We start from the raw sequence: 144179 nt of genomic DNA, 5'->3' as shown, positions 1-144179 counted from the left end.
AACACTGAAGGTGCTCTGCCTTCCCGACACTCCATTAGGAACATCCATGTGCAAGATTGGAAATACACCTCTACTATTTCCTTAATCCTTTTCCCAAGCTGCCCACGAGAAAGAGAAGGGACCTGTTACTACAGGGAGGGAAAAACTAAGAGGTGAAGGAGTGTGACTGTCCAATGGTCAATGGCTTAGGTACAACCCGAGGTCTTTATTGTTGTTGCTGCCAGATTCTCAGCTCCCCACCAAATACCAAAGGTCTGGACCTTTCTTTTTTAAGAAAAGCCACTGTTTCTTGGCTAGCTAAGGTTCACCCCAACCATGCTAGAATAAGATTTTGAAGGAAAGAAGGCAAGGGTATGGACAATCTTGAAAATGATCCAGGTTTCCTACACATAAGCCTACGAGGTACCCTGCCCTGGTCTTCAGAGTCTCCAATATTTCATTTACACAAGTAAATTCAATAATGCCAGGGTGCCAAGTCATCATTGTCACATAGGTAAGATGGTCCCTTGCACTTGACCTTGGTGTCAATGTGTGTTCCTACAAACATTTAATTTACCTATATAGTTGCAGCCTAAGAAACTAGCTCCACTTGCACAATCATGTCTATCTGGAGAGCCCATGGGGCTCAGCCTGGAGTGATGAAACAAGGAGCTGCCAACCCCTGTGAGGATCCCTGGGTGACCAGTGGCTTCCAGGCCACCTGCTGTCAGCCAGGGATATGTTGCCCACTCTGGGATAAGCCTGCCACACAAGAGATGCCAGCTGGCCTGGAGCACTGCAGCACAGGTAGTGCAGCACTGATTTAGGGGAGGGGGGTTGGCACCTTTCCCCCTGGTTCTGTGGGGCTTGGAAGCATCCTTAGGTGAAAAGATGAGCGTAAAGCCCTCCCATGCTCTGTTTATTGTCCAGTCTGTCCCCTTGGTCTCCTTCATCTGATACTTGATGTTGGTGGGAAACAGATTATGGGCATCCAGCAAGCCAGCAGTGATGTGAAAGGAAGGGAAGGAGCTGAAAATGAAGGAGGAGAAACAAAGAGGAATAAGGAATACTCACTTTTATCAAAGCTGAGCTTGGTTCTTCAGGAAGCCAGTGTCCCAAGCATAGCTCTAGCCTGAGGGAAGGAAGAAGAGATGCTCAGCCAGGGCCTGGCATGGGTTTCCAATCCTGATGGGATGAAGCTACCTGGTCACTCTGCTACCTTTTGCCCAAAATTTAAACCATTCATCTACCACAACTGCTTTCTCTGAACTACCAGCACAAGCCATATTTCTGCTTCTGGGATCATGGCTTTTCATGAAAAAGCCAGAGAAACTGCAAAACTTGGGATAGTGGCGGAATAAATAGCTAAGTTCAGGGACTGTGATACAAGGTGACCATAATTATGGTCATTATTAAGAGCTGGACTCCATGATCCATGTGGATCCCTTCTAACTCTGGGTATTCTATGGCTGTTCAATCATTAATTGAGTCTTTACATTCACAATCTGTCTTTTAAATACTGTATCCACAAGCCATCACTGTGCAGAGGAAAAAACTATGGAGAAGATTCTGAACTCGGTTCATTTGCAGTTTCCACATTGCTAAATCATCATGGTCCAAGACAACCATTAACTCTCCATATGCTTTTTGTTCTTATTAAAACTGTCAGCCCAGACTGAACCTGTACTGCAGGATGAGGCCCTGCAGAAAGAACAGAGGCATTCCAAGTGTAAAGTTCTTGTTAGCAAACCAGCGGCTGACCACTGGACCATCATTTTGTTTCATACAGGAGCCAGTCATATTGAATCATTTTCAGCTGCACTTTCCTTCTGGACACAGGACAAGGAGCCCAAAATGGCATATTTTGCCTTACTGACCTGGTGAGATCAGCGTGTGAACGACAGAAAAAGGCAGAACTCCCTGTATACTGCTGAAGTGACCCACACACAGTGCTGTGCTCCTGAAAAATTTCTTCAGTATCAGAAGTCCCATCTTATTTATTTTTTTCCTACTAAATTTTGGTAATCTCTTAAGAAAATGCACTCAGGTGCTAAAAAAGGCACCTGGGGTCTCCCTGCAGGCTGCAGAACACCCAAGACATTCACACAAGAATCACAGAATCCTTTAGGTTGGAAAAGATCCATGGGCATGGTGCTGGTCAATGAGGCAGAAGGTGTAGGATGGTCCCCCTCTTTTTTGAGGCAGCAGCTGGATATCTGGATGTCTCAAGTGGCACCATATGCTCAGATATAAGCATTGGAGGTTGTCTCAGGTGCCTGAACCTGGACATGAGTGTTTTGGTGTGTAAAAACAGACAAGTGGACAAGACAAAGTAAATATGTTCTCTGCATCAAATGTAAATGATAGAATCATAGAAAGGTTTGGGTTGGAAGGGACCTTAAAAGATCATCTAGTTCCAACCTCTCCAATATGAGCAGGGATGTCACATACTAGACCTGGTTGTTCAGGGCCCCATCCTGAACATGTGAATACTTCCAGGGATGGGGCATCTACAGCTTCTCTGGGCAACCTGCTCCAGTGCCTCAGCACCCTCACAGTAGAGAATTTGTTCCTAACATCTGACCTCAGTCTCTCCTTTTTTAGTTTAAATTTTCCCCCCCTCATCCTATCACTATCTGCATCTGTAAAAAGATTGCTTTGCCTCTCTTTAAATACTGCAAGACTGAAATGGGGTCTTCCTGAAGCCTTCTCTTCTCCAGGTTGAACAACCCCATCTGCCTGTCTTCATAGGAAAGGTGCTCCACCTTTGTGGTCATCCGTGTAGCCTCCTCTGGATAACAGGTCTGTTAGGGCAGAAATGAATGTTTCTAAATACAAATACTGATGTCAGTACAACTCACACCAGCTTGCAGTGTCTGCATAGAGCTGAGATAGGAAGTTATGAAGACACACCACTATAATGCATTAGGAAATCAAGGTCATTGCTAACAGGGCATTTGACATCCCACCAGTGATGTGTGTCAGGGACGCTGTCGATGCAGCTGTCACTGCCCAGAGGAATGGCTTTAACTTTAGTGAGAGCACTAAAATAAATGTACAGGGACTGCAAGATTTAGTACATTGCATTTATCTCCTTTAAATGCATCTACCAAGGAAAAGATGTGTGGGCAGAAAGCTTGTTCTGACTTACAGTAAAACTATACAAAAAGACCCTGAAGTGAGTGATTTCTCTTTGTATTAACTCGAGGGCTCCTTGAGACAGAGAAATGCAAAATAAGATGGAGCTTCACCTGATACACCCATGGTAAAACTATAACAACTGATGCTGCAACCCATACTCACAGAAAAAGGGATGTGCCTGCATAACATATTCCTATTTTCCATCTCCTTCTCTTGAATACAGGACACGCTTGTACTGGGTTGCTTTACATGTGTTTCACAGCTTCAGGAGAGAGAAACAAGAGTGAGTGCCTTCGAAACTGATAGTGTGTTCCACGTTTCATCCGTGCAACGGGAAACACCTTACACGGAGGCTCAATGCTATAAATCCCTTCTCCAGGAGATGGTGCTCCTGCCCTGGGAGAGATCCCTGCCCGCACGCTTCCAGATGATGCTCGGTTCCCCGCAGCCACCCGGCTCCTCTGCTGAGCTAGGACGAGATGCTTCTTATATTCTGAGGTGCTCAGCAGCTGAAGGAGAAAGAAACGCAGGGCATGAAATGTTTGCCAATAAAAGTTGGAAAAAAGAAAGCAGAAATTGTTAGGTTAAAATGCAGAACTGGGCAGGACACCAGAAAGTATCAGTGGTAAGTAGTTGATGAGCTGCTCAGTTTGTCCCGTGGTCTGTGCTGGTTTCTGTGGGGCATTTTGGTTGAGGGGAATCTCTCACCACTGCCTGGCCCAAACCACCCACATCTGTCATGGAAGGACATGCTGCCCTGGTAGGAAAGTAAGACGGAATCTTCGACAGGAGTCATCCAGACCATGCAAAATTGCAATCAAATGGGACTTGGGACCACATCCTTTTCCCCACCCAGGCACCCAACTTCCTTCATTCCTTCTTCTCCTCCTCACAACCCAGCACAGCAGCTGGCAGAGTAGCGAAGGGAGGAGGACTGGGCTGGAGTTGAGGATGGCAGGTTTGTTCTGGCCCTCTGCATGCCTCAGCTGACCCCCATGGCTTGTTGGTGTCCCCAGAGTAACTGTCCAGGAAACTAATCTTACGTTGTCAGCTGTACTTTGTATCTCCAAAAAGGACGGAAATCAGTTCTTGGGGAAAGGCCATTCTTTGCCAGGTCCCTGTCACTGTGGAGAACTACTGGGTTGACCTTAAGGGCTTCAGAGTTTAGCTCTATTTGTCTGGTCTATGGTGGAAAATAAAAATATGGGATTAGGGCATTGAAGTGAACGAGAGAGAAAAGAGTATCTGTCTGGCAAGGAATAAACAAAACCAAAGGATGAGAACATAACCTAAAGAGGAAAAAAACACCCCCACCTTCCTTCCATGTTGATAGTGTGAACACCTGCATCCAGAAAGTTATGAGTGAGACAGAACTGGAGTTACTGGTAAGACTTTGCATTGGGATAGAAAGCAAAGGACTTGGTAGAGAGAAATTCTGTCTCAAGTGGCAGAGAAGTGAGTTTGGCGCAAGTCATGAGCAGCACTGGCTGGGGAGAGGGCAGAAAAGGAATCTCCAAGGAATAGTTGGGAACTGGAAAGATTTGGAGGAGTTACTGTGAGCAGTGTTCCTTTTCTGGTGCTCCCTTGGGTATCTGCTGGCAAACACTCTCCCAAACAAGTCTGCCCTTCAGGTCCTGTTACTCCCAAATCTGAGGAGCCTTCACAAAGAGGCTGGGAACTGGAGTACAAGAAGCTGGGGAGAAACACAATAATGTGGAAAGCAGATGAGAGAAAAAAGGACTGAGTGGAAATCAAAGGATTAAATATGTGAAATAAAGAATCATGGAGCAGAGCTTGAGGAGAGCTGTAGGAGAGCACTTCCCCTGGTGACATCTCTCATGGACAGCCAGGGTTAGGGAGGAGACAGCTGAGCATTTTGTTCAACTCTGTAACAGCTGTCTCAGCTGGGCTCTGTCTTGATACTGTAGGAACTGCCTTCTGGAGGTAGAGCTCACCCTCCAGTAACTAGTAATGGGAGGACGGTGATTAGTGAGACTGAGAAAAAAGCCAGAATAAAGTATATCCCACCCCTTCCAACCAGATGCTAGCCTAGACTACCACCATAAAGACACTTGGATGAGTCATCACCATGATCCAGCATCTGCACTTGGTGCATTGACAAATTACGTGCTGACTCTGCACTTTTCAAAAAGCAAATGGCCTTTTTTTTTTTTTTTTTTGAGCACAACTGAGTGCTCAACTGTGTTTTGACTTGCTATTTTCAGGTGGCTTATGCCAGACCCTGTCAAACAGATGCTGAATAGGACAGTTTTCCCTGAGGGGATTGGAAAGCCTGTTTCAAGATGCTTTTATGTTTCCAGAAGGATTGAATTCTCAACAAAGCATTTCCATAAGTCTCCTGTCCCCTAGCTAGACCACAGTGTTCAAATAGAAAGTGATGTGAGAAAAGCACAGCTTTAGGCATCCAGGCTGTGATGACGTCAGGTCTCAGGGCCTGAAGCAAAGCAGTCCACAGGGTCCTTGAATCCATCTGATGTTCCATGCATGGAGTTTCTACCTTGATTTGTCTTATCTTCCCCTGGCTATCCCCATGCAGACAACCAGAAAGAATTCAACTTGGCTTCAGTTTAAGTAAGTTTTGGAAGGAGTTGCTGGAAGATTTGGAAAGAAAATGATGCTGTTGCTTGGTTACTTGCTGAGCTGGCCTTGCTGTCACTTGTAGCCATCTCACGAGAAGACATTTGTTAAGTGAAGCCCCAAGAGGCTTCTTGTGTGGTCACTACATGAAAACACACCCTCCAAATAGCCACTGGCATCAATGTTCTGATTGCTCTGAACTTGCTCAAGACTTGAAAAGTTGGGGGAGCCCCACTGCCTTAACTAACAGAAACATCCACAAAAATCTCCAGTTTCAATGTGTGGAGGGGTTTTGTCACTGCAGTTTATTTTTATTCTGTCAAAAAGGGCTGATGATGGGGAAGGTGAGGTGGAGGTGCAGAGCTGTGGGAATGTGGCTGTGACATGAGGTACATGGTTATTCCTCAAGGATTTCCCTTCTGCCTCAGTTTCCTCCTTTGAGAAGTGGCCTTCTGTGGCTGGTGGGTTCTGGTTAAATCAAATACCTCCTTTTTTTGATGTGCTGAAAAGCATCTGTAGAGTAGCCCCTCTGCTGGGCTGGGACCTTGCCTACAGTTGCACAAGAGGATGAAGCCATGGTAGGGGAGTTCACCCTGCCAAGGTCTCAACCCAATGCATGGAAAGGAATCATTCCTTCCTGATTCTGAAGAATCAGCATCCAAAAATATGTTCCCAGTAAGAAAAAAGGCTTAGTGAGTTCACTGTCCCCTTCTTTCCAAAAGCTTGACCAGAAGGGTCTATTGGTGAAGGGAGAGACAGACCATCGTGGGACATGGTGCAAGCTGTTATGGGAGTCAGGATCCATCCTGGGCATATAGCCATTGGCTTCATGTTGTTTGAGGCTTGTCCTTAAGGAAAATTAGAGACAAATGGGGCCCTTTATCTTCATCCTAGGTTCTGGCACACTTCTGATTTAATACTTGGTAAACAGGATGACAGGACAGCCTCAGAACTGTGTTTTTCAGCCCCTGATGGAGGTACCCAGAGAATTTTTAAGTGTAAGAGCAAAGAGAGATGTGGCAAGTGAGCAGGGCTGGAGCCAGGATCAGCACGTTGGTTGAGGGCCCCCATGGGCAGGAACACATTGCTGTACCCACAGCAGTGGGGAGTGCCCTTGGGAGGAACAAGTCTATTTTCTGGTGAAGCCAAACGGACATAAAATCTCCCTCAGTTATATGAGTGTTTTTTTCTGTATAAACTTGCTAATTGAGTTGTAAAATAAAATTGCAGCTCTTCCTCTCCAATTTTTGCTGCTGCAGCAGCGTGCTAATTTGGTTTTGGAGGAGGGCTGGTAGAAGGTGGCTCTTTGCCAGTGTGAAATTATGCGCAAAGAGTTTGCAGTGGGAGAGAAGGGAGCCCGTCCTCGGCACAGGGAAGGGCTCAGGGCAGGAGCTGCTGTGCCGCTCACAGGGCTGGGGTGGCTCGGGAAGGTCCTGCAGCTGGGCTGGGCTGGGCTGGGCTGATGGAAATTCAAGAAAGCCCAAAAGGGTTTAAATGAAGCTGCAATGGAGAACAGATGGGAAAATTAGCACTTGTGCACCTCAATAGACGCTGTGTAGTTGAGAGGATGAGCTGTGGGATTTCAGATCTACCCTCCAGCATGACCAGACAGGGTTTTCTTCTTGGGTCTGTGTATCCATGTGTGTGTGTGTGTGTGTGTGTGTGTGTGTGTGTGTGTATCTTCTGCTATGGGCATGTGTGCACCTTCTGGTGTGGGCATGTGTGCCTGGTGTGTGCAGACATGTGTCCATGTCACTTGGGGTTGTGTGGGTATGTGTGTGCCTGTGTTTGGGTTTCCATACAGATGATGAGGACAGGGATCTGGCTCTCATCTCCCAGTAGCACAAGGCTCTGTCATGGGGACAGCTGTGCACAGGATGTTGTGGTGCAAAGTGATGCAGGGGAACCCATTGCTCAGTTCTGCTGTCTTGCACCAGGCAGGCATTTGGCCTGGCTGCCCACACTGAGGGCTGAGAAGAAGATTGGTCTGTGGGAAAAAAAAACAACCTGGGGGAAAGGAAAAACAGAAGGCACAGCCTGGTTGTCTGTCGCATCAATGTAACTTTAATTTTTGAAAGACACAGAAAAATGCAGTGACAGTTCCAGTCCCAGGGAATGTGGTGAAGCCTGGGGTTCCACATGTGTGGCAGGTACATGCACCCCAAAATGCAGGAGGACATAAAGACTCGTGGGCCCAGGGCATGCCCCAAACTCACTGTTTTTATGTCTTTCACTGTTTCACACAGAGAACTGTGTGAAATTATTCCAGGCAGCAGGCTCCAGAAACCATTGCAAGAAGCCCAGAAGTTTATGGATGGACTTGTCTGCCCATTTTCTAGAATTCAACAATCTTTCCCATCCCATCATCCTTACATCTTTCTGCTGATCCTTTTTAATTCCTTCCCTGGGCAGCACAGGGCAGGCAACACTGCCACAAGCTTCAGTGGAAGCATCAGGAGCACACTTTGTGACCCTGGGGCTGCTGGTTGAGGTGGGATTGAGTGGGGCAGGACTGGACAGTGTTTGTCAGCCTTCCCTTCCTTGGAAAGAGCTGCCGTGAGTGCTCAGCCCTGCTGCCTCCTGCTCTGGTTCTGTAAGGACACCTGAGTGGAATCTCAGCACCCTGGCCAGGGGGGGAGTGAGGCCTCAGGCTGGTAGGTCTTTTCAGATGCTTTGTAAAAGTGACCTTTAGTGTCTGAACAGCATCAGGCTGGATCTAATAAGGGACTGACAAAAGAATAGCAGCTATTGAAGCCTTCCTCTGCAGGTCTTTCCTCTGCTGCCTGCCCCAGCTGGGTTAGGGCTCCTGGTGATCACTAACTGCTCAGTGGGTGGTGCCAGTGGCAGCATTCAAGGCCCTGTGGTCTGTGCAAGGTGTGCAAATGCCATGCAAGCCATGCAAACTCCATGTAAAGGCTGTGCAAGCCCCGTGCAAACTCTTTGTAAAGGCTGTGCAAGCCCTGTGCAAATGCTGTGCAAAGGATTTACAAACTGTGCAAGTGCTGTGCAAGGTATGTAAGTGGCTTTGGGCCTGGCCATCCAGCGCTGCATGGGACAGGGATTTCTCAGGATGGGGATCCCTTGGGATGGTGTCATGGGAGTTGCATCCCTACCTCCTCACAGTGTGTGTGTACATACCAAAAAATTGCCTCTGGTTGGCATTAGAAACCGCTTGTGATACTGTGACAAAGCACCTGTAAAATTACAACAGAAAGAAATCTGAGAGGCTGCAGTGACAAATGCTCGTGAGAAGCGATTGTTTGGGGGGGAAAGGGGAAAAAAAAAGTCATGTTTGTTTTGGCGAAACACCTACATTCTTTCAAATAAATCATCGCAGTGCTTGTTTTTGTATTTGTGGAGAAATCGCAACAGACATAACCAGGGACTTAAGAGACTTGAAATAACATCCTAGTAAATACCCCACTTTGTTATTTTAATCGAGACCCAAGGAAACATCTGAATTTTACCAAGGAAACCCTCCATGCGAGGGAAAACATCAGCATGCAGCCCGGCCGGGGCTTTGTTTTGCTCTTGGTGTCGGGCTCCCAAGGAGGAATTATCGGGGCCGGTGGAGGTGCGGAGCAACCCGGGACAGCGCGAAGCGGGGCGGAGGAGTCCGGCTCCCCGGGGCCGTCCCGCAGCGGGTCTGTCCGGCTCCCTCGCACCCCCCCGGCCCGGCCCCGCCGCCAGCATCACCTCCGCGGGCCAGTCTGGGGGTACGCAGTTCGCTCAATTGTGGGACGGAGATTCCTCCGTCCGAAATAGAGCCGGGGTTGCCCCGTGTCCAGTGTGGGACCGGGCCTCCCGCCCCAGTACGAAGTGGCAATGACCTTCTCCAATACGGAGTGAAGTTGCCCTCTCCAATTTGGTGGTGGTGGTGGTGGGGGGGGGTTCGCCGCTCCCACATATGACACCCGCGAACAGGAGTAGTGGTGATGCCTCCCACCCCCGCCACCCTGGACCGTGGCCGCCTTCCAAAGTTCGAGTCGGACACAATTCCTTAATTAGGTGGGGGTTGTCGCCGCGTCACGGGGCTGTAGAACACAGGTCTCTCCGCCAAATGAGAGGTGCAGGTGCCCCCATGGAAGGCGTAGGTGCCTCCCACCAGACGGGGCCGGAGCTTTGGGGGGGGGGGGGGGGGGGGTTGGGGGGGGAGGGCAGGTCTCACCTGCCTGGGGAGGTGGGGTGAGGATCCAGAAGGGGGGACCCGGGTGGGTCTCACCTGCAGGGAAGAGGCGGAGCGGGGACGGTGGTTCTTTCACCTACCGGGGAAAGGAGACCGTTGTCCGAGGGGACGGTCCAGGGTGGTCTCACCTGCAGGGCAGCGGCGGGGCGAGGTCCGGGGATGTCCGGGAGGTCCCACTTACCGGGGGAGGCGAGGCGAGGTCCATGGGTGTCTGGGGGATGTCCCACCTACCGGGAGAGGCGGGGAGGGGTGTCGGGGTGGGAGTCGCACCTGTCGGAGGAGGCGGCGCGGGGTCCGAGGATGCCCGGGGGGAGTCTCACCTGCCGGGGAGGCGGGCGGGGTCCGAAGATGCCCGGGGGGTGTCCCACCTGCCGGGGAGGCGGGGCGGGGTCCGAAGATGCCCGGGGGGTGTCCCACCTGCCGGGGAGGCGGGGCGGGGTCCGAAGATGCCCGGGGGATGTCCCACCTGCCGGGGAGGCGGGGCGCGGTCCCGGGGCGCGGGCGGCGCTCGGGCGGGGAGGGGCGAGCGGCCGGCAGGGGGCGCCTCGGCGGCGGCGGGGCGGCCGCGGAGCGGCGGTGGCGGCGGCGGCGGCGGCGGCGAAGACGATGTTCAAAAGCGGGCGGGGAGCGGCGGCGGCAGCAGCTCCGCGTCGAGCCCCGGGCCGCCGCCATGCGCCTCCGCGCCGCCGCCGCCGCCCTCTGCCTCTGCCTGCTGGGCGCCTGCCGACTCCGCCGCGGGCTGGAGGCCGCCACCGTGCGCGGCCCGTCGGCGGCCGCTCCCCAGCGACCCTCGGCAGCCGCGCCTTCCTCCGCCTCCTCCTCCTCTGCCGCCGCCGCCGCCTCCCCCTTCTCCTCCCCGCCGCGGAGGGCCGGGGCTCTCCGCAACGGCACGGTGGTGCCACACCACTACATGGTAGCCCTGTACCAGCGCCTGGCCGCCCGCCGCGGCCCCGGCCGCCGCGCCGACACCGTGACGGGCTTCGCGGAGCGGGCGCGCAGCGGTGAGTGCGGGGCGTGCGTCCCCCTGTCCCGGCGGAACAGGAGAGCGGGACCGGCCGCACAGCCGGGACCCTGCCGTCGAGAGGGAGGGATGTGGGTGCTTGGGCTTGGAAAGGGGCTTGAGGATGAGGATGGGGCTTGAGGATGGAGAGAGAGTTGTGCATGGCTGTGGGGATCGGGCTCCTGCTTGCGATGCTGCACATCACTTTCAGCGTGAGTTTGGGGACGTGGTGGCAACGCGGAGAGAGAGCTCATACGTTGGTCCAAACACGGGGCTGTGCCTGGGATGGGGTTATATGTTGATTGGGGAACGAAGTTTTGCCTTGGTTTGAGTAGGGGGATGGTTGCAGGGATGAGGGTAGCTCATGGGATGTAGCTTCACGGGATAGGGGCTGCGCATCCCCGTTGTTTAACGGTAATGGAGCCGTGCGCGAGGCTGAGCGTGGGACTGGGGACGGAACTGAGCTGGGAGTGGGGTTGTGCGTGAGCGTAGGGCTGGGGTGACGATGGTGACAGCAAAAGGTTTGGGTGTGGAGCTGGGGAAGGGGATTGGCAATGAAGATGAGCATGGGGCTGTACTTGAGCGTGGAGTCGGGGGTGGCGATGGGGTTGCACAGTGAAGGATGTCGCTCGGAGTCGGGGATGCGCTTGGGAACGCCATGCGAGGTGCAGCCAGCGGGTCCGGGCCGGGCGGGGGTGCGGACGGCTCTCGGAACCTCCTGCCACCTGATGCAGGGTCGGGGACTGCGGCGCACTTTTGGGGCAGTTTCTCCGCGCGGCATCCCCGGCACTGGGAACGCGAAGATCCGCCAGAACCTTTGCAGACCGAAAAACTCCGCAGGGTCCCGCGACGGGCCGGGCGGGGCTGGGGAGGGAGTGCAGCCGCGGTGCCCCGTGGGGTTGCTCCGGAGTGGCTCCCACCGACCTCTCCGGCTGAGCTTGTCATCGCGATCCCATTCTCCCTCTTCCCTCTCTTTTGCTGTCTTCTTACCCGCGGATCTAATGATGGTAATCAAATAAACACATAAACGCGCTTAACCATATATTTTTAACATATATATGTGTACACTGCGCCCTTCAGGCGAAGTTGATTCGGCTGGGGGAAAAAAAAATCCCGATCGAATAAAATGAAAAGACAGATTGAAAAGCAGCTCCAGCCTTCTCCCGTGCCTATCGCCGGCTGCTCCAGGGTGGAAGAGTGGCGGCTGATTGTGCGGAGCCCCCCAAGCCCCATCCACACACCTAGAAGGGGCCGTATCCTGTCGGCAGCGTTTGGGGGGAAGGGGTGATAGAAGCTCATGGGTCAAGGTCAGGGGAGGCGGGACGCGGGGAGGATGCTCCGGTGGGAGGGTGGGCAGTGTCCGGCTTGAGAGAGCCGGGGAAAAACTGCTCACAGGTCCTGGGAAGTTTCAGAGCAAAACGAAACCAGATGAACTCTTCAAAGGGATCTCCTTATCTGCTTTTATCTGCTCCTCATAGGAACTTCATATCTGCTTTTAAAATAATAATTATAATAATGATTATAATGAACAATAATAATAGCGATAATAATGATAATAGCTGCAGCAGCAAATGACAGGGAGAAGACTGTTTCCCCACCCCGGCGGGCGGTGCAGGCTGCACCCAGCGGCGCTGCCAGGGCGAGGCGGGGGATGCGGTGTCGGGGTGTCGGGCAGGGCTCTGCCGCCAGCGGGTCGGGGGCTCGTTTGCAGCATGCCTAGGTCAGGTTTCTCATTAACGAGGGAGAAAATAATAAACAACCCTCCCAGAACTCATTCATCTCTTCTCTCCAACTCCACTGCTTTTGGATCGTTGGGTTTTTTTAATTCGTATTAAGTATCTTTAATGAGTGCCAGAAACTGCACAAGTTTGTTTTTGGGCTTTGGATCCACCAAAAAAAGTGACAAACTGAAGCTGGGCTCACTTTCAGTCTCCAGGGGTGTCTCTATCAGACCCTATCTGGCTGTGAGGGGAAAATGGGATTTTTCACAGCATTTTACTTGGCATGGCTCTTGCTCTGTGTGCATGTGTGTGTGTGTGAGAGAGAGACACTTTAGGCAGAATAAATAGGTGACAAGCTGCTGATTGGGAATGGGACTGTGCCACACAGGATCAGATGGGGCTTCTGTGCCAAAAGAGAATAATGGTGCAACTGGGGTCCCTGGAACTACACGGGAGGAGTAAGAGAAAGACTCCTCAGGACATGGGGAGGAGTGCTGATGAGAAGCTACTTGATTCAATTCATGCCTCCCTCCCTCTGTACCTTCTCCTCCCCGTTTATTTTTGTGCCTCCAGCCAGAGTGACGCTCGTGCATGCAGGACACATGGTCTGTGTCCCACCAGGATGCTCAGTGAGCCTTGCTGTGCAGCGAGATTTCCCCCGTTAGCTCTGTGTCCCTTGCACCTCTGTAATAAGAGCTTGGCTTCAGCTTGTTGGGATTTAAATTTTTTTTTTCCAATTTTTTTTTCTTACGTTTTATCTCTTCCAGATGCCTCCCCATCAGCCTCCGAGCAGCGATACCTCTTTGACATCTCCAGCCTGCCTGAGGCGGAGGAGGTGACAGGCGCAGAGCTGCGGATCCTGCGCTCCCTCCCTGAAAACCGGAGCTTGGCCCTATCCCCCGAAGGCACTTTCCACCACCTCCTCCTTTCCACCTGCCCAAGCCGGGATGGCGAGGAGCCCCGGCTGCTGGACTCCAGAGCTGCAGATATTTTGGACACGGGCTCCTCCAGATGGGAGGTGTTTGATGTCTGGGAAGCCTTGCGAGATCAGAGGGAGGAATCTCTCTCGGGCAAGCTGCTGTGCTTCCTGCTGAGGATCATCTCGGGTCAGTCGGGGCAGCTCCTGCCCCCCCGGCAGCTGGGGTTCAGCAAGCCCCAACCCCAGCCCCACGAGCGAGCCCTGCTCGTGGCTTTCTCCCGCACCCAGAGAAAGGAGAACCTCTTCAAGGAGATCCGGGATAAGATCAAGGCCCTGGGCAGTCCCCCCTTCCTGGAGCCCCCCGATCCTGGCCAGGAGGTGTACCCCAAGCGGAGGAAGAGAAGGACCACCATTGCTGCCCGGTCTGGGGGCAGAGGGCATGGGAAGAAGGCGAAGACCCGCTGCAGTAGGAAGCCCCTGCATGTGAACTTCAAGGAGCTGGGCTGGGATGACTGGATAATCGCCCCCCTGGATTATGAGGCGTATCACTGTGAGGGGGTCTGTGATTTCCCCCTGCGCTCCCATCTGGAGCCCACCAACCATGCCATTATCCAGACTCTGATGAACTCCATGGACCCGGAGTCCACCCCTCCGAGCTGCTGTGTGCCCTCCAAGCTCAGCCCCATCAGCATCCTCTACATAGACTCTGGGAACAATGTGGTTTACAAACAGTACGAGGACATGGTAGTGGAGACATGTGGCTGCAGGTAGCAATTTCTGCAGCTCTCCTCTTCCTCGGCCCTCGCTGCCCTACCCAGCAGCCCCATCCCATTTTATATATATAAATATATATATATAAAAGATATATATACACATACACATTTTAGTGTGTGCCATTCCAAAAGCCAAGCTCAGAGCAGGTGTCCCCTGACTTCCCTGGGCCACCCTGGCCATGAGCCCAAGAGGGATCAGGGATGCCCCCACTGAGGCTTTGAGGCTGCTGCCATCTCTGTGCCTTGCCTGCTCCACCAGGGAAGAGGGGGGCACACAGCCTGGCAGAGCCCCCAGGGAATGCCTGTTCAGCCTCTGAGCTCTGCCTGATATGTTTGGTTTGCCCAAGTAGACACCTTCTTTCCCAAAGGTTTTGGAAAATGTCTGGCGAAAATTGTCTCAGTGGGAATGAAGACCTGGAGTTGGGAGGGAGTGGTGCCTGTGGCAGAAGGATTGGGTCACCATCACCCTCTGGCTGTGGCAGTGGGGAGGAGGTGAGGTGGAAACACTCATTTCTTTGAGTTAAAGGAGTTTTTCTGTCTGCCTTCAAATCACTGCCCCAGGTTTGCTGGTGGAAAAATAAGGGATACAGAGGGGAAGGCAGGGGACGGAGAGTGTGGGGAACCCCTGGCTATTGGGTGTTGAATAATTTGGTCCAGGTCTGTATGCAGTGGGGAGACATTTATAAGTCTGCTGGTAGACACAGGAAAGAAAGTCCCTGTAAGTGGAGGCTAAAGCAAGAGTCAGATCTAAAGTAGAACTTGAGCTGTCAAAGAAATGGGAATGGTCCTGGAGGTGTTAGTTGGGCATGTTCCGGCTCCATGTAGTCCTGAGTGCTGGCCCTGTTGTCAGTGTCCTGCAGGAGGTACTGGTTGGCGAGTTCCTTCCCTTTCCTCCACAAATCTCCATTTCCAAGGCATACTGGGAATCCAGCATCAGACCCACAAGTCACAGAGCCATCCTCAGCATGTCTGGAGAGAAACAAAGGTCCTGAGTTCCCCAGGGAAGAGCCATTTCAGTCGGGTTCTTCTTTTTCCAAATAATCTATTAAAAACACTAAGCTCCACCCTATGTTCATTTGGCATTGATTTCCCAGTGAGCTCAATCCCTCCCTGGAGCACTGGCCTCTCCCTGCTCCAGAAACCTGGATCCTCCAGGAATGGACCTTTTCCATGCTGAGGGCTGAATGTCACTCTTGGACACTGCTACATAAAATGGGGTGCTTTGACCTGTGTTGAAAGGGCTGCAGGATTTTAGTAACTCAGGAGCTGAGTATAAATTATGCCTTTAAATCAGAGAAACCTTGCGTTCATGCGGGGCTGTGTTTTGGATGTTGGGAAGCATTTCTGCTGCACCTCAGTGGCCTTTAGTACCAACCTTCAGCTTCATGGACGGGTTGGCATAGACCAGAGATGTATTTGCACAGATTTTGTGTTTGATGGTTTATTCTTTACTGTTGGTCAGAGTATTGGTGTGTAAACATCAGAGCTTATTATCAATGTTAGTTTGCTTTTGGGGGAGATTAAATCCCTGCTGGAAAACATGGGGTTTTTCCTACATAAAATCAGTTGTCCTTCATGAGCCTGGCCAGGGCAGAAAGGAGGTCATCTCAAAGAGCTCTACTGTGATCCAAATGATTTTCAAGATAAAAAAAGCCTTGGTGAGGTCCAACAGCTGCTTCCCCCCAAGAAAATGGTGCATCAGCAGGGAGTGAACTATGTGCATCGATAACAGTGATAGATCCATTGGGCTAACAATCCCCAGCTTCCCTCTATCCTCATCCATGGAGGCCTGCTCTACATCCTCAAGCTGTGGCTGGTGGCAGCTCAGGGGAGCGAGTGTGGTACCCATAAGTCTTGGGCAGCCCCCTTGACTCCCACAGAGCTCCTCTCATTTTATATCCATGTCTCCAAGAGGAAAAGCCTTCTCCCTACCTCAGCATGAATGTAAATATATATTAATGATGTGCCTGTCCCCCGGGGGGTGCCCAGAGGGAGATTAGTGGGGGAGAGGAGAGACCAGGTCAATGCTGGTGTTTTTTTTCCGTGCCAGCATTTGGGGAGACTGAGGTTCAGCTAGTGGGTGAGGAGGGGTCGGCAGGAGTGCTCATGGCTTTCCTCTGCCCTTTGGCTTTTGCACCAATTGTTTGGGAAGGAGGTTGGCACAGCAATGCATGAAGTTCTTGCTCTGAAAACACCACATCATTCATAAAGTTACTAAGTTTTCAAAGTACTTAATTTTTCAGTTGTCATTGGTTGTTTGATATTTTTTCTCACTGCTGAGACATTTTTTAAATGTTTTTGCTTCTTTTACCCTCTCCCCTTCCTCCAAATATTTGCGGTGGGGATTTGTGGGCAGTTCAAATCCAGGCAAGATATTTATAGCTCCTGGCAGCTCCTGCTGGCTAGTGGCACTTATGAGCCTCAGCCAAAAGGTTGGCCTGAGACCCGCTCCTGTGGGACCATGTCCAAGGGGATGTTAATGTCACTGACCCCCACTTCTTGTGGCTTTTGTTCAGCCACAACTGCAGGGAACAGACAAACATCACCCACTGCAGGCCTGGAGGGGCTGGTGGGGAGCAGGGTTGATGGGTTGGGTCTTGCAGTGCTTCACCCTGACCCCAGTGCTGTGTGCTGTGTTCTGTTGAGGATCTATCCTGAACCCCATGGTGGCTTTGCTGGTCCTGGGGAGAAAAACTGTGGCTCAGTTGCTGGTTTCGTAGCCTGGATTGCTATGATAAATGAGGAGGATTTGGAGAGAATGCAGAGGCCACTGCTGGCAGCAATGCTGTTCATGGTTTTGCCCATGTGGGAATCGATCCTGGCTCTCCTGGCTGCAGGTATCTTCCCCTGAAAATCATGTTTGCTGAGAGGGAAGCTTCAGCCCCCGAGGGGAGCTCAGGGGTGGTAGGACCCTTTGTGCTCACACCTCTGGTGACACTGCTGTGCCAGCTGCTCTTTTAAGGGACCTCCTGTTATTTTCCTGGGCAAACATTCGGAGGACAACAGGAGGGCAAAGGATGAAGTCGGACCCTCTTTCTGCTTGCCTAAGGAGACGGGAGGCAGCTCCTGCCTGGGGATGCTTCAGAGGATGTGTATCAGCAGGGCACCGCTGGAGGGGCACGGGGCTGGAGCCCTTGGTGGGTAACTGTGTTGCTCCCTCTGGGAAAGTGTATCAGCCTCAGTGCTCAGCTGACCCACCCATTGCTCATTGCTCTCAGAGGAGGTGTTGCCAGAGCAAAAGCCACCACTCCTTTAGGAATCCCTACAGGCCAACTGCAAGGGCTGCCTCTCCATCCTGAGGTAGATTCAGAGATTGCACCCAAACACTGAAGCGAGGTTTGTGCAACAACCATCAGAGCCATTGCAAATGTTTAGAGGTCTAGATTAGACATAGGGAAAAAAATATGGAAAGGGTTGTAAAGCATTTGAACAGATTGCCCAAGGAGGTTCTAGAGTGGCCATCCCTCGAAGTGTTAAAAACCCCCATATGGATATAGCACTTGAGGAGACAGTGTAACGGTGAACATGGTGGTGTTGCTGGGTTGACAGTAAAACTTGATGGTCTTTCTCACCCTTAATGATTCTATGACTCTAAATGGAAGTGGTGGGTGTGAAAGCCTTTCTTGGGCAGGGGGGTTTCCTCAGCTGAGTAATTGCATTTCCAGGATGGGGAGCAACACAGGTCATGGAGCAGTAAATTCTGCCTGAGGAGGTAGGTAAGTGGGGCACTGACTGCAGGGTAGTGGTAGCCCAGCCTAGCACCCATCCCTGGAGCTGTTCCTCAGCAGAGGATATGCTCTAATGCCATAGAAATAGCCCAGGGAAAATGTGTTTCTGATCAGTTGACTCTTGCCTGAGCTAATTTTTGGGCACATGTAAACTTTATAAATATGAGACTATAGGTTGCACATGGACAAATATGAATTCTGTAGACTTAGAGTGATTTTAATGGATAATTATAGGTTCTCATTCTGCAGTATTTATACAACTTTTCCAATTAAAAAAAAAAGGCAATTTCCATGCAGAGTATATTCTCCTGAAGGATTTGTTTGACCTTAAGCACCATTTTTATCTGCAGGATATAATTACAGTAAAACTAGAAATATTAAGCCTTTGAAAAGGACTATATATCTATGCTTAACTGGCTCCCTCCCCTCAGACATGGGAATGTAATTGCGCAGGAGCAGGGAAACATGGAGAGATCCCATTTGCCTTGGAAGCACTGGGGCTGCGATTCAGGGAAGCACACCCAGTCAGGGCTGGACTGGTGTGTGTGCCTTGAGTTCCTTGAGCTCTGTAAAACCAAAGCCTGTGCTTCAGCCACTTTCTGCACGGTGTCCTGAACCCCCGGTCCAGTGGAGCTCCATAGAAGGAACAATCAAAAGCAAAATGGCTTTATGCCCAGTTGAACTGCCTGGTGACTTGGGGTGCTTCTGGCCTAGAAATAATTCCTGAAAATCACAGATTTAATCCTTTTCTTATTATTTTAAAGAGTAATTGTTTCTAATTCTCTTAAAGTAGAGGGTTTGTCTAACTCTCTCCCCCCACCCCCCCATTTTTTCCCTCCATCATATTTCAAATCCAGTGATAGAAGGAAAATTACTATACTCTGGCAGAGAGAAGGGTGTTCATATGGAAAAGGGCTTGATTCAGGCTTGTAACACCTTCTCCCTAACATAACTGTGTTGATCCCAGTGGTCTTACTTCTGATCAGCACTGACAGATGGAGTCAGGTCCTCTTTGCCTGTTGCCTGATATTTGGAATAATCATAAGGAAAAGACAGCAAAGGTATTAAAAGCAAAGCCCAAGCCTCGAGCTTTCTGCTCAAGTCCAAGTGCCAGTGACTCCTGTGTGTGTTTGCACCATGTGGGTTTTAACTCAGGTCTTGGTTAAACAACTGTAACTGGGTAGCACTGCCTTGATTTATTGGTCACACTCCTGTTGCAAAGCAAGCAGCTTCTTTTACAGTTTTAAGCCCTTATCCCACAAAGCCAAAAGTGGTATTTAGGGACAGTCACTTGTGCTGGCCCCCACGTAACACACTTCTCTGTTGGCAGCACTGCCTGTCCAGGGAAGAGACAAGAGAGGCTGGGACATCACTTAGGACCCCTTGCAGATGCAGGTCCCAGGGGGCTATGGCTGGGCAAATGGAGTGCTGGTGGGCTGCCACTGTTTTGCTCTCCAGACTTAACAGGAGTTTTGCTGTGAGTTTCATTCACCCTGTTGTCCTTGCCTTGATAGCAGCATTTGCAGTTATTCACATCAAACCCCCCATGGACTTGTATTAATGTGACAGTTACGTCATAAATACCAATCCAGCTCATACTCACGTTGGAGTAAACCTGGTGGGAAATGTCAAGGTTTTCTGCTGAGCATGTAGTGAGTCCTGAAATCTTGAATGCCTTCTCTTCTGTCTGTGCTAGGGCAGCAGGGCTGTGTGCCAGGGAGAACAAAACCTATGTGGGGCAATGAGAGCCTGGGTCTTGCCCCCTGAAACAGGGCTGTGCCACTGGGTTTGAAATATGGTCAGACTGAAGGGCAGTTCCACCAAATTGCTTGCTGTGTCCTCTGTCTTTGGTGCAATTAGAGTTATGGTGGGAATTTTTCTTTCTTCACATCATGCTCTGGAGAGGTGAGTGGATGGGAAAACCTATGTGGGCAAACCCACTGGTGTTTGAGAGCAGTGTGGTTCTTCTTTTAAGCCATCCTGTCCAGCAGATGGAGAGACCATCTGAGTCCCACTGTCATCAGAGCAGCTTCTCAGGCATTAGGGATCCCTTTGTGGCTATGTGGAGTCTGAATAGAGGTGCTGAGTGACAGAAGCAGAATGTAGCAGTGTGCTCACTGTGGGAGCGTGTCCTCCCTGAAAACACAACAATGAAAGGAGTTGTGGAGTAGCGTTCCATGGATGGTCAGGAGCTTGTGACCTTGCAAGGTGGGTGAGAGAGTTTTTCTGCCTTTCCTATCTTTGAGTTAATGGCTGGTATAAGAGTGAGATGTTCCACCAGGCTGGTGTGTGTGACACCTTCAATTTTGTCATTAACTGGATTATGCCTTCCAATGTAAAACCAGTGGCATTCAGCCTTTTGAAGCTCCTTATTTCTGGTACAGCATGTTATGAGGTAAATGGAGGTGCAAAGATGCCTCTGCAAATAACTTATGCTCCATCAGCTGGTGTTCTGGGCCTTTGAGAAATGACCAAAATTTGGAACTCCTGCTGGTGTAACCTACTGACCAAGGAGCCCACCCTACATCTCAAAGGATATTGTGCATCCTTGCACCTCGAGACACAAGTAACCCATGTGGCTGCATTTTCCTTTTACTACCAGCAGTACCCAAACAGCCCCTGCATTCTCCATGTTGGAGAGGAGTCTGGTGTCAGTGGTGATGGGAAGCAACACGTGGGTGGACTGGTGGATGTAACATGTCTGAATGGACAAGGGTAGGATGCTTGGGCAGCAAAGCACTTTCATGGAGCTGGTATTGAAAAATCTTAAACAAAAGCTCGATCCATTCCCAGAAATGGGTGAAAACAAACCCCACCCATTTTCAGTGTTTTTTAGCAGGTTTTGCTCTTCATTTTTCTGTCATCACCACTTAATAGTTCATTCATACATTTTGTGGGCTCATTTTTATTGCTTTGGTACTTGTGTTCACCCTTGGGTTTTCAGGACGGGGAGTTCAGAGACTTGCTGTGGTGTTTGGTGAGAGAAGAAGGGTGAGGAAGAGAAGGCCAGGCCTCAGCAACAGAAAGATGGGGGTCAGTGTGTGCCCTCAAGCAGGGAACACTGAGGGGACAGGTCTGGCAAGGTCACAACCGGTGGAAAGAAGGGACTGGCTCATGATGGGTCCCACCCTCAAGTGCTTTTCTGATGGAATATGTGAGTGTTTGTGTCTCCCTCCCCTCTTCTTTGCCATGGTGTCAACCTGTGCTGGTGCCACCCTGGTTTCCATCATCAGTGAAGAGACACAGAGGCTGGAACAAGCCTGGCCTCCCTGGGAGCTGTGGCGTTAGCTTCAGTCTTGGTTTCTGGGAAGACAGTGGTGGTCCCTGTGGTGTTTCATTCATTTCCTCCATCCTGCCTTGGTAAAGAGAGAGAAGGGGAGCAGTAGGGCAAAAACAAGAGCCAAAATTTAGGGCTGCTTTGATCCCAAGCTGGTCATCTCAGGGAGCTGTGTGCCAGCTGTGTGCCGGGAACTGCTGAGGACCAAGGGGCTTACAGATGCTCAGCCATCAGCAGCAGAGTGTGAAATAGCTTCCACAGGCCAGGAAAAGGGATGGTCACATATGGAAGGGCTGGACTTCGGTTTCTGAAGAGGTGTCAGAGTGAGTGTGTAGGTGGTGATCTGGGGATGAGCCATTTTGTCGGGGCAGCTCATCCCCTCCTTGTCCAGGGAGAGGAGAGATCATTCTGGTTACATTCATCCCATGTGCTATGAGTAATTAACTCTTTAAAAAAAGGTCTGAGTTCCTGGGGTGTTGAACATCCAGTGCTCCCATGTGCTTCAGAGGAAGCCATATTTGTGCAGTGCCTTTGCAAATCAAGCTCTTACAGCCTAAGGAGTAGTTGGGGGTTGTGCCCAACAGGAGTCACCAGCTCTGTCCTGCATTGCTGCTCTCCACTGGAAAAGCTGGTGGAGATGGTGCTCACAAGAACTGGACACATGTCTGTGCAGAACAGACCTGCTCTGCTTGTGGTCCTCCCCACTTTGGATGCAGTAGGAACAATGTTGATCCAGTTTGCTCAGTCCTTCTATATCCCATCACCACAAGTTTTGTTTCTGAAGTCAACACTCTCTGGAGTTCCTTTGACAAAATGAGCCTCTCTGCTGGTCAGTCATGGTTTTATTTATATGTTCTTTTCTTTGATTAGAAAGGAAATATCAAAAAATTGAAAAGAACTCATGTTTCCAATAACTGTATCTCTAGTAGTTATGGTTTTTGAAGCAATACTTGTATCCCTGTGTGTGCCTCTGAACTATCCATGTATTTGTTCAGCTTTTTCAGGTCTGAGTGTGCGAAATATCTCTAAAGAAGATAGCTCTGTATGTGACGGTGTAAATGCATTGTTTGTATGTATCTAAAGTTTAAATAGATTGTACATATGGGTTTGTAAATGAACTGTAAACAGCAATCTATATTTTCTTGAATATATTATATAGCAGTATATATTTGTTAAATAAGTATTCTTGTATACTCTTCAATAACCTTTTTAATATTTTGTACAGATAAGTTTATTAAATATTTTATTGATAAATAGCCCTCTGCCAGATTCTTTTTCTTTTGAAGACTTGTGCTGAGGTCCTGAAACCATATACCAGAGCAGCCTTCCAAAGTTACCCCTACTCCCTGGGCTACCTAAGGTGTTAAAACCAAAAATGAAATACCCATTCATTTTAAACTGCCTACCTGGGCCGCCACAGGTATTTTCTAATAAATAAAGTCACAGAACAGTGAGTGTTTGTGATGGATTTATCATCAAAATGTACATCTCTTCTTTGTGTTTGTGGATACAGTTCACCTTCCTTGACTAGTAGCTACCCAGCTCCAGCCAGGCAAACAGGATTCTCTCCATTGACTCCATCAGCCTGGCCTAGAGTAGCCTCCACGGAGATGTCATTGTGGTCTTTCAGTACCTAAAGGGGGCTTTAAAATGAGGGTGACTGACATTTTATGTGAGCAGGTAGTGATAGGACCAGTCAAAACAGTTTTTAGCTGATATTTAGATTAGGTGTTTGGAGGAAATTCTTTAGTCAAAAAGTGGTGAGACACTGGAACAGGCTGCCCAGAGAAGTTGGGGGTGCTCCATCCCTGAAGTGTTCAAGGCTAGGTTGGATGTGGCTTTCAGCAACCTGGTGTAGTGGAAGGTTCCCCACAGAGGCAGCCCAAGGTAACAGTCTGCTGGAGGGGTGAGGGAGGAACACAATTTGGTGAAAATATCACCTTAGGAAGTGAAAACTAAATTTGGAATTTCAAAATTTGGGAAATGAAAAAATACCTGTAAAAATGTAGGACAGAGTTCTTTGCCAAATCAGGTCTGCTAGTTTCATTCCTGTTAGGTATCACTGGTACACTCAATACATTGCTTGATGTACCCAAGAGACGAGGCTGCTAATGACCATGGCAGAAAATACTTTGTTAAAATTTGCTTTTCATTGAAAAGTTTATTAGTCCATTCTTCCCTCTTTAGAAGTATTTTTAAATAGCTTAAGCACCCTGTGGCATGAAATTGTTTTGCATTTCTAATGAACTTTAAAAGTTGAACTTTAATAGTTCCCTGCTTTCATCTAGAAAGAAGGGAATTTGCAAGATTTGCTTAATCCATCACATTAGAGAAATATGTCATGCACATTCAGAAATGGGCTGTCACATAATGGTATGACCTTTTCCTCTCCTGCTTTGCCTGGGACCTTACAGTGGCAAGCCCAGAAGTCTGAGGGAGAGTGAGTTGCTTTAACACATGCTCCTGCAATGAATCTCACCAAAGTGCCTTAGAAACAATGAGTGGGGGGTAATAGAGTTGTGATGGTCTCTGCTACATCCCTATGCACACAATACTGAGAAGATGCAGGTATGGAGTAAAGGATATCTGGAAGCATGGAAGGAGTGTTCAAGGCATCAAGCTATGTGGTTTAGACATAACAGAGCCAATCTCAGCTTTCAAGACCCAGGAGAAACATGCAGAGAACTGAAAAGGTTTACCTGAAGGACTTTAAAATTAATTATTACAAGGTTGGTATTTTCTGGACTGTTCTTCCTCTTAATCACAGCCACAAACAAACACAGCTGGAGCGAGGCATGGTCATTTCTATTTCCAGTGGCACATGCAATGACAGACCACACACAAGACACTCTTGGGAAGTATCCTGCATCCCCACATGCCCATTTATGGTCCCTCTGGCTGAGGGAATCTTTTGGTACAAGTTATTTGGCCAGGGACATGAAGGGAGGCAGGATTTGCCCCATTGTCCCCCGCCCACTCTATGAGCAGTTTTACAGGAATGTGTTATCTTAACAAGTTATTTTCAACAGAACATTGAAGGATGAGAGCAAATGGTTATTCACAAGCCTCCCACCCTGTTTTCACTGAAACAAGTGGGAGTGGTGGGTTTGCATCCACTGCACTTCAGACTACACATGCGATTGACAACATAAACTAGTCAGTTCATATTTGAAGAGAAATCAAAGGCTTACCAAAGACATGGGAGATGTCCAAGGTCACACATGGATACAACGGAAGAAAATGCAGAGCATTGTTAAAACAGAGCATGGTCCAACTTGGGTACCTGATGACTTAACCCTAAAGCAAATGCCTGAGTCCCTTATGTAGTAAAAAAATGAGTTGGTGCCTGCCAGGACCTCCAGAGGGAGATCTGATACCCCCTACATTTGGATATCTAAGTTAGACCAGACAGAGAATTTAGACATCTATTTTGGGAGCACTGCTTTATGAACTGGGGCCAGATTAGGTGAGCCCAGTAAATTCTGCTTGGAGTACCTCTTAGCACCTAATCCAAAGCCCAGTGAAATTGTTTTTAATGTCTGTAATAACCTCAGTAGGTTTTGGACCAGGCTTTAGCACCTGCTTGAGGCTTAACTGAAGCCTCTCATGTACCATCCCACACAGTTCTCTTTAACACTGCCCAACTCTGAGGAGCTTGGGGAGACACTGGGACATGTGCTGATGTGAGGCTGAACTGCAGTCCCAAAGTATTCTGAGAATTTAATCTTATTTTCAATAACAATGTTAGGTGGGCATGTTTTCATTGCTACAAAAACAAATCCGTAGGATTTCAGCTGCATTGGACTGTCCTATTTAGGTGCAAACCAGTAAGGATATGAGGATAAAAGGAAACTCATGTCTTGCATGCAGTACTTTTGTACTGAACCAATTTGTTCATGTCATGTCCCTTCTGTTGCTCGAGTCTCAGCCAATCAATCACTTGGGTCTCCCAAAGCCTGTGTGCACTCCTGTTGACTTCACTGAGGCAGTGCTGGGGCTGGATCACTCTGGCTGTTTAACTTCCTGTGGGTATATTTTGTGGATGAAAATACAGGTTCTTTCCTAATAAACGCGGATGAGTTGCAGTACCCTCTGCATGATGGGGTAGATGATGTTAGCAATTCAAACATTTATATTCTCTAAATGGTATTCCTATAACCTGCAAGTTAGATTGGAACAGCTGGATCCTTATCAAATTGTAAGGGTGCCTGTTAGGAAAAAGAAGTAGCTGAGTCCTGACACTGGGAAAGCCTGTTTTTCTCATTACCAAGCCACCTCATCTTCATGGATTTCTCTCAATGCATGAAGCAAAGCATATTTCAGAGCTTGGGGGCTTGGAGGTGAGTTTGTAGAGGATGTTCACAATCGCCCTGCTGCCTTTTGCAGTGTGAATTGCATTAAATAGGATGGCATGAGATCTACTTCCAACATCCGACTGGCAAACCCTGCAGTCAGGTACAGTCAGTCAGACGTTTTAAACATCCTGCGTTTTATCAGCTGCTGCAAACTACTTTCCACAACACAACTACTTTCCTACAAGCACGTTCCTGCAACAGGCAAAATCTAGACCACTGCCTACCAGCTTAAGCACTCCAAAACAGTTTTTAGTTAAAGCTCTCCCTGCCTGTCCCTTCTAAGCATGCATGATAGCTTGCTCCCTAACTTCTGCATGATGCTACTGAGAGCTGTGCTGGCTCCTGGCAGCTGGCTTGTGCTGTTACTGCTGCTTGTACTGAACTCCCATCAGCTCTTCCAGAAATATATGCTGCTTTAATAGTTCCTGGTCACTCACAAATGCTCTCTGGATTCTTATGTTGTAAACGTGCCAGGAAAGAGAACATTTGCCTGCAAGTGAAGAGCTGCAGAAACTTACTGTAGTTGGGAGTCTGAGCATGACCTGTGACATATAGTAAAACAAGTCTCTTGGGTCTAGTAAGTTTGTCCAAACCCAGTAATAGTTTGAGTGACTTTATTAATGATAACACTGAACATCTTGTTTAAAGACTTTGCTGGCAATTAGCTAGACCAAAGAAAGGGATGTGGAGTGAATGCACATATAAACCCATTTTCTGTAAAATAAATACATAATGACCTCAACTGCAGAGAAGAGATTATCTGCTGTGGCTCATGTATGCAATCTGTCTCCATGAGTCAAGAATCTGGTGTTTAGCTTGGAGTCCAACTCCAAATTCTTCACCATAAACACTGGGCAAGTACTCATCCAGCTTCCTGAAGGGACAAACCTTACTGATCCACACACTCTATAGCTGATGCAAACACAGAGCAAACACAGAGCTGGAGGGAGCAAGGGGAAACACTGGTTGATTATTTTGGAGGGACTCTGGATAAAAATGCTTAAGCGAGTCAGGTGCCTACCACCCATGGCTTTTCTGTGCACTTGGCAGATGTTCACATTGCATATGAAATTTGGGGTTTGGCATGTATTTTTGTAAATTTTGTATGCATGAAGTAATAGAGAAGGTGAACTAGGACTAAACAAGTTATCAAAACAAAGAATCAAGTTACATTTTACCATAAATGTCTTTATTTTTGTTATTGAAGTTGTGTACTTTTAATAAAAGGTATTGATCTAGCAAAACACTTGCACATGAGTCAAAGTCATTGAACTAGCAGGTTACTTGTGGGGTGAGAATTAAGCACAGATGTGAACAACAGAGATTAGGTGCTACAGCATACAGTCAATATATTTGTGATACGTTTCCCAAGAATTCTTAAATAATCTAAAATAGGCAAGACCACACTGCGTTTTCATGGTAAGTTGGCACATTTGGACCATAAGCACTTTTGAGACTCTTTGCTCGGGGTGACAAGTGAACACCACGGGCTTCAGAGGAGCTGGCTTCTCATTGTGTGGGATCTGCTCCTCTTAGGAAATACAGCTGTGGAAACTAGACCTGTGTGTTTTTGCAATGAATAGAGTAGCAAATTTTCAGATCTTAGCCTTACAGTAACAGCTTCTAGGAGGAAAGTAGCAATTGAATCAACAAGGTTCTGATAATATTAGAGAAAATTCATTTAAGAAAATTGTAAGGCATTCTCCTACAGTAGATCTGGTCATCACTGACCAGACCTAATCTCAGTTTAGGTCTTAATGCAGTTAGTAAGGTTTATTATAATGGATTAACAGTTGTATAAAAGGCATACACAAGTCAAGTACAAGTATTGCTAAATTAATTCCTCATACAAAGTATACGAATAATGCACTGTAAACAACTGCTCTTCATAGGTGCTTCAGTTCCCAGGCTTTAATAGTTGCTTGTCATCTTTGGTTAATGCAAGACTTCGTCTGGTCTCAGGAGATCCACTACAACAGCTGGACTTTCACAAACTGAATCTTTGCTTGATTCCCTGATTCCATATACTTTGAACAACAAATGTTTTGTTCAATGAGATCAATGTGTAAACCAAAACAACCAAGCGAGCTGTAATTTTTGTGTTGCTGACATATGAACAGGTGCACATGTGTGTATATATATGTGTACATTTATGTATCTCCATGTATGTGAACATGCCCCCTGGCTCGGCCCCGGGGAGCACCTTGGCCAATGGACACAAGGAGCATTTGGACCAAGGCCATCCAGCAGGAATGATGCCAACATCTGGGGGCTATACAAACACACACAGACACGTACAACTATGGATTTCTAAAGCGAGCACAAGGATTGTTTTGTGATTGAAAATGGTCCTGCAAAAAGAAGGAAAGTCCTTGACTTTCCATTGAACAGAATCAGTTGCATGGGCACAGTCCCTTCCCTTTGAACATGTGCAGTTCCTCCTCATGCTGCTGCCAACTGTGGCCTCAGCATTTCTGCCTCACTCATGGGTACCATCTCATTACATAGCAGTGTAACTGGAAAATCCACTGGCTAGTCTCAAAAGCTAAACCAGTTTCTGATACGAAGAAGGTCACTTAAATCCACTGTCAGTCTTCAGCTTTGAAAACTAATCCAAAATATCCAGAAACCGAATACTATTGCTCTAAATATTAGAGAAAGGTTCAGGGGGGTTTACAGAGCAAAGGAAGGTGTTTGTATAATTGTGTAAGAAAGTAAGCAACTAATCAATCTTTTTGCATCACAGAGAACATTCTCCAGAATCATTTTCACCAGTACCACGTCAAAACTGTTAATAAATCATGTAAGTTAGATACCAAATGCATCATTGAAATTCATCTGTTTGCAAGGGCAGGATCTCCCTTGACTATATTCTGTAGTGTTTTGCTTATTTATAAATGTCTCTGTGAACTCCACAGGGAGACTATTTCACAGGTTCATGGCTAGAAAGCTTTTCCTGATTACACTTGGCTCTGTTCCCCTCACTTGCATTATTTCCATTTCTAGCTATTGCCTGTAACTTCTTCTGTTATCACAACTGGTAGGATGTTTTTTTCTATTCTTTTTCCATCTGTAAAGGAGAGGGATGAACAAATGTGAGGAACAGTGAACTTGTCAGCAACGTGCAAGGGTCTGGCTCTCAAAAGTAACATTTCATGCCATGTCATGGGTGCAGCTGTGGCACAGTAACAGACATTTTCTGATGGTGCATTTATCTAATTCGTGGCTTGGCAGAAAATTTCATATGTCAGGCCTTAGAGCAAAGAACTGAAATTCAGACATGAATCAAAACTGGTTTCATTCTTTAAAGTTGCTGAGCAAGCACTGTTCTCGTGGACTTCATGAGGAGAGCTAGGCCACCTAGAAGCTGTTCTACAGGGATTCTGCAATACATTTTAACCTTTTAATACTGGCACTTTTGATCAGCTTCCTTTCCAGTCTCTACAGTCAATCAAAAAATGAAACATTTGGCCATGTACCAGACAAGAGTTCCTTATGTATTCCCTGGCTGAGCAGCCACAGTTAACTTATGGCATTCTTAATACCCTGTGGAGTCCTAGCAGAGCCTCTTGTGAGACTTGGAGAAACTGCACAGTGCCTCTATACATCTCCCTTGTACTCATCCTGAGCTCAGCCTGACCTTGGACTGACCACCAACCCCATCTGACCCAGAGGAGACAATGTCAGAGTTGTCCAGGGGGCTTAGGCTGTTCTGCCTGTCATGCACTTGCTTTGCATGGATGGATGAGACACAGAAAGAGGGTCAGGCCTTTCACAGCACACCAGGATCCATTGCCAGGATCCTCCACATCCCTGATGGTTGTCCAGCAGGTCCGTGAAGTGGTAGTAATTCAGGTACAATTGTATCAGTGTTGCCTAAAGCCCTAGCAGACAATAAATATTCCACCTTTTGCCAAGTCCTCCAGGGTCCTGAAGACACAGGACATAATTACATCTGCATCGAATCAATAAAACTATACTTTGGACCAGCCAGTCTCTCTTTAACTTCCTCTGAAACATCTCAATAGAAAACAAGCCATAATCTATAATAAACAGAAAAAAAATAGGACAGACTCTCTCACAGAAAAATTACACGTTCACAAAATAATTACATCATTTTCTTGTTAATCACAGAATCCATGTTTATAATTTGGTGAGATCATCCTGTAGCCAGTCTGTAATCATGGCAGCCATCTCCTTGCTGGCGTCGAGCACGAAGGCGTGGCGGAGCCCCTTCTCACAAAGTCGAATGTCCCCGTCCGGAAAATCCATTTTGATCTCATCGTAGTAGTGCTGTGGACACCAGCTGTCTCCAGTTCCATAGTAAAAAATCAGCTAGAAACCAAAGCATAACAAATAATTAATTTGGAAAGTTACTGGTGGAGCAACTAACAGAATTACTTGGAAATAAGTGATGCTTCGAGTCCCAAGATAGATCGTGAGGTTGCTTCCAAGTCTGCAGTTACGATGAAGACAATTAAATGCTCTGTGACTCAGTTTCCTCATCTGTGAAACTGGGGAACACAACACAGACTTAATGCTGAAAACAGGTATGCTGATGAAAGCCTGGTTGCTGTAAGAAATGTCACATTATGGACCAAAACATCTAGACGTCCATGGAGTCCACCCCTAGCCAGGCCAGTTGCTGTGTTTTACCCAGCTATTAGCTGTTTTCTGTGTTAGGTTTCAAGCTATTTAACCAAAAGCAATGACCAGAGACATCTTCATCTGTATCTGGTTGCTCAAAGCCCTGTCCAACATGACCTTGAATATTTTCACCTCTCTGGGCAACCTGTGTCAGCATCTCACCACCCTCATTGTAAAAAACCTTCCTCCCTATATCTAGTCTAAATCAATCCTCTTTCAGTTTGAAACCATCACCCTTTATCCTATCACAACAGGCCCCGGTAAAAAGTTTCTCCCCATTTTTCATAGAGGTTCCCTTTAGGTACTGGAACGTGGTCTAAAGTCTCTTCTCCAGGATGGACAACCACAACTTTCTATCTCATCTTTGTGAAGTGCTGCCCATGCAGAGCACAGGCACCTCCCAGAGTTTGACAGGCAACTTTCTTTTGGGTTGCAATGTGGAACTAAAATTCTGCCAAACTCCATTTTGTTTTCATCTTGCCCAAATAACCTTGGTCAATGACATACATGAAGCAGCTGCTACAGGGCCCACCTAAATGCAAAAGTCATAAATTCCAGGCAAATATCCTATTCAGTGAGCTGTCTTTTCTCTCTCTTAGAACCACTAAATGTCACATGTTCCCAAGTCACCATTTCCCTGCATTTGAATCTCAACTTTGCATGCTATAGCTGTGTTTTTCAATTTCCATTAAGTATATGAAGGGAAACTGGTTGGTGAGGAGAGAGTAAAAACTTATACAGGAACAAGATTAATAATGAGCATTCTTCATACTAAAATGTTTGGATGCAGGTACCAGAGGATGCTGATTGCTCAACACATCACACACACAGCTTGGCCCAATTCCATTACTCTCATTTGTTTCATACTTCATTTCTGTTCTTCAGTGAAAAATTGAGCATTGCTATCATAAATTAGGGGACAAGAAGTTTTCCTTTCATCACAAAAGTCTTCAATTCCATCATTTTTGTATGTAGAATACAAATAAGTGGACCCACTGGGGTAGAGGTGGGCTAAGAGCCCAGACTGCATTTTATGAAATGTTAAGATTTTGTCTAACTTTTCTCTTGTTGAAGTTTACCCAAATCTTGTACATTACTGGCTATTTGCTGTATCCAAAACACAGTACCTCAGTCGCACAGACACCAACCCAAGTTATGTATCCCAAGCTAATAAACATTATTGGCTTCCTTTGTCACTCACTAATTGCTGGGAACAAGGTGTGTCATTTGCTTTAGCAGAAATTTTCTTTTGATCTTGCCTATGATTCATCAATCACAGGATGTCACATTAGGAAAAGTTCTTCAAAAAGCCAATGTAAAATGGCCAGCTGGTTTCAAGCCTTTTGGAAGCCAACCATCTGACCAAATTACATTTAACTCTGGGCTCTGTTACCAATAGATACAAAAATAATGATTATGAAACTGAGAAAAAAAGCAGTGGAGCAACTCCAATTTAATGGAGTAGTCCTTGAAATCATTACATTTTTTGAAAGGCCAGTTGCAGAGTCTCATCAGATGATCATTAAGACAAAGATGAAAAGTCATTTACAGTTACAAAGGTGGATAAAATACTTGGCTTAGTCAGCATGGACCGTGAAATGGGCTGTTCTCCAGGTGAGATTGTAAACTTGAGAACTCACAGATTTGGAAATGCCTAAATAGAAGATTTATGTGCACTCTTAGCTTGCCTCTGGTTATATTTGCATTATGGTTTAATCTTTCACTGCATGATCCAAAGGATCCTTGACTCATACAACCCACTGACAGGATGATGTTCAGCTGATGAGCTGCTCTTTGATAGTATTTTTTGCTTTAAATTCTGTGTGTGGTCTGACGATTTATTTACTACATATTTCATGGTTTACAGACAGAATTTATTTTCTTTATGCTCTGCATTCCTCTGGCACACACCACTACAAGATTTGCATGCTCACGTTTATTAATTCAGTTTTGCAACACCTTAGTGGCCATTTTGATCTCCATTCTGCAGGTGGGAAGCACAGAAATTAATGTCAAACTATATATATTAATTTGAGAGCATGTAGTGTAGTCTGAAACACCTCAAGCTCGTTTTCCAGAGTGTGTAGCATTACACAGTATCGACTATACGCAAAGGACAGCACTCCTGGATAGCCCTTGCAAGTGCTCTGAAACACTGTCTATCTGCCTGTAATACACATTCCAAGGTCTTTAATGAGATACTCAGAAAAGTGAGAACAACTATGGCCACCTATGAAAAATATTAATGACTTCAACAAGAGCCCATTCTTGGATGTGAAGTTTAGATGCCTTTATCATGAAGTTATTCACTTTCATTTCATATAGTTCCCTGTTTTTTTCAACAAGCATTTTACTCCTTCTGCCACAGATGAGGTAGTTCTTAATCCTGCTGTCTCCTTCCTTTCCTTAATGAAAGAGAAAAAGGGAAAAGTGAGAGACCAGCTCTGAATGCATAAACAGAAGGCATCTGAATTCAGATCGGTGCTCCCTAACTGTGAAATGCTTGGTAGTGCAATGCCAACTGTTTTAGCAAAGCTTGTGTATACAGACTACTAGGCTTTGAAGAGATAAACCAAACCCCAGGAATTTTACATGTGGCAACTACATGTATTGCCAACAGTGTCAGCACCTCTAGATTTGCTGGTTTAGGCCTCTGTCCCTTAAAGTCATAGTGTAACTGAAAGAAGTAGCACTGTCACCTTCCGGCCAGAGGAACCTTTCCTGCTGGGTGTCACACTGGAGGTGTCCAGCACAGATTTAGTTAAAATCTATAGTGTGTTTTTGAAGTAAATGTCAATTTTTTCCAGATTTACTATACTGTGGTTCACATCATGGAAAGGTTTCAGAGTGTATGAACTCCTTTCAACCTAAACTAAAGCAAAGATGCTCTTCAGGATCAAACTTAGTGAGCTCTAGTCACCAACGACATTTAGTCCATGGGACCAGACAATTGTTGGCTAAAACAATAACCCTCTGAGATGCCTACATTGGGAACACCAGGTCCTGACCACCTACCATTTATCTCTACAAATTCTCTTCCTTTGTGCTGCTCCTGTTCTTAAGGCAAACATAATCAATGGCACTTGCTGAGAACAGAAACAATAAGATTTTGAAAATTGAAGTTCCATTCCAAGCAGAATATTTACCAACCACTGGCTTGCTGTCCAGTCATTTGTTTATTTTTTCCAAGTATGACTTCTGTCTTGTCCTTTTCTAGTCTGAAGGCTGCTCTACATGCCCGTTGGCTCGTTATTTCACCTCTATTCTCCTTACTTTGTCATTTCCAATTTCTACTTTGCTTCTTATTCTAGTCCTACACTCTTGCCATGCAAAGTCCAAATTTTAGTCTTCTGGTTTCTGCCCCCCATTCTGAGTCTCAATTCTAACCCTAGCTGCTTTTTCTAGAACCTCTATTTCCAGTGCTGTTCCTCAAACATCTCTCAGACTATCAGTTGTTCTTAGTGGCAGGGTGAGGTTCAGTTCAGCAGACAAACATCTAAATACAGGTACCTGTACTGTGATGTTTACATGTGCACCAAGCACCCTAATTTCCACCAGAGACAGAAAAGATAGGCTCCATAAAGGCATCAGTGCTTAGAAAGTTATTCAGCTGACACAGCACGTATTTATTGTAAGGTGAGTGAAGCTGCACTTCAGGCTCCACTAAGAACTCAACTGCCACAGTATGGATATCTACTGCCATGTGAGATGCTCTAGATATCCGATTCACCTGCATGAGACTGGCAAGTATGAGGTTTTATAGGAGACCCAGAGCTTTCTGGCAAAACCAGATGCAGATATTCCACAGGGCCCAAAACTGAACCAGAGGCCAAATCCACTTTGACTTCTCCAACAGATTTCTGTTGACTCTGATGGGGTCACCTGCACCTCTAATGCCTGCTGCATCTGTAGATTCTTACAAGTGAACTCATAAAGCACAGTTCAGATGCCCCTACCTAAGTATCTAGTCATGTTAGGTTAACAGTTAGACTTGTTATCTTAATGGTCTTCTCCAGCCTAAATGGTTCTACAACTTCATGCAACTTAAGACTGATAATGCCAGATATCCTGTTTAGTCTCCACTGCTGCTACAGGCAGCTTGTGTGTCTCATATGCCAGTCTTGCTTGGGTAGCTCCAATCTACTGCCTCACAGAGCACCAGAAGCCTTCCTTTGGCCAGACAAAGAGAGCCTTTGGTTCTTTCTGCCTCCCTCTCCTCTCTGTTTGCCTCACTCACTAATTCCCCTCTACACTAGATCAGCACTGTGTCTCCCCTACACTGGAATGAAAAGCTTCCTTCTCCAAGTCAGGAACTGTTAACATGAGAAGACAATGCATTTCCCCTGAGCCTTTTTCATAGACATTGTAGAATCCTTTGGACTGAAATAAAAATATTCAAGGTAGGACAGACACTTGTGTCATATATGCCACTAAAGTTTGGGTACATTATAACAAACTAACTATGAACAATTTTAAAACAGGACACTTTGGGGGCTTGATTTGATGCTGCAGTTATTTTGTTGGTTATTTCATGTACAGATGCTGGTGCCTATGCCTGCACACTTAAACTTTAACCTAAGTGTTTCTCAACTGCAAAATTCCCAAAGAATTCAGAATTGTTTTCAAAATCCTTCCTTATTAATAGATTATAGGAAAGAGGAGGATTTCAATTAAGGTGTAGATTTTCAGTGATCCAAATGTTGGTACAGGTCCTATGAAACCTGACAGCTACCTGACTGCTGTTTGTGGAGTTGAATGACAAAGGGCCTCTGCTCTTCACCTGTGTCACACACAGACATGAAATATACAGACTTTAGAATGTCACCTAATTTCCTAATTTATTGACAGAATAATTTTAGACATTATTAAACAAAGGTTTCTAGAATCCAAATCTTCTCATCTTCATTTTCACATCAGGAGCTTTGCTATTGCTATTGCAGGAAGATATAATTAATGAACCATGTGTAACCAGAGGCACATGGGATCTCCATCAATTGCAAGGAATACTGGCATGCACTGTATGGTTTGCATAGATCTGTAAAGTGCATATTTTCCTGTGGACGGTGCATGGCTGTAAAGACATCCTGAGTCAGCACAACCACTGCACCAGCCATGGAAAGCTGCTGCCAATCTAAGCATTCAGAAATGGTGAGTCAGGCCACCAAAATAATGAGACTAGCTTAAAAATAAACAGATTTGCAAAACAATAAATAGAAGGTTCTTTCTATTTTTTCTTCTGGGCTTAAGCTTTTCAATATTTGCAAACTTTTCTGCCATGAGGGCGAGAGGATTATTTTTATTCTTTTCCAATATTGAATACTGAGGCTTCCAGGTACTCCTGACTCAGAAGGGAAATGGCAGCTTGCACTGGACATGAGAAAGACTTTATGATTCCTGATGCAATATCCTGCTTGCTGTGAGTGACTAAGACATGTCCTCTTTCAGGACCTGATGAGGGCAGCGTAAAGGGGATGTGGGCTCTCTTTGCTGGCCATTTCAATACAGTGTTTGAAATAATTAAGCAATTTCTGAATTTCAAATAGTTTTAAAATAAGAGCATTATTCTTTTAAGTTGATTTACCATTAAATGGCTCAGGAGTATTTTCAGCCTTAGCTTATATAAAATAAAACACAAGTCCAAAAAGGGCTCCGTCAGCCTTGTACCCTGTAATGTGGTACGTGTACTCTGACACTGCACAATGATGGCAGCTACTAAGTAAACATCAGAAGAGTCTGAGATTTGTATCAACAGGATGTTTACATTTTAAAAAGTTTCTAAGAAAATAATAAAGATTTCCTGCAGTTGACTCCACTGGCACTTGTTACAGTATGTATGACAGTTCGCAAAAGTATAAATTACAGAGATTTCTTTTATGCCTCTTCTATAACTGTCATAGGACAGCACTGAAAAATCCAAAAAGTTAAAAAATACTGAGTTTCCTCTATCTCTCTGGAATTTGTTACATGTTATAACAACTTTAGGATCTTATTACATGGGCAGGCACCACTCCAGCTGATGGCAAAGAGCGAAGGTCTGATCTCTGGATATACACGAGCGGCACACGTGCAATAGCCAGACTGCAGCAGTGTCCTTGATGAAATCCTTGTCTCTCATACACTGACATTTTATCAGCATTACTCCCACAGGCATTCATTGGTTGCCACAGCAGCTTCTCTCTGGGTGACATCTCTCAACAGTAACCAGCGAACAGCTTCATTTGTTCTTGGATGAAAACTAGTTTAAAAGGCATTAGACCGGAATTAATTTTAGTTTCAATCAGGGTTTATAGAAAATGACTTAGCTTCTCTGGAATGATGAAAGTGTCTCCACCTTATCCTGCTAAAAGAATAGGATAAACGACATGGGAACAGACTGATTTGGGACATACTGTTTTTTTGGATTTGCTTCTGTTGTACTTTGGCTTTACTCATCAGTTTCTGGGAATTCAAAGAGCTGGCATTGCCCTAGAAGCCCTAAATGCTTTGGGATATGGCTTTCTGAGACACCATCTCTCTCCCCTCACCATCCTCGCTAAGACCATCCAGTTTGATGGCAAAGTTTTGGGAACTTTCTTCTCAGCTTATTTTACCAGAACTGGTTTTTCACAGCTCTCCCTCCAAGGGCAGTGCAAACCCAAACATTTTCAGTTGGACTGTTAAGAGAAGAGGTAGTTGACTATCTGGGGTACACAATGTTCTTTTTACCAAACTGCAGGGCTTGTAGTAAAGGTGTAATGGGCAGTCCAAGTATTTGTGGTGATTTTACTTAACAGAAGAATAGTGGTCAGTTTTGGTAAATGAACATAAATAATAAACAAAACTAACTTTCCTGTCTGTAAAGGGGGTGAAGAAACATTTTAGTCTTGGAGAAATTAAGATGCAAACCTCGAGACATGTCCCAATGTAGTGGGTACTTTGCATGTGATTCAATGTGTATTAATCCTCTCCCTGGGGTCAGGCACAGTGTCCTACCTACTGTTTTCATGCCTTTGTCAGTGTTGAAACTTGGTAAACTGGTGAAAGGAAAAGGGCTTCTCTTTAACTCTGCTGCAGTTTGTTAGCAATGCTACTGGCTGCTCCACACATAGACCCATGAGATTATGTGAGGCCACTTTTATTTCCACTTTCTCACAGATAATGATCGGTCAAACTCAATGCAAAGTAAAACTGTGCTTTTAAAAAGGATGCACAGGATTTATCAACAAATCAGGGTGATTAACTTATTTATATTATCTATGTTACTCTAAAGACTTAAAAGCATTTCAAGGGTATATATTTAGATGTGTCAGGAACATGAATATTTCAGAATTCAAGTCTGTATAAATACCAAAATAAAAACAAACAGACAAGAAACCACTATTTAAGCAATATTATTTACAGGGCCAGATTCTTCCAACTGTATTTACTGCAAACAGTATTTTCCTTTGAATGTCAGCCTGACACTGCCTACATTCAGTGGGACTTTATCTAAGGTCAATCTGTCATACTCTCTTGCAACAGCAGGATCAGCACCTGGCAGTAAAGAGCAGTGTTGTCCACTGCCATGCAAAGCAGGAGGTAAGCAGTTAAGGAGTAGTAAGGGGTTGGTGGTAACTTTTAAATATTCTGCAGAAGGATGGGGAAGTATTTCTGTCTATGCTTATTGTGTACAGCACATCTTATACCCTCTTGAAAAATTTCAGAAATCCACATCACCACTTCTTTCCTAGCACACCACACAGCATGAACGGTGGTAATGGGAGCTCAGTTACATAAGTGAACTATCACAGCTGAGTACATTGTGGTACACTGAACTAGAATAAATGGTCACTGGGATCCTTTTCCACGAAGGAGAGAATCTGCTGACCCCTGATTAGGCATTGTAGGTGCTTCAAAGAGAAGGTTGTTCTTGTGGTTAATTAACACAGGCACCTAAATCCCCAAGCACATGTGCAGCTTCCCTGGCTTCAACTCTGCACCTCCAGGGAGGACAGGCCAAAAAGGATGTGAGACCAGACAAAAAAAGCAGTGTTCTTGGCTCCAGAGAGCACTTTGCACCTTTTCAGAAAGAGTGTTTGGAAGGTTTTTCACAAATGTCGGCAAGCACCTCACTCAGAGTGTGGGCAGGCGAAGTATTTGTAGTATTCTTTTAAGCACGTATCTTCAGATCATGCTCCTCTCACTGGGAATAATTAATAAACCACCGTGGATGTCTGCAGAGGTTCAAAAAAAAACACTGGGCAACATCTGAATAGCTGCCTTAGGGGTCAAAATAGTTCTTGGTTGCTCAGTTTTAAAAAAAATTCCCTAGCAAAGACAATTTTTCAAAAGAAAAACCTAGCACTTCTCTGTGGAAAGGAAATACTTCATTCTTCAGCTTTTATTCTAAATCTCTGCATGTCACTGTTTAGTTGATACTCTTGGAGAAGACATTTTCTTTGGAATGATGGATGTGATATAAATTTACACTACTTCAAATTCTAAATACACCATTGAAATAAGCATGAAATAGTAAACATTAATTTAATTTTTAAAAAAGTGAATGTTTTTCCCACCTAACCATCTACCTAGGGGTAGTTATAAGCCACTGACCATACAGACTTCCACAATCTGAGTGAAATCAGGTTAATGTGCCCATAATCTTCCAGTTTATACATTTCGTCTCAGATAACAGGGCTTTTTTTTCATCTTTTTATCTCTCCTTCAGATGTTTCCTGTCTTTTTTCCTTATGTAATCAATGTAACTTACACCAAATCACTGGGAAAACTAAACTCAAGGAGCATATAAACCTTTTTTGGTTTAACATGCTAATCAAAGGATCATGATTTTCAGATGGTTTATGGTCTTAAGAAATTATGAATCACTACACAAAACTCACTGATTCAAGAATTTCTGAAATCTGTAGAAGTCCTTCTGTTGATTTAGATGGACCTTGGAACAGATCCTACACTTCAAAATAGGCCTACTGTGTATTACACATGAAGTAATGAACCAGATATATCTCAATCCATAAAAAATCTGAGGGGTGATTTTTTAAGAGACTTCCCTCTGTAAGCATGTAGTTTTACCCTTTCATGCTGCATCTTCCTGATTTATGCAAGGATACACATATATATATATATATATATATATATATATAGTGACAGGTTTAAAAGATTATTTGACAGAAAAAAAGTCAATAAGGCTAAGTCATCAAATAGAGCAACGAGTGGGGCATGATGCAGACATAAAAAGTTAAGTTCTGTAGAGAGTCTCCATAAGGAGATATCATTGTCCATTCCAGGCATGCTAGTGAATGCCCAGCATATCCATTTTCCTGTTCCTTTTAATTTTTTTAAAATTCTATTTGTAAAAGCTCAGTGATGCTCAGTGCTGATCCATCTTTTAAGAATACAGAATTACACCCACTTCCTTTTGTGCAGGAATTACAATAAACTTCCTCTAGTTCAGTAGTATCTTTGCCTCCAGTTTCTGTTAGGAAAGGGAGTTGGTGTTATTACAGTGAAAGAACATAGCTCAGCTTCCTTACACACAATCTAATGGCTAATAATTAACCACCAAAGCTGAAGAAATCTTGTATCAGTATCCCCTACCTTATTTCTTGGGATTTTGTGGTTTATTGCAACCCCTGTGTCATTGAAATAAGAAGCTCAAATTCCTGTACCTTCATATAATGCTTGATCCAGACAAATAGTTTTACAGTCAATATTTTAAAGGCTTTATCATTTATTACTTTGTTAGGACAGGTGTCCATCTTCCTCATACAGTTCCACTGCTATTTAAAGTGAACAACTTCTGACTTTAGAAGATCCTAAGTGAAAAACCTCACTTCATTACCCAAACAATATTCCAGCTCCCATTCTTTCAACATAAATCCAAGCAATTAGCATTGTTCAACTAAGAATCTGGGGTCTGATGATAAAATTTCTCCTGGCCCCTAACTAGTAATAATTATAGTTCAACCTGGGCATAGAAAGATTGGAATAATTCAGTGTCTCTTCTTCTTTCTTCTTCAGATCACAGAATGCAAATAAGATCCAGAAATAACTTTTCTATTCCACAGCAGCTGGCAAAGTCAGGTGTTAAGATTGGCTTTTAGCATATGATCACAGTGACTACTAAACAGTATAAATTTTTTTGAAGTAACAGCTTGCCAGTTCTATAGCAACTTGGACTATAGTTCCTGTTTTTATAAACTTCCAACCTTTATAAGTTAAGCCCATTTTTATTGTCAATACTCTTCAAATTTAACATGATGCCAACTCAAAATTTTTCCCTTAATTCTTACATTCCCAGAAATTACTAGGAGATGAAAAAAGAAGCATTTAACTTCATTTTTAGACTCGCTTCTTCTTCAGTTTGCCAACTCTTAGAAGCTTGCTTCAGCTTTTTGTTTTCTTGAGTATGTTTGCCACTTTAAAAGTATGAGGACATAGAAGAATCAATAAAAGAAAGTTAACACAGGTTTAAAACAGCTTTGGGCTGCCAAGGCCATGCTTAGATTCACAGAGTCAACAAAAGCACAGATGGAGCAGACTAGGACACCTGCAAACTCTTACTGCTGGCTATGGGCCTTCATACAGCACAAGAAATCAGGATTTTTTGTAATGTGCAGCATCTGATAGACCACCTGAAGTCACTGGAGCTGCAGTGGATTGTCATCGCTACCATCCCCACCCAATGAAGCTTTTATGCTTAACTCTCAAGCATGTGTGCTTGTGATTTACATTTCCACAAGTATCTGGAGTCCTGCTTCTGCACACTCTTTGCCTTTGCACCCTGCCTAACAGGGTGACCTGCAATCTCACCCTTGGCTTCGAGGCACTAACAACCTTTCCAACCTCGCCTGGCACTTGACCCACACTCCCTGCCTCTGCTGCAGAGTATCCAGCTCTGCCCTTCACCTTTAGTCTCTGCCTCTCAAGGCTACGTTGCAGAGCACCAGTCTCCAGCCTGTGTCACAGATTGACATCAGATGCACATTGTACACAGTTTGTTGCTGCCTGGATGGCTCCCACCTTGCAGCTGGTCTTCCGTCGTAACTTTAGCAAGCCCTCCTGGATGGACTTTGGACCCACACTGTAGCTTTGTCTCCATTCGTCTCTGGCCCTGTCCCCTTTTGCTTCTGACTGGATTCTCTGGAGGGATGCTGATCCTGGTTCATTGGTTTGCCTTGTCTGGGACAGTCAAAGGAACCTGTTTCCATGCTATGCTCAGGTGCTGTGGGACTGGATCCTGCTTGGTGAGGGCACTGCCTGTGTGGGGTCACTCTTGGCTCAGGGCTCCCTTTCCCTCAGGGAACAGGCAGACCCTCCAGCTCCCTGGCACTCACTGATTCAGTCAGTAAAATCAACCATTCTCTTTCAATTCATGGGGCTTTGGATCCAGCCATGAAAACTTTTGTTTAAGACAATGGGACTATTTGCAGACTGAAAGATCAGCCCTCCAGTCTTTTCACTGAGATTCCCCATGAAACGCAGGAGAACTTTGAGTGCTCTGCAGTAAAAATGCGAAAGCCCAGGCGTGCCAGGTGCAGTGCAGGGATCTTTGTTCACATGTGCTATTTCAACTCCTTTAAAATATGAACACTCCTTTCAAAGTGCAGAGAAGGCAAATGGGATAAATAAAGGAAAAAATAAAAAATCTATTTTTAGCCAAAAAAGAAACACTGATTTATGAAATAAACTTTGTACCATATCTATTTAAAAGGCATAAAGTAATTTTACAGAGATCTAGGACCTCTGTCCTAGAAAATTCCATTCTCTGAGGAAAATATCTGCCAGTGCAAAGTCATGGAATCATTCTTCCCACAAAAAGACAGGAATGATACAAAAAAATGGAGCAAAGGAAGGGCACAAAGTAGAATAAAATGTTATACTGATTATCTACTCACCCAGAGGATACCCCAATAAAAATTTATTAGATGTGACAGTTTTCTGGCTCATAAGCCATCTAGAATTGTCTGACCGTGGCCAGGCTATTAAATTATCTCAGCCTCCAAAACAGGGTGACCACATCAGAACTCCAATTAGGAACAGTTCCTGGTGTATGCCAACCCCTGAACCATGCCTAGGAAGTGCCTGGGAAAATGCTATCAGTCCAAGACAAAAACTTTACAAAATTTCTTACAACAATAAACCAATACAGACAAGAAAGCTCAGTGTAGGACAAAGATCCCTGAAACAAATTAATTTACCTGTAGAGCAGTAGCTCCAGCCACAGAGAAATTTTTCTTACTCTGCAGTCCAGTGGTTGAAAGTGTGGAGCCATAATTTTACTGACTCCTCTCTATTATCTTTTGATGCCATGTTAAAACTGAGCCTGCAGACGCCCATGTTATTAACTGACACCCCACAACAGAGATGGTGCATGTTCTTCTCGACCTGTTCAGCAGCAAAGTCAAAGGATTTGGTCCATCAGCCTACACTCATTTCCTGGCTGTCCATCTGCCTGTCTGATAAGCACCCAGGCCTCACTGGGATTCACATCTCAGGCTCAGCCAGACCACAGGCTGTTTCTCCTCCACAAAGGAAAACATGAGTTGATACACCTGATAGCAGTGAAGGCTACAATTACAAAGGTGTCAATCAAGACATTTTAAGGACCAGTGACCCCTTTAATGGCTTCTCCAAAGTAAATGGAATGACACTGCCAAAAAGGCAGAACCAAGCCAGCAGAAATTCTGGTTTTGCACAAATATAACTGGATGTAACATCTCCTCATGCATGTGGACTTCCTGTGAAAACTCTGAGGATTAAATAGTTACCTTCTTTAAATTTTGCTTTATGGTTGTACTGTCTCTCTCCACCACCTTCATCATTTCTTGGCTTGCCATGTACAAGATGTTGGCTGTAGAAAAAGAAACATGCAATAATGTAAGTGCACAGAAAATCTTTCAGGAAAAAGAATATGGGCTCGACACTGCAAAAAAGCAGGGCAACTAGAGCAGTCATTGTCTCGACAATCCAATGGAAAAGAATCCCACTGATAGAGCAGAATTTATGTCACCTAGCTAATGATTAAAAAGCCACACAGACTACATTAAGTAATTCCTTATTAATTAATTCCATAATTAATGGAAAGACATCTTTGGAACATAACTCTACCCATCTGTCATACAGACTTATGAATTAGCTCATGGTGATGGCTCTCTCTCCTAACCAGAGAAGAAACTCTCATGACTAGCTTTCACTAAATGCTTTTAGAAAGGTAAAGGTAAGCATGATAAATCATCCACGCAGAAGTGGGCTTTTAAATACAAAGCATATATTAAAAGGTATTATTAATCAATAGGCAATTATTGACGCCCCAATATGCAAGTCATTCAAATATTCAACATAACACATAATAAAAACAATGGCAACTACAAATATCATTGAAAACTGCAGTCCTGCATAATATTGAGGGTATTTACTGAGGTAAGACTGGACACCAAATGTCCAAGCCTTACTTTTCTGGCATGTAAAGTATTAAAAATGGCTCCTTGCCATTTATTGTGAGTTGGTCTGCAAGATACTGTCTCAGAGATGTGAATGATTAAGTCTAACATTTGGACACCTAATTATTGATGAGGTGTTGAGTTCTGGCATGTCTCGTATACTAGATAGCAACAGGATCTTAGAACTTTGGAAAAGTGGGTTGTTTGTCTGAATGCCTAAATATTCACAGATTTAAACATTTTGACAGAAGGATCACACTGTGTCCACCTCACCTGGCTGCTGTTACAACAGAACCTGCAGAAGCTCAGTGTACAGTCTAAGACCTGGCTTTGAACAAGCGCTGTTAGATTGAGTTTTTCTGTAGAACAAACCTCATGTATTCAATTGCAGAATCAAGAGTTGCTGCATGACCATCAGTGTTGCATTACGTCTTCAAAATGTGAGAGGATCTCCAAAGGATTTTTTAATAAGGGAAATCCATTTCTGATATCAGTGCTGTGCTGAAGAAATGTGAAGATAGCCAAAGAATTAGCACTTCTTTTACCCTTTTTTTCTGCCCAGTCAGCTTACTGGGCTAACAAGATAGGCAAGCCTCTCTTGACCTCACAGCCTGAACCCTCTGTGCTTGTGGATCACAGAGACATTCATAACCTGTATGTGGGAGTGAAGGGCAATATTCTTTCTCACCAGTTTGTGAAACCAATAGAAGACCCTGAGTGGCTAAATTACTTTAAAGCACTTCTATTTGCAGGTCCTAGAATGACAGACAGTATTTTAAAATACTAAATCCTGTCTTGAAAAGCAGGAGAAAATGGAAAGACTGGCACTTTAAAATCTAAACCAACAGAGTTTTGTGCACAAGTAGTGAATGACAATGTTGGATCTGATGCTGCTTTGAGACAAGAGTAATGCATTCTCACACTGTGAGATAGGGGAGGAAATGGCAATCACACAGGTCTTTGGTGGCAACCAAAACACGGAGTTGGCTGAATTCCAACAGTGCTCTAAGGAAACAGAATGCCACCACAGAGAGATGAGTGATGGTGCTGGAGATCAAATGTTAAAAGACAAAGCCAATGCTCTCAAGTGAAAAAAAAAATCCTAGAAAGTAGTATCTACTTCTGAGCCAGCCAAAGAAGATATAATTCAGTTATGTGCCTGCAGAGCTCTGTCTTCTTCAATTAAACATTGATACAGCTGGTGCAAGTTCTTCCTTTCCTAGGCAAGAGGAAAGGGTTGCAGATGTGACATCACATAGACAATCCAACAAATTTGCTGGTCCCATCCTACTCTGCTGGGCAAAGGGGTTTCATTGCAGTTTTGTGTCTAGCAACCTGATCATCTAATCCCATAGTGCAGCAGGCAGAAGTCTGTGCATCTACAGCATTGTTGAGTTTATACCCTGACACTGGTCATCATTTTCTCAATTCAGCTCCAAACACTGGTGCATTATACACCTTTGATAGAAGAACCCTCATCTTAGAATGTATCCTCAAAAATCATGTAGGAAAAACTTAATGGGAGGTATGAACAAGTCCAATGAAGAGTCACTAAGTTGATCACAGGGTTGGAGCACGTCTATGAAGACAGACTGAGAGAGCTGGGGCTGTTCAGCCTGGAGATGAGAAGGATTCAGGGACACCTTATAGCACCTCCAGTACCTAACGGGGCTACAAGAGAGCTGGAGAAGGACTTCTCAAAAGGGCATGGAGCAACAGGACACAGGGGAATGGCCTTAAGATGAAAGAGGGCAGGTTCATATTAGATATAAAGAAGGAAGAAATTCTTCACTGTGAGGGTGGTGAGGCACTGGAGCAGGTTGCACAGAGAAGCTGAGGATACCCCAGCCATGGAAGTGTTCAAGGCCAGGTTGGATGGAGTTTTGAGCAACCTGGTATAGTAGAAGGAGTCCCTACCCATGGCAGGGAGGTTAGAACTATATGATCTTTACAGTTCTTTCCAATCCAGACCACTCTGTAATTCCATGAGGAAGTTCAAAGGTGTTTAATTAATTTCAGGTTGATTCCTGTTTCTAATGTGGTAAGTATTACTTTAGTGATCAAAGCTCCTACCCATAAATGAATCTGCCTGATCTATGTGTCTAAAGCCATGCGCTGTGTCAGAAGGCACATGGAGAGCAGTCCTTTCTGTCTGAGATGCAGGTTCTTCAGGTGTATGTGACTCACTGTGGATTTACAGGATTTCACAAAGCACTAAGTGCACAAGCCCGTATTTGGCAACAGGACTCGTACAAAACCTACTATATGAGGATTTTAGTATGACAAGTTTTCTACTTTCCAGTCCAGAATGAGGCTGTTGTCAGTAGGCCACGACGGATACTGCAGCTGCAGTCAGAACTTCTGCATTACCTTGTAGCACCAACAGTGGATGGCTGGTAGGGATAAAAATATTGGTGACCATTGGTGCAGAACCTGACACATACCAGTTCATCCAACACCACTGGGATTCTGTGGGCAGCTCTCGATCCCCAGTTCAGTCATACAGTGGGGATAGTAAGTATTCCCCTGCTCCCCTTTTCCCATGGTTACTCTGTCCAGTCTCCTGATCTTGGTGGGGGTCTGCTCATATTTCTGAGATGTTTGTGCTTTTTTCAGTAAATAACAACAAATCAAGTGGAATCCACAGACTTAGTAAACTTGGATTAGTCACAGAGATCCTGAAAGTAAACCAGTAAGGCAGCAAAGGCAATAAGGGCAGTACTTTAAAAGGAACTGTCTCTGAAGTCTTGGTGTCCTAGTTCAGCAGGAGGGACCAGCTAACCCTGTGTGGGGGTGATCAAAGCTGTGTATTCCACCCCCTCTATTCATTCCCCAAGGTCAATGGGCCATTAGCAGCAGCTGCCCAGGGAGCCATTATCACCTTCACACCCAGCCTGAGGGGGGCGGAGCTGCTAATGGGCCATCAACAGCTCAACACCCCCTGGCTCCCAGAGTTAATCACCCATTGTGTGAGTCCCCGCCCAGGGGGAGGGACTGAGAGCTCCCTGAGGGTACATAAGTGGTGGGTAAGAAGACCTTGGGAACCTCTTGTCGGATCCAGAGCAGCAGCAGGACCATGACAGGAGGAGATCACCGCTCTTGCCCAGACCACAGCCCTCGCCTGCACCAACAGGTTTTTCATTTCCTTTTGCTCTGGACTTGGGGGAACCACAGGGGTCTCAGCACAAGGGCAAACAAACCCCCTTGGGTTTGTGCCCCAGGACACTGGGTTATACTGCTGGGGTTTTGTGAGTTGAAAGCAATTTCCCTTGTGTGTCAGTGTTGTTATTGTAATATTATTATTAAATTTTAGGTCTGACTTACAATCTCTCTCGTGGTGAGTTCATTTCCCCTGCTGGTTCACCTTTAAACCAGCACACTTGGGTACTGTGAAAGAAAGGGAACCAGGAAGGCAGGATTAAGTTAAACCGGATGAATGGCAAGGTTCAAGAGTCTATTTCAACCAAAAAAAAATCCTTGAAATTTTGGAAACATGATCCTAGGGAAACCAATAAACAGGAACTTCAACTTCAGCAGGCGTTAAGTAAGAGGAAATTGCAAAGAGCAAAAGTAGGTTTCCAAGAACAAACATTAAAAGATTTAAAAATAAACAATAAAATATTCCTTAGGTATATCAGAAACAAGAGGCCTACAATAGAATTGTAGAGGCTAAAGAAGCAGCTAAAGAAGATAGTTATGCTGTTTGGAAGCTATATGACCTTCCTTTATGGCATCTAACTTTCTTGTTCTATACAGTCAGGAGGTTTCTGCTTTCTGTATTCTTTTTCTGGTGATAACAATTTATTTTTGAGTAGTGAAGTATCAAGAAGTAGCAACAGTGGAGAATACAGAATATATCAGGGTACATTTAGGAATAGTAAGAACCTTAAATAGAGAATTGCTGAGTTGATAACTGTCTTGCTATGCAAGAATCACCCTGTCCTGTGTCTTGAGGAGTACAAAATAGTGTCTAACTGCTACTGATTTTACCAAGGAAAATAGCATTTTACTGATCTGTAAGTTCTTCAATAAGCACAACCAGTTGAGTAAAAATTGCAGGTTGTCTAAAAGCTCTTTCTTATGTATCACACAATGAACTTTGGCTGGAACTAAACAGCCATAAAATTAAAGGTTGCAATGTGTTAAGGAGTCTGGAAGCAAAGAAAAAAATTAGGATTAGATTAGATAATCTGGTTTTCATAACAAGAAAGAATAAGGTCTAAATTCATAATAATTTAACACCCCTTCAAATTTATAAAAATAATAAAATAATAACATTTAAGAATTTATATAAAAATCTCTAAATAATTATTGAACACACCTGGCAAATTGAATCGTTTCTGTGATGGCTTAAATCACCTCTCAAGAAAACTGTCTTTTCAGTGATTAGACCTTTAGGCTTTAACTTGACTTAAGTGCTTAAAAATTCAGGTGGAATGAATCCTGGCCTAAGATTCTAGTCCAGTTCCATATTAAAATCATGGGTAACTTTTTTCTTAATGCTCTTGTCCATGGATAAGTAATTTATTGACAGCATTGCACAGGACACAATTCTAGTTAGTTTGTGAGGAACTAGCAGTGAGAATGTGAGAGGACCAAAGATGATAGAGAAAAATAGCAAATGAAATTCAAATTAAAGAAAAGGTAAGCAAGATATATGCAAAAAAAAAAGTATTTTTTTCCATTACAAGCCTAGTGCAAAGAATGGAATCAGAAACCAGAGACTCTTAAAGACGACTAAAACTCAGAGACTCCTTAAGCTGTTCACTGTCCACATGAATTCAACATTCCAATCAGAACATTTATTTTTATAAATATTAGGAGGAGGATGATACAGAATTCTGCAGTACCAGTATAGAAATCACCCAACATGCCCACACCTGAGAGCTGTGTATGCTGTATGCTGACAGCCACAACCTCTGTGGGACACTGCAAAACTGAGAATCGTGGTGCAAACAATCAAAGAATTAAACAACAATTAAACAACAATTAAAGATGTGCCGTTGCCATGATGTTCATGATACTTCATGACACACTGGCTCTCCCTCTTTTACAGCATAATACATTTAAATACAAAACAATAAAAGAAAATAGTTTTTAATGTCATACACAATTAACTATGAACCTTGCTGCCACAGGAAACTGATACCCAATTGTATTTGACGCATTCACATTAACTGCATTGCCCTGAGCTCCTCTAATTACAAATGCAGTTAATACAATTAATGTTAGGGCAAATATCTACAAAGGCCAGATAACTTATATTTACAACAATCTCTCCTTTAAGGTACTATTCTCTATGCCTGCTACCGTTCTTTCTTGATTTCCTCTGGAAACATGCAGTGCTCATCTCTCTCCTGAACTTTACTGATGCAGTGTTTCAGCTCATGCTACAGTGTCTCTTTCTTCAACAGAGGAGCTGTAACTCTTTCAGCTTTTGTACCTATTCATAAGTATGAAAATCATGTCTCACTTTACAACATGACAGGTTAACCCACATCAACTTGTGAGCCATGATAATCCAAAGACTTTTTTCCTGCAGAAATTCAGGAAATTTCTTAACCAGTAATTTCCCATTCTTGTAAGTAATTTACGTACAGAACAACTTGGCTCTTTAAGGAATGACAGCATGCTGTTCTTCTTGCTCCACAAACAGCTTCCCTAGCTTGTGAAGGTCACTTTGGTCCTGTCCATCTCCAGCATATCTGCAATACTTTCTAGCATGATGACATCTATAACCTCAGCAAACACACTGTATTCTACTGGTCACATCCCTAACACAACTACTGAATACTAAAGGAATGAAGATAAGACTGTTACTAACCCCTTCTAGCTATGTCTTTCCAGTTTCAAAAATCCTCCTGAATTCCGTTTTCCATAGTCACACATCTGTCCAGTAGTTGTTTCAGATATGTCCAATTTCCCAAACTTTGTTATAAGAAAATAATGGGAGACACTGTAAAAATCTTTAAGGTCAAACTATCCTAAATCCACTGCTTCCCTCTAATCCACATTACACTGTAAGAAGTTTAATATCTATAGAAAGCTATTTTGAAAGAGATACCATTATAAAGCAGGAACAGTAACCTTCTCTCTTGCTGCTGTGGAATGTCAATCTGGGCTTCTTCAGAAAAGCTATTTTTCTCAAAAGCTAAGTCACAAGTTCAGGGAGAAATCTCTCTGCTATTTCCTAATGCTATACTCTGCTAACCTTGGCATTTTTTGAATATTTAGTTCTTTCCTTTTCAAAAAACTTGTTCTGTTTCCCTATTTCATGAATACCAAGCTTCTTTTTTCTAAGGAAAGAAGAATTTAGAAGAATTTACTTACTTTTTTTTGGTGTGTAATTAGAAAGACAACTCAAAAGGCTCTCAGGGACTGTTACTTGGAGCTTTTCAGCAGCTCTGAAAAATCAGTCAGTGAACTGGGTACAACCAGAAGCTAAGGTTTGCAAAAGGAATGGCCTCTGAAATCTTTCACTAGGCTTTGAAGAGGAAGATTGTCTTGTGAGTTCCCCTTCTCAGTGCTTGCTATCTGGTGTTACAGTCTCTGGAAAGATTTCCAACTTGTGCCAATGCTTGCTTTATCTGAAAATTTCTCAAGATTCCCAGAATCATTACCAAGAGTCCTGGAAAAAATATTTCTTTGGTTTTGTTGTCATGATTTCAAGTAGAATATAAAATGCAACCTAGACTCCACATGTTGAACTTTCTGAGTGATGAAGTTGTCTCACCAAAACATGCAGAACTATTGACTGCACAAAATAAAGTCCATCCAGAAATCTGCAGAACCCTGGCTCGAAATGCAAACATCAGGAATGCACATGATGGGCTGTGTAGAAGCTGTATTGACCTCAGTGTCCATGCTGAATTTGGGTGAAATGTAGCTGCAATCTGTTTGGCATTCACTGCTGTATCTCACTACTCATCGAAGAAAGAACTGTCTGGGGTTTGGTAAAAGTAACAGAATATTGAAGTTATTATTCTGAAAAATCATTACATGTGAAAGATAAGACTGTGGGATGACAGGTCAGGAGGCCTGAAATTTTTCTGAACTAGCACTGAAAGCCTCTGAGACCCTGTTCAAATTACGAAGTCTCTCTGTCTCAGTTTCCTCATTTTAAAAACATGTTTCAGGCTGCTTTGACAAAGTGTGTTTTGTAGACTGTGAGTACCTGTAAGTACTCAAAGTCAAGACATGCCTCTATGAGAATACTGTGCTTGATGAATTTAAAATCTTTCTCTGAACTGTATTAGAGAAGTCAACACAAAAGGCTTGAAGGACACAATACTGTGCACACACACATTTGTATGATGTGCTGCCCCTTTACTTTCAGCAGGAATGCTTGAAGTGACAGTGTTAAATATTTGAGGGAACAGAACTGCCCTGTAGTTTGAAATGGGTGTGTCTTCCATCAGTCCCTAATTGATACCTGGCTCAACTTAAGTGAGTTGTTCCTGCCATAAAATGAAGGTGTGCACAGTGGTTGTTGCATGAGTTTATAAAAAGTTGTGCACTTGGTACAGCTTTCTACAGAAATCAAGTCAGTTCTACTTGCTTGCCAAAGCAAATGATAAACGATGAAAACATTCAGTGTCTGAAGAAACCCACCACAGCATAGTTATAATGGGATGTGTAAAAGAGATGAACACCACATACATTGATTCTTTGGGCTGCAATATTCAGATCCCAACATGAGAACAGAGTTCTCATAGACATGAACGTGAGTGCTTCAGAACTTGTCAGAGACAACACAGTGGCTTGAAAGCACTTTACTTAGCAAGGATGGTTTGCAATATCAAGGCTGGAGCTGAAACCTAAATCCTGTCTCTCAGAGATTTGAATTATGAAGTCATCTCTGTCCACTGAAGGTACATGAAATGCAGTTATCTCCTGAAAAGACTTTGGAAGAAAGGAACAATATTTACTTTTTTCTCATCCTTTGCTTGTAATGCAAAAGCCCAGTAAATCTGTGCCCTCATCTAGGAAACAGGCACCTAAAGATTTGGTTTTGAACCAGCCTAGAATTTCCAGAAAAGGAACATATAGAAGCTTTTCAGCTTTTTTTTTTCAATCTGTTCATCTGGTTTAACAGTTTAAAGCCAGTGGGCTTTGTTCTTTATTTGCATTATGTAATTCCATTCCTTTAGATCTGTATTTTTGCATATGCTAGACTGATGCACTATGAGTCAGCCTGGGTCAGTGGGATAATCCAAAGCACAGAAAATGAAGCTTATAACATGAATCTTTGCAGTACCATGGCCTCTGTAATTATTCCTTCATGTGGCTTTTTCACATAGCAACTAGGAAGGAAAAAGCATTTCTCAAAAACCAAGCAAACAAAAAAAATAGGTAGAAAACCTACAGAAACTGTTCAATGTACCTGGAGATAGCTGTATAACCCCAGAGTATCTATAACATTCTATTCCATCTCAAGTTTTGCTGATACTTCTTGTAATTCATAACCAGGTCACCAGAGTTTAATAACAAAAACCTCTATAGCTAATTATATAACTACCATAAACAATTAGGTCTTGGAGGTTAAAAGTGAAATCACAGTTTAAAAAGACCAATATCATGTTCACTGTGCTTTTAATGTATAAATACCTTCATAACATGTTGTAACTTTTTATATGCAGATCTTTTATATATACAGATTACCTTGAAAATGGAAGCCCCTCATTTATTCCCAGGTCAGGCTTATGAAATTTACTGCCAACTTAGCTTCTCCCCATGATCCTGCCAATGACCTTTTTCCTGCCCTGGTAGGATCATTCCCTCTCCATGGATTAAAGGTGATTAAGGATCAGTGTCAGTTTAGTCTCACACATTTGCTAAGCAGAGACGACAAACTGTGCCAAAATGTGTTAGAATTATTTGTGGAGGTTTTGTGGTAGAGGAAGCCTGATTGGGCTCAAATCAAGGATCCAGAAAAGAAAAGACTGCTTTATATCATTGGTAGCTCTTTAACCCAAGGTGTCACAGCAAGGACTTAATATCCTTCAGCTAAATTATTAGTTTTCAGAAACAATAATGACTGAAATCAATCAAGCTTTTCAGTGCTTAGAGTTATTTAACCACCAATTCAAGCAGTCAGTTGTTAGAGGAACACATGTATCTGTTAAGCTGAACTTCAAACACAGTGATACAGCCACAATGCAGCCAAGCAAATAATCTGTGAATACAAAATTTCCTGATTTTGAAGCAATTATATGTCTAGCATTATTATTATTTTTCTCAAGATTTTAAACCATATTCTAAACCAAAATGTTGTCAGTTGATTCTGTGGATATCAACAGATCTATGCTGGAACTTGGAAAGATGTGAAGATTTCAGGGAAGAAATGTATTTCTAACTCAAGACAGATAAACTTTATACTTGATTCTTGAAGCAATTCAGAGATTTCCTGTACTTGGACTTAAATATGTGTTTTTCCTCAAGTCTTTAAGCTTCTTGCTTGATTATTGAATATCCAAAGATGATTTGCTTATTTGCATGAAAAGATTAGGTTAGGACTAGATTAATTGCAAACTCACACTAAAAACTGAGGGGTCACATTATACTGTTTGTGGAAAGTCAAGATGGGTTGTAACTATGTCTGCATGTAAAAATATCTTGAAAAAAATTACTTACACATGTTGCAAAAATATAAAAGAAGGTTATGCATTTCCAACTAAACCCTGATAAACTTTGATATATATATATATATATGCCCTTGATTAATTTAAAAATCAGCTCTTTGTTGTGGTGCCATGACTTATGCTTGTTCTGTGTGGGTTTGTTCTGTAGTCTGCATCTTAATTACATAAAAATGATACTGTGCTCCTTGCTGGCCTAAAGAGGATGAATTTACTGTGACAGAAAGAATAGACAGAAAGAGATGCCATACGAATGAAACAAGAGACAAAACAAAGGAAAAGAAAATCCTTTTCAACTTCACTGGCTAATGAATTTCAGGAAATTATCAGAACAGTTCCCTTTCCAATAAAAATGAGTGGTTGTGAAGATAGCCCCAATCTAGACACGTTAATGGATGCACACGCACATTCTTTAGTAGCATGTTTATTAGACTAAAATAAACAAGGCTACAAAGGGTTACCTGAACTCACTTCATTTCCCTATGGATTATGTTGACTCTATCCACAAGATTGTAGCTGTAGTTGTAAATTTATTAAGTCTCACACATCAAAATATTGTTCTATTTTCTAAGTTAGTAGGAGCTATGCTCTGGAATGGGTACAGGAAGAAACACAAAGCCAAATTTCTACATCAAGGTCCAGATAGTACAGTTTCAGCAGTATCTTCCTTGGAAGAAAGTACCATAAGAGACTCTAGAGTGGACAAATTCAGAGGAAAAGAAATCCATGGCCCTGCCTTCATCACGCTTCCCAATTGCAAAGCTGTTGCTGCTACTCATACCAACCAATCCCTTGGGCAGATGAACAAAGGTAACACACATTAAGATATTGTCTTTTTTCACCAAGAAATGAATAAACTTTCCTTAGCTAGAACTGGAGGGGTTTTGTAAGAGAGCAGTGATGCCCTCATGACTGTGGTGCAGGCTGTGGGCATTCTCTGTACTTCTACAGGGTCACAGCAAGTTTTATCACCCTTCCTGGCCAGCCTCACAGATCTGCTGCTTCTGGCTCCCTTGATTCTGTTCCCCACCTACAGCAAACCTATGCTTTAGATAATTCTTTTTTTAAAATTCTTATGTATTCCATTAGATTTATTTTTACAGGTTGAATGTCACTTAGGTAATTCATATACTTTTCAGTCAAGCAACACTTTCCAGATGGTCTCTGTCCTCCCTTGTGTATGAGGCTTTTAATAAAACACAGCTCATTATGACTAAAAAACAAAAATCTGAAATGCAACCAGGCCCAGAAGAGATTCCTTTATTTCTTAAAAGTTGTTTCGCATATAATTTGTAATACAGAGGAATATTAAGAGGTAGAACTAACCAGAACTTGTAAAAGGAAATCCATTTTTACATTACATAGGATAGAGTCCATTACAGTAAGAACCACTCAGGGTCAAGAAATTAGCAAGTGAGGACATAGACAGTGGCAGTCAAGAAATATTTTGAATTGTCTTAATCCACTACAACCGAAATTTAGAGCTACATACTACTATAAAAACTTTAGGTCTTTAAGTCATTGCCTCTAAGAATGATGCCTTTACTAACTGGAAGACTTTTCTATGGCAGAGCTTTTGCCCATTTCTTGGAAGCATTTTGTTCTGACCATTGTTAGAAATGAGAGAATGGATAAGATGGACTTTTTCATTTCCTGATATTAGTTCCTGGGAAAGCAATAGCATTCCTCAGTATGATAATGCTTACATTCATTCAATTTTAAAGCAATTTTTCATCAATATTTCTCACCATCTCTAGGTTAACTAGGACTGTATTATTAAGGTCACAAGTACTGAATATTTGCCAGACTCAGGTAAAATCTGAAGAGTGTCTACAACTTGCTTACTTATTCCACATTTCTTATATAGAAGTCTGAGCAAAGCTCTTTATTAGTTTTCCTTCTCTGACTTTAGAGACTTACAGGTTTGCTCTTAAACCCAGGGCATAATATAGTTCTTCCAGGCATGGTTTGGTTATTTGGCAAATGATGAGTGCCTTGATGGGCTGGAAAATGATGGTGCCTTTCAATGCATCATGATCAAATACTCATTGGTTACAGAGCAATCTGTTCTATTGTTTCATAAATGCCATGCTGTAAAAGCACATTTTTCCTCACTGGCCTGCTTTTGATAGTCTTGTGTCTCTTCACTGATCAATACCTTTGCAAAAAGCCTTTCCAACATTAAATGCATCATCTTTTGCTTTGGGTTACCAGTTTCTCAGCTTCTGCTTTGACAATTGTGGAGTCAGATTTCCACAGACTGTTTTCTCTCAACTGCTCTCCAACAATCAAACTGTTGCTGCTTTTGCAGGTATAAATACAGGTTATATTTGCACCGTTGTAGGAAATGAAGCCAAGAACTGTTCTGTGGCCCCAAGGCCAATTGGAATAGAATGGTTTGTTTTCACAAGATCAGTTTTTTGGTCTACTCAAACTGCCTATGGGGAAGATGCATAGCAGTGCCAACTCCTGAACCATGCCTGAATACTAGGAGAATGCTAACCAGAGAATGCTAAAACTGCATCAGGAAAGTCATTAATAATTAAAAAGCGTGGATGATCACACTCCAGTGCTACCACAAGTCCTATATTCATTTAGCTGATTTCTAGAGGTAACCTATCTATCTTTGCAGGTCCTACTATAACATTTCTGTATCCTGCATTCAACCTGCAGAACACAGATTCATTCAGACATTCAACCAGAACACATTTTCTGAACTTTCAGATTTGCTTTTAAGATTTGCTTTTAACTAATGTCTGGCATTTCCCGCCTATATTTTAGTTTCCTCAATCACTCTGTGTTGCTTCTGTTCATCTGTTTTGCTTGATTCTTCTACAGTAAAGTGTTCTTCATTAGAGTTCTGAAATTTGGGATGCTACTCTTGTATGTTTAATTAGTGTGTATGAAATTACAGGGCTGGAAGGGATCTCCACTGGCCTTTTCGTCACAAGAAGAATCAATGATACTGTGTTATTTTCAGCATATACTTATGCATCCTGCCATTAGGAAGCAGAGATGATGAAAAGTTCATTTTCTTCATAGGAAATGTCATCTCGAGTCCCATTTGCAACATTAACTAAAATCTAATCTGAATCACTTTTGTTTCAATGTGCTCCATTACACATTACCTTGTCTACCATGGATACATTGATTAAATTATTGTCCTTTATTTGAAAATTCTTACCATGTCCTCTAGTTATCATTTGTTCAATCTAAACAACTCTATTTCATTTTTTCCTTAAGTTCATAATTTCTTAATATCTGTCGTGGGATTCACCTGATTAAATGTGCGTATCTAAAGCTCAATTTCTCTTGCTTCACAGTCAGTAGAAAGTACACAGTCCATCTCATCCTAAAGTAGTGACCTAGACAGATTAGACAAGTGTTTCTTATATATTTCTCCACTGACTAAGGCAGGATTTTAAGGGGATTAGTGAATGAATAGAGCTCTATGTTGTAAACATGTTCAGTATTTCTGTTCTAGCACAGGTGCCACCCTTCTGTGAAAATACGCAGCCAATCTGCCTTCCATCTTCAAATTCTCTGTACCAAACTGTCACACACTCTGCCAATTCAATGCATTATGAGAACTAGATGAACAGTCTGTATATTGGTGGATTCCTTCCTCTACAACCATCAAGCACACTACATACTGCACTTTGGATAGCTCAGAATTTTTGCTGGACATAATACTCAACAGGTTTCCTTGTCTTTAATACGGGGATGCAAAGGCAAGTGCATCCATTCTCCTTTCTCCCTGCTGTTCTTTCCCAAGAATGTTATGTTCCTTCATATTGATACTCTAGTTTTGTCAGTTCTCTCATCTGTATCTGTTAAGGTAATTAACTTATAATTGTGATGATTTTTAAAGGCTTGCAACACTACTTTATTTTCCATACTTTTGAAATTTATATTATCTACATATCACCCACCTCTTACTGCCAGTATCCTTTGGTCTCTTATGAATTTCTTTCTCTACCGTAATTTTAGATCCTTCACGAGTGTCAATTTGCTCACATGGATATAGAGGACTTTTTTATCTTTCCCCCTAAACTCATCATTAAGCTTTTTTTACTAAGTGTTTCAATGTTAATTGCCTTTCAATGGTTAAGGAAGCCAAAGCTCCCATGACATTGGTCTGATTGAAAGTGGTCCAACCTCTGTACACCTGTGCATACTTGAAAATATTCTTTTGAGGAACTGAAAACAGTGGTTTTAATAACCATTTCTTATGTTCTATGAAAAACAAGCAGCCTCATTACCCTGTCATTAGTCTCTCACTCTCTCTACTTTGTTTCCATACATCTTTCTTCCCTGTGTTGACACTGCAGCTTCCCAGGACAGTTCTGATGCTCTGCCTTACAAAACTATCATTTACTGTCAAATTTTTCCCAGCACACTTCTGCTATTTCACCATTTGTCATTTAATTGCTATTACTTTAGATTCCTGTTTGTGTTGGCTAAGGACCCCAGTAGAGACTGGGGACACATTTTGTCAGGTAACAGCAGCACTGCACACAGAAAAGCCTGAAGTGATCCTTTCTTCTGTCACATAAGGGACTCCCATAGAACCTTCATAAATTATTAGTCTCTTTCTTCCAGAAGACTTCACTGATGCCTCCCTTAGTAAATATGCCTGGCAGCAGGATAATTTCACAATAATGTGTTACTAAAAATGCTTGAGAAGTATTTTATAATATGCAAAACATTGGTCAATTCTAAATTCCCATTCCCGGCCTCTGCAAAAGTAAAGTGGCCAATATACAATTAAATTGATAATTTGCTGATAATTGTAGCCAAAGTGAAGAGTCCTGAGTGCCTGACTGGATGTATTTCCATCTAAGAATGAGTTATACTGTGTGGAAGTGCCAGTTAAGAGTTGGCTTCAGTGTGTCAGAGGCTATTCAGGCTAGCAGGAAAACCAATTTCTATTCCACTGATTTTAGTTTATTTCTAAATCCATGACTGCTAAACATTGAGTTGCAGATATGAAGAGAGTTTTGCTTGTCCTTCTGAGGGGCTACAATAGGATGATTATTCCCAAAGACTCTCCTGTGAAGAGAGGCTGAGAGCCTTGGGGCTGTTCAGCCTGTAGAAGAGAAGGCTCCAGGGAGACATTATATCACCTTCCAGTACGTAAAGAGGCTATAAGAGAGCTGGAGAGGGATGTTCTAAAAGGGCATGTAGTGATAGGACAAGGGGAAATGGCTTAAACTGAAAGAGGGCAGGACTGCAGTGTATATTAGGAAGAATTCTTTACTGTGAGGGTGATGAGACATTGGAACAGGTTGCCCAGTGAGGCCACGGATGCCCCAGCCCTGGAATTGTTCAAGTCCAGGCTGGATGGGGCTTTGACCAATCCAGTCTAGTGGAAGGTGTCCCAGCCCATAGCAGGGGACTGGAACTAAACGTTCTTTATGATCCCTTCCAATACAAACCATTTTGTGACTATGATTTTCATGTGCAGCAGAGCTCATCAGTACTTTGACATGCTGTAATACAACTCTCTCAAAAGTCCTCTAAACGCTAAAGCAAAGTTGCTTAAATTGCACAGAGAACAATAAATTCTGTATTGCAATAAATGCCCTGCAAAAAGTAGAGTGAATTTTTGAAAATAAGCTTCCCTCAGGAAATGTACTACTATCTGGTCACATTTTTTCCTGGTAAGTTGCCCTGTCTTATTTTGAAGTTCTTCAGTGAAGTGTAACATTAGTTTCCTTTCCAGTTTATCCTTTGCTTTTGAGGAAGCAATCTCTGTCATTCCTCAGAAAAAGTCAGAAAACAGTGTCAAGAACTACTAATACCAAACAGCACTGTAATTTCCTATGGGGAAAACATATTTTCTACCGGTAATTATGGCCAACAGCAATCTTGGAAATATCATATAACTTATTGTTTAAAACATCAAACAGAAGGAACTGCTTTGTATAAAGGATGACTAATCCAGGAACATGTGCTTCCACACATGCACACACACATTAGATAAAATGTTGATATTTAGAGGTTTACAAGATGTAAATGTTGACTTTGGGGTCTGCTTAAGTTTACACTTGAATTTAGAATGAAAAACATACCAGTTAATGTATAACTATGATCAACAGGAATAGGCAGAAATAGCTGAAATTGTTATGGATGGGCTTCTCCAATCTGCTCGGTACTACAGTTGCAGGAAGATTGAAACTTTACAAGACAATCAGTCAGCTGTGCTTGAGAGAGCACAGTGGAGGCTAAAGGCAAAAATAAAGTTATTCAACAATTTTACTCAGGTGCTTTACGAACAATAGATGCTTTGTTGAGAAGTACTTTTGTGATGAAGCATGTGCAGGTGAAGTGGGGTGTGTGATGGAAACTGAAATGTCTATGGTGTTAATCCTGCCCTAAGTTACTTTGGAAAAACTCCCATCATCTTTAAATGACAGAACTATCCCTTAGGTAGAAAAATTCATCTCCAGTTTAAGCTCTCACATATCATGCAGATTACTGTGATGATGGCATTTCTGTGGGGTCCAGACTTTGGCCATGGAAAGCGTCTGCTTTTTATCCTCCAAGAGGGGCAGGTGTAGCTGGTGCTCAGTCCACAGGGAATGGCCAGGATGGACAGTCTTCAACATGTCTACACTGTGGTTCCTGCCTGAGCTCTACTGGAATCACTCTGCTTTACTGGGCAAGGGTTTATGCAGGTGAGTAGCTACACAGAGATCAGTTTAAGTGCTCTTATGGAGTGGGACCTGACACTGACTCTTTCTTGAGAAAGCCTCATGGAATTCAGCGACTGGACCACCTATCCTTTCAACAAGGTAAACTTCCTCCCACCCCAGCTGGTGCAGCTCTGATTAGTATGAAAGGTGAACTTTATACCACTTTATATTGCATTAAACATAACCCACTGTTTATAAAGCTCATTTTAAATACACCTGACCACTGCACTAATCATCAAGTAATCTCCTGTGCCTATGGGTTTGCGCAAGGTAAGCCAGCATTTCCTCCACAGATCCATAAAGACTCTGCAAGCATTTTCTCCTTGTCAATACCATCACATTAAAGAATCAGTGAGTGCTGGTGGACATTCTCATGACAAGGAGTAGCAGCAAAGTGGATTGCCATATTGTTTGAGCTACTGTAGGAATTAAATCCAAACCAGTGTCCCCTTCAGGTACATGGAATGACAGGTGCTGCATTAGTTAGCAGGTTTACAAATGTCATTTTCAAAAAAAACCTTATTCCAAGGACCAATGGGTATATTTCATTTTTAAATAAACATTTTATTTTTAAATTTACCCATGGGTATATTTTTTGCATAAGTGATTTGTTGGTACTGTATGATGAAGCAGTTTGATGAATCAAGCTAAATCCCCAATCAGTAAACACAAGTCATGAGAGAGCCAGGAGCTCTACTTCAGACACCTCTGAGACAAAAGTCATGAACCTACTGCAGGAGGGACTCCTTCCCCTGAATTCAGGGTGTTCTGTATTGGCCTTGGGGAAAATAAAGTGCCAACTGGCAGATGACTGTTTGGCATAAGCTAACGCAAAGCAGCTGTAGCACTTAACTGGCATATACCTATTTTTTACATCCTTTCTGCTTTTTTGATGCTACCTCTTCCTTTTCCATTCCATTTGCAACACACCATTAGACTTGCTGTGAATTTGTCAGAGTAAATCATATCCCTGGGGATGAAACCTCACCGGGGTGAATAAACAATCACCCCTTCCCCAACAAAATCCCAACTGTGCCTCACATTTCATGGAAATGATCAGCAGTTCCACTATCAAAACATTCACGCCTTATGAGTAATATTTATGATGGGAGCTTTTTATGTTGGGTTCCCTCCCCTTCTAGAAGAAAAAGAGGAATAATTAACAGAAATAAACCCAGTGAGAAATTTCCACATTACTACTATTATTTTCATAAGGCTTTCACAGAAAAGTAAAAGCTTTTGCAAGTAATAAAAGTCCTCATTAAACATCTTTCTTTCTTTCTTTTGGAAATGGGGTAAATTATGATGCAGATTGACTTTAAAAAACAAATAGGACTATAAATACATGAAAGTCATTGCCTTCCTCCAGTAATTCAATACGAGCATCCTACTTTAAAATAAGGAAAAGTTTAGTTCACTCACAGAAAGAATAAAGCAGATGTGAGGTTTTTCCGTCAGCTTAAGTGCTGCTTGGTAAGGTGAGTTGTCCGACTACATTAAACAAACATTTTAGTCAGGCATCACACAGGAAAATAAACAGTAGCAGAGGAAACATGAAAATATTAAAGACTGTTATTCTTTGGCCCCTTTTCCTGCGAGGCAGGTGATAAAATATTACAGTGTTTCCACAGGTAAGGAAACACGCTCTTAAACACTTTGCAGAAATACATATTACGATCATCACTTAAAATGTCAGAAGTGGACAGGACTCAACTGTGACAACACACAGGAGCCTGCTGAGAAACTCTGCAGGAGCAGAGGATTTGGCACACTGGGCTAGGCTGCTGGGCTACCTAAAGCAGCCTTCTGGCCGCAGAAAATTCAGAGAGAGATAAAAACTAACTTGTAGGAGACAGCTACAGAGTTACCTGATTGCAGGACAGACTTCTCTTGAATCATTATTAATTAGATGCTAATGAGAGGGAGGGACATTATCTACTATATCATTTTTGTCCTCTTTCTGTCCCACTGGGCATCAAAGAATGCACATGGGAAGAAGAGAGGAGACATGCTGAGCTTCATCCTTTTTGCCCACTGGTGATATACTGCACTATAGTGCACTGATGTAACATCATTAGACAATGATTTCTGTTCGACATGAGATTTTGTCTACCTATCCATCATGTCTGAAATTCTACACATGTTTAAATATAAAAGTAGGAAAAGATCCTTGAAACTATTTCTGCATTATAGCCAGAAGTTATCTAATTCTTACATCCATGAGGAGAAACAAATCACTTTTTACTACCAGGGCTTTGATTTCAGTTAGCCCGGAAAAACAACTTGAAAATGTCCTGGTTTGGGTTAGTTTGGGTTCAAAGATCTCCACAGTTGCCCAGTGGTGAGAGGAGAGGGAAAGCTTTTACTCTCTTGCCCACTATGAAAAATGCAAGTGTGAGATTGCAAGGTGCTACCTGAAATCCTGTGGTATCAGTTGCTGTCTCTACTTCAAAATGTGGTGCATGCCCACCAGCCTGTCCAGCAGTGTGGTTTGAGGAAGATGCTCATGACTAACATACACATATATATTTATAAGGTTAAACTAATGACTAGGCAGGTTCAGTTGATCAATTGCTGTCCCAGGATGTAGGTCTAGATACAGTTCTGCTGCTGACCAGCAATGTGATGCTGGGCAATAGCTCATGGCCTGTCTTAGACATTGGATTCTTTTTTAAACATGCTGGTACAGCGTTTGAAAGAGTAACACCTAGATGAGAATATAATGCACATCTCCCTTTTGGCCATGCATGCCTCAGCGGACAGGTTTCATTACACTCAGCACGGAAGGTAGAGCTCTTTTGATTTTGTTCTGTAAAACAATATAAAAATCAGAAGAACTACGCCTTCTGTGCTGAATTTAGTTGTGCTCATCATAAATTTTGTCCCTTTCAGGAGTTAAATTTCAGTTTCAGTGCAAGAAAAGAACACGACTTTCATTTCAAAGTAAAGAAAGAAAACTAAATTTTAGATATGTAATTATATAGCTTTTTAAAATACTCTTTTGGGGGCAAAAACTCATTACAGCATTTCAGGTGTGCTTGTTTCTCAAGTGCTTACCTAATACTTTAAACACTTGTTTTTAACTCTGAAAAATACCAGCAGCATTGGTGGAGGTGCCATTGAATTCCAAAAGCATAACACCAGGCACTGTCTTTACCTAAGTATTTTGGTTAGATGGGTATTTCCACAGCCTTTGAGACCCAAAAAATGAACTCTGCAAAAATTTGCCATCTTGCTTGTAAGGAAATGGAGGCAGAAATGTAAAATGAGATTTTGAAGAAGGCAGGAAACAAATAACAGGACTCTCACTAGAGACCAGCAGCTGTGAATTGTAATGCAGCCAAAGTATGAGATACCTGACTGTCCTGGCAGCAAGGGTAAAGGCTGCATGGACAATTCAGACAGCACTGTTTTCTGATATCTGAAGCAAAATGAACAGTCAGTAGACACTGAGTGGGATTTATCTCCTCTACTTTTATGTTTCTAATGGAGGAGAGCGAGTCCCTTTGTGGTCAGTAAAGTGCAGCAGTCATCTGCAAGGTGTGATTCACCTGTCCTACCTTAGATGCCATTTATTTGGACAGTATGATGTTGACAGAGGTTAGATGACGATCACCCATTATGTTGTATTTAAAATCTCTCTGACAAGTAAGAAAGAACTGGAAAGAAACAGATCTCAAGCCATAACTCCCAAGGCTGGGATAATTCATACCCAGAATGCAATTTTCCAGTTGGCTCCCTGGAGATAAAATTCTAACGTAACTTAGGCAATGTAAAAGCTTCTGTTCCATTTTCACAGTGGCTGGAAGCTTACATTTCATCGGCTTTTGATGTAAATTTATCTCCCAGATGCTATTTGATAGTTCTGCAAAATTTATCCTACAAGAAAACTTTACGGCTCTTCAGGGATGTAATTTTGCCATCCTGTACATCAGCAGCTACTGCTGAGAGATGAGCCTCAATACCTCAGCTGGGACTTTCACTTCCAATACAGTCCTGTGGACATAGAAGTGGAGTGCCTGAAACTGCCTTAGCCCTTTTTCCACTGTAAAGTGAGGGAAATTTAAACACTCAAACACTCCTCATGAAATCTGAATGCTTCCACACTTGAGATAAAATCTGAATACAAACTCTCAAGTTCAATCTCAGTTCTTTGTCTTACAACATCTCTTGTATGCTTGAATTAAACTAGGAATCTACTGTTTCCAGTTTTCACTTGTGTGACAGCCTAAACTCATCTGGAAGCCTCGTTTCAGGTTTCCCAGTCCCCTCCTTCCCGACCTGCCCCTGCAGCACAGAGCAGACCTCCCCCTGCTGCAGCCTGCAGTGCTCCCCTGCTCCCCGACCAGGTTAAACAAACAGGGAGATTCCTTCAGGGAAGTCACAGGTTCAAGATCACAAAGGACCCACCTCATTTGGGCCAGTTGGAGGTTTTTCTTGTTATTGTGCTTATCTGTGTCTTCCCTGTCATCCAGACGTTAACCTCTGACCTACGAGCCTGCCTCTCGAAAAAGCTGTGCAGTGTTTACCCATTATGTAATGTCTGTGCTTTTGTGGAAATTTTACTGAAACAAATGGAGGAAGTTTGCCAGTCAAATGGCTGGACAATAAATCCTGTCCTGTGCAGATACAATGGTTTACTGTCACTGTAAGTCTGCTACTGGCATCTGTCACCGAAGAAATGTTTACAAATTTCAGGGCACTGGAGTGCCAAAGTATTCCAGCACTGCAGGACTGTGCATGATTTGTAGAACCAGCACCACTTTGCTAGATATGGGTAGCCTTGTTTTGCTAGCCTGAATAAACAGAGTGACAATGTTTCAGATAACTCAGGGTCACTAATGTTCAATTTTTATGTCTATTCATCTCCTACATCCATGAATACAAGTACCCAAATGCTTGTTTTCCTGGTGTAATACTTTTTCTGCCTTAAGATATCTTTGTTATCCAGGTAAGCAAAGACCCTCCAGCCCCTTTTGCTTTATTATTTATACACTGTCTCTTCCCATCTTTCCTTACAATCCATTTTCCTTACAGTACTGTCTGTCCTGTTTCCCCTTTGGGACAAAACATTACATGACGATCCCTTTCTGCACAGTGTCATTGCAATTCCTCCTGCCATGTGACTGGGGCTTCTACGTGTCATCAACTATGAAGTCTGCACAACAGTAAGACATGTGTGGATAAGAAACAGGAATAAACATAATTTGGAACAGTGGGACAAATAGGTAATACAATTCTTCCTTCACTGACTCTTTCAACAAAGGGCCTGATCCTGCTGCCACTGAATGGAGCTTTTCACTCTCGGCAGCAACGAGAGAAACACTTGGTCTTAGAGTTCCGCTCTAATTAAGTTTTCAAATCCCATTTCCTTTCAGAGGAGAGAAAACATTGTTGTGACTAAGCTTTGGATATGGTAACAAATCCCTGGCATGCTGGTTTGTTTTAACGGACGTGGTAGTTTTAAGGAAACTTTTACCATCTTTTCTGCCCTTAATCACAGCTTTTATTACAATTACAGTAATGCAACAGAGGTACATGCCAAAGGCAATATGCCTATTTTTAATGAGTTGACATCCTGGAGAGGAGACACAACTTCATTTGCTGAACATTTCTGAATCATATCTACTAATTTATTATGGGACAAGGAAATGTTCGAAAAAGCATCTACCATAAATCCAGAGGCTTCAGCAGCTCACAGCTGAGCAGTCCCATAAGACAGACTCAGTTGTTGTGTTAGGTTTAGCAAATTTTTGCTGAATGGTAACATTTTCTATTGTCCTCAAACAATAAAAGAGAAGGTTAACAAGCAATATCCGGAAAGCCCAAAGATTATTAATCCATGCATGTGGTCCTGAGTCACTGGGCTGTAAAACATCATCAGTTTCTAAAGATGAAACCAAAGGGGAATTCTGCTTCAGAGAGATGATATCACAAGCCCAAAGGAACTAGTTGCATCAATAAAGCCTATTTATGCAAGTTTTACAAGACATTGGCTCCCAGGGGCTTTCATTCTGGTATAATTAATTCAGCCAATCAGCTGAACATAGGGAGAGATCATATGCTAGGAGTGAAGGGCCTTCAGGCTAGTTTCTTGCCTCAATTTACCTTACAGCTCAGACACAGGTCAGACACTGGTGCACACAGGAAGCTACAACAGGCTGACAGGTACACATCAACTGGGGCTCATTCACCTGGGGACTGAAGAGCTTGGAGAGACAGGTTTTAACAGCAGCACACAAAATCCGCTCTGTTAAATTATTCCTGCTGCTGCTGTTATCTGGGCCAAACAACACATACAAACAATGGCTGGCCATGCTTTTTTGGAGGTTAACACAGGCCAAGGACCATTTCCAATACAACCCTGGCAGTGTATAACCTGCTTTTTAGAAGTAAAAGTTTATCTGTGGGGACCAGAGAAGGATTCCTGGCTTGTGGAAATGTGACCCCACAGTCCTCCACATACCTTTTGTCTGAGACACAATAGTCAAAGGAAGATGCTTGAACACCTATTGTAGGTATGACTGCGTGCTTGCTTTCTCCTCAGTCACCAGGAAACTGACATAAATTAATAGGAAATCAAGCAACAAACTAAAGGACTTCAATCAGAAATGCCCATTATCAATCAGGAGCCTGATTTTGGCAGGCACAGGGTCCTGCAATGAAGTGACTGTCACAATGTTCAGTTTGTACAACATAACTGGGGCTGTCTGTGTTGGCAGTAAGAACTTTCACTGCCCATCCTTCTTCCAGTCTCTGCACAGTCCTATAGAATGCCTCCCACACAGACTAACATATCCATAGATCCACGAAAGGTAATGGACCTTGCTGCAATCCCAGTTACTCTGCCACATCTGTTTGGACCATTAGTAGGTAAAGTTTAACTGATAGAAGACAGAGCCCAACTGGAAATGTAGGAATGTGTTTTTACTACCATTAATGCAATCAAAACTTCCTTCTTGCTATTATTACTGTGTTAGCACGTCAATTCTACTCCAAATTGTTTTGAACTGCTAACTTACCAAAATACCTGGAGTATAGCACAATCCACATTCTGGTTTTCATTCTAAACTTAACATAATTTATCCAAAATTATTCCCCTTCTTAAATTTTCTCTTGCTAGAATGTGCAAAATATGCATACAATATGCACCGGAGGAACGTTAATCTTTCTCTTTATGACAAAAAAAGTGCTGAAATTCTGTGCATAAAGGAACTTCTATGTGTCTTTGTAGGCTGAAGGCTCTTTTCTGAATTTACCAATATTCCAGTTGAGATGGCAGTCTATACAGCTGGCTAAATCATAGCTTTAAAAGAACAGATGCAAAGAACCCTTTGTGAAACTGATTAGTGATTTACATTCATCATCCAGTATGAATGAAATGCAAAAAGTAAGCAGACATAAGTCACATAAACTAGATTGTAAAAAGAGTGTTTTAATCACATGAGAAATTACGTTAGTAGTATAGGTCAGTTTTCTTACAAAATATATATTCTTTGGGAAAATATTTTCTTAATTTCCCCTTATGATTTTTTTATTGACTCATTTGAGATTTTCCTGTACCCCGGTCTTAATTTCAGAGCAGATCAGACCTGCTATTCTTAAAAACTTAGGCTTTAATATTAAGCTTTTGTCCACAAAACTAAATCAACACTTACTAAACGAGAAAAACATAAAAGATAGTTTTAACACAGAAAAGGTGCTCACCAATGCAGTCGACGCTGAAGAGATTTATGGAGGTTGTTATGGAAGACTCATCACAGGTCTTCATTCCTCGCAGTGCAAAGCGCACCAGGGAGGCCTTGACGCCCTCGGGCAGGAAGGACAGCAGGTAGACAGGCATGTAGAGAGCGTAGCGGAGCTTGCACAGCAGTGGGGTCATGAGCTTCCCCTGCGGGGACTGAGCCATGCGCTCGATCGTCGGGAACAGCAGCACAGAGCGAAGAACCTGCCAGGCCACAAGAAAACGACTGTCAGAGGAGTCCCACAGCACCACAGCCCAGCCTAGGAGGCTGAACGTGTAAATGAGTCTCCCACTTGAACAGAAATTGGGTTTACTGGTGTGTTTCCAGGTGAGTTGTGTTCCAGGATTTGTGGAGCACCCAGGTTAAATTTTTTAAAAGATGAAGTAAACAATTAAATAGTTATGAAATGCTCAGTTTTATGACACAACAGAGAAGAACTTCAGAGGTGAGTGGCCTTTGGGGATCATGATGTACCTGGAAACACCAGCACCGCTGGCTCCAGCAGGAGTAACCCCAGCAGAGGGCAGCAGGCAGGAGCCCTCTGCTCAGCCCCGGTGGGCTATTTATGTCAGGAAAAGCACACTGCTTTTTATTTCATCTGGAAAACTATTTTTTGTATGTAAACCAACCAAATTTATAAAAACATCAGCTGCTGTGATGGTAACTTCACAGACTGATAACACACAAGGTTTTCAATCTTCAGTTCAATACAGGTAAAACTTGTCAGAACAAGAATCGAAGCACACAGCCCTTTCACTACGGTGTGTATGCTGGCACATAATATCACTTTGTGTATATTATAACGAAACAGACATATTCTATACCTGGTAATTAGTTTATGTTATGATAACAGAATATACTGTAGCCTTAAAATACAAAGAGATTAAATAAAAATCCACCCACACTCATCGAAAGTGAATTAATATACCTACTCTCAGCTACACTTCCATGTTAAGATCAAGCAAATATTCTAAAAGGATAATTGCAACTTCTTCTCTAAGTAAAAATATGTTGCAAAAATTCACACAGGAAAAAGCATCAAAGGCACAAAATTAACAGTACCAACAAAGTAAAATAAGAGAGATTCTGGATATTGCATTTGCAAATAATTAGGTATAAGCAGCTGGGCTTTTTTGGTGACTCAAGATAAAAGAACCTGATGCAGTTACATATGCCTGCTTATTGCACGTCATTGTACATGCTGTGCAAATTAGATTAGTATTTTTGCAAAAAATATTTTAAAATAATTGTTCTTATTCTCAGAAGAAACTCAGCTAGTGTACGCCACTGCATCTGTGCGCAGCACCCCCGGTCTTAGCAGCTCTCCAAGAGCACAGGACATGTCACCAAGTGATGCTTACAAGATCTGGGCATTGTAACATAGCAAACAGCAAACATTCAGGAAATGTGACAAAATCACAGACTCCTTTAGGTTGGAAAAGGCCTTTAAGATCATTGAGTTCAACCCTTAACCAGGCACTGCCATATCCACCACTAAAACAAGTACCAGAGTGCCACATGTACACATCATTTAAATATCTCCAGGGATGGTGATTCAACCACTTTCCTAGGTAGCCTGTTCCAGAGTTTGACAACCCTTTCCTAATATTCATTCTAAACCTACCCTGGCACAACTTCCGGCCACTTTCTCTTGTCCTTATAACTTGCTTCTTTGGAAAGCAGACCAACTCCCACCTTGCTACAGCCTCCTTTCATGTAGTTGTAGAGAGCAACAAGATTTCCCTGAGCCTCCTTGTCTCCAATAGACTCCCTCAGCCGCTCCTCATAAGACTTGTGATCTAGACTATTCACCAGCTCTGTTGCCTTTCTCAGGACATACTCCAGCACCTCAATGTCTTTCTTGTAGTGAGTGACCCAAAACTGAACACAGGGCTTCAGGTGCAGCCTCACCAGTGCCCAGCACAGGGGGACGATCCTGCTGGCCACAGGACACACATTTGAGTGTCTAAGCTGTGTAGCAGGTCACCAACCATTTCTCCTCAGATTACTGGGGCTTCAGTCTGCTTACTGTCCCTGTCTTCCAGCTCAAGGACCTTGATACCTGGAGAGCAACTGGTCAGAGAAAGGTATTGATCTGCTGGCTCTTCCTGTTCCTTCTCTCATGATTCCCTGCAGTTGGAATAGAAAGAAGAAACACTACTTGTGTTCCTGATTCCTTAACCAGTTGCCCCACTGCCCTGAAGTCTCTTTTGAGTGCCTTCAGACTGCTTATTGCAACGTCATCACCACCTATCTGAAAAATCAATAATGGATAATAATCCAAGAGCCATACCAGGGTGGGAAGATTTCTCTTTCACATCTTTAACCTGGGACCCAGGGAGGCAGCAGGTTCTGTAAGAAGTCGGTCCTTCTGTTCCCTTCACGAGTCTCCTATGAAAATGACCAGTCTTTTTTTATGGATGCAGTTTTGACACAGGGTGTAGGGTGACAACCCCAGTGACACCTCCAATCCATGTGAATCATTGTCCTGGTTATTGTACTTGCAGACTCTCACACCTGTTATTCCAGAGCACCTGGAGAGGTGGGGCAGTCTCAGAGGAGACACACTGGCTGTGCCAGGCAGGAACTTGTTGCCATTGCCCCCTATCCCTCAAGTCACTGTGTTCAGCCAGGCAGAGAGAGGGCAGGGAACCCTCCATGTCATGCATCCATCATCAGAAACCTGCCACACTATCCTTTTCACAGTATTTAAAAAGCAGATTTTGAAAGTGCTATTTATATAAAATACAGAACTATTTTAAGAAATCCTTCTACTTTCCAGCTGATCCCACTTTGGTTTGGGAAAAATACCTTCTCAGGGAAATCAATCCAGGGCCTCTTTTTATTAAAGGCAACCAGCAGCTGAAGTATAGGAATGCAAAACTTGTACTAAATTATATGGTGATTTTGTGATACTTCAGCTAGGAGCTCATCCCAAACTGTTGTGAACTAAAGCAGATTTGACCTGCGTTCCCAGGCACACTTTAATCCCTTGACATTGCAGTTTATACATACAGGATTAGTTGCTTGGAGGGCTGTACTAATCACTGGGGAAGCTGCTAAATCTTGGAGGAAAAAGGACAAACCATAAAAGCTGCTACAATGTCCTGTGCATTCCTGCATTTTGTAATGGCAGACATACCTTTAAAATATGGTGGTAAGATGGAGGATAATTTTACTTCTTTTTTTTTTTTAAGTCTTTTTCTCTTAGTAGAGAAATGTAAAATTCATAATTTTAAAACACTTATCAACTATTTCTTAGTTTACTAATACATTCCTGAGCCAGTATTTTGAAATGTGCATTTTCCAGTAGAATTGCTAAAAAATGTTCAACTTCTTTGCAACAGAACTGCAGATACAACAGATTTAGCCCATTTTATGACAATGACACATATGATTATAAAAAATATGTCATATTTGTGTCTTGAAAAAAGTGAACCAGAAATATTCAGGTAAAATAAAGGAATTTAATAAGATTCAAATGGTGAATAATGTTCTTTTACTTTTCAAGTGCCTGGATCTTAACTACATGCAATTAACACCAGCTGAAATCAGGTAGATGGCACAGAATTATATTTCAATTAAAACTTTCAGGATTATTATAAGACCAGTGAAAATATAATTAGAGAGAGAAATCTGGATTCACCTGGTTTAAAATATTCCCAATTCAATATCCAGTGATTTTCATCTTTTAAGCACATGAAAAAGCAGAGAGGTGGGCAACTAGAGACACAGGTCACAGAGATTCAGGCGGGTCTGGGGACCACAGAGAGTTGGTGGATTAATCTACTGAAGGCAAACACACTCTGTGTCCAGGAGTTGCTGAGACTTATGGGTTGTATCACCTACCCTTGCTGCACTTTAGTCAACCCACTAAAAATAGTATATGTACTATATAGTACGAATTATACTGGAATTGTCACTGTTGATTGTTGTGACAATAAACAGTATTTGTAAAACTGTCACTCAGTTTGTTTACCAGCTATTTATTTATCATGCTATTAAACCGCAAGATTTCAACACTCCACATGACGCATACAATTAAGTTCAATGTTCAAGGCATAGATGCTCTTTGGGTTAGTCACCAAGCAGCTGCTTCTATTTGATTAATAATTTTTAACTCTAAATTTCAGAGGGCTCAAGACTTGAATGTTTCAAGGGTCTATGACTCAGAGTGTCAGAAGTTCTACATCTTTTTAAGGACTCAAAGCTAACATTACCTGTGAACTCTTCACAGAATTCATGTGGGTGCCAAGACAGCTCCTTGTCCCTAGTCAAGCAGCATGAATATGTGTGAGTATATATATATATACATACACATATACATATCACTGAGAAAATGAAGTCTGAGCATGTGTCCAGAGAACAAGCTACCCTAACAACCCAAAATGTTCTGCCCTTTATTCCTTCAACACACACCACATAGGAAGGTGTAGGAACATCAAGAGTTTTCCTTTTGCCCCTGTTTATATACTTTGGTGTTTAGAATGATCAGTCAGTCCATCAGCTTCTAGAATGTATGACCTGCACAGTAAATTTTAGAACACAGAGGGAAGAGAAACTACTTATTTTATGAGAGAAGTGAGCTCTTGAAGTACAGATTATTAAATACTCATTCCCTAAAAGCACGGAATTGACCATGGCACTTTGTTTAGGAAGGATCCCTAAATGAATATGATTCACTTGATGTGATTTCTGCTTCCTATCACATTAAAGAATAAAACAAAGGCTTTCTCAAAACTACCTAAGTAAAGAGTACATACACTTCTGTACACTTAGGCTTTCTTTTCAGCTTTTAATCTACCTGAAATAAAGGTGACAACTGAATACCATTAGGACTTCTCTGAATAATGGTTATGTCAACATGTTTTGGATTTGCAGAAATAGTTGGAAGTTTTTCCTGTTTTGATTAAAATGAGAACATAGTACAAAAAGCCAAACAACTAAATTTACAGTAAGTTGTGTTTATCACTGCACAATTTAATAGTCTGAACCACACCAGCAAAGGATTTTTGTAAAACGTTTAAATAATTTCCTTATAAAGCCACTAAAAGTATGCGAATCCGATAAAGCTAAAAAAACGCCTACAGCAATATTTTTCATTAGTGCCCTCTACTGAAAGAGTTGAAATATATTCATCAGCTATTATTTAAAGTTTGAGTGGGTAATGCTAATTGTACAGGGACTGGTAAATGCCAGCGCTGAGGAAGCAAAGCCATGCTTAAACACTGGATGCCACTCACAACCAGTATTCAAAAAAAGTGACTCAATTTTCAGAGCAGTTAAGTCCTATGATGTCAACGAGAGGAGCTCAATACTTTTGAAACGTGCCAGTTTCTATTACACAAGAAATGCTGGTTACAGACTTGGGCAGCCCAGGTGTGTGCCTTCCTGAGCTCACACAGCTGAGGGCCCCCAGAGAGCTGTCACACTGTGCCACCTGCTCTTAATCCAGAGAGATGTTTTGCTAAGATAAATAAAATGGGAGAGAACAGTAGGCAGGATGTGTAAAGGCAGACACTGACTGACAGAAAGGAGCAGGAGCCATTCGAAAGATTTGTTTCAGAAGAGACCTCAAGTAGGTGAATTTATTAATTACAGCCAGGCTTTCTCAGTCCTGTCTCTTGCAGAGACCATCCCTGCTCATCACAGCCCACAGATAAGCTCAGATATCTCTAGTATAGTGGTAAAACAACAAGACTGGCCCACTGAAGACAGTATCAGAAAGTTAAACCTCCTCAAAAATAATTCACTGCTTTGCTCTGACTTTAATGGCAGATGCAGCAGTTGCTGGAGGCTCACATTGACTTTTGAGCAGGGAAAGTTTTAGAAAGCATCTGCAACTGCTGCATAACCTGCTCTTGATCACTGAGGTAGCAGAAATGATTAATACAATAACCATCAACAAAAAGATCATACGACTCAGATCCCATTATGAGTTACTCAACTCAGAGCGCACCTAGAACTCAGAGATCCAATCAGTGGGCAGGAGCAAGGCAGCAATCCATCGTGTTTTACAGTGGACCCATCACACCAATTGATGCTCAGTGATGAAGCACCCAAGCACAGCCACACAGCCCTGCTCCACAACCACAGCATCACTGCATGCATGGCTTCAAATCGCAGGGCTGGAAAGTTTTACTTAAAATTCCCTTAAAACCCCATGAAAAGCAAAAGCTGGTTCTCTGTTGAAAGCAGCACTTCTTTTGATATATTTTAGTTCATCTCATCTATTAGTTTGTTATTCCTCTGTTGTGTTGGCAGAGGAAAAGCCATTATCTGTCAGGTGAAACCTAGTAAATTTTTCAAAGATAACATAAAGATGCACTTAGTGGTAATCTACAGGTTACCACATTAATCACAATTGCTTCTACTCGGTATGCAGAAACCTGCAGGCAAAACAAGGAGGATCAGGGAAGTATTCCCAACTTCACTGCCAAGCTGTGCCGAGCAGATTTCCAACAAAACACACAGGACAAACCAGACAGTGTTGGCTTCAGCTGTTCCCTCACCAGAACAGGACTTGCCCCTCCACTGTGTTCAGTCATGAATTATACATAATATAATAAATAAAATGCTATATATAATACAGTATAATATTATGTAGTGTATACATACAATATAATAAAATATATAAATACAGAGTTCTGTTTTAAAATCTTGAATAATTTCTTCGTCTGTACAATATGCCATTTCATTTGCTGTACTGTCTATCACAGTTCAGTAACAACAAACCCACAGGATTTTGTGACAGCAAAAGACCTAAAGAATGAACAGAAGTGATAAAAAAATATTTTTCTCCTGGTGTGAAGTCAGGAAAAAAATGTGTGCGCATTCTTCTGTTTTATCTTATGGATCTCCTGTGATTCTAAACAAATGTTTGGGCCTATTAAATAAGCAACAAAACAAGTATTTCAAACATAGTTAATAGAAGAACATATCACTGATGATTTCAAAGTGCTTTGTAAGAATTAAGCTTTTCATGAACAAATAAACTGAAGTTCAATGACTCCACAGGAAAATACACATTGTGAAAGCAGGAATATTTAAAACGACTGTGTGGTAATTCACAATCCTCTGCTCTAAGCAAAGCTTAATTTTCTGGGTAACCAAACCCTTTCTGAAAAACAAAGGGGTAAAAAAATGTAAATAAACAACATTTTGTAGAAAATGCTGTATTTTTTGTTACAACAAATGTCATGGTGGCTTAGATTGTTAGTGTCTGCTCAGTGGAAGGGAATCTTCTGTTACCATCTTCTATAGCACCCTTCCAACATACAGGGGGTTACAGAACAGGGCAGGGGCATGTGAACTTGATTTCACACTTTCAGATGAAATTTTCTACATTTCCTATTTCTTAGTGCTGAAATTTGCGCTTTGGCATTAGATGCATTTAAATTTTTCTATTATTTTCATTCCAGATTTCTAATTTTATTATGTATAATCTGTGAAACTGAGAGAAGGATTTAATTTTCTATGAAAATCGTTTGTGTATGAAGAGCATAATTTGCTCCCTGCAGAGCTGTGTTAGTCTTCCAAACAAAAGCAGAGTTAGTGTATGCAACTCTCTGAGCATGCTGTTAAAACTCTAAATAATACACTTAAATGTTCTCTCATGGGCTGAAGAAATTCCTGCTAAGAAAAGTAAACTTTCTGAGTGCCACCAGCAGCAGCACAGTGATGTTTCTTGCTCAGATTCACTAAGGGGCATTTGAATTTCCACAGTTTGAGAAGAGATTGGATCAAGGATCAAGGATTAATCACAATGCCTTTTGGTAGAATTTTCTCAGGCATACTGAGGATCCAGCTAGGGATCAATTTCTTTTAGGGAATCAACACACACAGGGCTGTGAAGGCCTGTGAAGGATGTGCAGACACTCACAGGCAGAACTTCTCTAACAGTACCTGAAGAAATTACAGTTCAGTTGAGCAGAACTACTTGGTGCCATCTGTCAGCTTTTTCATGTAGGTGAGAGCAGAGCAGTGTAAATGCAACAGGACAAAAGCAGGGAGCAATGTGCTTCAAAATGAACATGATTTACATCCAGGATGTTGTTTTCCTTTTACAGAGGCACAAATGCACCCAAACAGTAGCACCAAAGACACAAACACAAGTATGTAACCACTGAATGTACTTTTAAGGACTGAGAAAGCAAGCATGCAAGCAGTCTAGAGATCCATTTACCAAATAAGCTTTGGATTGAATTTTGCTTGACAATGTTACCTCTAAGGCATTAGGCTCTGGTAGTGCCTTGGGTACCTGCCAAGTCCAACATATGAACACATGCACACACCAACCAGGTACATGCTTCTCATTCTTTGCTGAATAAATACAGCAATACCTAGAGATCCCCATCCAGTACTCTGGTTACATGAATATTAATGACATCTTACACTAAAAGAGCAAATTCATAAATACAGTAAAGTATGCATACATGCATAGAGCGGAGCTACGCCAGAACAGCAGTATGACAGACAGTTCTCTTTGTTAGTAAAGCAATAACCTAAGCTTTATCATATCAGACACTGATTTTTGATTATCCTGCATGCTTTTTTCTCCTTTGGATGCCTTCTGTAAACACAAAGAGGTGAAACTAGGAGAAAGATTTTTAACACCTAAAATGTGCTAAAAATTGTGTCAACTAATCTGCATCATAACATCAGTGCTGGTAAGTGAAATTGGGCTAGGACCTAGGCTCCAGCACCAACACCTTTTACTAATGTTCTCTGGCACGATTTTGTCCAAAGCCAGATGTCCTGAGATAACATCTGGGCACAGGTTAGAAAATAACACAGACCAAGGACTCTCCTAAATACAGAATGTATGTGAAATAATCATTTTTGGAGCTAGCAGGAAAGGAGAAGGCTTCACTATTGGAATCTAAGCTGTATTTTGCCACTTGCTGTCAAGAGCCCCCAGATGGGCCCTGGTTTGTTTTATAGAGAAAAATACTTTAAACACTAGTTTTAGCATATCTATCTCATTCAATGAGTACCTTGAACTGTTCAGAGAGATTTAATAATCAATTTTGCCTACATAAGACTCTAAACACACTGTGTGTCATCCCTGGCAATCATATACAGATCCTCCTTCTGTTATCAAGAGATCATTCATCAGATGCTTAGCAAGCAAAAAATAGCCAGTCACTAACTCTATGTCTCTACATACATAGGTGTTAATGGTATCTGCTGAAATCACACCATGAAATGGTGGGAAAATAACTGAGAATAAACTTTTGCCCTTTTCAGAGTTCATTTTCATCCAGTGTTGTCCAAGTTTGCTACCGGATTTTAACTGAGGTGCCTGTGTTAGGAGTCAAATCACTCCAAAATTCCTAAGTGAAGTCAATCATGGACGGATCTTCAAAGATATCAAATGAACTAAGCTCACTTTCTAGTAGCATCTTCTGCTTCCCACTAACTACAGAGGACCTAAGACTTCTAATTGGGAGCTTCATAATATAGAACAAAATGAGAGAAGCAGAGCACACTTTTAAATAAATACTTTGAGGGGAACAATTGCTACTACTGAGCACTATTTGAGCAACTGTTCTCTAGAAGAGATCCATTCATAGCAGTGTATGATATTGAACATCAAAACTACTATGTAAATATATTGGTGCTCCTTAACATAGTAATGTGAAAAGATCAGAATTTAGCATTTACTTCTGTAAAAGCTGAAGATATGCAGATATTCTGGTATTTGGTCAGTGTTTGAATATCTGATTTTCAAATTACAAACAGGCAGCATAAGACAAGAAGCTAGAAGTATTTCACACTGACTGTCAACACCAATTTTGTAGCTAGACTGCAGTTTCCATGGACATAGTGCTTCAGAAGTACAGAAACCCTCAAAAGAACACCCACCTTCACTCCACTCCCCAGACTCGAAAGAGGTGGTATAATGATGAGGTTCTGTTAAGCTAAATTTGGTATTTTAAATATTCATCTCACTGAACCAACTTGGAAGCTACTACTATCTTTAAATATGCCCAGAAAAAGTAATCTAAAGCATGAATGAGTAGGAAAAAACCTGGCATATAATTCAGCTGCAAGGATATGGGGAAGATAGTGACATGCAAGTTGCAATACGATATGGTACATAAAGCAAATGAGAGAGAAGCTCTGCAACTTCATCTTACATACAGTGAGGAAACTCAGTGTCAGAGGCAGCTTTGCGTCTGCAAGACAGTGCAGATTGTATACTGTGCTCTACATCCTAAATGGAAAGATTTCAACCAAAAGTCAGCCACACATACAGACTAAAATTAACAAGAGGCTAGGATGATAAAATCTCTGAAGGAATTATAAATAGTGAAAAAGCTATGAATAGCTTAGCAAAATGGCAGCAAAAAAGGAAAAGAAATATACCACTTTGGGAGGAGAAAACCAATCTAACATTATATGCAAAGGTTTTACCCCTCCTCCAAAAAAAAATCAGAAAAAACCCTGACATTGAGAATGCTATGGAAAAAATATTTCTCTCTAATTCAAATAATTCTGTTAATAAGATGAACTTTTCAACACTTCAACACAAGACTGATCATTAAACCCAGTTCGAAACAGTTCTGCATTTCCTTTTCATCAAGCTATAAGAAATCCTCCAGCACCCAATGAGAAATTTTATGATGCCTTGGAAAAAGATCTATATCCATAAAACTGATGATCCAGCACAGAATGATAACATGGCAGACTCACAGCACTACCACTGTCATGGGCCCCCTGTTCTGATATGGAACTCATTAAATTAAAATATTTTTAAAAGCCCAGGAAAGGATTTCTTTTCAGTCAACTTTTAGTTAGAAAATGCAACTGAAATGAAACACAGAGATCCATGCTAACAGAGAATACCTTTCTGATTTCAAATCTTTGATAAATTTTACTGTGAGCATGTAAACAGGGTTTCCAGAGTTATGGAGAACACTGTATATACTGTCTACCTGTGGTCAATCTTTACTGCTTCCAAGGAAGGCGTATGAGGGCACAGAAGCTGCATCTCCAAGTCAGCAAAAAATATTTGTTGGACAACTACGGGAAAATCCATAAACAGGAGTTTAGGTACTGAAATCTAATGCATACTTTATACTAACGATTAAATTTCATACACATACATACAAATGACATTTGCAATATTTACATGGTGCAAAAATGACAGGCACCACATTAAGCATATTCTCTTAGCTTTTTTACAGTCATTTCCATTAACCACTGACATTAACTAAAAACAATATAGGTTTCTTATTTGTTACTTATTTGGATGGTTACCCTAGATTTATTATTTTCATGTCCAGAAACTAATTTCAAATTTCTGAATTTATTTATATCTATCTGATCTCATAAAATATTGCATTCTAATATAACATAGTAGATAATTACATAAAAATTTTATTTTTCTCTGTATTTGTAATGTTTATAGAAGGCACTCATATACACATAATGAGGTTAAAAGAGCCAAGATCTCTAGAGCTCCTCCCATAATTTAGGTTCCTTATTACATTCCTAGGCTTTCCCTCTACTTATTTCAGTCTGAATTTCTCTTTCTTCAAAAGAGCTGGCTTGAAGTTACCCAGTATGATAGCACTTAGGCTTTTCTGTCCTATAAACTATATTACACTTGACTAAAATGTGACATGTATCATTCATCTTCCCAAGAGCACTGATGGAGACCCTTAGCCCTTTATTTATATTCCATTACTCCACACACACAGTGAGAAAAACAAGCTTTTCTTAAACCTTATCTGTGCAAATATGACTTGTGAGATGTGTAAGAAACAGTAAATGGAGAGAATATGAAGAAAACACTTTTTAGTCCCTTTCCTGCACACCCAGACTTTTAATTCTTACAATGTATGTACAGCAGACAAGGTTGCCTCGTTAAAGTGCTTTGCTGATATGGATGTCTTCTCAACCTTCTCACTCGTGTTCCTTGGCCCGATTGTCACTCAAAGGTCAAGCAAGGCCACAGTCAGCAAGAGTTGAGGCACGGGAGAAGTGGTAGCCAAGCTCTAATCAATGTCTCCTCTAGAGATCTGCAAAGCAGCTAGAAATTCGTAGCATACTTTTAACAAAACAATATCGCCTTATTATTGTGCTGCATCACATCCTAAGCTCAGGTTGGCTGTTTGACAAGGGCTGTCTCCTCTCCAAGTGCTGTTTTCTGTTTATCTTTGATGTCAGAGATGTCTCTGCCTCTTGGTATCTGGTGTATTCTCCTTTGTTCATGTTTAACTTCATGTTGTTATAGATAAAACTTCTTGTAGCTTACTCTATTAGACTGGGATAGTCAATTCAGTGTGATGAAGAGACCACTCGTGTTTCCCTGTGACCACAGGTACAACCCCTGCAGCCCCTTCTCACCTCTGCAAAACTATTACTGACCGTAAGGGAGTTGGTCAACTTAGATAGGTCTCCATCACTTGAATTACAAAACAAGAACTTCAGAGGCTACAACAGGCTGGCTTCAGGGTAACTTAAATTCAAACAACCACATAGCCCATGCTTTTAGCTGTTCCTATTTGGAACCATATAGAAACTATCAGCTCTATGGGTTCTTTGGGAAGCAGCGTACGTAGGTATATACTTCTTGGAAGGTTTCTCTAAGAAACATCACACATATAAATCTTCCTGAACAACTCAGAAATGTATTGTTTCCAAATATTTCAACAGCATTAACTTCATTCAAGACACAGAGTAATGAAAGAAACAGGGCATAATCTTCACACCTCCACAGTGTTCTACAACAGTACCAACTGTTGAAAAATGTAAGGTTATACTAAGATTCTTTTTTCTAAGGGAAGATTAAAGTTTTATGCTGTCCTCAGTGATATCAGACAAAGTCACTATTTGTAAATGGAACATAAGTATATGTAAGAAAAGTAACAGTTAATGAATTCTAAGACAAAACTTCCTTTTTGTGTATGCTCGTTTGTATTTCCTAACCCTCAGTTTTCTTGTATCATGCTTTTGAAGTTGTCAAATGTAAAACAATGAATCACAACAAACTGAATTTTTATCTTTTAGGTTATTTAACTTATAGTTACTGCCATTCAACATATACCTCATTCAACATCTGAATTTGACCCACTATGTTCAAATAAATATATATATATATATCTAAATAAACCAAACATTTTTCAAATAAATTAAAATTTCAGCTTATTTTTTTACTATTTTCTTTCAGCTTCTACCTGATGATATAAATAGCAGGCAATATTCTCCTCTGTTTAAAACACTCAACAGTGATCACATGGTTTTTTCCATGTGCTGGCACCTTCTTTATTTGACATACATTATCCAATTTTATTTGAAGTACATCTTTAAGGCTGTGCTTCCTGGCAGTTCCACTTGGATGGAAACAACATTCAAGGACCAGCATTTTTGGTAACGTACTTGTGTTTCAAACTGTGATCTCCAGTGTAACAACAAATACAGTGCAGGGTACAATGATTACACCCTTAGGTATGTAGACCTGAGTGTCACTTGCACCAAGGTGAGGTGTAACTAAATTTATGTCTATTTTAAGACCACTTTCCACTGACTTAGCATAAATTTGATTCTGGGCCATATAGGGTGCAGTCCTGCATCCAAACTCATTGGACCAGCCAAATGAAGAGTCCTGTTAAAACCTGAATCACAATCAGCCTTTCACAGTACTAACTTTTGTGCTGTATTATTAGGAGAATACTAAAAGCTCCCTTCTTTGTTTAATTACAAAAGAACTGAAATGGGACAAAATCAACTGAGGATATATCTTTCCAGAGCAAGAATGTGAGAGGCAAGGAAACCTTGGTAGTATCCAACTTCAGCTGCTAAGAGTAAGAAATCACTTTTGTCAACAGTGGTCACAAGCAGAGTAATCAAAAAGGCAGAGCCCTAAAGAGACTTCACCGTGTCCGATATCCTATTGAATACTTCTGGTCCTTTGTGATTCCCCCTGCTACATGTCTGGGGGTGTGATCTTGCTCCTTGAAACGAGTGGCAAAATTTTCATCAATTTAATATGTGTTACTTCTGCCCCATGAATAAATTCTGATATAAGGATATATTTTTCAGTTATTAAATGTGACAGTCTACGGCCAATGTAGATCTCACCTAAGATATGGTATTCCCAGCTTTAAAACCAAGACTCTTACCTATTTTTGGATAGACAGACAAAGACCATGGCTGCCATAAAGCACTGATCACTGTAGTTAGAGATTAACCTCTTAGATTGGCAAGTAAATTGAGGCCTTTCACAATTCCTTTTGAAACCCATATGCTTTCAAACACACCTTTCAAAAGGTGTCAGCATTTTCCCTGTACCTGACTTCCAATACTGAAGCCTATTTGATAGCAACAGGAAAGGGAGCATCCATACCTCACCTTACAAGTGGGTCACAGCACAGGAAAAAATTATCTGTTGTTTCACATTACTTGAAATATTTTCCAGTAAGAAATACTCCTAGAATTTTTCCAGCTGAAGGCCAGAATTCTGCTAAATACACAAAAGACTCAGAAGTGTTCTCTACAGACACTGCAAACTATTTTTTAACAGGTCAGCTCTACATACTGAACTATTTGCAAATTATTAAAAATATAAAAAATATTAAACACACAGACTGTTCATTACATTTACAAGTCTCACAGGGCTGAAATGCAAATTACTCTGTACTACAAATATTTGGGTAACTGAAAACTTGCCCAAAATGTTTGAATTAAAAAAAAAAAAAAGAAAAAAGTAAAAGCCTTTTTATGGGTTAAGGTAATAATGAGAAAACTGTTCTCCCAAAAATCTGTATCTTATTGTTGGACTGAAAATAGTTTAATAGAGAAAATATTGACAGGGCAGTATTTTACATAGAGGATTAAGCCCCATCAAAGTGGGCAATGTCATTCCATCTACAAGGGAACTGCCAAAGGAGACGGCCAAAATTTGCAACGGTGTGATAATACCAGCAGGGATGGATTTGTTGCTATTATGATTAAAGCATATAAACAGAAGAAGATTAGGAGGGGTGAGAGTGAAAAGAGAGGAAGAATAGTTTATTGGTTGGAAGAAGGGCAGGGAGAAGCTTATGTTGGAATGCAGTGTCACAGTTACACACCATAAAGCTTTCAGTTGCTCCCATTACATGAATGTCAGAACACAGCTGCCACTTTCCAGCAGAAATTCTTTCCGTTTTCTTTTTGGAAGTACAGGGTGCGTTTTTTTTTTCAGTGTAGCACTCCCATGAGATCACTGCACTGCATCTGCAAGTACCCCTACAGCACTGGACTGGTAAATGTAATCCTTGTAGATGTGCTCTGGGACATTCACCATTTGGATTCACCAACAATATGTACTTAAATTGGAAAGATGGCTCAAGCAAGACAAAGCATTAAGAATTAGTTTTTGTGTTGTCTTGAACTAAGAGTCATCAATGTATAACCACACCTACCAATAAATCTCAATGACAATCCATTTGGTTTAAGGAAATGTGGCTGAACAAGGTGAATGAGAAACTAGCCTTCCAATTATAATCTCATTTTCACAGAGATTCACCTACTATTCTGAGTTGGAAGGGACCCACAAGGATCATCGAGTCCAACTCTTAAGTCAATGGCCCACACAGGGGATTGAACCCATGACCTTGGCATTATTGCTGATAGAAAGGAAAGGCCCTAATTTTCCATCAGGGCCTTGAGATCCTTGGACTTCTATTTTCAAGTGCTCCACTCAAGACATTTGGAAGGGGTTATTTTATCACTTACTGAAGTCAGCCCTCTACAAGGCATCCAGTCAACGTAAAGCCAAAGGCATCTTGGCTTACAAGGTTAGTAGTCAGACAAAGAAAGCTGAGCTGGAATTGAATGTTGGAAGATCAGTCCACTACCATTTTAACCAATTAAACTGCCTTAGTTAATGATGTGCTCTGGAGGAAGAAGAACAGTCAGCTTCTGCCTTGTGATACCAGTGAAGAACAGGATGGGCGTCAGGAGGTACACACTGAGCAGAACTTTGTATAGTTGTTAAAAGAAGAAAAGAAAAAAGGAATATTTTAGTTTCAAGATAGAACTTACATCCCAAAGTCTTGTCAGGGTATCAGAAGAAGAGAATAAGAGAGAGGAGGGAGTGAGGAATTCTCTCAGTCAGCTCATTTTTCCATCCTTGCTTTGACCTTTCCAGAACTGCAAGCATTTTAAAGAAGGGAAAAATACAAAATTCCTTCCTTTGCAATACTACAGAGTGCTGCTAGCCTTAATTACTATGACAAATGGAATATAGGCAGGAATCTGCTAGGAGAGTGAAATTATCGTATCTAATTTATCACACAAATAAAACTGGTCATCAGGTAGTAAGGGCTTTAGTTCAACTGCGAACAGGAATTTGTAGAATTTCTTTAAATTGCCAATGCCAGGTAAAAAGTCTAAACTCTGCCAGCTGCCATTAAAGGTCACAAATTATATTCATTGAGAACTGGGGTTTGTATCTTTCATCTCAGTAAAATACACTTACAATAGTCACATTACTGTTTTAAAATAGAGGAGCATAAATTCAATATTTTCAAGAACAATTAGGACTCAGTAAATTCTGCTCCTTAAACAGAACTATGCTTTGTTTTGGAATTTTAAATGGAGCGGAATGTTCTTAAATTTTTCCAGTGACTAGAAATGTTGTAACAAAGTTAGTAGAAGCACACTTTCATTAAATCAATTGAACTTTCTTACAGGATTCCAGAGGTAATAAGTTTGTTAGATACATTGTTGCTTCTGGACTCGCACTTAGATATATATCTAACACTGAATTCCACATGAAAGGGCAAACTCCAACGATATTTTTCACAAAATGCCACAGTTAGGTACACTTGCATCCAAACAACAGAAATCAAGTATTTAAAATATTTACATACTGAAATAAATAGAAAAGGAAGCACACTTCCATTATATTTAATTTTGAAGATAACTTCAGTCATAAGAGTGCAGAGGGGGATTCCTAAATCTAGGGCTTGATTTAGTTGCCTCAATATAGGTTTACAGTCACTGTACACATCCTCAGGTGTCTGAAAAGATCCATGGTGGCACTGGCAAAAACTCCTCTAAAATAATCAACAATCAATGCAGTGCTAAAAACATACAGGTAAAAAAAGCCTCCAGTATTTGCCTGAACTTAATTTAGCCGTGTATTAGAAATGCTCTAAATGAAGTGAATGTACTGTCTAAGCTCAGAGATATTGTAACTGTTTTTTATAAAGTTTGTGTCTCTTTCTGATTCCTTTCACTCCTGCAATGAACTCTTCAAAAAGGACACACCATCCTTGGAATAGAAGCCAATGCAGCAGAAAACCATGGGGAATGAACAAATTAACAATATGGCAGAGTAGGAAATATTTCCAATTGAAACCCTGTCAGTTCTAAGTAACCTCTTCTAACTGGAAGATCCAAGCCAAGTTCTTCCCCACTCTTTTGAGTAACTATCATATACAGCACAGGCAGGAGCTGACAAAGCAACTCAACTTATTTGGTGAGGACTAAAGATTGACAAAAAAAATCACATTTTAATAAAGAGCTACTAGGAACAGATACTGGCTCTTACAGTTACAAGCCACGGTCAAAGTTTAACTACTTGCTTGTAAATTCTATGTTCAAAAACTCCACAATGTGCCCTCACCTGCTCCTTTTATAAACAGTTCTTCAATGTCCTAACTGATTGCTTTCTCCTGTTCTCTACTAATATTAAAACAGCATGAAAACTGCAGATTTCTGGCTCTGTTTTCTTCTGTAAAAGCATATTAACTGCAGTAGAAAAACAAAAAACAATTCAAGCTATGTGCGACATATACTGAATTCCAATCGCTTGCTCCAACTCTCTGAAGACTTGAGACTCTCATTTTCAAGTGCACACATCTGCAGACAGGATGTCAAAAGATCACACCACCCAGCATAAAAAGTTCTTTGGGAAATCTGGCTTTCAAAATGGTGTTGAGCTCTTCTTAAAATATATGTCATAAATCCTAATTGTTTTTGAAACTCAATTCGTGTTACATGTTTATGATTCTCTCATTTTTATCAAATCACTTATTTATTACAATACAAATTTAAATTTCTGGAGATTCAAAATAATAAAACTTTATTAAAAAGTCAGTAAAAATTCACAGCACTTAACAAATCCTTTTATTCTGCCATTTACCATTTTAGCCATCTGTTTATTTTTACTCCATTTCCTCTTCATTCTTATGTTTTACTTTGGATTCTTGATGAATGATAATAGATTCCACTTTTCAGTTTATTTTTCTTTCTTTTATGTTTGCACATTTGGTCACCTTTATGTCTTTTAACTTCCTAGAAAAAGAAATTATTTATAGATTTATCTGAATTTTGACTACATACATCTGCAATCACGTTTCATAAGCAGTGAAATAAACACAGCTATTAAAAAATACCCAAGTCTCTTGAAATTAAAATTATTGCTCTTTATGCTTTCCTACTTCAAATCATCACTGACTAGAATCTTGCTTTTCATATTGTTTCTATATTCCACTGAGCAGTAAAGCAGTATGTTAAACATGGTGACAGAAGCTGAAGTTTCAATGAACATTTTGAACAAAGTAAGATTTTACATAGAAAATCTTGGGAATGAAGTTTTTCCTCAGGTCTTCTTTATGATCTAAACAAGGAAATCTCAGGGCAATGTTATTATTGACTCTGAATTCTCACTCTTAAAAATGTGATAAATGTTAAAAAAAAGAACTTGGATTCATCTGCTCCGGAATTAGGATTTGACAGACACAGTGCTACTGATTTCATCAAGCTTGTCTTTTAATTGCACTAGACATCAATTTTAACTAAATTAATACTTCTGCTTTTAATTATCACTTTACTATTTACCAGTCTTATCTGATCTTCAGCATTTCTGGACTGCAAGTTTTCTTGACTCAGAAAAACACTGAACTATATATAATTTAGTATTTCCCATAAAGTTCTAGGACTGAGCAGGTGATATCTACCTACCTCACCCACTTCAAAAACCATACAAGATATGCTATGCATACACATGGCAAATGCGTCTGTTCAGAAATACATTATTTGTTTTCAAAATACATATAAAGTAGTATTAAGAATGAATTTTATATACTTTTTCCCCCAAAGTCTTTTCTAAAAGGCAAAACAGAGATTTAATACTTACTGTGCCTTATCTTTCTGGTATCTCTCTGCCTCTGTTTTGAGAGACATTTAGGGTTCAAATCCTAAGACAAACTGACAGTGTGTAGCCTTTGGTCTATATTTGTTAGACACAAAAAGAGAAGGTTTAAAAACAGTTTTATAGAATCACAGAATGGCTTGGGTTCATCCATCCAGTTAAAGATCATCCAGCTCCAATCCCTCTGCCACGGGCAGGGACACCTTCCACTAGATCAGGCTGCTCAAAGCCCTATCCAATCTGGCCTTGAACACTTCCAGGGATAGGGCATCAACAACTATTCTGGGCTACCTGTTGCACTGCCTCACCACCCTCACAACAAACAGCTTCTTCCAAACATCTCACTTATATCAGCGAAAATAAAAGATAAAAAAAAAAGACTCCTTACTTAATTTTCCCTTAAGAAATTTACATCTGAAGATATATCACCTTCAACAGGTGTCTCATTATATTTTAAGTTTCCCAAATTCTACTTTGCTGTGCCCTTGAGATATTTCACAGTCTTTTGTTCTGCACATTACAAGCTGAGCTGTTTGCCTGTGAAGGCAAAAGAAATTTCAGATTTCAAGCAGACCTACACAGCACATGGTAATCTGTAAGTGCCTGTTCCTATTCACAAAAGTGGTGCCTATTGAGGTTACACAAGAGTTCCTCTGCCCACTGACTGCTGCATTTTTTTAGAGTTTACATTTTTTAAAGTTTTTTTGGTGAGGAGAGATAGAAAAGAATATGATTGGGAGCCTAAGGCATCAAGGCAGTCATCAAGCCAGTGAAAATAATGGTCACTAGTAGTCTTCTGGGTGAGCTGACACCCTCAACCCCATTCCACAGTTACCAGCCTTTCACCAATGGTGTTCTGAAGGTTTGTTGAGCTTTTAAATTCAGGCTTGTGGCTTATTATGAGTGTCTCAGTGAAAAATCAGTACCCCTCTAACAAATCTTTGCCATGAACTCACTGATGGTTGCTCTTCACTTTGCAGCCTCTCACCCTAAAGAGAAAACATTTTGTTTGAGGTTTTCATATGCAGGTTGCTTTCATGTTTTTCCTTTTTAAAAAAAAAAATCTCTCCATGAAGCTTTATAAAAACTGCTCTGCTGCTTCAAAGATACAGTATCTTATTTATTTTATTTGCTTACATTTAATAAATCATCTGCATTACTTCTCTCTTTTTCCAAGTGAGATGCAGAATGTTTCATGTGCCCCAAGTTCTTTTCATTCTTTATTGTTGCTTTACTGGCTGTTCCACCAGACTTATTGATACTGCCTGAAGTGCCATCGTCGAGATCTGCAAGGTGGATTTTGCAGACTCTGTCATGTGTATGCTGTCTCAGACCACCTGGGCTTGTCTGTGCTCCCAAAGACTTGATGTCTCAAGAAGTGATAGAGAGAACTCCCTGCCTCCCAGCTACAAAAAAATAAATATATTATAGAAACAATCCAACTTAGTGACCAACTTAATACATCCACAAAGTTAATAGAGTTAAATTAATGCACACATCTCACTGAAGGCAGCTGAACTTAGATTAATGTTTAAATCTGTGTAAAATTATGTTAGAGTCTGTCTTCATTTGCTTCCTCAACACTTAAAGGGGGTTGAAGGTGGGTGCAAATGAGCCCAAAGCTGTTTGCTTGCTCTTTTAGTATGTAGTTCATTTATCTGGATGGATGGACTGAAGAAGAAAAATACATCAGACTCAGTTTACTTTTATGTCATGGCCTAGAAATTCATAGCTCTCTGCACAAGATACACATTTATCTGAAATGTGCACCAATTCCCTTGTGAGGTCTGCTAAGCATAGCCCTCTGGGGTTTTTTCTGCATAATAATTTTGCAAATGCTGTTACTGGATTTACTCTAAGTCTTCTACCCACTTTAATTTTTATGGTGATTTTTTGCACTTTCCATTTAAGCCTGCCACAAACAAGAGATTCATACAAAAATAGTGTTTCTCCATAGTCTTTCTCCAGATCATGATCCCTACTGCTAGACATAACCACACACCCATATGCCACCCATCACTCACACCCATTTAGGAACCAAGAGCAAACAGTTCTCAGCAAGGACAAATCAAAATAAGCTGCACAAACAAAGGACATTTATTTATCCATCTGCCATGCTGTTGGTTACACTGCACCCTGGCACACAGGTACACAAAATACAGAGAGAAGACATCTTCTCTCTTCAGAAATCTTCTACCTATTTTTCCGTATTTCTCTCTGTAGGTAAAGATTATATATAAAACATATTTATTACTCTCTCTAGAAATATGCATTTCTATATTTTTCTATTTTATGTAGTCTCACTGTACTCTTCAAAAAATCTGAGATAAGCTTACTTTTCTAAGAGAGTATTCAAGGTAGTAAAAATATATTTCTTCAGTTAGCATAGTTTAAACTTCATAATCAGAAGCTAATTTACCTAGACAATTTACCTATGTAAACTGACTGTTTAAAAGTAGTGACATCTAACTTAGGTAATCAACACTGGAATTAGATGCTACTCTATTAAGTGAAACTTTGAAAAGTGGAATAAAAATTTATATTCCTTTTTATCTCAGGTGTGGTTACCTTTTCATCTTTCTACTTCCAAAAAGCACTAGAACTTCTAAGGATGTCAGAGCCTGCTACATTACCACTCTTTGAAAAGATGTTTTCTCTAATGATGACACCACCAGACTTGGATTACATATACAGGTTCTAATCTCAGCAAAATAGAAACTGAACAAATGCAATTTCCTTCATACATTCCTTCCCTCTTCCATTCATGCTGCTGAAAAGACTTTTATTATCTCAAAGGTCAGACATGCTTAGTACTTCCTGTGCTGTTAAAAAATTCTCCCTCTTTTAATCTCACAGTCTCACAGATCCTGTGGATTTCCAGTAATTCCGGAGTAAAGACTTTTGGTTTTTTGTAGAAATACCCATATTTAAAAACATGGTAAGTTTCCTCTTTCCTAACATTATGAAAGTGCTCCCCAAACTCATAATCAATTGTTCAACTCAATAATTAATGTGCACAGAAATGATGTGACAGGGTTTCCAAGTTATGAATTTTTTGTATACACAACTATTCCAAATTCTGGGTTTTTAGCTATCATTTATGAAATCAATCAAGTTCTAGCAATACCCAATGTTCTTTCACACCACTGAGACACAGTTGCAATGCATGGGTTTGAATTACACACTACAGGAATTTTATTTGGCTAAACTGATACATACTCAGAGGTTTTAAATTCTTCCTCACCAATGAGTTTTACAGGAAGAGCAATACTTACATTGTACCCATTAAAAACCATTAATTTACCACCACAAAGGTTCTGACATTTCAAAAATATCACTGTAAATGAAAGACTAATGTTGTAACAGATTGAATTTCATTAGCAAGGAAATTTGTCAATCTTTGACCAAATTAATGATCAAAAGAGGTACTTTAGGAAACACTCAGCAGTGCCACCAGCAAAGCACAAGGAAATCTTCCAAGTAAGGATTTGCATTTTAGAAGAGAATGCCTGGAGGTTGTAGCATATTTATGAGTCAGGCTCATGTTCCAACAACTGAGAAAATCATTTTGTCACTTAGCCTCATTTTTCAGTTCTGCTGTCTGAATGAAGAGTGAAGATTACAAGGTTAAGAGCAAGTATCAAGGAAGCTGTACATTATTGCAGTTTTCCACATCCACAAAGTGAGGTTGATTTATTTGCCTCCCAGTGTCAAAATTCTTTAGCAGTCTGGCAAAATCTGGATGCTTCACCTTCCACAAAGAGGTGAATATTGTCAAAATTTGAAGCCCACCATGACAACTAAAAAGTGTTCATGGTCACACGTGAACCAGAAAACAAAGTGGCCAAAAACTGTTTTCTGGCCCTGTCACTGAACAGGAGGGCATAGGATGGTCTGTGTCCACACGGTACAGTGGACAGTGAAGCTCCTCCTGCCTCCAAACGGATATCGTCATCCAAACAAACTACTGGAAATGGTCCTGGGCCCTTGCCAAGCCTAGAACCATTCCAGGGTGTGGATGGATCCTTTGGGCCAACAGTCACTTAAAGACGAGTTTAAAAACATCACTGACCCAGTGATCTGTGCAGCAGCCCCACTGTGCAGTAGCCCCACTTAGTAACAAAAGTATGAGCGTAACTTGTGTGCCCTTTCTCTACTAATCAGACTTAGTTAAAGGCATCAACCCAAGACTAAGTTTGTGCTAATGGGTCTCCTGAAGGAGCCCTTAGCAGAAGTCTCCCTTGGAAGTCAGTGGGAAAACAGAGATGAGGTCCAGAACTCAATTTATGCTGGACTAAACTGGCAATTCCCTGTTTCATTTCTCTTAATAAAATAAGAAAGCATAATTTCACAGAATTTTAAGAAAAAAAATGCAGTACCCCATTAATCTGCAGAGCACAAGGGCCCAAGAAATCAGCAAAGAAGGCCAATGAAGCTGTTAAAAAAGGTAGAAAAGCTAGAAAACAATCCTGATGAAGAGCAGCTGAGGGAGCTGGATTTTTTACTCTGGAGAACAGGAGGCTCAAGGGGGGCCTCATTGCCCTCTACTACCTAAAATGAGGCTGCAGTGAGGTGGGGGTTGGTCTCTTCTGCCTTGTCTCAAGTGAAAGCATGAGAAGAAATGGCCTGAAGCTGTGCCAAGAGCGTTTCAGATTAGATATAAAAAAACCTTTTTCATTAAAACAGTGGTTAAGCATTAGAATAAGTTGCCCAAGGAGGTGGTGGAGTTATCATCTCTGGAAGTGTTCCAGAGGCATTGGGATACAGCACCTGGGGACGTGGTTTAGGGGTGATTATGGTGGTGTTGGGTTGATGATTGGAGTCAATGATCTTGAAGGTCTCTTCCAACAAATCAATTCTGTGATTTGGTGAAAACCAACAGCTGAAGAGGAAACAAGGAGAGATAAGGGGATAGTACTTTCTGCTTTCCATGCATGCTAAGAGACGGACAATCTAGTTGGTATTTGACTAGACTATGGAAGGGCTTTCAGTGGTGCAACAATAAGGTCTTCACTGAAAAGGGTCAGGCATTGGAACATACTGCCCAGAGAACTGGTGGAAACACCATCCCCAGAAGTGTTCTAAAAACATGTGGATGTGGCACTGTAGGGATGTGGTTTAGTGGTGAACATGGCATGTTCATGAACATGAACAGTGCTGGGTTAACGGCTGGACTCCATGACCTCAGAGGTCTTTCCCAAACTTAATGATTCTATGATTCTAAAAATTAAATCTGCTAAACATTCATTCCAAATATAAATGTTTACTGGATTATCTGAACAATAAATACAACACATTAACCTCTAGCGCAGAATAATAAACTGTAAGCAGTGAAAGGCTCTTAAAGCAGAGAATTTAAGACCAAAACCAAAATTCATGTAATGAAAGAATATCACATAAGAACTACACAAAAATAAAATCAAATGATCCAGCTACTAAAATACACATATGTGCTCAAAATCTTGTGGGAATCAAATATTCCAGTAAAAATAAAGGGAGAGATGGAAACACAAGTTTCTTATTATCACACTTCATATGTTATAAACCCTAAGAGTTAACTTATTTTTGGCAAAGGGACAAAGGTTACACAATACTCTGGCTTACACAAATATTTTCTATTGTTAAATGCATGTTAAATGTAGCTTGTCATATATTAACTTTATGCACACAGTGCACCATGCAGCCTGAGAGTAACCCAAAGATCCATTTCCAAACACTGATGAATAGCAAGCTGCCAGCATCCAATGAGTCAGGTGAAAAAGAGTTACTCAACAATTTATAGTTTAATTGAAGCCAGATAAAATCATTTGAGCAATAAAGACTGCACAGATTTTGACCAAAGAAAAGTTGGTATTTTTGGTCAAAATAATGCATATGGTATTTTCAAGAACATCCCTTCTTGAAAAGGTAAAACAGTAATGAAGTTCTCTCAAATAATGCCCTTGTTTACAATCACAAAGTGAAATATGCCTGTGGAAATATATCCTCATGTTCACATTTTTAGTTGTTCTTTCCTTTAAAGGAAAAAAAAAGTTAGACGAGCAGTGGAAATGGCTATGAAGAAGTGGATATGCATATATTAACCACATATATTGCCTATATTAACCACATATGTATATTAACCACATACATATATTAACCTCAGACTTTATGCTGACACTGCATTTCCTTCCGCTAAGGATTTTATAATGTAAAGGAAGAGGCAATGATTTAGTAAGAGCGAAGGTTTAGGAATAAAAGTTCCATATTCTTCATTCAACATCCACTAGCAGAGTGAGTTATTACTTAGCATGAACAGTTTGTCATTTCCAGAGGGGCAAGGACACGGCTGTACCTCAGCCTTCTTACTGCTTCACAGTGACAAAAGAAAATGTTGAGATACACTGAATGTGCAGTAACAACTTACACTGAGTCGCACAAACCAAGACTGAATTGCAATGATATGAATTGCAAGACTGGAGCAATGATATTTGCATATATATTACATTTTAAAAGCAACATCTTCCATAGCACTCATCACAACTTATATTATTAGTCATTTCCTTACATTTCCCTGTGTCTAGCCAGCAATCTGCTCACCTCATGATAAGAAACCACTGTTAAAATCATAACCAGTCTTAAATTTTGGTGTACTACATATGTGATCACCAAATATCTAGTAATCTACTTATAAATTACTTAAAGATGAGAACAGGAAAGTCCCATTATTAACTGTTAACATTCCAAGGGCATTGCAGATCCAAATTCAGACTTTGAACTTATTTTTACATCAAACTACTTCATTATATGCTATTAGGATTAGCCATTAACGTCTTGCTCCATTTTAATCAAAAGTTGGTGCAAGCAGAACGGGAGCATCCACAGGAAACCTTTGGCATTACCCACAGGTTGAGCACATGCACTGCTTTGCTAATAATGTAACTCCCATTCCAGAAGGTTCAGGTACCTGAAGTTCAGATGCTCGCTTCATCATCTCCAGGGTGATGTAGCAACCAATAGAATGAGCAATCAGAACCAGCTTTATATCTTTTGATACATTGTTTTTGAGGAAGTTCAGCTTATGCTCTACTTGTCCATTAAGCCCGAAAACATCCTCTAACTCCTTAATGTCTGTGTCTGAAACAAGAAAGAAAAGAAGTCCTTTAGTCCAATGATAGAAATGTCAGGTATCTTCCCCCCCACACACACACTTCTTTGCAAAACACTGAAATAAATACACATATTAATAAAAAAAACTCCACCAAACCACCAGACTTAATAATTTAAATTTACCACCACTGGCAAATATAGACTGATGAATAACTTGCACAGGATGTGAAGCCTTATGTGTAGGCTGGGAACCAGAGAAAGATATGGAAACACATGGAGCTTTATGGCATATCATCCACTATTGTGGTCTCCTTCCTTCAGAACAAGACTAAACTTTGGCATTGGATCAGGTTAAATCAATCCAACTTCACACTGAGCAATCATGACCTACAACAGCAATACTGCCCAGGAATAAGAGTCCCTCCTCACAGAAGACAAGCTATCATACAAGTCATCATGCACTAACAACTTTCAGATATTCAAAATCTCTTGTCTTAAAAAATGCACAAAATGTCCCACGGAATGAGGAAAAATAGGAAATGCGTATGTGTTAACACAGAGTACTAGAACCTACACTAACTATCCCTATTTATGCAGGTTCTTATCATTGTCAATTCAGCCACAAAGAAGATCAAATTAGAGCTTCACAGTTCTAGGTTATTGTGCAATTTCATTCCTGTTTTGCCATGGACCTCCTAAGGGAGCTTGGGCAGTCCCTTACAATGAGCACTTGGATCCTTGCTTCCTGGCCAGTCAACAAGATAAAGCTGAACCAGTGTCTCTAAGAATACACAGCAGTTTGGGCATCTTTAACTCTTGTTCGTGAGGTAGGTGACAAGGGTCTCAAGATCCCCAATCTAAGGGGGTTCACAGCTCTTTCATCTGCTAGAAAAGTACTCTACCCACTAAACTAAATGCTATGTTGAGGATATACCATTCCAGTTTAAACTGGACTACCCCACTGAAAAGACTGTAACAAGAAATACTAAAAATAAGAATGAAAGAAAAGAGGCAGAAAGCATGAAGGAACACATGCCTCTAGCTTATCTAAAGGTGATAGAGTGGTACTAATATCACTTAATCTCTTAAATCTGTGCTATTATCTCAGGGTTCAATTTCATAGTCCAGTTTAAAACTCCGATCTTTTATACTCCTTACAGGTTGACTTACAATGTGGCTTTAGTCTGAAACACGCTAAATCTCCTGGCAGGATGGTTTAGACACGTGATGGGGGCTGGCTCATTGCTGAATCATGGTCCTACTCGTGTCATCTAGATTCCTGGCAAAAGCCACCCACCTCTAACAACTCAGGAGCAGCTGACAGAGATAGTGCATGCACAGCCCTAACCAAGTTTTAGGTGTTTAGTTTCCCACTTTGTTTCTTTTGATGTGCTCTGCAACAGTTTCCTGTGGGAAAAACAGATGTGGAAGAAAATATTCATTGATACTATAAATACATTAAAAAGACTGAAAGACACTGAAAAACTACTGTAATAGAAAGATAGATAGTATCATAGATCCATTTCAGATGAGAGTGGGTTTTGCAGCTCCTTGAAGAAAGCTTATTTTCCAGTTAGAACATGGGAAAAGGAGGTAAAGTAGAGGTATAAATCATCTTATGGTTCACAAGACCCCAGAAATCAAGCACGAAACAAAATGAATTTTTATTTGCATTATTCAGTCTCATGAGGTTAATGGCTGCTCTTCATTATATGAATTCAGTATCTGCTAAAAGAGTTGCTGAATATCGCTGCCATGCAATTAATAAACAATACAGTGGAGACAGTCTAGCCTCACCTCAACATTTTCCAAGTTTAGATAACTATGTTAGACAAATACAGTTAATTATTTTAGTTATGAAGACATTAGGTATCTAATATATTATTTATTTATCTAATAAATAGCAGCGAAAGATTCTGGCCAACATACTCAGCCATTACTGACTTCAGCAGAGACGTGCCTGTTCAGAACCAGTTGTGTTGCCAAAGCAAGAGTCCCAAGGAAGGATATGGCCTGGAATTAGAGGAGGGTGAAACCAAGGGCTTTCCCCTCCTCACATTTGCCCAGACTTGCATTTAGGACTTGAGCATAGTCAGCTCGAGCACTGTTTTTTCCTTATGGGAGCTGGGGAGAGCAGAGATTGCAGAAGCAATTTTAATTGGATGATTTAGCTGTGATCAGTGATGACCATGGACACCCCTTCTACTGTGCTGGGCCAAATCATACTCAGCACAGCCCATTTCACATCACATAGAGCAAGGATGTTCTCTCTGATTCCCATGGCTACTGGCTTGTGTTACATACATATACAATCTCTCTGAGGCTGCAAGTGAGTCTTGATGGCCAAGGCCAAGGCCAGAGAATTGTTTCAGCTGTTTAATACAACTTTTCCTTTTCTTCTGAAATATTGGTTTGTTGCCAAACCCAATCACCTTGGCACTATTCCTAGAGAGCCATACTGGAGAATGAGTGTGCAGTGTGGGGTCTGGTGATCCACACACATAACTCTCATCATGGACTGACCCTGCACTCATCAGGTGAAACTCCAGCATCATATAACCCTATATTGAAATACATATCCTATTTTATATCTGGACAAATATAAAGTTGCCCACGCCTTGTGTCACTTCATGTTTCTTCAGCACAAATGCTAAACTTCTAATAGTCCAAAATATTTGAGAGCTGGGCTGCGTCACAAGTTTGGAAGATTTATTTATTTATTTTACAGAATAAAATCACCCAGGGATTATCCAAAATCAACATGAAATTCTTGGGTGGAGAAGCTTAAATGGGTTCTTTGTATAAGCAAACAGACTTGCACAAACACACTGGCAGTCAGCTCTCCAATGGCTCTACATCAGAGAAGGGACCAGAGTGACTTCACCTCAGGTGTGGAATACATGCCATGGCTGAAGGAGAGTTCATTTAAGCAGTTTTCAGATAGTAGAAATTGTATGACTTGTACCTTATGCTGCAAACACCCCATCTGAGCCAAGACATGTGATTTTAAGATGTTATTTAGCTGAAGAGTATTAAAAGAAATACTGTATTTCTTTATTTTCTTTGGAAAAGCATTAATCTTCTGATGTGCTTTCAGAAAAACAAATGCAACATCACTTTAATGAATCTCTTTTTCTGACCTCCGCTAAAACCACAGGCAGAAAACAATGACAGATTAAAATAAAATGTTTGCTCTAAGATTAGTCGACAAGTTAATCTTGCTAGGAAAGAGGACTTTGGTTTTCAGGGAAATAACAGAATTGTGTTTGTTTGTTTTTCTGCTGTTTATGCAAGGGAAATTCTTAAGCAGAAAAAAAAGCATAGCAGTTATACGAGCAGACTTTAGGCTGGCAATTCATAAAATTTAGCCTTTCATTTAAAAGTCTCCAAAAATCATAGACTACTTTTTACTGGATGATTCAAAAAGATACTGGTGGCCAGATTTTCCAACAGTACCCTCAAATTTCTGCATGCTTCTGTACTTTACAGATTTCACAAGGGAAGGCTTACATGTCCAATGTTCAAACTGACAACAGGTGACTGAGTATTTGAGCTCAGTGCATACAGACACTCGTTCACTTGTTAGTGAGTGACTTTGAAGCCTGTCCCAAGATCTGCTCACACACAAGGCCTCCAAATAACTTATGAACAAGTAATGAATTATGTGAAAAGGTGACTTGTGATTTTATGTCATGAAGGAAAGAGAGGTAAAAACCACTGGTCTACTTGCACTGTGTCATCTTCTTCCCTGGACCATTTATGCTACGAGGCGACAGTAGGATATCTAAGGACAATCTCTAATGAACAACTCACATAAACTCTTGTGGTCAAGAAATTTCAAAATTGGACCTTTTTCAGGGTAAGGACCAGTAAGTATCTGGAGACTGAATGAGGGGCTAGAAAAAGATTCACCACTCCCTCTGAAGATGCCACTCATTTCAGCTGTGTGATGCAAAGCGGAAGAAGATACTGACAGGTCAGTGACAATATCAAAGCATATGAAAAGGCACAGACTCAAGTAGAGCCAATCAAATAGGTCAGGAGAGTTAGTTCAGAGTCATGTTAAGTCCTCTGTGTCTCCATGACATGTCCTTAGTACAACCAATGTATTACGCCAAGCATTTTCCACTTTATGCACCATCACCTTTTTCCACTACAAAAACATACACATACTGGTGGGAGGAGCATCAGTTGTGACTGAGTAACTTCTGTTTAGGTGAAGCCACCTCTGGGAAGTTTCCTCTTTCCCTTCATGTAGTGACAGTCAGAAAGCCAATCCACAAGTAAATTACTCAGAAGAATTAGCTTTTAAAATGGTGTGTATAATCAGAAGTCTAATTCTGGAAATCAAATAAATCATTTGATTGCTTTTGTTCTTACAGCAAAAGACAATGATGCCTTACAACTGAATGATGCCATTTGAAAGTGTTTAAATAGAACTGTAAGCTTAAAAACTGAGATTAAAGTTTGTGGGTCTACTATGGGCATCCCCTAAAAATATATTGCATAAAGCCTGAATATTTCACCCAATCTTTCATTTGATTAGTGAACTCTGAAAATTTTGCATCAGCAAGCAAAATGCCAAACAAATGGGATGGAAGCCATGAAAGAATTTTCAATAAATGTTGAAGAACTCCTCCTGACACCAGGAACCAGGTCTTAAAGCACTGTGTGTTAGATTAACCCTTAGACCTTAGGCTGGCCCTAGCACCCTCAGGAACTGGTCATGAAACTTTTAAGATAAACATACCAGTCATTAGTGTTTATTGGAGCAATTACTTTTTGTAAAGGTATCCTCCCCAAATAAATTACAATTTACTCAAGATACTGAAGTGGTCATAAGTATTATTTTCTTTACTAGAAAAATAACAAGACTTTATTCTACAAATCGAACCACTGATTTCCTTTGCTATCTACATACCTATTGGTGGGACACTTGTTTAACACCTAATCTGTTTTTCAAAGGAAGCTGTATTATAATTAAATTAGTACCAGCATAGCCTAATAGAATGAACTAATAAACATGACAAATACTAAACCACAAATTTTTATTACAAGCATACAGAAGCACACTGAACTTATTTAATTTAGGTATCTGTTAGAAAGTTATTTTATCTTGCATTCCCAGTCTTGCTTCCCTCTTAAAGTAACTGTCACCAAGCTATGATGAGATAATGGTACAAACTTTGAAGCAGAATTATGTTGGTTGTCTCCAATTTTGGCAAGGCAAACATCATTAAAGAGTGTTATATTATGCAGTTTTACATCATTCAATGTCTCCATTCCAGCCACTTTAACATGCATAAATCAAATGTAATATGGGTTTTTCACATAACATAGATAGAAATATTTTCTGTATTTGAATGACTGCATTCTGCAGTCAGTCAGCTGAATAACTGCAGAAAGTGCAATCTGTAAGAATTTTCAGCATCATATTATAAAGAGAGAAAACAACCAGTACAACAAAAATTAAAAACAACCCCAACACTTGGCAGTGTAGAGGTTACAGAACCATCACGGTATAGGAGCATATCTGAATTTCCAACATAAAGTGACCTCTAGGAGCAAAAGCAAAGAGGTCTGAGCCCATGGGAAGCTGATAGTGCATGTTATGTTTCTTGTTTTCTGGACACACTGAAGTCAAGTGAAAGGCTCTGAATTCCCTCCACTTGCTCCCACAAACAAAGCTGCACGCTTCAACAAAACTTGCTTTTATACAGTTTAACAATGGAAGAAAACCAGAATAGTGATGAGTTCTGTGTATCACCAAGACCGGGTAGGTATAACACAGATGGTAAAGAAAGGACAGTGGAAATTCTGTGAGTGTTGAAGGGAACAAAAACAGATGAGTATCACTTCACAGGCATTGATTCCTTTGGTGTATGACAAATGAGGTGCTGCGCTGCAGTAGGCAAGTCCAACAGTCACACCTATTGAAAACAGCACTTCAAAACTTTGGGAAGTTTAAACAGATACAGAGAAAGAAGGACTTAGAGCAAACAGGGGAGAGCCAAAGTTTGGAGCAGAGTAAGACAGCTGGCCAAGGAAGACAACCCATGTTATTTCACAGGCAGGAAATAAAAAGAATTATTTCCAAAGTAAGAAAAAAATGAGAAGGAGCACACCACGATGTTAAGAGGAGGAAAAGGGAAAAAGGAAGCTGCTGAGAGGCGCAGTTATGGAGTAGCCCAAGTAACAATGCAGAATTTGTACTTTACAGTGACTAGACATATCGATTGGTGACATATTATTAAATGTTTGATACTTCTACTGAATTTGAGCAATAACTTTTCATTTGTTAGGCCAATCCCAATTTTTCTTGAAAATCCAACCCAAAATTTTATTCAGAACTGAAATATAGACCAAGACTGACATGTTAAACTAAGTGTAACTCCTCAGAATAATACCAAAGTAACACTTTTCTTGAGAATAACACTAAAATAACACTAATGAACTTCTTGCTTCACCAGCTCCTATAATGGCGTTTAGGATGGCATTGAGTAAACTCAGTCCTTCTTCTTTACTCTTGTATATATTCACCTTGGATGACACTATTTTAATAGAAGCATTTAGCATTCTTCTTAAGGAACAAACTATCCACTTAGGCAAACATAACATTTTTTCATCTTTCATCTGTATCCTTTAAAATTTATAGATTATACGAGGCTTTCAAAATTATTATCTTATATTCCCTGCTGCTGTAAACTGGTGCCACAGTGCTGACTGAAAAGAGGTATTTCAGTTTATTTCAGTAGAGAACATGACCCCCTGCTACCAGTGGTGAGGGCTGTACCACAGCACATATGCAGAATATTCTGCATTGCAGTGCTTCCTCACAGCAGTCAGTCCATGATCCTAACAGCTACCTGGCTTGGAAAGCATTGCAATCTCTGTGTGGGCTCCTCTTTGCACAAGGAGTGGGAGCTGACAGCAAAGGGAACCAGACAGAGTTCAATGACTCCCAGCACTGATCCCTGCTGGCAAAAGAGAAATGGACAAAACAGCATATGTAAAAGCCTGACTTCATGAAAATCATTGGCAAAACTGAGAACAAGTAGAATTTCACCTCCTACTTTATGTAATGTAGCAGGTTACTTTATCAGTTGCTGATGCTTTAAATAACCATTAGCATGTGCTGTGTAGTGCAAGTTCTGTATCCTTCAGGAGGAAACACATTTTTGTCAAACAATGACTTTAAATTCTGATTTATATCTTTTCTTCTACAGTGTTCTGTTACATTATTTAAAAATTAATTCTCTATTACCAAGATAGCAGTTCCCTTTTTAACCTTCCTGAAGAAAATGCTGAAGGTTTCATTCTTAGTCACTGGCCTGAATTCCCAGCACAGCAACTATGGCAACATGCCCAAGGTACACATATAGCCAGAAGAAATGTAAAGACAAAGTCCTATTCTTTGGAATGTCAACAAAGATAAGTCACTACTTCATTGTAGTCAATGCTATAGAGCTACATATTAAGTAGCACCAAAAGCAGCTTCATAGTGTTGAAGTGATCAATACAAATAAATACATGGCTGCTAAGGTATGATGCTGTAAGCAGGTAAAATTGTTATCATTTTGGATGGCCAGAAAAGAAAACAACAGAGAAACTCAGAAATACTTCACATATGACAACATTTTATTTTCTTTGTTTTGATTTTGAATTGAGCAGGACTTTTAAACATATGCTTAAAATTAAGTAGGACTGATAAAGTCAATGCCAAATGCCAAGTTTTCACTCTATGGATGTATTTGCATAATTATGGGCATGATTATGGGACCTCCATGAATAATTAACTGAATGTGGCTCAAAGGAAAGAAGTAAACGGAGTACTGCAGCATCCCTAGGGCTGCTTACTTTTCACACATTTAGATTTCAAACATTCCAGTGGGTTCATAACATGAAATGACCATTTGTTTCCTCCTTAAAATAGACATCTAGCTCTAAAACCATACAGTAAAATTCAGATCTTACCAGGCAAGGACAAAAACCTCAACATTAAAATGCCTCATAATAACTTTTACATATGCACACACACTTCCTTACTTAGGCTGCCTCTTCCAAGAGAAGGAAGGAATAAGGTTTCTGGGCAACACCAGTTGCTGGATCAGGAGGGGCAGCACTGAGCTGACAGTTCCTGTCCCATCCTGTGAAAACAACCAGTCCCTCTGTGCACAGCCCGATGTGGATCCCTCGCTGTTGACTAATACCATGTGAGGAGCTCAATGTGATTAATCAGTGCCAAGACCAGCTCCATAAACAGGATGCTTCTCCTCTCTATATGTTAAAAAAATCACACTTGGCTATGAAATAGTTATAAAACCAAAATAACTCTACCTGAATGGCACGCTTGAAATTTGGGGGGTTTAATGTATCTATACGCTGTGATACCCCTAGACTGGGAGACATCTTGTCATATAATTTTGCATTAAAATTAAGCTGAATTTTAATGTGTTCTGGGACATAAACACGACTACAGTGTTCTCTGGGCCTGTAATATATAAATATAGCTAACTAAACCTCAAAAGAACTTATATTAAAGACAATCCATCTTTCATTGACTCAGATATTTATATGCCTAGGAAGCAGAAAATGTTGTTGAAATAGAAATTAATGTGAATTAAATGTATGTAATGTGAATCAAATGTGTGTGTGCAGAAGCTTAAAGTATGCATGTGAGATGCCAGCCCAGCTGACTTCCTACTGCTTTTCTCCCTATATAGTGTATATATATGTATATATAGATATAGATATATGTATATATAAATGTGTAAGATATAAATGCCTTTTAAAAACGGATATCACTGTGGACCTCAATGTGGCCACATCTCTGCTGCTACTACTGACCAAACAGTGCTGAAACTCAGATAAGGATTTGCTGGTCAAAACCTCTTAATTGCTATAGAGACTTATTTTGAGTGGTTTTGTACTGACCAAATAGGCTGCAAGTAGCTCTGATTCACCTGATTCAGCAGTGTAGGTATTCTCCATCTTCAGCAATAGTTAAAAATATCTACTTTACTTAAAATAACTGAGTCACAAGCCAGTGAAAATTACCAAATATATATGGAGTCCCTGTGCCTGAGTAACTTCTCTCCCTGGAAGCATTTAAGGCCAGGTTGGATGTACCTCTAAGCAACCCGGTCTAGTGAAAGGTGTCTGTGTCCACAGCAGGAGAGTTGGAACTAAGTGATCTCTAAGGTGCCTTACAACTTAGGCCATTCTATGATTCTATGACACCCAACAACAAGGATGAGTCCCTATTTTTAGGAGCCCAGTTCTTGGAACACCCAACTTTCATGACCTCCTCCTCTCCTGTTTGCAGCAGGGCAGACCACAATCCCACTGCTCACCCTCACCACACATTTGTGGTGGCACAACATCTCTAACAGCACCGCAGCAAATGCTTACACAAAAGAAGTGTTATTGGAAAAGTATTCTTAGTTACTATTCATTCTGCTTAGCAAGTGGAAAGCAGAGAGAGTGCCAGCTCCATCTGATCAGCCAGCTCTTCCTGGACCACAAGCAAGTGTCCTGGGAACCACCAGTGACCCACAGACCACAGTCTGGGAATCACTGTCCTAAATAACTCGTAACCCTCTTATTATAGAACACCAAGCTCCTTGTCTTGCTCAAGCTACTATTTTAGACTTTTTCCTGCCAGCACAGTGTATAGTGATGGTAGAAACGTATGGCTTGTATCTGCTAAGCACACCCACACTTCTATCTGTCATTTGGTGGATAACTATCTAGGAATTAATGAGATTACTGACTTGCTGAAGTACAAATTCAGTTTTACACAAACAATTTCAGTCATTTTTTTGTAAATTTATATCACTTGAGCTACAGGCAGACTCTCACTCACGGTCAATTCTGCAGTTTCACTAGAAGCCAGAGGGCTGCAAAAGTAAACTCCATTCAGATGAATTGTAACAACAGCCAAGAAGCAATATATCACATAAATTCAAGCTGCCCATGGCTTCCAAATTTTCCTGTAACATTAGAGCTTGGGTTTTTTTTTTTACACAATTTAATTTCACTTCAAAACTTCACACTGATGGTACATTAACATTTTGGGATCACATAATCAGTGCCTCCACAGATAATTTATTATCCCTTCACCACTTCTGTGCTTTTCCCTTATTCTTTCTTAAGGATGTAATTCAGTTTCAAAATGTTCTGAATGCCCTACTCTCCCTGTGTAAAGGGAAAGCAATGGAAAACCTCTTTTGATGGACTAGAAATCAATCATTACCCACCTCTTTTATCAAGAACCATGAACTAAGGTTAGTTTAACAGATTTTAAGGACACGCTATTGTCTTCTATAGTCCACAGAATATAAAAGTTCAAACTAGAATTTTACCTTGTAAGTTGACTATTAAGAATGTTATTTCATTCAGATGCCAGGCTAATAGTGATTCAGAAGTAAAGCAATGGAATATTCAGTAGATAATCTGTTTCAAAAGAAAAACACATCTTGCTAAAACAATAAAAAGTATTTCTAATTTGACTGTGTACAGCCCAATACGCATCTGCACAGTTTAGAAAGCTCAAGATATTTAATATAATCTATTTGACCAAATATTGTATCATTAAGAGATGAGTAATGACTAGCTATTTATTAGGTATACAGTATTTTAATGCATCGTGTCTCTAATCAACTAAGATATGAATCACATGATTCCATATTCTTACAGCACTTGGCATACAAAGGTTATTACAACATACAAATAAATAATTTAATTTTTCTTTACTCTCAATCTTGCTTCACTACCAAAACCAGTGTCTTGGCAGTCCTAAGGATAAAAAACTCAAAACCGTATTTTAGTTGTTGAAGGACACTGAGGTGCCAGAGAATGCCCTGAGGAAGACAACGAAGGGTCTGGAGCACAAGTCTTTTGAGAGGCAGCTGAGGGGTGCCCAGCCTGGAGAAAAGTAGGCTCAGAGAGGACTTCTTGCTCTCTACAACTCCCTGAAAGAAGGGTGCAGCCAGGGGCTGGTCAGCCTCTCCCAGGTAACAAACAACAAGGCAAGGGGAAATGACCTCAAGTTGTGCCAAAGGAGATTCAAGTTGGATATTAGGAAAATTCTTTTCACCAAAAGCGTGGTTTAACATTGGAACAAGCTCCCCAGGGAAGTGGTGGAGTCACCTGGAAGTGTCCAAAAAACAAGTAGAGGTGGCACCTTGTGATATGATTTAATGGGCATGGTGGTATTTGGTCAAAGGTTGCATTTAATGATCCTTTCCAATCTTAAAGATTCTATGATTTTACTCTTACCTATGTCTGAGATGTCCTATTTCCTATTTCTTGTTAAGCCACAGCAGATGTCCACAGAATCAGGCCATTTTTAGGCATACCTATGTATGTACACAGGCTGTCTACACGTTTTTTTTTAATTTCAATTTAAAGCAAAATGAGAGTCAGAAAACTGTTCTCCTTTTTCTAATTTCACCTACACCTAAGGATTGATGTTGGCCTGTTTTACAGTCACAGCAGGGTTCAAAACAAGTGCTTTTTTAAAAGCAGAGGAGGAGGAGGACATTGAAATTGAGGTATAACTTTTGTATTGCATTCCTGGAGTAAAAAAGTGTTTCAAATAATTTTGCAGAGTGGATTGATTGCTGGGAGCAGAATTACACCAATGAAATGTTCAATCAGTGGTCTAAGTCTTCATGGGGCAGAGCCTGGAAAAGCTCTCTGAACAGAAGCATATCATACAGAAGTGAACATGAAGAGTGTAGTATTGTTTGGTTTCCAAATTGCTAGGTGATATGCCTTCAATTAAGAAGTAGCCTGTGATTGATGTTTGCTGTTGGAAAACTTGCTTTAGTCTTTCTGAGACTTTTCAAAATCTACTTGATCTAAATATAAGCAGGTGTAGTACTCTCACACAGTTTGCTTTGGTTTAGACCCCTATACAGGCACCATCATTTGTAAGCTGTGCCCTATTTAAATGCTTGCACACTTTAAATCAGTTGTCTCTGAAAAGGGTTGCATGCACAGTAGGGTATAGGAAGGAAATACCAGAAAAGTATGCATATAATTTATATTTTAAAAAAAGAGATGTTGAGGGGTGTGCCCAAAAACTTTTTAGTGACAGTAGTGCATGAGCAAAAATGCTTGCAGACCACTGTTTTAAATGCATCAGTATGAACTGGGTTTTTTTGGTAGCTCCCCCTCTTTCCGCACCTCTTTTTTTTATTTTGTTTGCTAGATTATGATCTGAAAAATCAATGGTGTCAGAGATTCAAATGTTTTCTTCATAAATTTTTGTTCTCATCCTTGTTATGACGACACACTGAACATTCTCAGAGGATTTGCATGAGGTTATTTTAGATGAAGTTTTATGAAATGGCCACATGAAGCACATTGGAATACACTGAATTTTTACAGAGGACCTTAATTTTTACAGTACACCTTAATTTTTAAAGGACACCTTACTGGGTCAGGCATGTGAATCCTCCAAGTTCAGCAGTGGCAAGAGAAGATGCTATTGAGGCATTAAGCCTGGACACTCTGTACATCCCTTCCTCTTGTGATGAATCTCTCAGGCTCACAACCCTGCCACAGGATGGCACTGGGACCAGGGGCAGCCTTGCACAACAAAGAATCTGCCTCTTTCAGCACTTGTCCATCAGGTTGTTTTATAATTTTAAGGCTTCTCATATAACCTGCCCTGCATATATAGTGCTTTGGCTGTTAACTCTAAATTTCATAGAATCATAGAATCGATTGGGTTGGAAAAGATCTCCGAGATCATCGAGTCCAACTCTTCGTCCAACTCCAGTCCATTTACCAGATCATGGCACTCAGCGCCACGTCCAATCTGCACTTAAAAATCTCTAGGGATGGTGAATCCACCACCTCTCTGGGCAGCCCATTCCAATGCCTGAGCACTCTCTCTGTAAAGAATTTTTTTCTGATCTCCAACTTAAATTTCCCCTGGCAGAGCTTAAGCCCGTGCCCCCTTGTCCTATTGCTGAGTGCCTGGGAGAAGAGACCAGCCCCCACCTGGCCAGAACTTCCCTTCAGGTAGTTCTAGACAGTGATGAGGTCACCTCTGAGCCTCCTCTTCTCCAGGCTAAACACCCCCAGCTCCCTCAGCCTCTCCCCATAGGGCTTGAGCTCCAGTCCCTTCACCTGTTTTTCAATTTTTCACCTGTTACTCTAAAAAATAAATAAAAAAATAGGTACTTTCTCTAACTTGTTTTAAATCAGTTTGTATCATTAAGTGACCATTAGTTCAATATTGAATCTGGTATATTTTATTCTGCATTTACCTTATTTACTGTCAGGATTTTGGATACTCGGTCATGCTCCTGAGAAGGCTTTATGGTCTCCAAATCAGACCATAACAAGGAGGCTGCTTACTCCATTGTTTTAGTTCTCTTTCTGCATTCACTCCCCAGCTTCACTCTTTAAAAAGCTGTCCCTGAGATGCCCACCAGAACTGCACTCTAATATTCAAGATCTGGGTCCACTGTGGTCACATACAGTAACAAACCAATGCCTCTTGCCTTGCCTGCAACATTCCTTATGACCAATGATTTGCTGCCTTAAATTTTTTCTGCCACTGTTCAATGGGAAATGATTAATATAAGAAAACTTATCTTCCCTAAGTTTTGCAAATGAACTCCAAGTCAAGGACTGCCCAGGTAGAGTTAAGGGAGATCTTTTCTGTCAGATGCATTAACTCATATTTATCTACCCTGACACTTTTCTACAATCTTTTTGCCCATTAATTACACTTTGTAAGATGTTTCTGCAGTTTCGTTACATCCAATGTCTTCCCAGCAATTAAATGCTATGACGTACCAGTCACAAACTGAGAGATTCCTTTGTTTACTCTCATTCTGCAGGTCATGGGTGAATATATTGAACAAACCTTGACACAGCACCGTTCCCCATGGTACTTCACTTCTGACCTGTCCATCTTAAGCTACCACATTCCTGGAAGTTCCCTCCCTCACAGGAGCACTGTCAGTGCAAAAGGATACAGTTAAGTCAGCTAAAGGTTTGCTCTCAGTTTTGGTATCAGCTGCTTTTACGTACTGTATGCTCTCCTCCACCCAAGTTTACACTCTGTTTAGCAGCACATGGACTGTCACAGTGGAAATGGGAGAACATCCCTACTGTCTCAATCTAAAATCCTCCCCTTTCAACTTGCTCAGCCATTTCAAGCCACAAAACACATCTCTCACTATCAAAGGTTCTTTTTACTAACTACACTCATAGACATGATCCCAGTGCAGGTTATGAGACCTTCAAATGTTCCCTGTAATAAATTCAGCTTCACTCTGTTGCCAGACTTCTCCCTGTTCCCTCTGGATAATACTGTACCAGAAATTACAAACCTAAGGACTTCTCACCTGTCAGAAAAAGTGCTAGCATTAGGTAGCCTGACACTCCAACACAATGACTGGCAGGAAGTTTACCAAAGAAATATAAATTTCATCTTTAACTTTGAAACTTGAGATTAAATAAACCAATAAAAAGGCTTAGAAGTTCAAGTGCCAAAGATAGTGAGGGAGAGTTATGCTAAAATGGCTGAAATGGTTTCTTATTCAAAGTTTTCAAATTCACATTGCTGAACCTTTTGGTCCTAAGGAATCACACTGATTTACTGCTGTATCACTGCAGCTTGACCAAGTCCAGAGGTATCCTGACACTAAGCAGTTTTAGGACAGGATTAGCTGCTGGCTCCCTTCATTTTACAATGTTGTACACCGACAGTATTTGCTCTGAGTTGGCTACCATGTCTTGCTGGAGATCTGCATGTCAAAATTTTGACTCTAAACAAATACACAAGCGAGCTCTCCCCTGTAAACATCCCATAGAATAGAATCATAGAATCATAGAATCGATTGGGTTGGAAAAGACCTCCAAGATCATCGAGTCCAACCCTTCGTCCAACTCTAGTCCATTTACCAGATCATGGCACTCAGCGCCACGTCCAATCTCAGTTTAAAAATCTCCAGGGATGGTGAATCCACCACCTCTCTGGGCAGCCCATTCCAATGCCTGAGCACTCTCTCTGTAAAGAATTTTTTTCTGATCTCCAACTTAAATTTCCCCTGGCAGAGCTTAAGCCCATCGTGCCCCCTTGTCCTATTGCTGAGTGCCTGGGAGAAGAGACCAGCCCCCACCTGGCTAGAACTTCCCTTCAGGTAGTTCTAGACAGTGATGAGGTCACCTCTGAGCCTCCTCTTCTCCAGGCTAAACACCCCCAGCTTCCTCAGCCTCTCCCCATAGGGCTTGTGCTCCAGTCCCTTCACCAGCTTTGTTGCTCTTCTCTGGACTCGCTCCAGCACCTCAATATCCTTTCTGAACTGAGGGGCCCAGAACTGAACACAGCACTCAAGGTGTGGCCTCACCAACGCAGAGTACAGGGGAAGGATCACTGTCCTGGTCCTGCTGGTCATGCTATTTTTGATACAGGACAGCTTCCCATTGGCCTTCTTGGCCACCTGGGCACACTGTTGGCTCATGTTGAGCTTCCTGTCAATTAGTACCCCAAGGTCTCTTTCTGCCTGGCTGCTCTCCAGCCACTCTGTGCCCAGCCTGTAGCACTGCAGGGGGTTGTTGTGGCCAAAGTGCAGGACCCGGCACTTGGCCTTGTTGAACTTCATCCCATTGGAATCAGCCCATCTCTCAAGTCTATCCAGATCCCTCTGCAGAGCCCTCCTGCCTTCCAGCAGGTCAAGACTCCCTCCCAGCTTGGTGTCATCAGCAAATTTGCTGATGATGGACTCAATCCCCTCATCTAAATCATCACTAAAGATGTTAAACGGGACTGGACCCAACACAGACCCCTGGGGAACACCAGCCTTAGAAAGATGTACTTGCTTCCAGGAAATTCACTAATTTAGTACAGCTATTATGAAATTCAGAGATAATTAAATCTCTCCCAACATACTCAATCCCTGAATTGGACATTTAATTTAAAAACTTACTTTTCTAATCTAGTCTTTTCAACATAAACACACTTCACGGCAAATTGTATCTAAACACTGCCAACAGCAAATTCTTATTCTCTCAATAGCACTTATTTGTCTGGCAAATCTAAATTACCCAAAAATACTTTTTTATTTCAGCTTACTTCTCTTCTCATACAACTGCTCTGTGGAAATACAGCAGAGACATTTAAAACTCACGTCATTCTGATTTTAACAAGTACAAGTTCTGCTGGGGAAATCAGAGGGGCACAAACATTTGTATGCACAAGTTACAGGATTGTACCTTCTATCATTTCCATCCCACTCGGAGGTTTACAATGTCCGGCATGGCTCACAACCCACACGGGATACTGCTGGTTTAGGCCACAATATAAGGCCTGTATAAAGGTCCTGTAATAACCCGCCAGTCCAGGGTTACCTGCCAAGAAACAAAACATACAAGCATAGTCAATATTAACCTTCCTACAGCAAGCAATCTGCTTCAAAGCAAACTGAACTGCATTATATAATAATTCATTAATTTATTTTCTCTAGTACTTTTCCAATTTTTATTTTCCCAGCTTCTGAGGCTATGCTATTCAACTAGTTTAATTCCATTGATCAAGGGCACTCATGGGAAGCATTTTACAGAATTACACTGAAATGGCAAAACCTAAAACTGAAGTCCAACACAAGAGAAAAAAAATCTCTTTTTCCTTCAGAGGTCTGTCTGTCTGTCTGTCTATCTATCTATCTATCTATCTATCTATCTATCTATCTATCTATCTCTGTCTATCCATCCATCCATCCATCCATCCATCCATCCATCCATCCATCCATCCATCCATCCATCCATCCATCCATCCCACTAAGTTACAGAAATATGAAATTAAAAAATCAAAGACTACAGAATATATCACGTGATCCAGATGTCTTCCCTCCAAATATCTCAGTGCTACCACTATAGGCATTCTGACTACGCAAAGGGCTGCTCTGACTCTGAAAGAAAGGACGATTTTATTTGAACCTCATTGGACTAAACTGATTTTCTCCTGCTTGCAACTTCATATTCTCTCTGTTCCCTTGCACACCACTGGAGAAGCTCCTTCCTTTTCAACCCTCCTGCTCTAGAACAACAGGAGAACCTGCACTCTCTTCTGCATCCCATCAGCTTTACAGAGGACTTCCTGGAAGAGGCTGGTACCTGAACAAATACGACTTGCCCCAGGAGAGCAGACCACCTTGATCAAAAATCCACTGTTTAAAAGCAACAATATCAACAGTCAGGTACCACAGCTGAAGTGGAAACTGAAATACTGTCCCTCAGACAAAAATATGTATCTGGGAAGGATTTCAGGACTACCAAACAAAAATCTAATCTCTGTTCCTCCTTTTTTTTCTTTCGGTTTTGGATATCAGTAGTTAAGTTGGAATTCCATATGAAGACAAAGTAGAGCTTTCATAATTTCCAAGGATGTATAAAAATTCCACACTGACTTAAAAACATGTAATTTCTATTTATTAACTGATCTTCCAGAGTAGTTCCACTGATTTCTTACTATAATTTAGTCACCAGGAAAGTTCACCATCATGGTTATGATTTTTCATTTATGTATCTTTTAGTCCAGTATCAGACAATTCTTATTTTGGATATCATCAACAGCAAAAGGCAGAAAGAGCACTATTGTGTAAAAAGGCTGTCAGTTTTTAAGACATTCTGAAATAACACCAATATATTACACAACAAAAAATCCTTCATTAAAATTTTGTCAATTCCTTTACATCAGTCTGATTGCAACAACAGAGGCTGAGCTGTATAAGTATTGATAGTGACAGAGAAGAAGAAACAGAGAAGTAATCAAATTAGTACTTTTTGAAACAGTGCATGGACAGAACAACAGGGTTTATTCCACTTCTTCCCTTTCAGTAATCGGTATTTTCATATTTTCTTCTTTTACTTCCACCGTTCGGCCCTTCAGACAGCACACAGTAAGTTCATTGCTCTCCCAAGAGGCGCTCCCACGTGCGCAGGAGGTGATGCCACAGCTCACACCAGGGATGATGGCTGGGCACAGGAGGGAAGCCTTTCACTCTAGGTCATGTATCTCACACATCTCTCCCCTCACTCACCTGTAAAAAGTGTCTCTTATAGGTTTTAAACCTTAACAAAATTACTGATCTTACAATAACATTATTTTTACTGGAGTACACAGCTTTGGGGGAAGGAAAAAGCCACCAAACCCCCAAACCCAGTTTCAGTTACTTCATGTTTCTAAGCATCTATTTGCAAGCTTGACATTAAAGAAGAATAATTTATAGAAGTTGTTGTATTATATAAACTCCAGAATGCATGATCTAATTTTTGCAATCTAATTTCCAGAAAAACAATTTAAAATTCACAAGGGTTACACATCCATGCAACTACCACATTTTCATACATCAAAAATGTATAACATAGAGAGCCTCAGAGAAAATCTAGATGTCATCTGTCAAGCTCCTTGGATTGATGTTACACAGAGGACACCTCTCTTTCAGCAAGGCTGAAGATAAAAGTAGCAGCAATCTAAAATAGATTGTGTCTTTTGCAGTACAAATGATCACAATGTTTTGGCACTACACTTAATCTTGAAATATAATTCAATTAGGAATTTTGAGATCAAGGAATCACAAAATTAATCGCAACCACAGCCTTCTTTTCGTTACACTTTTCTCTCCTTTAATAATGCAGAACAAGGAAATGGGGAGAAATTACAGCAGCTGCCTTAGACATTTTGTTGCCCTTTCCCATCATCAGACAGGTGAACTTAATGCATAAAATCTTCTCAAGATCTGACCATCAGCTGAGGAGCAGTCAAGTCAGAACTGCTTAAGGACAGTGAGGCTCTGCAGCACATACTATACAAAGCTCAAGGCACTGTAATATTTCTCTGAGGAAAAGAGGATTTTTATCTTGTGATAAATGTGATGTGTATTTTAAGCAGGTAGAAGAGAAAATCCTTAAATGCAAAAGAAATGCCACTACTCCAATCCTCATCAGCATCTGCTCATGGTAAAAGACATTCTGAGGGGTATGAACTGTTAGAATTGCTACTGGCACTTTAAAATGTCTTGAAGGGCTATGACTGAGAACTGCTGGCATAAGTAGAAAGGAAAATCAACAAGAATTTTAACAGCAAAGATTTCTATAGAGAAATCACCATGTGTAAACCAGCTATAAATTTATTCTTTATTAGCTTGCAATTCCAATGGAGTTATTCCAGATTTGCACTGACTTAAGTAAATGCAGATCAATAGTCCCTGCTCTTGAAATTTGCAAGCGGAGAATGTTTATCTCACATCTCTGCAAAGTAATTTTCTTGAGCTGCTGTCAAAACACTTAAGGGGAACAAAGACAAAGATTTTTTCACACAACATAGGAAGAGCTAATGGAAATAACTGTGACTTAATATGCCCAGCACTGTGATCAATAATATTTTGGGCGCATCTACTGCAATTGAATTGTATTCAGTTAAATTATTTTACTTTATAGATCAGGTTAATCACAAAGGTGACCAGGCAACACAGTGCTCATTTGTGCATTTTAAGGATTTCCCAGCACATCAAACCAAAACTGCTTATGCTCTATCACTCCACAACCAAGGTCAAAAAATGGAAAGCATAAGTAAACGCAGTGTTAACCTCCATGATTTGAAGGTTATTCCAGTTATTTGAATATCACATCAATCCCTAAACACCTCAGGGCAGCTGAATCATTCATGCATGCCAGCAGATCCCAAGTTGCAGTCATCTGAACCAAGAAGCACATCTTAAGCAGTTACTCTCAACTGTGCTTGACTTTCAACAGCATTTATGTTGTTTCAGGACTCTTTTAAACAGCTGTAAATGGTGACCATAGCAGAAAAAGGCACAAAACTACAATACACTGAGCATTTGCCTAATTTGCAACATATTTCTAAGTGTTTTGTGGTAAGAATATGTCAAAAGGACAATTTATACAGTGAATGAGAACAGTGGGGACACCTGATTTGGTGTACTCGTAAGCGGCAATAGCCAAAGGACTCCTGCCACATTCCCTGTTCTCTGTAACACACAACATTTCACTCAGCTGTTCTGCATTAAGGAAGTCTTTCCATTTTTAACCTGAAGATGGGAATCTACTTGTTTCTTTTATGGTCTGTTCCACCCACAGCTAACACAGAATGGTACAGAACAACCTAGAGTGCAGAGGTGTAACTTTGAGCTACAGTAAGGAGTAAATATTCTCCACTTTCACATACTGCAGATACAGGTTTCCAAGAACTGGAATTACTGCTCTTTAATCATCCATGTAATTAACAATATGAATATTCCTTACAAACATGCATTTTCCTACCTTTCACTTTCAAACACTTTCTTGTTAATGCTTTTTCCATCAAATCAAGATTTTAAATGCCATCTTCTTCCTTCGTAAGAAGGCAGCTAGCAGTGAAGAGAGAAAAACTTGTACAAATGGAATATCTACCCCAGGATACCACTGCTAAAGAATAACCTTTATCCTGATTTCACAGTATTTTACATACTAGTATTTGAGATGCTGCACTTCCAAAAAAGAAGTTATTCAGACTTGTTAAGGTTAAAGTTATATACACTATGCCATCAGTGCAATTCAATCCACGTAATTCTGAATGGCAAACAACAAACACAGCATGTCCATTTAAAAAGTCACACACCAGACCTGCTGCTCACAAGCAATGACAGCATTTATGACTTACAAATTGTCAAGTATTTTGAATTCTTCAGCAACAGAAAATATCCACATAAAAGGGAAACTAGAATTAAGAGAACACTAAATGCAAAAATGTTTCAAGTTAGAAACAGAGATATACACCACAACATGAAAGAAAAGTCTTCTGTCTAGAAATGCATAGGTCATAAATATACACAGCTTACTCAAAAGAAATATAGACTTAAACATAAAACTAAAATAATTCTTAGCAGTCTGAAAGCTGATTTATTTGAATAGTGTAGAGTAAAAGCCAAGAGTGATGAGGAGTGAAGGAGAAGAAATTTACGTGTAGCTAAGTCATCCCAAACCTAGTTTTGAACCAAGCGATTGGGTTCCATGCTGTCCTGTGAGATGTTCTCCAGTGTTTCCAGTTGTGTCTTCAGGAGCCCAGCCATCTATGGGAGCAGTAGCTGGCATTCAGCCGTGGTGCTTCACACACTTCTCCAGCAGTTGCTTTCTGCTTGCTCTGGGACCTCAGCAGGACCATAAAGAATAAAGGCAGCTACATGAATACAAGAAGGGAAAGACACAGCCAGCAGTGGGTTTACAGAGAACTTTGAGGAACTGGAAAATATGCCAGCAATTACCATGCATTGAATTTTAGAAATAATCCGCAGTTTCAGAATTGAGTATGTATGCTGCAGTACTTAAATGATAATCTCCTGCAAGAAAAAACAAATGCAGACTTCTAAAAACAAAAAAAAAAAAACAGCCATAAATCAAATTTGAAATCCAGGGGTGCACAGCAGGACCACACAAAAATAATTTTTGTGGCAATGATTCTCACTGCCTCTTCACAGAGCTGCCAAAGCTCCCAGTTCCAGCTCGAAGAGCCTAAATGACAAGTTCCTTGCTCAAGGAAACTTAATCTGCCTTTGGCGTCTGACCAGCCACCATGGAAGAAGATGCAACTCCCCTACGTTAATGAATGGAAAGCAGCCCACGCAGATGTCAGAAGGATTTAACTGGAGCATGTTAAAAACACAATGATGTTCTCACACTTGGGGGAAAACTGCAGAATCTGACACCGTGGCTGAGGATCAGGCCTTAAAAGGCAATACATAGGTTTCTCTGACATTCAGGGTCAAGGAATTTCAAATAAAACCTATCAAATAATATTTGAATGACCATCATAAGCTCACATCAATTAAGCTTTCAGCTGTTTGCACGTCAAGGGGACTGGAATTCTTGGTCCTGTATCCATTTAAAGTCCCTACCCTAAAGGAGCAGCATCAGCCAAGGAGCAAACAATTACAAGAACATTTTACAGAAACACATGTGAAAACTCTGTTTGATCCTCTCTAACTCTGGAATTGTGAATTTGGCTGGAAAGCACCTTAATATATTTGCTTGGGTTGTGAAAATAGGAAATCTCAGAAGGATTCAGCCAGGTGTCTGTAACACAGCTTATTAGAGAGGTTTTTCAAGAACATTTCACATATTTTCCTTATATATACATATACAACATACACTGTTATTAGTTTGATACAGCTATAAAACTTACATATAGGATTTTATAATACACACTCTTTCTATGCATCTTGCAAAGCCAATAAGCCTGTCTGCTGTTCTGTAACCTTTAGGATAAACATGGGTTCATTTACCTCTAAAGAATGACATGGGCAGTCAGATAAACCTGAATTAACCTAATACAGCTGGTTTTGACCAAGTGACAATTGTGGCTGAAGCTTGTGAATAAGAAATCCCAGATAAAAATTGTGACAAAACATGCTTGTTTTCTCAGAGGAACAAGTAACAGCATGTATGCAGGCAGATAAGATACAAAGTCCAAAATGCTGATTTCATCCCCAGTAAACCTACTGGACGTCGTGATCAGGTGATATTGCAGGGACTGTGTAAGGTCTACAGATGTATTTCAATAGTTACCTCAAGTGCCTCAATGAAAATAGATACATAAGTACAAGAAAAAGCCTTGATTTTATTTTTTTTTAATATGTATGTAAACTAATGTTTCTTGGATAGGAGTTGAGATATAAAACTGAAATAACTGAGTTCCTAATGGATAGCAATTTTTTCACATTTTTCAAAGGTGGAAGACAGGATTTTATAGTTCTTACAATCAAATAATTTTTATTTCATTTTCTCCATAGCAAATTAAAAATTAAAACATTTAATTAGATGTCCTAATATACAGCTACACACACACAGTCTCTTAAACAATTGCTTAGGAAGATGAAGACAGATAGAAATACTCTGAACACCCCAGAGGTGGTTGGTCTGATCCAATCCATCCTACAACCAACCAATCATGGCAGTGGTTATCAGAGATCTGCACTGGGTGCAGAATTCCCAGTGGGAATTTTTCACTCAGCTCCATAGGCTGAAGCAGAATTGGACCAGCAGAAAGCAAACCTCCTTCTGAAAGAAAGAGGGAGCACAAACAAAGTGAACACAGAGCAACACGAGACGATGTCAAATGGGTTCACAGGAACGCCTACGAAACATCTGAACAACACAACCCTGATGAGACAACAGCAGCAGGAAAAAGACAAAGAAAAATAAATAATTCAAACCCAACATAACCACAAATTATTTGTTTTGTGCAGATACACAGCTCTGCAGATTTGATCCCTTTTGAATAATACGCAAGGAGGAGCAAACAATACACTCAAAAGGCACCAGAAAGAACATTTTCAAATATGTATCAGAGATTTTCCTATGCCCTAACACTGATAAAAATTACAAAAAAACTCCAAAACCCCAAAAACCATAGGCTTGGGGGCTTTTAAGTTTTTAGGCTTGAGTTTGTTTGTTTTGTTCGATCCAGACAGTGACAGACAGAAAACAAATAGAACAGAACACCAAGGCAACTAATTTTAGAATAAAAAGACTGAAAATGTGTTTCTGCAGTTTTTGTGTAGCAAGACTGTGTGAGGAGAATGTCATACTTGAAACCAACAGTCTTAAGGTGATTTTGCACTTGCATTTTTGTCAGTCTTCAGAAATACAAGATAAATGAACAGCATGTTCTGTCTATGGATGAACTAAAATTTATCAATCCACATACTTAGGAAAAAATTCTTTGTATTGACACCATTGCAATTCTGATTGAGGAAAAAAGCCTCATAGCTGGGATATTAGTATTGGTCCTAAGTAGATGGTCCATGAAAACTTGAACTGAAACACTTTATTCTGGAAAATGCAAAATGCAAGTCACTTCACAAGTGCTTTTTTTCAGCCATTTAAGACTTGTTATGAAGAGTTCCAGCTTCTTAAGAGAAGGCTGTGATAACAGATATAAAATATCTAAAATTTAAAGGTGGAAGGCAGTATTTATGTCACGATGTATTTACTCATTCTTATGGGAGATTTTAAATCCATCAAGAATAACCAAGAATTGTTTTCAAAAATGGAAATAAGGACAATGATCAAAATGTTCCATCATGCCTGTAACAGGAAAAGAAGAGCATGACTGACTTACTTTTTGGTTCCACTGTTTTCCATAATCCAGATATTGAACATATTGGGTCACATTTATTTCTAATATAGGTTCAGTGATTGATAAGACTTACTATAAGGACAGAAAAGAAGCCTTGTGTTAACTTGAATCTGAAAGAGGATCTGTTTCTTTCATTATTTTCAGCTATAACTAAGTCAAAATGTTTAATATCAAGACAAATCCATATCATTACAGGTATTTCTGGGAGCAGCTCCCAGGATGGAACTACATTATACACTGCTGATGTAGCTCTTAGCATTTTAATTGCATTATTGTACACAATGCACATGTAAACAGTGGATTTCCTTCATAGGTAGGTCCTTCAGTAAGCAATTTCTTCTTCCCTCCTGCCTCAGATAGCCCATGAAGAGACAGATCCTTTTTTAAATTGTTAAATTGAGCAAAATACCCTGGAACACAACTTTTCCATAACTCTGGCCAACTCAAGCCACTGCATGCTGCAGGAGAGGGATCACTTCCTCCCCTGATGCTGCTGCGCACAGCCAGGCAGGAAGGATCCACACTGAAAGCGCCTCATTAGCAGGGAGAGGACGCTCTTAGGATTGAGAAATTTCATTAAGTCACTTCAGGAAGTCACATCTGCCACCCAGATTTAGTGGAGGGAAATACTGTCAGGCACAGCTGGATGTTCAACCATCCTGTCATTACTCTGCCTCCTCAAACTTAACAAGCTCATCTGTGCCAAGGCCCCATCAGAGGTACTTCTGGAGCACTGGGAAATAAGCAAAAGGGGCATATTTCAAGCCTAGATCTGACATACAGACTCCTCTTTGTATGAGGAAGTTTTTATTTTTAATAAAACAGTATGATTTTTCATTTCTAAAGACAATGGAAGCTGGTGGGCTGACCCAGTAAACAAAGCTCAACTGTCAGCATATTTTAAAATAGTCACAAAGAAGTAGTCCATAAACAGCAAAAATAATGGAGAACAGTGTCCTAAGAATTGAATTTTTATATATATATATATAATATGGGATATGAAACACACCTTTCCTTTAGGGGGTATTCTTATCAGCACGCATGTCTTCCAGTCAAACTCTTACTATTTTGTAACCTTTTGAGACCCCCATGTCGCAGAATAAATTAGGGAAAACTGACTGAGGTATTCAAGGTTTTATGGGGGTTAAAAGTAGAAATCAAATAGGTACAGGCAAATTAGTGTTATCTACTACAAATAATGTTCTCAGGAAGCCAAACTATTGGCTCAGGAGGGTCATTTTGTATTTATTCCCATTTTATAAGAAACAGACCAAATAAGGTATGCATGAATATAAAGTATTACTAGTCACTACAAGTTCCACCAGCTTTCAGTACCTTATACACACTGCCATATGAGAAAATATTGGTCAGATGAAAACAAGGCTGATCTCATAATCAAGTCATGAATATTGGTGCTAAAGGCTAGAAAAGTTAATGGAGTGGAAATATCATATTTGAGGAATATTTGGAAATATCAGGAAGATAGGGCTGGGTTGGTTTTTTGTATGGGGTCCTAGTGTGTGTGTCTGTGTGTGTGTGTATGCTTTTGCTCCTGCTCAAAGTGCAAATACACAAAACATGGTGATATACGTCCCACAAAAGACTAAAATGTTTTGCCATGCTTAAGTCTCACTGAAATCAAAAATTGTGCTCTTACTTCCTTATCTACTGGTAACACCACCTGTAGTCACAGAGAAAGGGGAAAACACATTATCTTACTCTACAGAAACCTTTCCACCTGCTTTGGTATGCTACACAAAGTTTTAACTCTGCAGCATAGTCTGTCCTCATTGATTGCTTTTGTATCACACACACAAGTTACTGGAGAGTACAAAACCTCCCATTGTCAAATTCTTTTATTCAGAAAAAAATATAAATAAAGAAATGCAAAATAAAAATTTTCCATGTCAGAATCTGAGAACTTGGGGTCAAATGCAAAGAGCTGGCAGCTTCATCTGGAGCTGCAGTACAAACAAAAGCAGAAGCCTCCAGGGAGAGGCATTCTCAGGGAATCACTACCACCTGGTGAGGCTGGTGGGGTACCAGCTCCTTCCAGAGCAGTGTCCAGACAGAGCATGTGAACCCACATGTATGTTCTGCATGTTGTGGACTGACACCGTAATTTATCAACAGAAAGTTCTGTGGCAAGTCCAGCTGATGGAACTCCCACCTTCTCCCTCGGCTGTTGTTCCCACCCTCATACCATGGCTCACCAGCCCCTGAATTACTCTGGCACAACTCTGTGGGGCCCTGCTCCAGGAAACTGTTCCAGCTGTGAAAAGACCCCAGAACTAAATTTATGTATTTATTTAATTCTCAGCAGGATCTCTCAAACTATTGTTCTGGCATAACTGAGGGGTGGAATGGCACAGTGTGGTGGGAACAGGAATACCTTGTGCCAGTATTGTTGACAAACAGTTTATGATTGTGAAATAACGGCCTTAGGACATTTTAAGTGCTCCAAGCACTAACCTCTTAGATTTTCAGTATCTAGTCTGTCTTAATATACACTCTAGAAACAGTTTCTAACTTCCACACTACTTCAGACTCAGGAATATCTGCTTTATACTCAACTTTGTAGTTCTAAGAGCTGTCTGAAGGCAAGAGCTCTATGAATGGCCCAGTCCTGCTATCCATTCCTTCACAGGCTGCCCATATCCAAAGAGAGGTTTAATTGCTTAAGTGCCACCTCCTAATAAAAGCAGGGAATGGTAGAGACTTTCCAGAAAACTATTATGTGATGCTGATCTCATAAGGTCATAACACAGACAGGTGGGACACAGAGAAAGACACTCCTGAAATTTTTAAGAACAGCAGCTAACTTTCCCTGAGCCAGTGTGATGAGCAGCCCAGCAGGGAAGTAATACATAAAAAGCAAAGAGTGGTTGCTTTGAATCCAGTGCTGCAGGTGAGGCCATGATAAAGAGCACAGCATTTCTCTTCCTCTCTCCAGGAAAAGGCTGCAGATTCACGGCCATCCTCTCCATGCAGAGTGAATACTCTGTTCAAGTATAGTATCTTCAGGACTAAGTGTAATTTCAAGCACTGCAAGTCCCACAGAGCAGATGAATACTGCTGCTAATCTAATATGTAAAAGAGAAGTCTTTCTTAAATGCAATGAGTATCTGTGCACAGACAGAAGGAATTCTGCTCAACTGTTTGGATATGAACAGCATATAAACAGGACAGAATTTCAGATGCAAAATTCAGAGTTTTTTTGTTTCCTGTTGATTAGCCACATGTGACTCAAGTGTGCCAGCTGGAGTAGGTGCCATTCTGAGCTCCATAATCCTCGCCGTGCCTTGTCAAAGGAGCCAAGGCTCCAATTAAACAGGATTTTAAAGTTGATTCGCTGAACCAGGTGTGGTAAATGACATAATCTTCACTTTTGAGCACCTAAATTTCCCTTTTTCTCTGCTCCATTGCTTTAGCTGAGGATGGAAAATAGCAGCACTGCTCTGCTTGGAATGGTATAATCAAAATAAGGAAAAGTAGTAGAACCTGTGAAACTTCTTGTATCTTACTCTACTAGAGGTACATGAAGATAAAACACATAAAGCACAATGTTAATATGATGGAAAATATACATCCACATAGGAAACAACTTTTCAACCTAAGCTTTAGGTCATTAGAACTATGTGATGCAGGATTAAACAAAATAAAGTGCAAGTTAGTGTGTAAATAGGGGTTCTATGTAGCTTATTTCAACATTTGTATTAGTGCAGTTACACTTTATGACTTTTGTCCAAAAATTCTCATTGCATGTAGAAGCATTACTTAATTCAAATCACCAAAATCCAAAGTTAAATGAATGATTCCTTTAGAAAAGCCTTGAAGCACTTTTATGTGATGAGTTATTTGGGTATTTACTGCTGTACAGCAGAAGGTGATATATGCCCTGGCACAACAATTTCTCACAGTGAGAGTGGAGCTGCCCATGGAGCTGGTCAATGATTTAAACATTCCAGGAGAGGAAGCATTTGTTGTCTCACTCTAGACAGCTGTGCCGCTATTGTTAATTGTTCTACTTAGTGTTAGCTGATTGTAAGTGAATGCTACCTTAGAAACTTGGGTGACTGTGTAATTGCAAATGTTGCAAATGAAGATTTGTTTGGTGGTTTGGGACACAGAGAGGATGACTGGCCACCTACTGAAAAGCAGGCAAATGAAAAGAATGGGAACAGAAGCCCCAGCACTCCCAGTTCTAATGTTCTCTGCCTTAACTGGACTTCCTTTATCTCACTCCTCCTAATGTAAGTAAAAGGCATTTTTATGATCCTCAACAACCAACATAACTGATTAATCACTGTCATATGGTCTTATAAAAGTACTAATCTTTTTTCTGATATGCATAGAGTCGATAAACAGTCAGTGCTTGTCTGTGCATTCAGACAAGAATGTGAAGCCTGTAAATACATGGATGGTATAGCTATTATAGCAATAAGCCTGCCAAAACCCACTATTCTTCTAATCTTTAGAACAGCTCCCTCTTCTGGCATACTCTGTCCATTCTGTGCTTAAGTACCATACCACATTCCTTACCAATTTTTAATTCTGTTTGGTTCCTAGCACTTAACAAACCCATTTCAGTGTTAAGGCCCTCACTATGCAGTGTGGCTGTGAAGGAAAACTACAGCTTTTGAAAGCGCAGCTAATTCTAATCAAGTATTTACCTAAGATTATTCATAGACTTATCTTTACTATTTTTTGAAGGTACCCCCAAATCAACACAGATCAGAACCCACACCTGGACAAGTAGTTAGGATGGCCAGTCCAGGGAGTCACATTTGCAGGATCACTAGACTTGGAAGGGATCACCCAAGATCTCGTAGCCCAACTCCTGCTCATGCAGAGTCAGAGCATGTTGCCCAGGTATGCACAAGAGTCAGGTTTTGATTATCTCCACAGCTGGAGACTTCATAACATCCCTGGGCAACCTAAACCCTCAGAAGGCAGAAATGCTCATGGCAGAGCCAATCCCTCCCTACTGGTTCCAAAAAGTACACAGAAATTTCTCCTACTCACTTTAGCATCTTAATTAGATGTTTACTATTAGACTGGATGAAATTGGTCCTTAGAGTCCCTTTCTGAACCAAGCGACACAGACTCAGTCTGATCCTTCAAAAAACCACATCAACAAAACACCAAGCAAAAAATCAAAAAAACCCCACCCCAAAACCCCAAATCAAACCACACAAGAGCTCTCATAATCACGTTGATAGTGATAAAACTGAAGAGGTAACAGATGAGGACAGACATTTTTTCCTACTGTTGATGCTCTGGTACTATTCATTCAAAAAAAACCCCAAACCACAAAACCAAAAAGAGGAAAAAAGCAGCTTTTACTGTCTAATGCATTCAGATAGAGCACGTTCTCAATTTTGTACACAGAATTATTGCTGGAACTCATTTAATGACTATAAGCACAGAGCATACATGACCCAGAACTCAGAAGTCCCCTTGCCCAGGAGGTAAGAAGTCATCTTTCCTCTTCACCTGGTTATCCATTGCCAGCAACATTCCTCTTTCCTCCAGCCACATTTGAAAGGCAAATTGTAAACACTGCTGTGTCCTGGGGGAGGAGATCCTGGCTGCTGAGAAGATAAAGTATCTTCCTTGAGTAACTCAGTGGTCTTGACTCCAAAATCAGATTTTGCTTCCCATAAACAGTTCTCATCCATCCATGTTAAGTGCCAAGAATCCATATAGTATTCTGGATTATATCCTGACTAAGGTTGCCAGAAGCTACACATTGCAACCTTATCTGCTGATACTGTAAGTCCTTACTAGATCCAACTCAGTTTTTGCAGACAGTTACAACACATAGATTACATACCAACAAGCACTTTTAATCACATGCATTTTGTATAAATCAAAGTCTATTGTAAAACCAAACTGAAGGGAGTTGGAGTAAATATGCTTTACACAGTTTGTAGAATGAGGAAATAGATTCTTTTATTATTAAGCAAACCCCTTGGTCTCGGTGGTGACAGTCCTCTGAAGAACTATTCATTCCAGTAACTGCTGAGCAGAGTAAATGATGAATAACTTTCTAAAAGTTGGTTTAGTGGGAGCCAAAAAAACAAAATACAAAGGAACTTCAGGGCTATACAATCGGTTTTTTTGCAAAGTATTATTATACAGTGATTTTTATTATAACTTCTCTTATGCAAATGCTGAGGGTGATGACTGCCAAATAACAAACCCACAGGTGAATACAAAGCCAGATAATATACTGAAAGCTTTTCAGAGTACCTGTATTACAGTCAGAAATAGAACTCGAAAGACTTTAGAGCTCACAGGAAGTCTCATCTCAAGGGAGAACACATTAAAGACTTGTCAAAATCCAGGCAAATCATTTGCACTGTTTTCACTGCTGAAAAATAATTAACCAGTCTTCACATGAAATAGTGTTGTTGATGTAAGTACACACAACTACTCCTAGAAGAAGATGAAAATCCAAGTCCTCACTCTGTGTTGTGCATAAGCAATTCTTGACTCAGAGAAGCAGCTAGAGATAAAATCTTTGTACTTTAACAAAAGCGCCAGGTTAAGTCCTCATAGCCCTTAAACATCACCAAGTCACCGCATGAGTCGGAAAAACAATAAGAGGATCCAATAACTCGGCAGCAACCCAACTGCATGCAGGCATGTCAAGAAACTTGGCAAGCACAGGGAATACTCTGCATGCAGGCCAAAGAAGCAGATTCTGAAATTATTTCTGTATATTAATGAATGAAACTTGTGCAACATGCTTTACCACAAAAAAGTGTTATTTACATTATACATTATCAACTGAACTAAGCTTCCCAAGCACAAGAGTGAAAATTGCCTTGTTTTTACAGCAATGGTAACACAAATTAGGAAGCCTGGAACAAAGGTATTCCAATGCACTCCTGTAATGAAATGCAAGAAAAACTTTGATGAAAAGCAAAACATCATGAGCTAAACAGCATGGTGGTTTTAAAATTTGTACAGTATTTATTTACAAGGTTAAATGTTTCATAAATATACAGACATAAATAGACAGATACTCTTAAAACAGAAAAAAATATTCCATTGCACTTTGTGGATTCTGGTTTTCAATGAACACAAGCAATGTCAAATATTGCTGTAGTAGATTTTGTAATTCACTGCTAATTTTACACTAAACAAACACTGCAAGAGGGAAAACAGACCTTTAAGACACAAGAGGAAAAACATTAATTTCTGCCCTTTCCATAACACCTACATTTCCAGAAACTCATGGACCTGATCTTTCAACTATACACATTTAATGTTATTTTCATGAGTAAATCTCATCCATTTTAATAGATAAGAATTCATATTAAGAAAGGCAAACAAGTATACACACTTATTATGGACTGAGGAAAAACTGGACCTTTTACTTAGTAATTACCCTAATAAACACATTATTCCTACACAAATGTTTTGCTTACACAAGTTAAAAATGTTATGGAACAAAAAAGTGCATATTAAAAGTTTCAATTAATATAGTAAAGCTTTATTTTAATTATGAGTTCACACAGATTGCACTTAATAAAAAACATCTTGTTGCAGTTAAATGAGATTGAACTCTACTGCACGTTCTATATTCTAACTGCTTCAAGCACAGCGAGGTATCAGTCCTCAGGAGACAGAATCCTGCCTCATTTCAAGTCAGTGGGAATTTAGCCATTGCTTTCTGAGAAGAAGAATGTTTTGGAGTTAGCTTTCTCTCTTCTGTGTTTAGAAAAAAAAAGAAGCCAGACCAGAGAGAAATCCTCCCCATTCCAAAGAACATGACTAAAACACAAAAAGAAAACAAATATACAGCATTTATTCTAACATCTCTTGCAACATCTTGATTCCAGCAGAAGCTGAGAATTTGATCTTTCTTTTCAGTAGCACCCCCATAATCAAGTTTTGTTTGACTACATATTAACAAAATCATATGCATGAATTTCATTAGACTGGAAAAGTCTGTACCAGAGCAGTTTAATATGAAGAACATGGTAATACATTCAGCAGAACTAACCCCCTTCAGTCCAGATCACTCAATGACTGGCTGTGCATACTCTTCTTTTTTTGAGCCAGAGTTGCCACTGTCTGCCTTATTCTTCCCTTGACTTGTACCAAGCTGTCCTTTTGCCCGTCTCTCCTTCATTCCATAAAGAATCTCAGTCAGGGATACATGCCTTTCAAGTGTGAAAATTGCTGGATTCCAGAAGGGCTTCACAAATCATACTTGGGAAGTTACAAAGGGGAATGTTATCTAATCCTAACTGTTTAGATACATGAACATGTTGTCAGATAACCCAAATGTCTGGATTTCTCCTAAGGCTGTGGTTTTTATGTTGGCAGGTAAGCCTACCTTTAAAGGTTAAACATGAGGCATTTACCAGTAGGAAAAAAACCATGCAAACATTTGCCTTATGAGACACAAAACTGTACTTTGTTATGCCATGTCCTAGTCAGCTCCCTGCCAGCCACAGCAAGAAGCTTGGGCAACTTGCTGCACTAGTGAATTTGGGCACCTGAGTGAAGACAGCATTATTCTGGCTGCTGTGGTTTCAAATTGTGACAGAACTTCCAGTTTGTTAACAGCATAATGCTGAAACAAGAGCAAAACCATAAATCAGCTGCTTGCAAAAGCTTGCAGACCATGACAGAAGCATCCTGAATATTTCAGCAATGTCTATTTCTGGATACCTACCTAGTTAACATACGATGTTATTAAGGAGTCTTCACAGAACTGTTCTGCAGGAAATAAGCTCCATGTAGCCCTGTCACTACATTTTCATGCATGAAAAGTTTCCTATGATGAATATGGAGTCCTTACAGTGTGTGTGAGACTCAGTATATTTTGAGCAGAATAATTTACTTGCCTTGTAGAGCTACTCTGTCTTGGATGGTAGTGTTTGACTTCTGTGCTCTTCCCCTCCATATCTTTCTAATGATGTGTTAGCTTTACAGATTTACCCTTGTTACAACCTCTGCTACCAACCCAAACACAAGGGTATCACAACCCGAAGACAGGTGAAAGATCCACAACCTGGGGGAAAAAGAAACTCAGCTTTTTGATTAAGCCTTTCAGAAATGCCTTAACTGGAAGAAAGTAGCAATTGAAAGGCATTAAATTAGGCTTGTACCTCCAGAAAACCATTCAGTGATTTGGATCTGTACAAATAGTCTTTTACTAAAGAGTTTCACCATGCAGCATCTAGTTTAAAGGCTTATTCCCATGAAACAGGAATAAGAGGCAATCATAGGAGGCTTATTTCTTCTTTTCAGTTACTGAAAGAATTTAAACTTCACTGTCACTGGGTTAAAAGTCACACTATTATTCAAGTCGGAAGGCAAGGGCATAAAATAATTGTGCTCAAAAAAACCCAACATAAAATACTCCACGGGCCTCTCAAAACCTTGCAAAAAAACCCCTGAAAAATTGAATCTGTGCACACTTTCACCACTAAGTAAGGATCAAGCCTTACTTATTGTCTCATAAACAGCAACAGGGTACACTAACAGCGAGCCAAAGCTGTGGATAATTTAAAAACATAATTATTTGCACCATTTATTCCGTGGGAAGCAACAATAGTATCCAATACATTCAAATAAATTATAGAAAGCATTAGAAATCTGCAAACTCTAAGGCAGTGAAAGAGTCACAATATCTGTCTTTGAGTGGACTCAAGCTCTACTTTTGCTAAAGGCAGAAGTCCTACAGTTCACTGGCAGACTTCAACGAATTTTGGACTTCTCTATTAACTTTAACATTTGCTAAATGCAAGTTTAGACCCCTCACTTTAAGACACACATTTAAATAAAACTCAGAATTGTACAATGCTCATTTCAAGAGGCTTAGCATAAAAATTCAAGTGCAAAAGTCTAAGTTAAAAACCACTTCCTATTAAAAAGCTCCAACTTAAAAAAAACCCTACTGGATCCCAAATATTTTCCCAAATATTGTAACTTTCAGTCAGCACACAGCTGATACTGCAGTAACACTTCAACATGTAAGAAATACATGGAGGGAGAGCAATGAAAAGAAACAAACTAAAAACTGCAAAGCTTCCAGCAAACCACCACCACACCAAGGAAATGAGCAAGACCCTAATTTCTCAATACTGTCTTACAAATACAGGTAACAGTAGTAATTGAATGCACCAAAGAAATTTCACCATTGCAACATTATTGCTTTTGGGCCATATGCAGAAGCCAAAATCTACTACTTTATTTTGTAAGGTTTCTGAAACAGAACACAAACTTTCCAATCAATGCACTTCAAGACTTGGGGAAAAAAAAAAAAGAGCTCCTTACCAGGAATAATCATGAATAAGAGTCGGGGTAGATTTTTACTTTCATCTTTTGAGAGGTCTTTCCAGGGCCCACACTTCAAGACATGGGTAGCAGCTCCACAACAGTAGATAAATTCTTCATGCAATGGCACTGGCTCTTCTGACCCCGACTTCATGTTTGCTGTTAGGCAGAATAAGGTACTGTTATAATAGGTCATCAAACATTTACATAGCTGGCTCCTTGCTGTTACACCTTCCCACAGAAAGACTGCAAAAAAACCCATTCAAACCACCCCCACCTCCCACCAAAGAGCTGTCATACCCAGGAAACAGATGATCCAATTCACCATTTGATTTTTGAAGAGGTTATAGAAGGTGATATATGTTACTATTATATGAGAGAAAGCATCTCTCAATTTCTGTCACAGAAACACACAGTGATGAACTGGACAGTAAGATCTATTCTACTTTAAAGGCAAATAATTTTAAATTCCTCATTCATGCTGTCCACTGAAAAGATTCATCTGAAGACTATTTGAAGGCAAACAAAAGAAAAAATACCAAACTACTTTGTTCTTGTCTTTGTAATTTCTGTGTGCCTCATAACAAAACTGGATATTGTAGCAACCACCATGACCTTTTAACCATCAAAAGCATCTAGTTACGGATAACATGAGGTATTTCAACTGGTTTTGCTTAGTGAAAAAGGACCATTCATTTTTTAGTACAAAGGTACAAATTCTATTTCCTAGTCAGTTAGTGAAGTTTTAGGCATGTAAACCAAAGCCTAAAAGATACACCAAATTTGCAGGACCATTAGGCAGGAGCCAGTACCTTCATAGTCCTGGAAAATTCTCAGTGCTACACACCTTGAAAGGAGCAGATTTGAGTGAAATTTTAAGTAATAATGCTGGACAACATTTAAAAAGTACACTTGTAGAAACAGCATTTCTTCACATTCCACAGTTTTAATCTGAAATTTTGAAGGTAAAAGAACAACTAATGCAGAAAAGGCAAATGTTTTGGTTTGAATTAACAAGTACCACCTTGAAAAAAATTGAGTGTAGTACAAACAAATTACAGGGAGTGGAGTTCTTTGATACTTTCAAAGTATCAACTACAATTCTCTGGATTAAGCTTTTCCCCCTACCTCCCTACTTCACCCTGCCCACCAAAAAAAGTTTATTAATTGACAAAGGAGACACTTTTGCTACTTCATTATTTGCCATGCTGTTGTCTTAGAGTGCCCAAAATATAAGTAAAGTGAATTATATCAAACTATAAAAAGGTGTATTTGTAATGCTTTTTTTTTGCTTTTATTTCTTCATTATTTGAAGCTGAAAGAAGTCCAGAGCAGTTCTGATAGAGACACCCCATTACTTCAACAGTCCCAGTAAACATTAAGCTTATCACGGCTTTTCTGAAGTGTTTACAATCCAAGAGGCAAAAGTAATTAGTCCTTTTACAATAAAGTAGGTTCTATACAAAGTTTCTGATCATGAACAAATCTGTTGCAAAGTTTCATTTTAAACTTATTCCTGGAACAACTCCAAATGGAAATCCCACTGACAACTCTTCACTCACAAGCAGTATTTGCAATATAAGGCCAGAAGCAAAGCAATGGAAAAAGAAAACATAGCCATACATTTTGGACTGGAGTGGTGGGACTTTCAGGTTCACACAGGCTTCTCATACTAGCTTTGGTCAAGTTTTTAACTTATAATTTCAAAACCACACAGTGTTGCAGTACCTTAAAAGGATGACTGCACACTGGAGAAGAAAAGGTTTTCTGAAATACTGCCCTTCTGAGACAATCCCAAACAGCTTCCTGGTACTAACTCTATGTAATATCTGAAGGATTTTCTATTTATTTATTGTTGGGTTTTTAATTTGTGACTTTATGGCCTTTGGTAATAGAGGACAGAATAGAAAGATGGAGAAAAGATAGCAGAGGTACTCGCAGCATACTGCTCAGGTCTGTTTTAAGATGGAATATATGTACCTCTGGATCTCCTTCCCTCTTCAATAAATGAAGCTTTGAAGAATCATGTTGCCATTATAGGCTTCTATCTTTGGCATGAATTGCCTACATTTCCCCTAGAAATATCTTAAGATAGCCTACCAATTTCCAAACAGTTTTAACATGCAGAGGTCTCAAGAGATAAGGCTCCTACTGGCTGTGTCAGCTGGTGGAGTTTGTGCCACAGCAGCTCCAAGGATGCTGAGGAAAAGACAGAACCACAGATTTGACCAGTAGGAGTTTCACAAAAATCATCACAGAGTCAAAGTGATGCAACTGCACAGGAAATCAGGCCTTATTACATCCCATACTGTTTTTCTTCCTTCTCTTTAACCACTGCTCATAAATTCTCTAAACACATGAGGGCAAAGTATTGTAAGAAATGCAGCTTCTGTCAACAGTACTTAATCTAGTAACAAAATACCAGTCAGAATACAGAAATACGGGCTTTGACTCAGAGCTTCAGCACTAGATTAACACACCCTTCACGTAGGTGTCTACCTGAAAGCAAACTCCTATTACAGGATAACAAAGATTTAGCTGCCAGTGTATGGCTTGATCAGGGAATAACCATGGGACCAGCCTCTTGGTTTCCACCTCAGGATAAGATAAATGCTCCTCTGGTTTGCAAAGCCTATAAGAAAACTTGAGATACACACTTGCATTTGCAAATCAACACATGTTTAAGTGTCTTACTACTGATCATTTTTTTCAGATAGGAATATTTGGAAACAGAGTTATCCACAAAAACCAGATTACTTCTGCCATATGACCAAGTCTCTTCATACTCATCTTTGGTTCAACTGAACCCAAGGTAAAATGCTGGTAGAAAAAGTAAGTTTCCCTTGCACACACTGTGCTAATTACTCATGCACCTCTCCTGATAGCCCATTTTACCTGCTCCATCCTACACTATTAATTGGACTTGGCATTAGATTTCAAAGATAGTTTGGGAACAAAAAAAACTTATGATCTACATTTAAAAGAGTATTTAGTGACAGAACTGTAACAAACTTGGACTAGCACCACATGATGTAATTAGAGTAAGTCAATTGCTGGTTGGTATATAAACTATCCACAAACAAGACAGGACAAGCAGGGTGGTGTAAGTGATCTGAAGCAAGAGACAGGATGGTAACCATAAGGGCAAAGGTAAGTTGGATAAAACAATGATGAAACCAAACCACAGGAGAAAGGACAATTAAGGCAGATTTGACATATGTGATTCCATAAAACCATAAGAAATACATTCCAAGGTGTCCATGGCCAGGGTTACTGTGAGGCCACTCTCTATCCTTTCTGGTAAGTCACAATGACTGAACAAGCTACACAGAAAAGTGGTGGAATCACCATCTCTGGAAGCATGGAAAAATGTGTGGATGTAGCAGTAGGGGACATAGTTTAGTGGTGAGCATGGCAGTGCTGGGTTACCAGTCAAACTTGATGATCATAGAATCATAGAATCGATTGGGCTGGAAAAGACCTTCGAGATCATCGAGTCCAATCCTTGGCCCAACTCCAGTCCATTTATCAGATCATGGCACTCAGCGCCACGTCCAATCTCCATTTAAAAATCTCCAGGGATGGTGAATCCACCACCTCTCTGGGCAGCCCATTCCAATGCCTGAGCACTCTCTCTGGAAAGAATTTTTTTCTGATCTCCAACTTAAATTTCCCCTGGCAGAGCTTAAGCCCATCGTGCCCCTTTGTCCTATTGCTGAGTGCCTGGGAGAAGAGACCAACCCCCACCTGGCCAGAACTTCCCTTCAGGTAGTTATAGACAGTGATGAGGTCACCTCTAAGCCTCCTCTTCTCCAGGCTAGACAACCCCAGCTCCCTCAGCCTCTCCCCATAGGGCTTGTGCTCCGGTCCCTTCACCAGCCTTGTTGCTCTTCTCTGGACCCGCTCCAGCACTTCAATAACTTTTCTGAACTGAGAGGCCCAGAACTGAACACAGTACTCAAGGTGTGGCCTCACCAACACAGAGTACAGGGGAAGGATCACTTCTCTGGTCCTGCTGGCCACGCTATTTTTGATCCAGGCCAGGATCCCATTGGCCTTCTTGGCCACCTGGGCACACTGTTGGCTCATGTTGAGCTTCCTGTCAATTAGTACTCCAAGGTCCTTTTCTCCCTGGCTGATCTCCAGTCACTCTGTCTCCAGCCTGTAGGGCTGCATGGGGTTGTTGATCTTAGAGCTCTTTTCCAACCTTAACGATTCTATGTGAGACATGCTTGAAAACTGCAAAAAAGGTAACCACCATGCCCATGCTGGAGTGTGCAGGGAGCTCTAGGCCCGTCAGCCCCAGTTCACAGAAAGTTATCAAAAAAAATTGCCCTCAAAGTTGTACTCAAGCATGACACAACCATTAACTTACCAGCAGTGTCTTTCAAGGATCAGTGTTGGGCAACAGTGTACAATGTCTTCACTGAACACCTGCACAATGGGGCAGGTGGCACTCTCAGCAGGTTTGTGTGTAGTATCTGGGGGAGGAAGACACACCAACTGACACTGCAGGGCAGGGCTGCTATCCAAAGGGACCTTGACAGGCTGGAAAATCAGAAACTACAGGAAAGCCATGGGCAAATGGAAAGTCCTTGCACCCAGAGTTCAGTAAACCTATACACTCAGACAGGCTGGGGGCTCAAAAGCTAAGAAGTGGCTTTCCAAAAAAGACATTAGTGATCAACAAGTTGGAAGTGAGTCAGTAGCAAGCCCCTGCAACTATCAAGCCTAAGTATATACATAGCTGCATAAGAAGGAGTAGCCAGCAAGTTTTGAGATGTGATTATTAATATTCTGCTGCTTGGCTTTGGAAAGAGTGCATCTGGAGTACTATGTCCAGTTTTGGACTTCTCATACAAGCAAGACATCAATATACTGGAGACAGTCAGTTAGATGATACAGACATGAAGCATGTGATGTGTATCTAAAGGACAAGGAAAAAGTCAAAAGTTGCAACAAAGGTAATTCTGACTACAAAGGTTTCCCCATATGCACACTGAGGATTATTAAATAATGAAAGAAGCTACACAGAGAGGCTGTGGCATCTCCAACTGGGCAACGCTTTCACCAACCTGACGTACTTTGCCCTTTTGGATAAAGGAGCTGGACTACAACTTAGGATAACTTACAGAGGCTGGTTGTATGGAAATTCATGAGACTGGACTAGATACACAGAATTATAGCCATTTGCCATCTAAAGAGGTAAGAAGCACCCAAAGCACTATAGACTGATCGAGCTTAGCTGAGTCCTCAGAAAAATCACAGGAGCATGTATTCTGTATGTTCTTCTGATCATATAAAGGAAAACAGGTCAATCCTGCAGAAGAGACCAATTTGCCAATGGCAAATCATGCTCAAGCAACGCAACTGCCTTCAGTGATACAATACCTGGCTACAAGAATGAAAGAAAACATGTAGATGTAATGTACATTGTCTTATTAAGAATTTTGGCACCATTTCCCACTGCATTCTCCTTTCTAAGCCTAGAAAATTCAGACTAAATAAACTGACTTGCACAGTTTGAAAACTAACTGAACAAGCTTTAAAGATAGTCAACTACTAGTTGTCAGCTGAATGTCAAGTAATCTTGGGTCAATACTGGAGCCTATAAAGCCCAATGTTTTCATCAGGAGCCTGGATGATGAGAAAAACAAAGAAAACACAGACAACAATGCACTCTCAACACAGTAAGGCACACTGTGTATCAGACAAATTTGAAAAGCAAGGCCAGCAGTTGCACTGAAGTTTCTCTTCCCTTCTACTCCACCGTAGTGAAGACATACCTAACACTGAGCCCTCCTGTGTTCACCCCACCAGGTCAAAAACACAGGGGAACTTCCGAGGATGAAGGAAATCACTAGGTCAGAGTTTTAAGGAGAAGCTTTATGAATTGTGCTTTTTCAGTCTTCCAAGCTGTAATCACAAAGTAATCTAGAGCCATTTGAAAGAGACCTGCAAAGGCAGCATAGCCAAACTTTTCTTTGCAATGGCAGATGGTAAAAAAAGAGGCAACAGCCACAAGTTGTGTCTTGAAAGTTTAAGGCACCACAAAAAAATTAGTTGCTAAAAAAGTAATGGAAGATGTCTAGGAAGGCAGTGGAATCTGTCTTGTTAGAGGTTGTTAAGACTCAGCTGGACAAAACAGTAATCTTGATCTGAAGAGAAGGATGGACTACATTTTCTCCAGAGTTTTCTAGAAATCAACAGTGTACAGTTCTTATGGCCCTAAAACACCAGAAAGAGTAAAGCGTGAGAGGTACAAGAAGCTTCCCAGCAAATTTTTCTAGTACCTTAGCAAATGCAGAGTTTCATGCACACAGTACATGACAATAATTAAGTATATAGGTCAGAGAAAGGCATCTAAACTAGAGCAGTCCTCCAGAAACATAGGAAACTGAAATAGATGTGTTCTATGCAGTAGCTGTACCAGCTTAAACAAAAAAGAAACCGTGCCCCAATAGGTGATCTTACATGACTAAATTCAACATCACAAGACAAGAGAGTAACTGGAAAAACAGTGAGATTCCTTCAGCTGCCTGCTATGTTAAGGGTCTGGCAATTTCTGCAACAGAAGAGAATCCTCCAGACCTGACGTAAGCTCCTTGATTTGCAGGCTGGAACTTAGAGGCTTGTAGGTAAGACCCAGAAACAAAAGGGACAGACTGACCCAGCTGGTAAAAAAACTGCAAAGAGTAACAAAGGAAGGGGGGGACAACATGATGTGACAGACGAGGGATTACACAATGCCTAGGTCTCATCAAGGATTTATTTGGACAAACTACAAACAACAGATGCCAGATTGTCTAAGGAAAAACAACAAACACAAGTCAAAGACTTTGCAAGCTGTTCTGACACCAGTCACAAATCTTGACCAATTCTTTATAAAAAAAGCAGCAGCAGCAGGCAGTAGCACATAAAAATGAAACATTTCTTCTTTGTATTTTCCAGTACAATTCTCTGTCAAAGTCATATACAAATTCCTTTTGCACTAGCTCTGAATTATGTCAGATATTAACTGCAAAAATGAGCAAAGCTAAAAAGTTACACCTCAAATGAAGCAATGTAGTTATACAAAATAACCCAATAAACCCCAAACAACTCTACCTAAGGCAGTTCAAAGCAGCAGGCTGCTTTTCTCTAAAACTAGTGAAATAATTAGATAGCCTTGTTTTCGACCTAGCAATCTGATTTCTTCACTTGTTTTGTTCCTGCATCATTATGCCCATGCTCCTCCCTCAAACTGTAAAATGGCTGGGGGAATTTCACTGATGACTGTGCAAAAATATCAGTGAAACACGTGGAAATGAGGTACAGCTCACTCATGCTTAGGGCTGTAATGACAAAAAGCTAAAGTGCAGAATGAAAACAGGAATCAGTTTTCTGAACCTTGTTCCAAAAGAACATACAGGAGGCTGTGTGCAGATCTAAGGAGAGAGAAACCTAATTTTAAGAACTGGAACTACCTGCAAGACCTTTGTATTATCACAATCTTTGCATTTTATTACCATTAATAACCTTGTAGCAATGATGAAGAAATTGCATATTGTCCTTGTGGAAGGGAAGCCGGGAAAATGACTTCTGGGTATCAGTTTTGTACAGGACAAGTGGCCCCTTGTCAGTGCCACACATTATGAAACCAGTTACTGAGAGCGCTTTTCAGCAAAATTGTTAGCTTGGAAAGGCCTGTTTGTGGGTTCAAATCAGGAACAAATGGATCACCCACCAATCTTGTTCCAACAAGGTGCTTTGCTCTGATATGAAAAATTTGAACGGAGTTTTGGGGGTAAGGAATCATGAAATCAGAAAACATTTTCAGATCCCACATTGATACATTGTCTACAATATCTACACTGGCCTGGTACAAAATTATTCAACAGAGAGGGTGATCAAAATCCTGGGGAAATGGATTAGGCATGTCCATCATAAATTTTAACCAATCTTTATATCTCACAGCAAGTTTTGGCTTTAAGAAGTTCATCACGCACTAACGACTGAAAAAAAAATGGAGCTCTTTTAAATTATCATACTAGAACTATTACAGCACACTTGGTCTTGATTTCCACACTACTCACAAGAGGATGAAACAGCAAATGAAAGACTTCCATGGGCATCAGGTGCAGTGGTAACCTTTATGAAAGCAGCTGAAAGCTTCGACTGCTGGTCTACAGCACTCAAGTCAGCAACATCCGAAGTTTCACTGCAGTTCTGGCAACAAGGCACTAAGTTTGATGACTTGGTCTCTTTATCTCCTTTGGCAATGACAGGTCTCAGTTTAACAAAGGTCTCAAAACCCCAGTTATGCTTATCCAGTGCTCAAAGAGCAGAGTCCACGTCCTCTGTTACCAGGTAGATCAAAGCTCCTGCATTTGCCATTGCAATTTAACACTCAGTTAAGAAACACGTACACTGGAGTCAGAGAGAACAGAAGCAAACCCTGAGAAGTTACCCTGGTGTGGCTGAGGGCCCATAAGCCTTTATACAATACTAGTGACTATAAATGTATCCAAAAGAACAAAGACATGACATTCTAAAAGCAGCATATGTTTTAGCAAACACATTTCAGCATACAGTGGAAGAGGTCCTACATATCACATTCTGCCAATCTATTTAACCAGACCCAGCTGGTCACTCACTTTTTCAAGTTGTTAACTGTTCAGTGCTACCAACACAAAAATGACCCCAGAAGAGTTCAAGTTTGTCTTGGTTTGCTTTTTCCTAAAGTAACTTCATAAGCATAATTAAAGCTGGGAACCCTACAGATTACAAGAAATTGGTAGCTATGCTCCCAGGAAATTCCCAATTTCCCAGTCAATGCACAGGTCTGATAATAAAGCTAAGAATATCCATGACCTAAAAGAAATAAGCAAGTTGTTGCTTAAAGAAACAAATGCACTCAAAGAAGCAATGATGGTTTTATTTGTATGAAAGTAAATAGGATGGCTTAATTGGATGAAATATGAGGCGTTTTACAAAACAGAATGTGGGAGATTGGGAAACTTTTCCATCTCAAAGGAAGAAAAAGTTGTTCATTTGCACATGGTATTGAGATCTGCTGGAGAAATGAAGTAACTTTTGAAGACAGCTTTCCCTTCAAACACTGCATTAAAGTACTGGAGCAAGAGAAAAAAACCTGGGGATTTTATAACTGAAATCTTACAGAAGAATAAACAGAAGGTGGTGGGCATGAATAACATGTGGGTACAAAAAATACATTTTAAGTATAAATTCTGAGATTAAACTGCAACTTTAGCAAAACCTTGGTCAAATAAAGATAGAGCATCTATGTGAAAGAACACAAAAAGCTGCTGCTGAAGTACAATGTACATGTGGTAATAAAGGTTTCTGGGAGAAAAAACTATGCCAGGTCTCTTCTGATCAACAACTTTCAAGGACACAGCAGACTCACATCAAGAGAATCTTGTAAATAAACTTTCCCAGCTGCCTGTTACATTAGAAAGTCGAAGGGAGATAAATCAGTTTGGAATGGATAGCACAAGAAAATTGTCACAAATACAGTAAAGTTTGCAAAGTATGCAATTTGTTTATTTGAATTATGTTGAACATCAGTACTTTGGGAGCCACAGGGCAAAACTGAAATGTAACACCATGATTACAGACAGGGTTAAAATCTGGCTGAAGTTAGAGGTGGAAATGTTACACTTCATGAACAAGAATGCATCATGCTTAAGTTTGGATACAGAGAAAAGAAACATTAGTGACCTTTAAATTTCAATACACATCACCACACAAAACAGAGCACAGTCAAAAGTGAACATTCATGTGAATTATGGGGGAGAGGACATGGCCTTTCACAGGGTTTTGCTTCAAAGGAGAGAGAGACATATCAAAATATACTACAAAAAAGAAAAAAAGGTGAAGGAACAGGTAATCAAGGACATAACATACGTATGAGAAGAAATTGAAAATAGTGTTGATAAAGGAACATACATATGCAAATAGTTTTGCTTGTGTTCTAAGGGTTGGGATAAAACACTTGCTCACTAAACAAAGATGATGCTTCTCTGCCATTTGGTTCCTACTATCTGAGGGGAAAAGGAGAATTTTGCAACTTTTCAAAAAGATGAAGAAAGGCAAATAATTATTTGACTTTGCAACCATATGTTCTATACTCTTATTTTTTCTCCTGCTTCAAAAAAACTACAGGCCCCACATTTCTGTTGGACAGATGTTTCAGTCATACAGGTAATCTGGACAACATTCAAGGAAAAATAAAAATGCAATAATGTCACGTAATGGAAACCTATATACTCACTTAAACCACAGCATCCAGAAGTTAAGCACTTAAAGAGACTTCCATCTTTCAGCAGCAGTAAGAACAGGCAAGAGCAATACAAAGCAATTGCTATTTCATCTTACATTCAATAACTCCTTTTCCCCTTCTATCAGAGTAACATTCACTGCTCTCTTTTTTCTTGTTAAGTAATGCAAAGTTCAAAAAGCCTAATGAATACTAGCAAGAAGCAGGAATCAAATTAAAAAAAAAAAATCAAAACCCACACACCAATACAATCAGCGGGCATCATGCTACCCTTGATTTGACTTTCCCCATCCTTTCCTGTGCTGTTCAGCATAAATCCCCCTACAGAACTATCCCTTATTGTTATAGTTTGAGCCGGCAAAATGCCAACTGCCTGGTACCCAGTCAAAAAGTCCACTCCCAGAGCAGGAGAGTGAGGGAAAACAGCAGAAATGAGGCTTTAAACACAGTGAGGTTTTTATATTTATACAGAGAAGAGGAGAGCTTAACACAGAATATGAAATAGCACATAATGGCAGGAAACACCAACAGGCTCACCGAGGTCGCCCCAGCTAACAGGTGAAACTCCAAACCAACCAAACCTCCTCCCCAAAGGAAACCTCCCAGCAAGAGGGAAAGAGGAATTAACAGAGGAATTATTTGTTTCTTCCCTTTTTCCATGTTTGTCATTCTCCTTTAAGCTAAAATATGCTTAAAATTCAAACCACTTTTTTCTTCTCATGTAATTATTTCAACTTGCATGTGTTCTTACATCAATTGGTTTATCCTGCCTTCAGCTTAACTCTCCAGCTGCTGTTGGTTTTCCTGCTTTCTAACAAGGGCATAAAAGAATTAGTCAAAATCCCATCTCCTCACAGTAGACCAACTTACTAGTCACAACTGCATTCTCCAGTAATCTCTCAACCTGTTTGCTGCCTACCATCTCCTCCTTATGTTTACTGCAGCAGGTGCACATCCTGATACTCATTTACTCACCTAAACAGGTTAGGAAGGCACTGTGAGCAGACCTGGAAACAAACAGACTGTATGCAGCTCTGTGCAGAAGACAAAGGAAATCAAACAGGACAACCAATGAATAGGAGACATGAATAAAATTAGGTAGCATTAGATCCCTTTCTGAGTCACTACAGCAATGTAACTGTCTATACTACTGAGGCCTGGAGTCCCAGTCCTTCCCAGTAAGAAGCACTGGTGATGTTCCTCATTCTGCTGATCAAGGGGACAGGACGGGGAGTTGAACAGCCAGGCTGGACACAGTGGTGATACAGCCAAAATGTTTCTCTCAGCACCACACTGCAGGAAGGCTTGCACGTGTCAGTGCTCTGACATACAGACCTACAGTCCTGATCATAAGAGGATTCAAGCCATTCTGGGAACACTCTAGCTTTTTCCTCACAATCCCAGTAATTCCTGAAGTTACTACATTACAGCATTTTGCACAAGGGCCCAGCTCCTCCCATCAAGATAATCCTGCTAAAGCCTGACAACACATGACTGTGTACGAACGCATACATGAACAAAGCCTGTGCTCACCACAGGTGCAAATAAACACCCAGTTATAACCTCATATTCATTTTATTCCCAACTCATGCTACAATTTCTTTAGGGAGGTAAAATTTGAGGAGTCAGACTTCCAAAGAAAGTTGGTATCACTAAAGTATTCCTTTGTAAAACAAACAAACAAACAAACAAACAAGAAATTTGAGTAAAGAATTGGTCAAAACAAAGGACAATGGGAACGGAGTCTAAACAGAAGCAGGAGATGAGATACAAAAAGGAAAGAACCAAATGAACACCATGGTTACTGGCAGCAGCAAGAAGAAGCAACGACACTGAGCAAAAAGACAAGGATGCTGATAAAAGAAACCCTGCCAAACTTGAAGTTCTAGCATCTCTAGTTAGACACAGTTCTGGCCCATAAGGATTACCTAACATATGGTAACAGGGCACTTACACAGTGCACAGCTGTGTGAGGTGGTTGTGCAATCCCAGCCAGGTAAACAAACAGTTCTCTCATTCATTTCACTACTGACTAGGTACTCAGGCTGGTATTCATGTGAAAAGTCCAATTTGTTTCAAGCTTAATTCTTCATTAAGCTCATACCTCTCATACTACACAATTTCTTCCTATTATGAATATTCTCCCACCAGAAAAATTTACTTCTCCTAGTATAGCCTGTTCACAAACCTTACTGGACATCTAAATATCATCATTCAAAGTGTAAGCTGGAATCCAATTCTGTCAAACATTTTATTGAAAATTCACAGTGTTACATAGTGGTTTGTCAAGAGCAGAAAAAACATACTTCTATTGCTATTAGGAGCATGCCTGATTTAAATAAGTGAAAACTTCCTGTCCTCCATATCCTGTAAACATGTTTTCTGTACAAATACATGCATAGCACCAGTAAAGGTGAAACCTTGAAATTCTGCTTCCAATACTTGGTAAAAATAACGCAGACATTATCCAAAATGGGGACTATCATTATAATAAATCACAATAATGTGAAAAACAGTGTCATCTAAAAGAAATCAAAGTTATCAATAAAAAGAAACCAAAACAATAAAAACAGCGCAATTAGAAAACTTTAGAGTAAATATTCTCAAATTTACTGGTTACGTTCTTTGGCTTGGCAGTCCTACTGATAATTTTGTTTTACCATTACCCATACACAATTTATTGTAATAGCCTTGGTGAATCAAATGAAGCAGATAAGTAGGTAATGACCCATCAGTGTGTAGTGTAATTTAAAGAGTAGGAAATACTAAAGAGAACGAGCAGAAAGCATGTTGAAAACCAACAGTCGTACCTTCTGAGCTCGTGGATATTTGACCCACAGAACTACTTGAGGCTGGATGCTGGGAAAACTAGAGTTCCACATGGGTCGAAGACAAGAAAGAGTTGATGGAGAACTTTGTATTTTTAAGATCACTATACATCTATGTGTTCCAGAAAGTTCCTGGACTACACTTTGTTGCAAGCTGAGTGGATACTTTACAGAATGGGACTAGATAAAGTAGCACTGCATATGCTTGCCTTTTTCACAGGCATCTGCTTAGGATATTGCCAAAGACTTTTGAAAAATCACTGACTTCGACTGCTTTTATACAATCCCTGTAGTAATTCCATGATGGACAATACTCTTAATGCTGTCTCTTACCCAGTTCTGTAAATGTGTGACCACTTCCTTCACTGACATCATAAGCAAGTGCCCCAAGAAAACAGGAAACTGCAATAATCCCAATTAATAATTGAACACTTCCAGTCTCTGAGTCACACAGAATATAGATTCCTGTCCAGATTCTGTGACATGCCTATGCAGATGGACTGTCACACTTTAGCTGGACATCACAAAGTCCCAGAGGGCCAGGAATACACATCATCTTAAAAAATAAGGGTCTACATCATTCAAGCTCTTCAAGTCTGCTTATGATAAGGCTTTATTATTACACATCAGTTGCAGGAAATGAAGCTGTTTCATCATTTTTGCAACAAAACAAAAAGCTCTCAAAACTGCCATGCCTCAACAGCACTTCATCATTGGCTTAATTTCTTTAATTGCACATTGCCATTTACACTGCCTCCTGAACCTGCTGCTCACCTCCTGTCTGGCACAGGTGTTTCTTCTCTTCCATAGTAAGCACAGGCTTGAAGGCAGGTGCCAACAGTGGTGATGCCCTGGGAGCAGCGCTGAGAGCCAGCCTGACAGGCAGCGGGTCCCCGAAGGGTGTGTGCGCCTGCCAGACTTGCTACTTTCCCAAACCAACAGCTCCTCCACTAAAAGACACTCCTCTGAACTTAAAAAGTCTCATCTCACTTATAGGAATTTATAACCTTATGTCCCACTTTTCCTATTTGCAGGCCCTTCAAGTCACAGGCTTTTCCTTCATTTCTTGTTTTATAACGTGCCGCTTAGATAACAAGCATCAGTCAGGCTCCGAGAGATGCTTCATGGGAACACGTGCTGACATATGGAAGAAACACTACAGGAAGCATCACCTCAGTTATCTTCTGGAAAAGGAGACACCGCTCAGGACTCGCCTCCTGAAGTCTCCTCCCAGTCCATGACAAAACATGCCAAAGGAGCACGTACGAAGCGCTGCTCACTGCACGGGGTGTGCTACTCCATCCTCGACCGCACGCCCAGAGACCACCGGCGTTATGGACTGCACGGACCTGGCCCCGACACACCGGGGCAGGGGCACCTCCCTGCTGGGTGAGGCTGCGGCTCAGCCCCGCACAGCGCCGGGGGGCTGCGGGACCCGACACGGGGGCAGGGGGCGGCAGGGGAGGCCGCTGCGACACGTACCTTCCCCGTCCGCGGCTCCCGGCGCGGCGGCGGCGGCTGCTGGGCTGTGTCTGCCGAGGCCGGGCGGAAGCGGCCGGCGAGGAGGGGCGGGGGCGGCCGGGCCGCTCCTTCCGCCGGGGCCGCGGGAGAGACGGGGGCGGGCCCGGCCCGGCCCGACCCGCCTCCTGCCCGCCCGGGGCTGGGCCAGGAGGGCGGGGTGCAACCCCGGCAGGGATGGGATGGGACAGTGCTGCCTTGCCTTGGCTTACCTTACCTTGCCCTGCCCTGCCCTGCCCTCCCCTGCCCTCCCCTCCCCTCCCCTCCCCTCCCCTGCCCTGCTCTCCCCTCCCCTCCCGTCCCTTCCCCTCCCCTCCCCTACTCTCCCCTACTCTCCCCTCCCGTCCCCTCCCCTCCCCTCCCCTCCCCTGCTCTCCCCTCCCCTCCCCTGCTCTCCCCTTCCCCTTCCCCTTCCCCTTCCCCTTCCCCTTCCCCTTCCCCTTCCCCTTCCCCTTCCCCTTCCCCTTCCCCTTCCCCTTCCCCTTCCCTTCCCCTTCTCTCACTCTCCTACCGTCCGCTTCCTGCCCTGCCGGGCCCTGCCCTCCCCTCCCCGGGCCAGGCGGCTGTCACCAGGTCCCTGTCCCTCGCCAGGTACCTGTCCCTCGCCCGCCCATAACGGCGGCACCACGAGCGACGATCTCCCGGGACGCTCGTCTTTTGGGTTTTGCTTCAGCCTGTCATTCGCACTTGCCCAAACCTCCACAGTTTCTTTGGGAATTCTGGCAAAGGATAAAAACCAAACAAATAAAACTACAAACAAACAAAGACAAAAACCAAACAAAAAAAAAAGTTTTGAAAGCGCGAAATGAGTGTAAGGAGTTCCTAAGAAACGGGAGAGAAAGGGATAGCAGAGTGCAGGCTCATCCTGCACGTATTTGAGGGGTGGAATCACAGGCTCATGGGATCATCAAGGCTGGAAGAGACCTGCAAGGTCATCAAGTCCAGCCCTGCCGCTGTAACCCCAGACCACATCCCCGTGCCCGATCCAGGAGCCACTTAAACACCTCTGGGGGTGGTG

At 41.1% G+C, this 144179-nt stretch overlaps 2 protein-coding genes across 4 annotated transcripts; one reads left to right on the top strand and one right to left on the bottom strand.

The window, feature by feature from the left end:
* Positions 1-10539: 10539 nt before the first annotated feature.
* On the top strand, positions 10540-14398 carry GDF7 (growth differentiation factor 7). Its single transcript, XM_071548281.1, has 2 exons — positions 10540-10905; positions 13393-14398. The coding sequence occupies exons 1-2, from the start codon at positions 10575-10577 to the stop codon at positions 14313-14315; spliced, it is 1254 nt and encodes a 417-aa protein (XP_071404382.1). The 5' UTR covers positions 10540-10574; the 3' UTR covers positions 14316-14398.
* A 12432-nt stretch (positions 14399-26830) lies between these two features.
* LDAH (lipid droplet associated hydrolase) lies at positions 26831-143236 on the bottom strand. Of its 3 annotated transcripts, XM_071548279.1 has the most exons (8): positions 143126-143236; positions 142816-143025; positions 128534-128692; positions 110311-110445; positions 93926-94095; positions 67786-68026; positions 43071-43153; positions 26831-30012 (listed from the first exon to the last, which is right to left on the bottom strand). In XM_071548279.1, the coding sequence occupies exons 3-8, from the start codon at positions 128685-128687 to the stop codon at positions 29821-29823; spliced, it is 975 nt and encodes a 324-aa protein (XP_071404380.1). In that variant the 5' UTR covers positions 128688-128692; positions 142816-143025; positions 143126-143236; the 3' UTR covers positions 26831-29820. The 3 variants fall into 3 exon arrangements, with proteins under 3 accessions (XP_071404380.1, XP_071404379.1, XP_071404381.1); XM_071548278.1 differs by lacking the exon at positions 142816-143025; XM_071548280.1 differs by lacking the exons at positions 128534-128692; positions 142816-143025; positions 143126-143236 and adding an exon at positions 115080-115238.
* Positions 143237-144179: the final 943 nt, after the last annotated feature.

This window comes from Pithys albifrons, chromosome 2 (genome assembly GCF_047495875.1).
Source record: "Pithys albifrons albifrons isolate INPA30051 chromosome 2, PitAlb_v1, whole genome shotgun sequence".
Classification (NCBI taxonomy): Eukaryota; Metazoa; Chordata; class Aves; order Passeriformes; family Thamnophilidae; genus Pithys; species Pithys albifrons.
The sequence above is the reverse complement of the archived record's forward strand: the minus strand, read 5'-3'. Positions and strand labels throughout refer to the sequence as shown.

Excerpts from the sequence above, each read along its gene's own strand:
- GDF7 (XM_071548281.1), top strand. The coding sequence starts at position 10,575 with ATGCGCCTCCGCGCCGCCGCCGCCGCCCTCTGCCTCTGCCTGCTGGGC. Across the intron at positions 10,906-13,392 it reads CGCGGAGCGGGCGCGCAGCG|ATGCCTCCCCATCAGCCTCC; the intron begins GTGAGTGCGGGG and ends TATCTCTTCCAG.
- LDAH (XM_071548279.1), bottom strand. The coding sequence starts at position 128,687 with ATGAAGTCGGGGTCAGAAGAGCCAGTGCCATTGCATGAAGAATTTATC. Across the intron at positions 110,446-128,533 it reads CTTATTCATGATTATTCCTG|GTAACCCTGGACTGGCGGGT; the intron begins GTAAGGAGCTCT and ends GTTTCTTGGCAG. Across the intron at positions 68,027-93,925 it reads AGCGAGCATCTGAACTTCAG|GTTCTTCGCTCTGTGCTGCT; the intron begins GTACCTGAACCT and ends GTGGCCTGGCAG.